The sequence below is a fragment of the Medicago sativa genome, chromosome 4 (assembly GCF_051527215.1).
Source record: "Medicago sativa cultivar Bolivia chromosome 4, Bolivia_mono, whole genome shotgun sequence".
Lineage (NCBI taxonomy): Eukaryota > Viridiplantae > Streptophyta > Magnoliopsida > Fabales > Fabaceae > Medicago > Medicago sativa.
Window position 1 is genome coordinate 80297371 of NC_140752.1, and position 126340 is coordinate 80423710.

At 33.6% G+C, this 126340-nt stretch overlaps 7 protein-coding genes, 4 long non-coding RNA genes and 2 pseudogenes across 18 annotated transcripts; 11 read left to right on the plus strand and 2 right to left on the minus strand.

Moving 5' to 3' along the window:
• The first annotated feature begins 14848 nt into the window (after window positions 1-14848).
• Window positions 14849-15674, plus strand: LOC146932442 (uncharacterized). 2 transcript variants are annotated; one of them, XR_015008393.1, is made up of 3 exons: window positions 14849-15062; window positions 15148-15235; window positions 15413-15674. It is a non-coding gene; the product is annotated as an uncharacterized LOC146932442 (long non-coding RNA). The 2 variants fall into 2 exon arrangements; XR_015008394.1 differs by having other exon boundaries at window positions 14850-15062; window positions 15443-15674.
• A 7803-nt stretch (window positions 15675-23477) lies between these two features.
• LOC146932443 (F-box/LRR-repeat protein At4g14103-like) lies at window positions 23478-29374 on the plus strand. The gene is made up of 5 exons (XM_085704141.1): window positions 23478-24404; window positions 24535-24653; window positions 28215-28401; window positions 28516-28680; window positions 28757-29374. Exons 1-5 carry the CDS (start codon window positions 23478-23480, stop codon window positions 28832-28834), a joined length of 1476 nt encoding a protein of 491 aa, XP_085560267.1. The 3' UTR covers window positions 28835-29374.
• On the plus strand, window positions 25128-26011 carry LOC146932444 (uncharacterized). The gene is made up of 2 exons (XR_015007107.1): window positions 25128-25677; window positions 25804-26011. It is a non-coding gene; the product is annotated as an uncharacterized LOC146932444 (long non-coding RNA).
• Window positions 29375-33088: 3714 nt separating the features above from the next.
• LOC146932445 (calmodulin-binding protein 60 D-like) lies at window positions 33089-37947 on the plus strand. 2 transcript variants are annotated; one of them, XM_085704145.1, is made up of 8 exons: window positions 33089-33341; window positions 33445-33520; window positions 34189-34247; window positions 34578-35071; window positions 35150-35310; window positions 35414-35617; window positions 36146-36380; window positions 36845-37947. In XM_085704145.1, exons 1-8 carry the CDS (start codon window positions 33232-33234, stop codon window positions 37396-37398), a joined length of 1893 nt encoding a protein of 630 aa, XP_085560271.1. In that variant the 5' UTR covers window positions 33089-33231; the 3' UTR covers window positions 37399-37947. The 2 variants fall into 2 exon arrangements, with proteins under 2 accessions (XP_085560271.1, XP_085560270.1); XM_085704144.1 differs by having other exon boundaries at window positions 34578-35310.
• A 1503-nt stretch (window positions 37948-39450) lies between these two features.
• On the minus strand, window positions 39451-51305 carry APC4 (Transducin/WD40 repeat-like superfamily protein). Of its 2 annotated transcripts, none has more exons than XM_085704143.1 (19): window positions 51059-51305; window positions 50849-50960; window positions 50448-50483; window positions 49469-49552; window positions 48953-49192; window positions 48035-48115; window positions 46542-46693; window positions 46190-46350; window positions 45709-45809; window positions 45539-45613; window positions 44695-44874; window positions 43944-44026; window positions 43766-43864; window positions 42399-42503; window positions 41765-41906; window positions 41422-41649; window positions 41165-41317; window positions 40324-40405; window positions 39451-39682 (listed from the first exon to the last, which is right to left on the minus strand). In XM_085704143.1, exons 3-19 carry the CDS (start codon window positions 50448-50450, stop codon window positions 39588-39590), a joined length of 2064 nt encoding a protein of 687 aa, XP_085560269.1. In that variant the 5' UTR covers window positions 50451-50483; window positions 50849-50960; window positions 51059-51305; the 3' UTR covers window positions 39451-39587. The 2 variants fall into 2 exon arrangements, with proteins under 2 accessions (XP_085560269.1, XP_085560268.1); XM_085704142.1 differs by having other exon boundaries at window positions 50392-50483.
• An 8262-nt stretch (window positions 51306-59567) lies between these two features.
• On the plus strand, window positions 59568-60185 carry LOC146932447 (uncharacterized). The gene is made up of 2 exons (XR_015008395.1): window positions 59568-59719; window positions 59878-60185. It is a non-coding gene; the product is annotated as an uncharacterized LOC146932447 (long non-coding RNA).
• A 4518-nt stretch (window positions 60186-64703) lies between these two features.
• LOC146932448 (uncharacterized) lies at window positions 64704-65448 on the plus strand. The gene is made up of 2 exons (XR_015008396.1): window positions 64704-64949; window positions 65080-65448. It is a non-coding gene; the product is annotated as an uncharacterized LOC146932448 (long non-coding RNA).
• Window positions 65449-68266: 2818 nt separating this feature from the next.
• FMN/FHY (riboflavin kinase/FMN hydrolase) lies at window positions 68267-73911 on the plus strand. Of its 4 annotated transcripts, none has more exons than XM_085704256.1 (10): window positions 68267-68422; window positions 69518-69779; window positions 70863-70993; window positions 71102-71171; window positions 71277-71342; window positions 72620-72774; window positions 72875-72970; window positions 73210-73361; window positions 73446-73529; window positions 73617-73911. In XM_085704256.1, exons 2-10 carry the CDS (start codon window positions 69526-69528, stop codon window positions 73743-73745), a joined length of 1137 nt encoding a protein of 378 aa, XP_085560382.1. In that variant the 5' UTR covers window positions 68267-68422; window positions 69518-69525; the 3' UTR covers window positions 73746-73911. The 4 variants fall into 4 exon arrangements, with proteins under 4 accessions (XP_085560382.1, XP_085560384.1, XP_085560381.1 ...); XM_085704258.1 differs by having other exon boundaries at window positions 73620-73911; XM_085704255.1 differs by lacking the exon at window positions 68267-68422 and adding an exon at window positions 69361-69431.
• A 797-nt stretch (window positions 73912-74708) lies between these two features.
• LOC146932450 (Transducin/WD40 repeat-like superfamily protein) lies at window positions 74709-80164 on the plus strand. Of its 2 annotated transcripts, none has more exons than XM_085704259.1 (13): window positions 74709-75045; window positions 75133-75179; window positions 75918-75998; window positions 76094-76167; window positions 76454-76536; window positions 76977-77083; window positions 77177-77334; window positions 77416-77463; window positions 77662-77714; window positions 78173-78257; window positions 78359-78425; window positions 79297-79407; window positions 79640-80164. In XM_085704259.1, exons 1-13 carry the CDS (start codon window positions 74801-74803, stop codon window positions 79747-79749), a joined length of 1269 nt encoding a protein of 422 aa, XP_085560385.1. In that variant the 5' UTR covers window positions 74709-74800; the 3' UTR covers window positions 79750-80164. The 2 variants fall into 2 exon arrangements, with proteins under 2 accessions (XP_085560385.1, XP_085560386.1); XM_085704260.1 differs by having other exon boundaries at window positions 77192-77334.
• Window positions 80165-85901: 5737 nt separating this feature from the next.
• On the plus strand, window positions 85902-87253 carry LOC146932451 (F-box protein At1g61340-like). Its single transcript, XM_085704146.1, has 3 exons — window positions 85902-86342; window positions 86450-86524; window positions 86695-87253. The coding sequence occupies exons 1-3, from the start codon at window positions 86130-86132 to the stop codon at window positions 86890-86892; spliced, it is 486 nt and encodes a 161-aa protein (XP_085560272.1). The 5' UTR covers window positions 85902-86129; the 3' UTR covers window positions 86893-87253.
• Window positions 87254-91517: 4264 nt separating this feature from the next.
• Window positions 91518-101350, minus strand: LOC146932452 (uncharacterized). Its single transcript, XM_085708370.1, has 7 exons — window positions 101251-101350; window positions 100966-101107; window positions 98941-98958; window positions 92775-92822; window positions 92246-92326; window positions 92017-92137; window positions 91518-91924 (listed from the first exon to the last, which is right to left on the minus strand). Exons 1-7 carry the CDS (start codon window positions 101348-101350, stop codon window positions 91667-91669), a joined length of 768 nt encoding a protein of 255 aa, XP_085564496.1. The 3' UTR covers window positions 91518-91666.
• Window positions 101351-109296: 7946 nt separating this feature from the next.
• Window positions 109297-111166, plus strand: LOC146932453 (berberine bridge enzyme-like 10 pseudogene; annotated as a pseudogene).
• Window positions 111167-118056: 6890 nt separating this feature from the next.
• LOC146932454 (uncharacterized) lies at window positions 118057-120047 on the plus strand (annotated as a pseudogene).
• Window positions 120048-126340: the final 6293 nt, after the last annotated feature.

Sequence of the window (126340 nt, forward strand, 5' to 3'; positions counted from 1 at the left end):
TATTTGAAAATTACGGGTCCAGCCGAAAATAAAAAACCTCATTTGGAGAATTTGTTGCAATTTCTTAGCTACTAGATTGTTAGCAGCCAACACTCGAGGGGATTTTAGTCCCCTATCAGATAGATAAGATTCTTGAGAAGAGTTTATAAAGAGGAGGCACACCTCCTCGTACAAGCCGGTTTTGTAGGGTTGAGTTAGGTCTCGATGAGAAAACTAATGCTCTTGCATGAATAGTCACATCTTCACTGGCTTCTTTAAAAAAAAAAAAACATCTTCACTAAATTATATTTGCTGTTGCCAAATGCACTGGCTTCTTTAAAAAAAAACATCTTCACTAGCTGAATAAAAATATATTTGCTGTTGCCAAATGTCAAATTTCCTATAAGCAATTTTCATAGTTTATCTAAACCATTTAAATGGATTTTTAAATGGATTTTGATTAAAAAAAAACACATTTAAATGGATAACCAATATTAATTAGTTTTTCTCATAAATTATCCAAATATAAATCATTCTACGGTCAACTCACAAATAAAGAAACCAAATTTTACTAATATAATTTAAGTTCAATTTTATTGATGATACCCTACGGTTTTTAGGGGAAGGGCGGCCTTGGTAATTCGAAGTTCGGCTGGAAGGTAAGTGTGTCACTTTAATTAATGCGAATCTCTCCAATTCTCAAAAAAAATTTAGTAAAAATCTTTTGTAAAAGTTTTTTGGGTCATGTTAACTTGTGCCCTAAGGGCACATGTTAAAGAACCTAAAAAGAGCAACTTTGCATTGGAAATCATAATATTTTGACTTTTAAAAAGTTGAATGCACGACTTTTGATACGTATAATTCTATAATAAGTTCCTTAACATATGCCCTTGAGTGCACAAGTTAACATTTGCCAAGTTTTTTTTAGTAGAAACTTACATTTACATTCTAAATGAAAACTTTATGTAAAATTTGTATTAAATTAAAAGGGTTAAAATGTTTTTATCCTTTTAAGTGTCTCAAATTTCGCTTTTAGTGATTCCATATATTCTCAACAAGTTTTAGTGACCCAAATATTTTCTGTCAAGACATTTGATCCTCACTTTTAAGTAAACTCACATGTATCCTTCAAAATTTGGAACTATTTTTTACAATCATGTTTAGTATATTATAGAAATCTCTCACGAAAGTTTAATTTTTTTAACAGTAGATGAATTAAATTTTTTTAATTTTTAATTTTTTTAACGGTGGATGAATTAATCCAAGCTAACACCATCTAACAGTAAACACTAAAAGTTTGATATAAAAGTTCTAAAAATATGAAGCTAGAAATCATATTTTGATCTCAATTTTTAGGAAAAAAAAATTAAATTTGCTATATTTATAGGGATGCAAACATGTTACTTTTTTTTTATGAGTAATAAAAATGAAATTTGCGATATTTATAGGAACCATGCAAGGAATAACTCCATCTCAAAAAAATGTAAGAAATACATTTTTAGTTGTTCATTAATGGAGGATAAAGTATACTAAAAAACGGCAAAAGTTATTATGCATAAGGAGATCCTTATGCACCGTTCATAATTGCCTTCTACACCCAACATAATTGCTTTCTACACCTCAAGTGAAAAGAATTATTTGGATCCACTATAAAATCTATTTATTTGTGGGCCTAATAAAGCCCCATATTATAATTTTTTTCTTAACAATTTATTTATGCAAAATAACTTATTCGAAATAGTTTATTTATGCAAAACAACTTATTAGAATGATTTTTTAAAAACCGCTTATTCAAAACAACTTATTTATGCAAAACAGCTTATTCCGATTAATTTTAAAAACCAACTTATTCAAAATAGCTTATTTATGCAAAACAGCTTATTCGAAACAACTTATTAGGATCACTTTTTTTAAAACCGCTTATTCAAAACAGCTTATTTATGCAAAACAGCTTATTCAAAACAGCTTATTTATACAAAACAGCTTATTCCGATTTCATTTTAAAAAACAACTTATTCAAAACAACTTATTTATGCAAAACAACATATTTATGCAAAACAACTTATTCAAAACAGCTTATTTATGCAAAACAGCTTATTCAAAACAACTTATTTATACAAAATAGCTTATTTGTGCAAAACAACTTATTCAAAACAACTTATTTATACAAAATAGCTTATTTGTGCAAAACAGCTTATTCAAAACAGCTTATTTATACAAAACAACTTATTCCGATTTCATTTTAAAAAACAACTTATTCAAAACAAATTATTTATGCAAAACAACATATTTATGCAAAACAACTTATTCAAAACAGCTTATTTATGCAAAACAGCTTATTTGAAAAACTTATTTATACAAAAGAGCTTATTTGTGCAAAACAGCTTATTCAAAACAACTTATTTATACAAAACAGCTTATTTGTGCAAAACAGCTTATTCAAAACAACTTATTTATACAAAACAGCTTATTTCGATTAATTTTAAAAACCAACTTATTCAAGATAGCTTATTTATGCAAAATAGCTTATTCGAAACAACTTATTAGGATCACTTTTTTTAAAACCGCTTATTCAAAACAGCTTATTTATGCAAAACAGCTTATTTGTTCAAAACAGCTTATTCAAAACAGCTTATTTATACAAAACAGTTTATTCCGATTTCATTTTAAAAAACAACTTATTCAAAACAACTTATTTATGCAAAACAACATATTTATGCAAAACAACTTATTCAAAACAGCTTATTTATGCAAAACCGCTTATTCGAAACAACTTATTTATTCAAAATAGCTTATTTGTGCAAAACAACTTATTCAAAACAACTTATTTATACAAAACAGCTTATTTGTGCAAAGCAGCTTATTCAAAACAGCTTATTTATACAAAACAACTTATTCCGATTTCATTTTAAAAAACAACTTATTCAAAACAACTTATTTATGCAAAACAACATATTTATGCAAAACAACTTATTCAAAACAGCTTATTTATGCAAAACAGCTTATTCGAAACAACTTATTTATACAAAAGAGCTTATTTGTGCAAAACAGCTTATTCAAAACAACTTATTTATACAAAACAACTTATTTGTGCAAAACAGCTTATTCAAAACAGCTTATTTATACAAAACAGCTTATTCCAATTTCATTTTAAAAACAACTTATTCAAAACAACTTATTTATGCAAAACAACATATTTATGCAAAACAACTTATTCAAAATAGTTTATTTATGCAAAAACAGCTTATTCGAAACAACTTATTTATACAAAACAACGTATTTGTGCAAAACTGCTTATTCAAAACTGCTTATTTATACAAAACTGCTTATTCGAAACAACTTATTTATACAAAACAACTTATTTGTTCAAAACAACTTATTTATACAAAACAGCTTATTTGTGCAAAACAACTATTTTGCACAAAATAAGCTATTTTGCACAAAATAAGCTATTTTGCACAAACAGCTTATTCGATTCCTAGGTCGCCGATCCCAAACGGAATTGTAGATCATCCCTATTCTTCTGAGGTATGTGTGTATTGTAATTCGTGACAAGTTTGAAGGTGAGAAAAACACAAGAAGGGGGGTTGAATTGTGTTTTAGAAAAATTCTTCGTTTCTCCTAAAAACTGAACACACTGATCAGAAGCTAAGTGAGACAGCTTCTGAAGTGATAATCAGAATCTAAATGCAGCGGAATAAAACAGAGAGAGAGAAGAAGAACGACACAAAGCAATTATACTGGTTCCTTCCACAATCCGGAAGTAGTCCAGTCCCCCTTGCACTTCCAAGGAGATTTCACTATGAGTAATATCTGATTACAAATGCTCAAGCACACAAGCAAGAGACTTCCAATGCTCAAGCACACAAGCAAGAGACTTCCTTTGCTCAAGAACACAATCAAGAGACTTCCTGCTCAAGCACAACTGCAAGAGACTTCCTAACTAAACAAAATTACACAGAAAATTGTTTAAGGTTGAACACTTGATATACAATCAGAGGTGCTCACAATACAAATCAGATACAGACTCAATGGACTTAAGAATTTCTAAGATATGACTTTGAGACACAGAAATTCTAAGTGAATGCAGAACAATTTCAGCAGAGGTTTGGTACTTGTGAAAATCTTTGTGAGTCTTTCGTTCAGCGTTCTTGCATTACCAATTCTCTAGGTCTTCACTCCTTTATATAGAGGTGTGAAAGAGACGTTGTGAAATTGCCAGCACACCAAAGAGTCGTTGTTGAAGCTTGATCTTTCACCAATGATCTTTTGCCTGATTTGGTTGTTGTCCTATGAAGAACAAATTTGAAATCCATTCCTTATCCAAAGGAACATCTATGCAGGCGAGACCGTATTCTGGAGCTGTTTTCTTGTCTTGAAGTGCAGACACAAAACAGAGTAGTGGAGAACGTGGTTGTACAATTCGTACAAAGTACAATGTCAACGCTTTTGTCCAAATTGCAAACACATGCCTTCAAACACCTTTGAAATGACCGTTGCAAACTCCACTAATCCTTTGTTTGTGTTTTCGAATCCAATAGACAGCTTTTGCATTGATAATTCTTCAATTCTTGATTCTTTGCAAATCCAGTTGATATTCAGCTTCTGGTGAAATGGCTTCTGATGAGGCAGCTTCTGATGATGCAGCTTCTGATGATATGACTTCTGCAGCTTCTGATGACGCAGCTTCTGATGATGTGGCTTCTGGACCTCTTGTCTTCAGGAGCACTATTCTTCAGGAGCAGCTTACTTCAGGAGCGCTATTTCTTCAGGAGCAGCTTGACTTTAGGAGCGCTATTTCTTCAGGAGCAAGTTGCCTTCAGGAGCGTCCAAGCTTCAAATTTTTGTTGTTTCCATAGCTCTTTATTTGCTCATTCAGAACCAATGATGATGTAACTTTATAATTATGGTCATGTACACTTGAACAAATATTAGCTAATCCAATTTACAATTTTTAATACCTTGTTATCATCAAAACTCTTTAAGGTTTATTGTTAAACACATTTTGTTCCAACAATCTCCCCCTTTTTGATGATGACAAACAAAAGTATTTAAAATTGATCAATTGTTGTTAATCTAATTAACAAGTTGACTTTGGGGTTCTGAGGTTTGTAAGCTCAGAATCTGAGGTTTGTAAGCTCAAACTCCCCCTGAGTCTGATAGTCTTTAAGGTGAGGTTTGTAAGCTCCCCCTAAGTTCTATCCAGGTTAATTAAATTCATTTTGCGCGCAATAATTATTATCAGAGCTTAAAAGCAAAATTGAATCATTGAAAGAATTAACTTATAGATAAGAAGAATGGTTCAATTAACTTTACTTGAATTTTGATACTCCTTCGTTCATTCATAGCTTATACCAATAAGGTAAAAAGATAGAAGTTTTTCAAAAATTTCAAATGCCATTAATGGGGCTCAGAGCCTTTAAATACTTGTCACATATACTCCCCCTTTTGTCATTATCAAAAAAATTAAAATAAATCTAAGCACAAAAGACAAAAAGATATGAGAAAAACTCAAACGTGAGAGAGTATACTAAGCAATGAACTAAATAAATCAGAGCAAAAAATCATGTATATTCAATTGTCAGAAGCAGCTAAACAGTCAGAATCAGTAAGCATTCAGAAGCAAAAGAAATAAGACAAGATGATTTCAGAAGCAAGGACTAAGAAAATAAAACAAACAACAAACAAAGAAAAACACAAGGGTGTGCAACTAAGGGTTGGTTTGTTGTTGTTTCTTCATCTCTTCCATTTCTTCAATCTTCTTCTTCAACAATTCTTCAAGTTGTTGTTGCCTCTGAAGAAGAGCTTGTTCCCTTTCTTTAGCTTCTTGCTGCTGCTGTGCCATCTGTTTCTTCAGAAGCTTACACAGCCTTGCTTCTCTGGTCAAGTAATCCGTTTCAAAGAAGAAAGGCTGGTTTGCCAGGAGCAGTGTAGAACTTCTTACTCTAAGACTCTGATTCAGATTTTCCATTAGCCTTCTGACTGAAGCTTGCTTGACTCTGATGCATTTAGCCTTGATCTCTTCAATAAGCTCAGCTGCCCTGTTCTGAAGTGATGCCCAGGAGTCTTCATATGCACCTGTGAGATCAATCGTCCTTCTTTGATCCACCAGATTGTGCATCTGACTCAAGATTGTCAGAAACTCAGAATCGATATATCCAGATTCCAGGATGTTTGTGGGTGGATGTTCAAGGATTTCAAGATCAGAATCACTGATTTCTAAATCTTGAATAGGGTTAGGAACTGGAATGGTAAGGTGTGTTTGTGTGTTAGAAGATGAGGGCTGGTCAGAATCAATGTGTGTGGTGGAGGTTGAGGCTTGAACATTGACTAGAGAGATGTCAACATCCATGGGAGTTGGTTCAGGAGAGTGTTCAGGTAAAGGTTGAAATTCAGTTTCAGATGGTGGTTGTTGTGGTGAAGTTGTTGTTTGAGTGTTGAGTTGGGGGTCAGTGATGGCTATTGGTGATTGTGGGGGTGTTGTGGGTTTTTGTGGTTCAGGTGTTTGTTGATGAGGGTTTTCTGAAACAACATTTTCAGAAGCAGCTGCTTCTGGAGTTGTTTCAGAGGCTTTTTCTGAGGTGGACTCAACATTTTCAGGAGGAATCATGTTGAGAGGTTGAATGTTAAGAGGTTGAGGGTGAAGGCGAAAAATAGTGTCAATGACTCTTTCTCTCTGCTCAGCCAGTTCAGCCAACTTCTCAATAATTATGTGACCAACTGGTTCATAAGTAGTTGACTGAGAGGGCTTATCGTTGGTTTTGGATGATGTTGATTGGCTTTTTACTGGTTTTCGAAACAGTTGAGCTAAGGGTATATCATCATCAGAATCATCAGAATCTGATAATGATGCTGATGCGGAATCTGAAGATATATTAATTACCTTTTCTGGTTCAGGATCAGAATCCTCTTTAGCAGATTCACTGGACACCTGCAACAGTTGCTTGGCTTCTGAAACTACAGACTCTCGTAGCTCAGCAGCAATTTCCAGAACTTTTTCAGCGGCTGCTTTCTTCTCTTGTAACTCTTTTAACTTCAAATCAGAAGCAGCTTGAGCTCTTAAGGTGATATGAGGAAAATCCTTGGTTCTCCTTAAGGCTGGCTTTCTCTTCCTCTTTGGTATAGCAGGTTGATCAAGAGAAATGTCAACACCCATGATCATCCTGGAGTCCATGTCTTCAATGGCTTCTTCAATAGAAGGTACTGATGAACTTCCAATTTTGAGCTTGTCAGCAGCAACTTTTGCCTTTTTAGTAGGTTGTTCAACCTCTAGATATTGCTCTGCAGTCATCTTCCTTTTTGACTTTCTGCCTCTGGCTCGTGGCAGAGCACCACCATACATTTCCTCTGGAATATCTTCCAATCTGATTCTCTCATTGGTTGCCTCAAAATGTTCCTTGATATAGTACATCTGCACTTCAATGGGATCCTTCTTGCAGATGGGTGGAAAGTCCTTCATAAGATCAGACTTAACAAAAGATTCACTTAAATCAGTTTGAAGTTTGGTGACTTCACTGATTAGCTTCATATTCAAGAGAGTATGAGCATTAATGAATTTTCCAGTTTTTGTGTCAAGTAGCTGATCTGTGAAGCCTTGAGATTGACTGAGACTGTCCAAGATACCTCCTTGATAGAATATCTCTGAGAGGAGTCTTCCATAAGGAACCAAGGGTTTATCCAGTAGCTGACTCTGTTTCAAACACTCTACCAAGTACTTGAACATGTATTTGGGCACATTCACCTTTTCCTTCTTGATGAAGTGCTGGAGAAGGACCTTCTGAGCTAGATTTGGCTTCACACAGTCACCACTTGGAAACAGGGTCTCATTCTGAATCTTCAGAAGCATCTTGGTTTCCATGCTCAATTCAGCATATTTCTTCTCCTTCTCAGAATTGTAAATCACCAAGTTGGCTTGCTTTTTCCAAATGCGTTTTTCAGCAGCATCTGAAAGATCAATTCCAGAGTAGTATCCAGAGGCTGCAGCCTTGAGAACATACTCTATGTGCCATTGTGCAATTCTTATTGGAATACCACAGATGCTGGACCTGATTTCATCTTCAACAAATGGCGCAAGACCCATTTCTTCTCTTGTTTTCCCTTCTAATTCAGGATACATTAGCACCATTTGACTTTCCTCAGATAAGGATGCCGCTTTGTTGTAAAATTTTGCTCTTACCCAGAAGTGTCTAACCAGAGCTTCATATGTTGGTCCATTCAACATTCTGAAATAATCCATGAGTCCTTGCTCTTCATAGTAGCTTCTGATAGAACACCTATGAAAATTCAGAGAATCAAAGTCCACTGGATTCTCTATCTGAACTTGCAAATCCCATTCTTCCAATTTCATGCTTCTTCCTCTGTAGTCATATTCAGGGACCATTCTTGAAGTAGATACTGAATCTTTTCGTTGCGAGCTTGATGATGCCATTTGATGATTGACGAAGATTTGAAGAAGATGAAGATTTTAGGGTTCTAAGGTTGAGAGAATGCGCTTACTTCGCAAACGGTTTGAGAGCAAATGTGTTTGTTGTGAGTGAGTAGTGTGTGAATTGACAAAGTGTTAAAAGTAAAACGATTGCAATTCAAAAGAGACAAACAAACATAACATTAATGACAAAATTGGGGGCGCGTGAAAAGTACTTTCATAGCTATTAAATCATCATTGCCCTTTTTAGTTATACACCAACACATACAGGCCACGTAAGAAGTTCACAGAGTAACTACCAAGTTAGTGGGCCAGAAGTTACTTTAAAAAGTAACTCCCAACGTTTCCACTTATTCAACTATTCAGAAGCAACAAATCCAGCTTCTGGACTTCAGATGCTGATGTCATCATCAGAAGCGAGTTTTCCTCAGAACCTCAATAAAGAGCTTCTGATGGACTACCGCTTCTGAACTAACTTCAGAACCTAAAATCCTATTCAGGAGCAAGCAAACATTTAATCAGACACGAAGTGCATGTTCAAATTTTTCTTTATAAAATCAAATCTTTCAACAGTTAAAGGCTTAGTAAATATATCAGCCCATTGATTTTCAGTATCAATGAATTGTATATCTAAAATTCCTTTTTGAACATAATCTCTGATAAAATGGTGTTTGATTTCAATGTGCTTAGCTCTTGAATGCAAAATTGGATTTTTAGACAAACAAATAGCAGCAGTATTATCACAATAAATGGGAATACTGTTAGCAGTTATCTGATAATCTTCCAACTGATGTTTCATCCAAAGTAGTTGTGTAAAACAACTTGCAGCTGAAATGTATTCTGCTTCTGCTGTAGACATAGCAATAGTTGTTTGTCTTTTGCTAGCCCAGGATATAAGATTATCACCCAGAAATTGACAATTGCCACTGGTTGATTTTCTTTCAATCCTATCACCAGCATAATCAGCATCACAGAATCCAATTAGCTTATAATCTAAGGATTTCCTATAAAGGAGTCCAAGATTAGTTGTTCCCTTCAAATACCTGAAGATTCTCTTGACAGCAGTCATATGAGATTCTCTAGGATCTGATTGGAATTTTGCACACAAGCATACACTGAATAAAATATCTGGCCTAGATGCAGTGAGGTATAACAAAGAACCAATCATACCTCTATACAGCTTCTGATCTACTTTAGCTCCTTCATCTTCTTTGCTCAGGTTGCACGTAGGATGCATTGGAGTGTTCATCACTTTACAATCTTCAAGTTTGAACTTCTTCAGAAGCTCCTTTGTGTACTTTGATTGATGAACATAGACTCCATCTTTGCATTGATTGATTTGAATGCCAAGGAAGAACTTCAGCTCTCCCATCATGCTCATTTCAAATTCATCCTGCATTAACTCAGAAAATTCCTTGCAAAGAGATGCACTAGTAGAACCAAATATTATATCATCAACATATATTTGCACAACAAGAATATCTTTCCCAAGGGTCCTTCTGAAGAGTGTAGTGTCAACCTGTCCTCTCTTAAAATCATTTTTGATTAAGAAATTACTTAGTCTATCATACCAAGCTCTGGGAGCTTGTTTCAAGCCATATAGTGATTTCTTCAGTTTAAAAACATGGTCAGGATATTTAATATCCTCAAATCCAGGAGGTTGCTTAACATACACTTCTTCTTCTATGACACCATTGAGAAATGCACTCTTGACATCCATCTGATATAATATTATGCCATGATTAACTGCATAGGAAAGAAGTAACCTGATTGCTTCCAATCTTGCAACTGGAGCAAACGTTTCAGTGTAATCAATGCCTTCTTGTTGACTATACCCTTGTGCAACAAGCCTTGCTTTGTTTCTTGTTACTTCACCTTGCTCATTCAGCTTGTTTCTGAATACCCATTTTGTTCCAATAATGTTCTTGTGCTGAGGTTTGGGTACCAGATCCCACACATCATTTCTTTGAAATTGATTCAACTCTTCTTGCATAGCTAGGATCCATCCATCATCTGAAAGTGCTTCATCAACTGTTGTAGGTTCAATCATTGAGATTAGTCCAATCATTGACTCTTCTTGTCTGAAATGTGATCTTGTTCTTCTTGGACTATCTTTGTTTCCAATGATTAGCTCCTCAGGATGTGAAGACTTGTGTTTGAATGTGTTTCTGGGAGGATCTTCTTGATGTGAGCCATCTTGTGCTTCATCAGAAGCAGTTTCATTTTGCGCTTCTGATGTGGGTTCAGCTTCTGGACTATCTTCAGACTCAGCTATCTGATCAGGTTCTGGAGTAGCTTCAGGAACCTGTATCTCTGCAAAACTTTCACCTTGCTTTGAAGTTTTATCTTCAAGCTCCTTGTCATCAAATTTAACGTGCATAGATTCTTCAACACAGAGTGTTTCTGAATTATACACTCTGTATGCCTTTGACCTTTCAGAGTAACCTAAAAAGATTCCTCTTTGGGCCTTGGCATCAAATTTCTTTAGGTAGAGCTTGTTGTTCAGAATGTAACAAGTACATCCAAATTGATGAAAGTAAGAGATATTGGGTTTTCTTCCTTTAAAGAGTTCATATGCTGTTTTCTCCAAAATAGGTCTAATATAGATCCTGTTTTGAACATAGCATGCTGTATTCACTGCTTCTGCCCAAAAATGTTTTGGTAAATTGTTTTCATGAATCATGGTTCTGGCCATTTCTTGTAAAGTTCTATTCTTTCTCTCTACAACTCCATTTTGTTGTGGTGTTCTAGGAGAAGAGAATTCATGGAAAATTCCATGTTTTTCACAAAAAGCTTCAAATGGCTCATTTTCAAATTCTCCACCATGATCACTTCTGACTTTCAAAATTTTTGATTCTTTTTCAGATTGAATTTTAGTGCAGAAGCTACTGAATACATCACACGCAACATCTTTACTCTTTATGAATTTCACCCAAGTCCATCTGCTGTAATCATCAACAATGACTAATCCATATCTACTTCCATATAAGGATGCAGTACTCACTGGTCCAAATAAATCAATATGGAGTAATTCTAAAGGTCTTGAGGTTGAGACAATGTCTTTGGTTTTAAAAGATGATTTCACAATTTTCCCTCTCTGACATGCACCACAAAGTGCATCTGAATGATAGTCAATGTCTGGTAGCCCTTTCACAAGTTGTAACTTACTAAGCTTAGAGATTAACCTCCAGTTAGCATGTCCCAACCTTCTGTGCCACATCCATTTCTTATCATTCACTGATAGTAGGCAAATCACCTTCTGATCAGCCAGTTCAGAAAAATTGATTTTATAGACATTGTCAACTCTCTTTCCCTTGAACACAATGGATTTGTCTTCCTTGTTGATTACTGTACAGTTGGGTTTTTCAAAAAGCACATCATAACCATTATCACAAAATTGACTAATGCTCAAAAGGTTATGTTCAAGACCATCTACCAACCATACATTATTAATTGAGGTAGAGGAATTACCAATAGTTCCTGTACCTATGATCCTGCCTGACTGGTTGCCTCCAAATTTCACATTTCCTCCCTCTTTCATTGTTAGGCTGAGGAACATGGACTTGTCTCCTGTCATGTGTCTTGAGCAACCGCTGTCTAGGTACCATGATCTTTGCTTTGGCACTGCTCTTAGACATACCTCATTTTCATCTTCTGAGTCTGAATCTGATCCAGCTTCTGAAGTTGCTGTTGCTACCAACCCAACAGCTACCTTTGCATCTTCATCAGCTTCCTCTTTATCAGATCCAGATTCACTACCCAAATCATCCCAGGTTGCCATTAAACTCTGCTTAATCTGCTTCTTGAATTTGCTTGGTTTGAATGTAGACCTCTTTGACTTGTCCTTTGACTTTTCTCTTTGAAGATCAGGGCATTCAGCAATGAAGTGACCTGGCTTCTTACAGTTGAAGCATCCCTTCTGATCTTCTTTCCTTGAGCTTCTGGAGTTACCCCTTCTGGAGAGAAACTTTCTGTTCTTCTTGGCCAGATATTGAAGTCTGTTTGAGAGCATGGCCATTTCAGCAGCATCTGGTTCAGAGTCTGAACTTGACTGTTCTTCCTCTTCAGATTCAACCACTTTGAGAGCTTTTGATGACTTGCCTTTGGATGGAAGAGCTATTGATTTACTCTTCTTAGTAGACTCATGTTCATTAAGACTTAACTCATGAACTTTGAGAGAACTAACAAGATCTTCGACACTTAAAGTGTTTAAATCTTTAGCTTCCTCAATGGCAGTCACTTTTGGTCTCCATCTGGCAGGTAAGCTTCTGAGTATCTTGCTTACATGATCAGAAGCAACATAGCTCTTCTTTAGAATCTGTAGACCAGAAACTAAGGTTTGAAACCTTGAGTACATCTCCTCAATAGTTTCATCATCCTTCATTTTGAATAACTCATACTGATGTACAAGCAGGAGAGCCTTTGCTTCTTTGACCTTCTTGCTCCCTTCATAATTTGAACAGAGAGAAGCAAACATAGCTTTAGCAGTGGATTTGTCACTCATCTTCATGTATTCTGCTTTGGGTATGGCAGTGACAAGAGCTCCTCTAATAATATGATGCTTCTTGTAAAGTTTCCTCAGTTCTGGAGTATGTTTCTTTCTATCCACAGCAGCTCCTTCTTCATCAAGGACTAAACCACCAACGCCGTCTTCCAGAATATCCCACAATTCTTCATCTAGGCTCATGATGTAACTGTAAAAATTGGTCTTCCACCAAGAGAACTCTTCAGCATCTCCATTGAACTTTGGAACTTTTCCAACACTGGTTTTCTTACTATCACTATAATCATGTGAGACATTTTTATAGCTAGTATCACCATCAGGAGGAGGAGTAGTCATGTTTTTCTCAGATCTTTGACTGTTGCACGGTTAAGTGATACACAACAGACCAAGGCTCTAGATACCAATTGAAGGTGAGAAAAACACAAGAAGGGGGGTTGAATTGTGTTTTAGAAAAATTCTTCGTTTCTCCTAAAAACTGAACACACTGATCAGAAGCTAAGTGAGACAGCTTCTGAAGTGATAATCAGAATCTAAATGCAGCGGAATAAAACAGAGAGAGAGAAGAAGAACGACACAAAGCAATTATACTGGTTCCTTCCACAATCCGGAAGTAGTCCAGTCCCCCTTGCACTTCCAAGGAGATTTCACTATGAGTAATATCTGATTACAAATGCTCAAGCACACAAGCAAGAGACTTCCAATGCTCAAGCACACAAGCAAGAGACTTCCTTTGCTCAAGAACACAATCAAGAGACTTCCTGCTCAAGCACAACTGCAAGAGACTTCCTAACTAAACAAAATTACACAGAAAATTGTTTAAGGTTGAACACTTGATATACAATCAGAGGTGCTCACAATACAAATCAGATACAGACTCAATGGACTTAAGAATTTCTAAGATATGACTTTGAGACACAGAAATTCTAAGTGAATGCAGAACAATTTCAGCAGAGGTTTGGTACTTGTGAAAATCTTTGTGAGTCTTTCGTTCAGCGTTCTTGCATTACCAATTCTCTAGGTCTTCACTCCTTTATATAGAGGTGTGAAAGAGACGTTGTGAAATTGCCAGCACACCAAAGAGTCGTTGTTGAAGCTTGATCTTTCACCAATGATCTTTTGCCTGATTTGGTTGTTGTCCTATGAAGAACAAATTTGAAATCCATTCCTTATCCAAAGGAACATCTATGCAGGCGAGACCGTATTCTGGAGCTGTTTTCTTGTCTTGAAGTGCAGACACAAAACAGAGTAGTGGAGAACGTGGTTGTACAATTCGTACAAAGTACAATGTCAACGCTTTTGTCCAAATTGCAAACACATGCCTTCAAACACCTTTGAAATGACCGTTGCAAACTCCACTAATCCTTTGTTTGTGTTTTCGAATCCAATAGACAGCTTTTGCATTGATAATTCTTCAATTCTTGATTCTTTGCAAATCCAGTTGATATTCAGCTTCTGGTGAAATGGCTTCTGATGAGGCAGCTTCTGATGATGCAGCTTCTGATGATATGACTTCTGCAGCTTCTGATGACGCAGCTTCTGATGATGTGGCTTCTGGACCTCTTGTCTTCAGGAGCACTATTCTTCAGGAGCAGCTTACTTCAGGAGCGCTATTTCTTCAGGAGCAGCTTGACTTTAGGAGCGCTATTTCTTCAGGAGCAAGTTGCCTTCAGGAGCGTCCAAGCTTCAAATTTTTGTTGTTTCCATAGCTCTTTATTTGCTCATTCAGAACCAATGATGATGTAACTTTATAATTATGGTCCTGTACACTTGAACAAATATTAGCTAATCCAATTTACAATTTTTAATACCTTGTTATCATCAAAACTCTTTAAGGTTTATTGTTAAACACATTTTGTTCCAACAAAGTTTGCGTGATTGTGAATTTGTAGAGATTTCAATTTTGAATTGCGGAACGCTATGTGTGAAATCGTGTAGATTTATAATTATGAAGATGTGGTTACTGATTGCAAATCTCACAAGGTTGTTGTTAAAGGAGAAAAAGCGGATCCATCGAAGGTTCTTGAAAGAGTTCAGAGGAAGAGTCATAGACAAGTTGAGCTTCTTTCTCCGATCCCAAAACCACCTTCAGAACAAGAGAAAAAAATTGAAGAGAAAGAGAAACCTAAGCCAGAGGAAGAAAAGAAAGCTGAAGAGGTTAATTAATTTTTTTTTTCTTTTTAAATTTATCTGAATCTGTGATGGATCATTTTTATCATTTTTATTTTATTATATGGTGCAGCCTAAGGTTATGATAGTGATTCTGAAAGTTCACATGTATTGTGAAGCTTGTTCACAAGAAATCAAGAGACGCATTGAGAAAATCAAAGGTATGTTACTGTGTTCTATTTTGATTGAAATTCATATTTTCTTCACTTTTATTTCATTCACTTGTTTTTGTCCAATTCTCAGGTCCCATCCTTTCAAGAATTTGTCAACTGTTACTACCGATGATTTTGTGTTTGAATTCGAATCTTGCTATGATTTTCAATTTTGGTTACATATAGATGATGGGTTTGATTGGTTTGGTGATGAAGTTTGCTGGAGATTTTCAAGTTCCTTTGCATTCTTGATTTTTGGAAGAAAAAGGACGACGTTGATTGTGAAAGGACGGCGTTGAAGAGGAGGAGAATTGGGAGTAATGAGTTGGAGGGATTAGGGATTGATTTGAATTTGGGAAAATTGATGATGGACTTGGTTTGAGAAATTGTCGAAATCAAATTGGGAATTTTTCTGAGAATTGTGATTCTGTTGCTAAGAATTCAAAGTTGGTGCTTGAATCTGATGGTTTTGAAAATGTTGTTATGGTTAGAAAATTCCATATGTTTTTTATTTTTGATTGTGATATGCACCATGTTGGATCAAAGAAAACCATTAAGTACATCTAATGGTTTTGGAGTACAACTCACATAAACCATTTACACAGCAAAATGGTTTTGGAGTACAACTCACAGAAACCATACCCATAGCAAAACCATTAAACAATTAGTTTGGTTTCGTGTAGAACACTATCAAAACCATTAAACCACACTTATGGTTTCAGTAATAGTTTTTATTTAAAATCATTTGTCAATAATAATTTTCACTATTCTTTTATTTTATTTAGCATTTGACAATTATTTTTCTTTCACATACAAGTCTATTAAAACCATTAAAGCGCGATTATATTTAGACAAAGTCAGAAATTCGTTTTACAATGTAAGAAATAAAAGAGAGATGACGAGGCTTTACAAAAAAAGTGGTTACTTATTGATTAATTCACATTAGGTTATAAGTGTGTACTATTAAGTGGTTACTTAATAATGATTTAAATGTTTATCACAATTTTTTTATTACAAAACCATTTTCACTGGAATTGGGAAATGATTCGATGTGAAATCTGTTGGTATAAGCTGGACTTCGGATTTGATGAATTATTGAGAATGTTGTGATGAATTGTGTTGTTTATGATCAATCCGGTTCGGATCTGGTGTTATCATTACTCACGGAAACCATTTTCACTGCAAAATGGTTTTGGAGTCTAACTCACGGAAACCATTTTCACTGCAAAATGGTTTTGGAGTACAACTCACGGAAACCATTTCCACAGCAAAATGGTTTTGAAACCAACTCACAGAAACCATAGCCATAGCAAAACCATTAGACAATTATTTTGGTTTCTCATAGAAGACTATCAAAACCATTAAACCATAATTATGGTTTCAGTAATAATTTCAGTGTATAACATCTTAATCATTATTCAAAACCATCTAACAATAATAATTTCATTAAAAATCATTACACATTTATCTTGGTTTCACATACATGATTATCAAAACCATTAAACCATAATTATGGTTTCAGTAATAATTTCAGTGTATAACATGTTAAACAACGTTCCAGTAAAGAAACTCATAATCCATACTCATTTCTCTCTCTAACTCATAAAAAGCTTATTCAAAACAGCTTATTTTGTGCAAAATAGCAGTTTTGCACAAACAAGCTGTTTTGTATAAATAAGTTGTTTTGAATAAGCTGTTTTGCACAAATAAGCTAGTTTATATAAATAAGTTGTTTCGAATAAGTTGTTTTGTGCAAATAAGCTGTTTTGAATAAGCTGTTTTGAATAAGCTGTTTTGCACAAATAAGCTGTTTTGTATAAATAAGTTGTTTTGAATAAGCTGTTTTGCACAAATAAGCTATTTTGTATAAATAAGTTGTTTCGAATAAGCTGTTTTGCATAAATAAGCTGTTTTGAATAAGTTGTTTTGCATAAATATGTTGTTTTGCATATATAAGTTGTTTTGAATAAGTTGTTTTTTAAAGGCTTAATTGCATGTTTGGTCCCTTATGTTTATTTTAGTTTTCAAGTTGGTCTCATACGTTTTGAAAGTTTCAAGTTGGTCCCTTACGTTTTAAAAGTTTTCAAGTTGGTCCCTTACGTTTTGAAAGTTTCAAGTTGGTCCCTTATGTTTATTTTAGTTTTCAAGTTGGTTCCTTATGTTTATTTTAGTTTTCAAGCCGGTCCAAAACATAAGGGACCAACTTGAAAACTAAAATAAACATAAGGGACCAACTTGAAAACTAAAATAAACATAAGGGACCAACTTGAAAACTAAAATAAACATAAGGGACTAACTTGAAACTTTCAAAACGTAAGGGACCAACTTGAAAACTAAAATAAACGTATGGGACCAACTTGAAACTTTCAAAACATAAGGGACCAACTTGAAAACTAAAATAAACATAAGGGACCAAACATGCAATTAAGCCTTTTTTAAAATGAAATCGAAATAAGCTGTTTTGTATAAATAAGCTGTTTTGCACAAATAAGCTGTTTTGTATAAATAAGTTGTTTTGAATAAGCTGTTTTGCACAAATAAGCTATTTTGTATAAATAAGTTGTTTCGAATAAGTTGTTTTGCATAAATAAGCTGTTTTGAATAAGTTGTTTTGCGTAAATATGTTGTTTTGCATATATAAGTTGTTTTGAATAAGTTGTTTTTTAAAATGAAATCGGAATAAGCTGTTTTGTATAAATAAGCTGTTTTGCACAAATAAGCTGTTTTGTATAAATAAGTTGTTTTGATTAAGTTGTTTTGCACAAATAAGCTATTTTGTATAAATAAGTTGTTTCGAATAAGCTGTTTTGCATAAATAAGCTGTTTTGAATAAGTTGTTTTTGCATAAATATGTTGTTTTGCATAAATAAGTTGTTTTGAATAAGTTGTTTTGAATAAGCTGTTTTGCACAAATAAGCTATTCTGTATAAATAAGTTGTTTCGAATAAGCTGTTTTGCATAAATAAGCTGTTTTGAATAAGTTGTTTTGCGTAAATATGTTGTTTTGCATATATAAGTTGTTTTGAATAAGTTGTTTTTTAAAATGAAATCGGAATAAGCTGTTTTGTATAAATAAGCTGTTTTGCACAAATAAGCTGTTTTGTATAAATAAGTTGTTTTGATTAAGCTGTTTTGCACAAATAAGCTATTTTGTATAAATAAGTTGCTTCGAATAAGCTGTTTTGAATAAATAAGCTGTTTTGAATAAGTTGTTTTTGCATAAATATGTTGTTTTGCATAAATAAGTTGTTTTGAATAAGTTACTTTTTAAAATGAAATCGGAATAAGTTGTTTTGTATAAATAAGCTGTTTTGAATAAGCTGTTTTGCACAAATAAGTTGTTTTGTATAATTAAGTTGTTTTGAATAAGCTGTTTTGCACAAATAAGCTATTTTGTATAAATAAGTTGTTTCGAATAAGCTGTTTTGCATAAATAAGCTGTTTTGAATAAGTTGTTTTGCATAAATATGTTGTTTTACATATATAAGTTGTTTTGAATAAGTTGTTTTTTAAAATGAAATCGGAATAAGCTGTTTTGTATAAATAAGCTGTTTTGTATAAATAAGTTGTTTTGAATAAGCTGTTTTGCACAAATAAGCTATTTTGTATAAATAAGTTGTTTCGAATAAGCTGTTTTGCATAAATAAGCTGTTTTGAATAAGTTGTTTTGCATAAATATGTTGTTTTGCATAAATATGTTGTTTTGAATAAGTTGTTTTTTAAAATGAAATCGGAATAAGTTGTTTTGTATAAATAAGCTGTTTTGAATAAGCTGTTTCGCACAAATAAGTTGTTTTGTATAAATAAGTTGTTTTGAATAAGCTGTTTTGCACAAATAAGCTATTTTGTGTAAATAAGTTGTTTCGATTAAGCTGTTTTGCATAAATAAGCTGTTTTGAATAAGTTGTTTTGCATAAATATGTTGTTTTGCATAAATATGTTGTTTTGAATAAGTTGTTTTTTAAAATGAAATCGGAATAAGTTGTTTTGTATAAAGAAGCTGTTTTGCACAAATAAGCTGTTTTGTATAAATAAGTTGTTTCGAATAAGTTGTTTTGCATAAATAAGCTGTTTTGAATAAGTTGTTTTGCATAAATATGTTGTTTTGCATAAATAAGTTGTTTTTTAAAATGAAATCGGAATAAGCTGTTTTGTATAAACAAGCTGTTTTGCACAAATAAGTTGTTTTGCATAAATAAGTTGTTTTGAATAAGCGGTTTTAAAAAAAGTGATCCTAATAAGTTGTTTTGAATAAGCTGTTTTGCATAAATAAGCTGATTTGAATAAGTTGCTTTTTAAAATGAGATCGGAATAAGCTGTTTTGCATAAATAAGTTGTTTTGAATAAGCGGTTTTTAAAAAATCATTCTAATAAGTTGTTTTGCATAAATAAACTATTTCGAATAAACTATTTTGCATAAATAAATTGTTAAGAAAAAAATTATAATATGGGGCTTTAATTTAGTGGGCTTGGTGGGAGCTTTTTTAAGTGGGATTTGAAATTTGGGGCTCTATTGACACCTCTACTTATTAGAATTAAGCTTTCACTTGAGGTGTAGAAAGCAATTATGTTGGGTGTAGAAAGCAATTATGCACGGTGCATAAGGATCTCTTTATGCACCATAACCACACCCCTAAAAAACTAAAAACTACATCTAAACTATTATAAAATTAGCATCTTCATTTATTTCTTTGATGATCATTTCGTTCATCAATTACCTACTTATTTTAAGCTAAAAATTGACATATTCTCTATAAAACTATACCAAGACTCATCATGTTGGAAATATCTAGATCCTTTTAGAAAACGCAACTCATCACCTAAAATATATAGATATTTTCTTTTCCCCGCCTAAACCACCTCTCGGGCACTTCTCATTTTCCATTTTGTCTCTGTTCAGATTATATAATCCAAAGTCAAAAAACATGCTCATGGATTATACAATCCGAAACATACCAATATATAACTAAACCTCACATTCATTCCCTCATTTCTTCATTTTCACATTTTCCCTAAAAAAAACTCCCAAAATCCCTAAATCTTGCTACATTGTTTCATTCTTGAAGTCAAGATGCTTGAATACATCGCATTTGAGACTTTTCCCACTACTAAATAAAATGTTAGTTCACATTTCCTCAAACATTTGGGGTTTAATTTGTTGTTTTTTTCTTTTAGGTACCGATTGGTTTCAAATTATATAATATGAATTGTACTATTAAAGAATTCAGATTATATAATCTGAAAGTGGGTTATGTGTGCTGAATTTTGATTTATCTCAGAATTTTCTTCAATATACTCCCTCCGTTTCAAAATGAGTGTCGTTTTAGGTGTTTACACACATATTAAGTAGGGCTGACAATGAACCGAACCAACTCGAATATAGTTCGAAATTCGACTCGACAATTGATCCGTTGAACTTGTTTCATGAACCAAATGAGTTGAACTTGAGCTGAAAATTAAGTTCGTTAATTAAATGAGCTGAACTTGAACTATAAATAGTTCAATTCGTTTGGTTCACGAGATGGCTCGATTATATATATATATAATTATTTTTAAAAAATTTATACTCCGTACGTAGTTATAAAAAAGGGAAATGTTAACTTGTGTCCTTGGGGCATAAGTTAAGAATGCAAATGTAGAAGGTTTTTCTTGAAACTTGTGAATTCAATGTCTTAAAAGTTGCAAAAGTTATACTTTCAATGTAAAATTTATTTTTAATTTCCATTTTAAGCTCCTTAACTTGTGCCCTAAGGGCACAAGTTAACATGACCCTATAAAAAACACGACTTCTCAACTACCTTTTAAAAAATATTAATAGTTTAAACATTTATTAATTACTACACCATAAAATTAATTAGGCTTTAATTCTTTAAACATTACTCTCTCTTTCCCAAAGTTACATTCACGGCTTCACTACTCTTTCCAATGAAAAAGAAAACTTTCCTCTCCTCTTCTCGAAACATAGATAGAATACCCTCTTTTGTTTCTGTCTCTATATATACACTGTTCAGAATTTCATCATCAGTGTTTTAGCTTAACATTGTTTGCTCCTCATTTGTTATCTGCTATTCATCTGCGTATGCAACCTAATTGTGTTTGTAACAATTTGTGTTTTGTTGCAACTTTTATGTTTATATGGGTATTAATTTATTTGGTTAGGAATTGGTAAATAGAAAGTGAAAAGGCTCTTGAATATTTGTTAGCTGGTTTGTAACTTCCTATTCTAAATTATCTCTATGTTCTCTAATTAGTAAGATATGATTCTTTTTTTTGGTGACATGAGAAAAAGGTAAGATATGATTCTGGAAAATTTGGTTTGAACAAAAAGAATAGACGCATGCACATAGTAGTCTTGGACTGCTTATATTTGATTTAATGAAAGTTGAACAACCTCAATGCTTAGCTTCTGAGTCTATTTGCATCGTTGATATTAAACCTTTGATCAACGGATTCAACATCTGCACCTAGCCACTTATTTGTGCTTAAGTATTGTGCACTTAATAAAATGTGAAAGATCTATAAATTTTGAATTTTTTGCAAAAAAATTACTTTTAATTATTTGATTCGAGCAAATGAACTGAATCTAACGAGCCGAACCAAACTATTCGTGAACTTGAATCGAGTCGAGTTCGAGCTAAAAAAAAAGTTTGTAACGAACTCGAGTCGAGTTTCGAGCCGAACCAAATCTTATCGAGTCGAGTCGAGCTGAGGCGAGTTCGACTCGACTCGACTCATTTCCAGCCCTAATATTAAGAAATACAATGATTAAAAGAAAAAAGAATGGTTATTTTACCAAATTATCCTTATTAACTATTGGTTAGTTTTAAAAGTAATATTTTGGAAGTAGTGTGCAAAGTATTAATTGGAGGGTACAATTGAAAAGAAAAAGTTATTATTGCATTGGAAACTGAAAGTGACATTCATTTTGAAACAATTTTTTTTGGCTAAAGCGACACTCATTTTGAAACGGAGGGAGTATTGATTTGCCTATGTATATCGATTTCTTTCAAATATGGAAGCACACCACAATCATGTTAGAGGCAACAAGAGGACCGCAACTGCCTTGACTAGGAAGGAGTAGGTGGCTAAGGCCAAACATGAGGGAACCAGTGCGTATCAGGTGCTAGAGTCTGAGCATGTCTCGGAGCCTGAGCTCAAGGCAGGTGTCTAAGGCCTATACTGGGTTTCTTAATTAGGTGATGTCCGCTGAGGACCTTGAAATTAATGCATTGCACGGGTGGGAAACAACATTATGGTTACGTGAGAATTGAGATGGTATTTCAGGATATCACACATGTATGTGATGCCTAGAATTGAGTAGGGTTTATGCCTTTGTATTTATGGATATTTTTATTTGGAAACTTTGTTTCAAATATTTTGTATGATTTAGATATTTTTTTAATCATGTGTTATGTTTGGAATTTATTTTGATGTGTTTCGGTAATGGATTTTGACATGATTTTGATGTGTTTCGGTAATGGATTTTGACGTGTGTTGTAAATTGGCGTAGATTTGCAAATATTTGTACTCTCTGTACAAATATGTATGTTCTATGGGCTGATACATTTTAGATTATATAATACGAACACATATTTTACATATTCTGTTTATATGATGTGAAATGTGTCAATTTATATTCGAATTCTATTTGCGGCAAGGTTGTGAAACAATACTACAGAGTGATTCAAAGGCAAAATATTTAATCTTTCAAATTTTGAGAGGTTTCAAATTATATATTACGAACTTTTATAAAAATACTTCGGATTTTGTAATCCTAACGGGTGAATTTGGAAGAAAAAAAAATGGAGTTGTCCTGAGAAGCAAGAAGGGTGGAATTTTTTTTTCTTAAATATCTAATTCACTTGGGCTTAAAAATAAAACAAATTAGCCCATCTAAATTAGTCCACCATTGGGCTTTTTGTATTATGTTAAGTCTATCTCAAGTGATTTCCGACCAAAAACTTATTTAATCTTCTTCAACCTCGATGACCTAGGTTAAATACTTTGACTCACACCTCGACGGCGACATCGACAACGACATCAGCAGAGGTATTTTATATTCTCCAACTCAATTTTTATTTATTTTTTCCGTAAATCATTATCCTGCTTCATAATTCAATATACTTTTTATGTTTGTTTTTCCGAAATTGTCTCCCCTTGAAATATCGCTTTATAATTGCTCATTGCTACATTTCTGTAATATTACATCACAGAAAATATGAAGAAAAGAAGGCAACGTGAGAAAGAAAATATGAAGAAAAGATGGCAAGGTGAGAAAGAAAATGAAGAAAACGACGAAAACAAAGACATGCTAAGTGACTTACCCGGCGGAGTTCTCCTTCACATTTTGTCATCATTGGATACAAAACAGGTCGTTCAAACTTGCGTTTTGTCCAAAAGATGGGAACATCTCTGGAAACGTATTTCAACTCTTATGTTGTATGCTTCAAGTTTTTCCAGTCCGAAGCAATTTGCCATGTTTGTGTCTAAGATTTTGACTCTTCGTGATACCTCAATTCCACTGCAAGCTCTTGATATTGACCGTCATGGTAATATTGAGCCCCAACTCCTTATAGAGGTTTTAGACTATGTTTGGTCCAATAATACACACATCAAGGAATTAGAAATCTCTGTCTGTGGTGATAGTTCTCTCATTCTGAGCTGCGTTTCTTCATGTCGGGCTCTTACATCTCTTAAGCTTGATATTTATCCTAGACGCAATATTGGTGGTAATTTTGGAACAATATTTCCAAAATATTTGAATTTGCCAGCATTGACCAGCTTGGATCTAACAAATTTCGCCTTTTGGGGTGATAAAAACGGCTGCGTTGACCCCTTTTCCGCCTTTACTAAGTTGAATAGTTTGGTCATTTACGGTTGTAAGATAGAGGATGCCCAAATCCTCAAGATATCAAGTGAGACACTTGTCGATTTAGCTATGCATCATAATTCATCTAATTTTTCCCAAATTGAGTTGTCTACTCCTAGTCTTTGCACCTTTACTATTACCGGTATTCCTAATCAGAAAATATGTGGGAGCGGTCTTTCTTCTGTTAAACAAGTAAATATTGATGCAAAAATGCATTCAAATTTTGAGGAGTCTCCTATGGTTCTATTGAGCTGGCTGCTAGACCTCGCCAATGTAAAATCATTGATAGTCTCTTCAATTACTCTTCAGGTACCTAGGCATGTTTTGAAGCATTAATTTTACTTTCTTGTTAAGATTCTTTATGTTATTTCAAAATTCTGTTTAAAATTGGCTGACTTGCATAACTGATCTTATTTCACTCTCATTCTTCATTGTTTAGATTCTCTCCTTAGTTCCTGATTTATTAGAGGTTGAGCTCCATTCTTTGTGTAACTTGAAGTCGATGGAAATAAAATTGGAACCTCTTCAAACTCAACTGGGATTAGGCATGGCAACAAAACCCATACCCGCGGTTACCCACCCGAACCAAACCCAATTTGACGGGCTTTCCCCGTTTTGACTGGGTTTGGGTATGGGTATGGGTTTTCCCCGATTTCAAAACACGGGTATGGGACGGGTAACGGGTATACAGGTACCCACCCCGAACCCATACCCAAACCCGTCCCAAATGTAAAAAATTAATTTATGTTGATATTTCATGTTATTTTGTTTGATAATTGTAGTGTTAATAAAAACTACCATTGATATTTAAAGATCAACTAACTCATTCCGTCAAACAAATGTTAAAGTGAGACCATTGTTAGATAATGTATTACAACATTGCTCTTGGGGATGCCAAAAAACTTCTATCTTTTAATAAAAAAAATAATTCAATGTGGGGATGGGGATGGGGCGGGGATACCCGAACCCGTCGGGGATGGGGATGAGATTCAATTTCTCATCCTCGTTGGGTATGGGTAGGGTAACTGTAATACCCCGTATGAAAAAAATTCAGTATCAGTTATTTTATTCATTGGAAAATTTAAGAGAAGGACAAAATGGTAATTGTGCATAAGATTTTTTTTTGAACCGAATCATATTATTCCAACTGACTATTGAGAATGAAATTTGCCGCTTAAAACTTTTACGGCATTTTATCGTATATTTTAGTTGAGGAAGAGTGTAGAAAGGGCATTTTGGTCATTTAGGACACAAGATATTTTTTTTTTCTTCTTCATTTGCCACTCTCTTTTCTCTCACGGGAGAAAAACAAAAACCCACCTCCCTTCTTCTTCTTTCTCTGCCGTGCACTTCATCCTTTCTCCCATTTCACCTATTTTTATTTTCTTTTCCAAAATTAGCATGCAAAGCCATAATTAGATTAACCAATCAATTTTAGTTTAGGAAAGAGGATTTGAATAGAAGAGAAGCAAATGGATTAGGATTCAAGTGGAAAAGAAATGGGGAAAAGAGAAGATGAACTTTAATCAAGGATTTGATGGGAGACCAATTAAGAGTGGCATTGTTTTATCATCAATTTGAGGTGGGTTTTCCCTTCTTCCTCATTTCTCATGCATAAATCTTTGATTAGTTAATTTTGGGATTATGGGGTTTTGGAATTTACTTATGAAAATGAAATTAAATGGGTTTTATGATGTATTCATATTAGATTTATATATGAGAAGTTGTTATTGCTCAAGAAACAAAATCTTGCTCCACTGGAATTAGTGTATGTTGTTAGATGAGTTGCTTGAATTGTGTTTGCTGTCCCTTAAAATTCGTATGCCCATTGTCTAATGTTTTGCCCATAATGTGTTCCTTAGACCTCATTTTTCAATGATTATTATTTTGTTAGAAAGTACACACTTTTTCCTTCAGGTTGAGCACAAATTTCATTGGATTTGAGTGAGTATTGATACTTTAAAATGCGTTACAAGTTAGATGAAAATCATTGTCCTGTTTTGTACCCCTGTGTCTTCAATTTAAGAACTGTACTAATTGGCTACAAGTTGCGAAAAATAAAAATTATATTTGTAAATTAGACATACTAAGCTTTCTAAAGAGTGGTTATTTACTCAAATCCGATGTCATTTGATATTTTAATATATTTGTCAAGTTGACTCGCAACTAGAAAAAAATATTTCTGCTAATGATTGTCAGTGTATGTATTTCCTTAATTGGGAAAGTTGTTGCTTTGCTATAGCCTGAGTTGGATGATTAAATCATTGTTTGTATATTTAATTCTTGTTTGATTGAAGATGATATCATGTTTAAATTGGTCTAGGCTATTGTGATATGATTTGAGTTGCACTTGAATGATCTTTGGATACACTCAAGACTACATAAACATGAAGAGAAGAATAAGATAATGAGAAAATTTCCGTTTGCTACAACGAAGAGATAATGTAGCCTATGACGTACGGGTCATAGTAACGAATATGAAATCTCCGTTTGCTGCAACGAAGAGATAATGCAGCCTATGAGTAACAAACTCATAGATATTTTATGAAATCTCCGTTTGCTGCAACGAAGAGATAATGCAGCCTATGAACCAAATTGTTCATAGTATACCGTTCGCCACAACGAAGAGATAATGTGGTATATTCCGTTCGCTGCAACGAAGAGATAATGCAGCCTATGAACCAAATTGTTCATAGTATACCGTTCGCCACAACGAAGAGATAATGTGGTATATTCCGTTCGCCACAACGAAGAGATAATGTGGTATATACCGTTCGCCACAACGAAGAGATAATGTGGTATATTTCCGTTCACCACAACGAAGAGATAATGTGGTTTATGTACAAATAATGAAAAGAGATAAATGGTGAAATAGTTTATATTGAGTGGTACAAATGAGAAAATATTTTATATGGATGAGATAATTTATATTGAATGGTATCAATGAGAAAATAATTTATATACTTTATTGATAGTAAATTCACATCATGGAATGCGATGATAAAGTATACGAGAATGTGTCAAATTTCAGTAGTTTTGTACTTTAGAGAAATGTATTATCATGAAAATTATGTTTAGAATGAGTTAGCTACGAAGAAATATTTCATGGGCATTTTACCAATAGTTGGAAATGAGGAATAGCGTGCTAAATTTATGTTAATTTCTTGATAAGATGGAATCTATATGCATAAGGCCATTTGAAATTTTTATTAAGGTTTAAGTTTAGAGATTTGATGTGATCAAATAGTGTGGATATGATTTGTGACTAAAGATATTTAAATAATGAGAAGGATTAGAGACTAAGGGATAATAATCAAAATTAGGACTTAAACTTTGATACGATATACTATGAGTCGGTTGATTTATCTTATTTCCTTGAATGATTGTCTTAGTGTTGCTGATGATGTTCTCGATCAAGTAAGAACTTTTGGAATTATTATGGTGTTGATGCCTTTAGTTTAATTTTTTTCTTTGAAGTTTTTTTTTATGATTTCAAATCGAATTTTGAATCAATATCATTGAGGTTGAAATAGGATTGGAGAATATAGTTAGTGTTGATGTGAATTGTAATTGTGATTAAGTATCTTAACTTTTGGATTCTATAAGTTGAGTTGTAACCAAGGTTGATTGTAACCTTAAGATGATGATGATTATTAAGTGAATGATGGCCGACTCTTTTATTTATGTATATTCTAGTGTCAATTGATGTATCTGTAGCTATTTGGATGTCTAGGAATGTTTTATTTTGAGTTGTACAAGTAGTATGATAATAAAGATATTATTTGGAGATTCTGGCTGATGGAACAGGTTTTTTTTTTAAAACAGGATTTACATCTTGGAAATGTTGAAAATACAGAGGAAACTCTGTTGAAATTTCAGTGAATATTTTATTTGTAATGAAATTCAAATTGGAATTTTTATTTATTATTATAGTTGTCAAGTTTGATTAATAGGCTTGCCGGGCTAGAATGATCTAGTTCGTGCGCCGGTCACGATGATTGTTTTTGGGTCGTGACAGTAACGGGTAAGTATATGAGAATCGGGTATGGGGACGGGGAAGGTAAAACCCGTCCCCACCCCGCCCCATTGCCATGCCTAACTGGGATTACCCCGCGTAGTGAATGCCATGTTAAAGAAAGTTGCTGCCAAGTCGAGTAAAGAAACTGCCAAGTTACAAAAAGCATTTAAAGCAGGTTTGGAACCTCCTCCCATACCAGATGGAATAGTTGATTTCTTGCGACAAAACTCACCGCTGGCGGAAGTTAACATCCTAACAATTTACTCAAATTGTTTTAATCTTAAGGAGGTAGTTATTTGAAAACCATAAGTGAGCCGTGATAATTTTTGTGAGAATCTGAGGTTAGATAATATTAAATGAAATAATTATAAGAAGAGTTTGTGATTGATTGTTACTAAACAGGCTAAAGAGTCTATAAAGGGCACAAAGATTATCAACTATTATTCGCAGTTTGCCGCGTCTTCCTCCTCCTCATCTACCACACCTGCTTCTGCCGCTGCTCCTGCTTCTGTTGTTGCGCCTGCCTCTGCCGCACCTCTCAATTTCCATCTCTGTCACACCGAAAAGGTAACATTCCTCACATGCCTTTTCATAAGATTGATTTTGCAGTGATAATCAACATTGTTACTTTTTCTGCCTATAGGACGATAAATCATCCAATGAAGATAAGGTGGGGAAGCACCAACATAACAGCGACTCCCCACTTCTAGATAATGGGTAGTGAAGAGTTCTCATATTTCCTACAAGTTACAATGTCTTCTTTGCGAGCCTTTCTTTTAAGATATTAGATAAGTGACTGAAGAAAAAAAAAATCAATTTTTCTGACTTTACTACATGTTTGATTTGCCAAGCAATTGGTCTATCACACGACCTCTTCATTTGAGGTCCATGAGATTCATCTAGCTGATGGTCTCCAATTTTGAAGCCATATTGTGATATACTTATTTAGCGACCATCTCAGAGTATGTCTCGGATACTATATTGTTGTGATATACTTATTTAGCGACCATCTCAGAGTATGTCTCGGATACTATATTGTTGTGATATACTTATTTAGCGACCATCTCAGAGTATGGCTCGGATATATGTTGTTGTGATATACTTTCTTAGCGACCATCTCAGAGTATGTCTCAGATACTATATTGTGATGTCCAAATCATGTTCTTCGGCACTTAAACGCATGCTCGTCATAGTATGAACATATGAACATGTGTCTTTTGTTTTCTGTTAGTTTTCATGAATCCTTTAGTTTCTATTGGATCTTGTTCATCGACGAATTTTAATTTTTGCTATAAATTTGTTTTCTGATTCTGACAATTTTAGGTTTTTGCATTACTATAAGTTTGTTTTTGGCTTTAATATAACTTTACCAGGGAGGAACTTGGGAAGAAAAAATGATTCCTTCATTCCATACCTAAACCCTGTATTTTCTACCTCGGAGTATTCTTGGAGCAATCTGAGAATTTTCCCCTTGGAAGCTCCATAGGATATTTCTGGTGTTTACAGGGAAGCTCCATAGATAGGATCATTCATTTGTGTTCACATACATGAACAATGTTTAAGAAGTGTAAAAAATGATAATCCATTCTGATTCTAACAATGGAATACTTTATTTAATTTCATCGGAAATTATCCAAACAATGGTATATAAGATTTATTCTCCTCTCCATCCTACTTTGCTCATTTTAAATTACGAGGTTAAAGGTCATATACTATGAAACATTTTTACTCTAACAAACAATTAAAATACACGAAAAAAAAAGAATATTGCATCACCGTATTCCTGCAAGAATATCAGCTGTTCTGCAAAATCCAGAGAACTAACCAAAAAAAAGAATCATAACTAACTAAAATAGATTCTGTTACAGAGTGATGATTCTAATAGTCTGAGCTGAGATAATATTTGGATTTTGGATGTAACTTTGTAGTTTATCGATGCATATTAATATTTAGGTCAAATGCATCTAAAGATCCTTTAAGTTTTTCGTTTTTCCCAAATTGGTCTTTTAAGTTTCAAAAGTCCCAAACAAGTCCTTTTAGTTTTTGAATCGTTTCAAACAAGTCCTATTATAGATAGCATAGTTGGTAATTGCTTCCTTGAACTCATCTTTGGTACCAAATCTGGCTCTTAACACCCACTTAAAATTAGTCATCTTTTTAGGCATATGACAAATGGTGGATAATGCTCTTTGTTGCTATCATCTGAATCATCACCATCATCCTCTAAAAGGACTTGTTTGAAACGATTCAAAAACTAAAAGGACTTGTTTGGGACTTTTGAAACTTAAAGGACTTGTTTGGGACTTTTGAAACTTAAAGGACCACTTTGGGAAAAACGAAAAACTTAAAGGACCTTTAGATGCATTTGCCCAAATATTTATAACATAATTCTATTGTAACTGCCCTGTGACAGTTTATAACAGAAACCAACTGATAGACCATTTCCTCTGTTTTTATTTAAAAGGATTTGCTCAATAAACCAATATAACAAATTAGAATGTTTTTGACCGTTGGAACCTTTTCAACGGTATAATTTAACAGAAGAGAAATGATATTTGTACATCCATTTTGTGACAACTTTTGGACAATTTTCTCTCTCATACTCACATGATGTTCTTTTCCTCTTTCTCCCTTTTTCTCTGTCCATTGTTTTTGACCAATAAGAAGTGAGAAAAACAAGGTTGTCATCAAAGTTGTCTTCAAATGGATGTACATATATCACTACTCTTAACAGAATTAATAAGTCAACATCAATTATTTTTTACACCCATTAAACATCTAATTTTCATTCTATCTATTTCTATTACATAATCAACTTATCACATCACTTTATCTATTTTTTCCTCGAGTAATGATATTTGAACAACCATTTCATACAACTTTTGATGACAACTTTTTTTTCTTTCTTTTCATTGGTTAAAAACAATGGAGAGAGAAAAAAGAAAGAGAGAGAATAAGAGGATAATGTGAGTATGAGAGAGAAAGTTGTCAAAAAGTTGTCACAAAGTGGTTGTACAAATATCATTTCTCTTTTTCCTCATCTTGTATGCACTCCAAGGGATGTACACCAAACATTTTTCATTTATTTGAGATTCTCCACTTGCTTTTAATCCACTAGTTTTCACTCTAATCCACTTGCTTTTATATCAAAACACAATTATATCATCCACTCCCCTAGTTTTCAACAAATAGATAGGTGATAATTTTCATTGTAATTGTATTTCATCAAACAATATTATTTCTTGTTTTTAATATAGTTTACATTAATTTTTCTTTAGAATTTTAGCCACACATATACTAAATGTTTAGATCTGTCCGTGATCTTACAAAAACTGTGTATGTGGCAAAGAGAGGAAGATGTGGCAGTGTGTGACATACGACGTTGATGTGTCGTTTCAGATACTGAGTCACAAAGTTAGAAGAAGGACCAAAATCAAAAAAAACAAAATTCATAGAGGGATCAAAACCAAAAAACGAAAGACAAAATTAAAAATTAAAAATCTTGGCTCTTCCATCTTCTTCTTTTCTTTCCACCTCCATTTCCAATGGAGATGTGTAAATCAATCTCATTTGCCACGTCCTCCATTGCCACATCATGCTTTGTTTGCCACATACCCATTTTTGTAACAGTTGATGACAGTAGAGACCAAATTTATAACTTACAAGGTTTGTTTAAGAACAAAAAAAGATACAGAGACGAAAACAAAAAACACACGAACTTACATAGACGATTTACCTATTTAAGCCAATCAAAAAATATACTTTCTTTTGATTTCTAAGAACGAACAACATATTCTTTCTTTTGGTTGAGACATATTTTTTTTTACACATACATCTAATCAAATCATGTGAAGTGAATAGTGTGGAGATATTTTAAAAATTAACTTACAAATGTATATAAATTAAATCCAACACAACAAAATATACATCATCCGATCATGATTATAAGCAAAAATGTACTTTTCAGATTCATTCAAAGATTCATTCAATAAATGATGTATGTGATCGATAATATAAACCATATATATCATTTATTAAATGAATATAAAATGTGAATTTTTACTTATAATAGTTGCCGCGAACACACTAATAAAAATACATACAATTTTATCTTTCTTTTTTTCGTTTTAATTGTGTAATGAATTATCAGGTAACTCTTTTAATTATCTTCGTGAACTTAGTTTGGTTGGTAAGGACAATACGTGAAATATACAAGGACGACACTACCAAAAGTAACCTTTTAAACACCTCAATGAGATGCTATAGCGTGTTTATTAAATTTTGGAATGCTATTTGTAACGAAAGAAATTAAGAACGCGTTTTAATAACCAACAAGAAAAGAAAAACACTCTTTCAAAGGAAAAAATGGCATGAATAATGTTCTTATCCCATGGAAGCCGAAAACAAGTACTAATACTTATGAAAATTAAATAAAAAAACTATCCAAAAATGGTAAAAGAAGAAAAACAAAAATGAGTGCAAACAATCCAAAAGTGTCTAAATAAGATAACACGCGTATCTTTTAACTTAACCAAGATCTTAAGTTTAAATCCAGCTTTAAACATGCAATGTCGAAACTCTTGAGAAAATTTTAACGTTCATTTAAATGTTACAAAACCTATTCACACAAAAATATGTGCAAACAACATAGATAGAACAATCAACAATTCTTAGTACATTTGAACGTGGGACCTGACTTAGGGAATCAAACCACGTGGTACAATGATGATAAAGATCCTAAATAAATCCAACGATGAATATGTTCCGGTTTACTTTATGATGGCGCGACGTGTGACAAAAAAGCGCGTCAGTCTTTGTTTGGGACCATTACAGAAAATTCAGTGACGCTTCTCCGAAACTTCCCAGATTCCGTATTATTTTTACCTTTTCCTTTTGCTCTTTGTACCTTTTCCTTCTATTTTCGTCACATCCTGTTTGGCTGCTTACAAAACCAACCAATAATCACACCAACTGTACTACATTTTTTTCGCTTTTCATTACTATTTTTCAGTCAAATTCAACACTTCAAATTTATAATAACTTAAAACCTACTACACACACAACACTTGTGCTAGTTTTTATAATTTTGTCTGAGGAACCAAACAAGGTATTAGCAGAATGCACGGAAGGTACGTTGATCATCATGTAGCTAGGGCGGAGAAGAGAAGTTTGGATTCCACTTCTGCTGAAGATGGTCAGCCTGATCGGAAACGACCTGCTTTGGCTAGGTTAATTAATACCTGTTAACAACTTTGGGTTAATTAATAATGTTAAGCATTTTTGTTGTCTTAAACTTGTTAATAAATGCTTTTATTTTTATGTTTTTTTCAGTGTGATTGTTGAAGCCTTGAAGGTGGATAGTATGCAGAAACTGTGTTCATCACTGGAACCTATTCTACGCAGAGTTGTAAGAAAATTCACTTCATTGTGGTATTAATTCTTAATATCATAATTACCTGTTTATTCTATTTTTTTTTAGCCAAAAAATCACTTTTATTGTTTTAATAACGTTTGTTTCAGATTTTTTAAAAATCCATTTTATTAAAAAAGCTACTTTTAACCTCAAAATGAAAAGTTATTTCTAACAGCTTTTCAAAAATATACTTTTTTAAGACAAACTCAAGTAGAGCTTCAAATCTTAAAAAAACTGATTTTTTATGATAGTAAACAAATGAAATTTAGCTTTAGCTTTTCTCTAAAATCTCTAGATTTTTTTAAAACAAAATCATTTTTTTAAGCCAAAACAAATGCACCCTTACTTTAAGCCTTAAGGTATCACTTGCATCTGATAGCTAAATTTTATTGTCTTTTATTTAGCCTGGTAGGTCTTGGCTTCAACTGAGTGAGACTTAGATATAATTGAATAGGAATTTAGTGACCACACATTCAAACAAAAAATGCTAAGGTTTATGAGAGGCTTTCTGGAGTAAGTAGTCCTGAAAGTCTGTATCTCAGAGTGCTGTCAAATGTAAATTTATGAAGCATCTCTGTAACTGAAGTGAATCTATGTTACTTGGCATAATAATGTTTTGCTATGTGTCATATTTCTTACTTTTCTTGCTTGCTGTATAACAGGTTAGTGAAGAAGTGGAGCGTGCTTTGGCAAAACTAGGTCCCACCAAGCTTAATGGGAGGTATAATCTTTGTTCCCTTAGCATGTTTAATTATACAGGGGTGTCAAAATGAGTCAGGGTAGATTGGTTTGTCTTGTCGGCTTACTTGGCAAAAAATTTGGGTTGGAATTAAAAGTCCAGGGCTAATCTTAATTTTGGCACAACCTATTCCAAATAAAAAATGGGAAATATCTCGTTAGTCAACGTGTGTGAATTTGGACTGAAGTGTGACACTGCAATCTATTTTATTTGGTGATTGGAGTGTTTATTTCAGCTTATATTATCACAATTGTTTGTAGCAGAGTACTAGTATCTAGACTTAGTTTTTCTAATACCCTAATTCAAATTCAGGTCTTCTCCAAAGCGCATAGAAGGCCCCGATGACAATAATTTACAATTGCACTTCAAGACCAGACTATCCCTTCCCCTTTTTACTGGCGGGAAAGTAGAAGGTGAGCAAGGGGCAGCCATACATATTGTTTTGGTTGATGCAAACACAGGCCATATTGTCACGTCAGGCCCAGAGTCATGTGCCAAACTAGATGTATTTGTTCTTGAGGGGGATTTCAATAATGAGGACGATGAAAATTGGAGTGAAGAAGAGTTTGAGAGTCATATTGTGAAAGAACGTGAAGGAAAAAGGCCTCTTCTGTCTGGCGATCTGCAAGTTATATTAAAGGATGGTGTAGGAACACTGGGGGAGATCTCATTTACTGACAACTCCAGTTGGATAAGGAGTAGGAAGTTCAGATTGGGGCTGAAAGTTTCCTCAGGTTTTTGTGATGGAATGCGTATTCGTGAAGCCAAATCAGAAGCTTTCACTGTTAAGGATCATCGTGGAGAACGTAAGTTAATGACTTGTCTACATTTGTTATATCTTTCTATGAGACTTGTTTTAACGAAATTTCCTTTGGACTATATAGTATACAAGAAACACTACCCACCGGCCTTGCATGATGAGGTTTGGAGACTGGAGAAGATTGGTAAGGATGGTTCCTTTCACAAAAGGCTAAATAAAGCAGGAGTATTTAATGTTGAAGACTTCCTAAGACTTGTTATCAGAGACCCTCAGAGATTGCGTAATGTAAGAATCTAAATTCTTGCTCATTTAGGTTATTAATGTCGACTCTTCCCTCACTTAGGAGGTGAGATGTTTGATCATACATTAAACTATCTTTCTTATGTAGATTCTTGGGAGCGGCATGTCAAATAAGATGTGGGATATCCTTGTTGAGCATGCGAAGACTTGTGTTCTCAGTGGAAAACTTTATGTATATTATCCCGAGGATGCAAGAAATGTGGGGGTTGTTTTCAATCACATTTATGAATTGAGCGGCTTAATTGCCAACGACGAGTATCACTCAGCTGATTCTCTCTCTGAGAGTCAAAAGGTAAGTGATCATGCTTAGAAAATTTTATATTTAGGTTTTAATTCGGACCATATTGGCGTCTTTCTTTCATAGCATGATTAACCTGACTTCTGAGACCATATGATGAAAGTTGGGTTATGCCCTGAGATCTGGTTGTGGTTACAAGCACTTCATGGTATTGAAACTAAAAGATATAAACATAATTGGCTTCACTATTTCGATACAACAATGTTCAGTGCTTGGCTACAATTATTTTGCCTAGTTTTATTCTTGGACTCTGTCTTGTGGTATAAAATTGCCTATTATATTTACACTCCTAACTTTGCACAGGGTTTTATAATTAATGTTATTTCTGGATAATATGTGCATAGATAAGATAGGCAGTTGACTTCATACAAACTTATATAAATACAACTTATAATATGTGCTACTAAGAAATGGTAGGTAATCAATGGAAATTAAAAAAAAAATGTAAAAATAGTGTTCAAAACCACAGTGAAATAAAAAGATGATATTTTTTCTAAATAAAGCCAATGGTTTCTATTGCAGGTTTATGTGGACACGTTGGTGAAGAAAGCATATGATAATTGGATGCACGTTATTGAGTATGATGGGAAGTCTCTACTAAATTACAATCAGGATAAAAATTTGGAACCTGCTCATCCTCAGGCTCTCATGGGTTCCCATGAGTATTCAAACTTAATACAGCAGACTTCTATCCATAGTTTGCCACATCCAGTAAATACAGGTCAACCTTCAATGGATACAGGAGCAACAGTTGGAGGTATGTGTTTCCTTGTAAAACATTTTTGTATTAACTACAAAAGTAAAAGGGTTCTTCAGTTGTTTTGGATTGCATTATTATCTACTGTTTTACTTCTGTTTTCTCACCACTTTTCCCTCGCTTTGTTCAATACACTCAGCACCAATAAAAGTTTTATTCGAAGTTCGATTTCACTAAAAGTGGACAGATTCCACCCCTGCCCCAATTTTCTTGTCATTAAAACTACTAAAGTTGGCAAATGGTATTTGGAACACTGGCATAGTTTATTATGCATTCAATTAGTTTTTTTTTATGTCTCCCATGATGAAATGTCATCAGAAGAGAATAACAGTGCCACCGGACAAATAGTGACCTGCTCGAAATCCATGTCAATCCATAGACTGTTTCACTCAATAGTTTTTCGCCTTTTAAAAATGGTGAGCTCACGAGACTTTTTCAATTGCTGATTACGTATATGTCTGCAGGTTATCATGATGGCACAACTACCAGCTTCTCCATGCAATCACAGAATACTAATCTTAATTCTTCTATCCAATTTGATGATAACGCATTTTCACTACAAAGCCAGCTGATGAGTGTTCCCCACCAAGCTCAACTTCAAAGAAGTGAAAATGGGATGATGCTTGGTATGCCACAAACAGTAACACACGGGTTCCAGACTGCCAGCATTTCAAATTCTACTTACAGAGGAGTTGAAGACTTCTTCCCAGAGGAAGAAATACGTATTAGAAGTCATGAGATGCTAGAAAATGAAGATATGCAGCATTTGCTCCGTATGTTTAACATGGGAAGCCATGCACATGCTTCTTTCAATTCCCACGAAGATGGGTACCCTAATCCATCTGCATACATGCCTGCAAACAACATGAGCTACAATTTTGACGATGAGCCAAAAAGTTCCTCGGGCAAAGCTGTTGTGGGTTGGCTCAAGCTTAAGGCAGCTTTGAGATGGGGTATTTTTGTTAGGAAGAAGGCTGCTGACAGACGGGCTCAACTCATTGAATTAGATGACTCTTGATCCTGGAGGAATTGCTAATCCGTTATGATCTGTAATGGTAATTTTTCTGGTTAGGGCATCCAAGGCTAATTTCTCAACATTAAGTGTTTCCATCTTGCTCAAACTTCGTAGCACGACTTTGAGCAAGGGCATGAAACCTGGATTGGTTTATTTGGTGCTAGTGTAGCTTAAAAATACTACTGTGCCATAATTCTTAATCAGTTGTGCAGAGAGACCTGCCGGTGCAGGAATATGGATCTGCAACATCTCTCATAGCTGCTTGTGATATTTCTCACCCATCATTAACGTGTAAAAGTTTTAAAGGCTTGAAAGATCGCATGTTTTGGACCGAAGGCAATTTTTGCTTGAAGTTGGCAAGGTCCTAAAGCGTGAAATCTCAGGAAACTGAGTTGAAATCTTAACTACTTTTGCTAGGTTGTATTTAATTCTGTTTTGAACTGACGTCAATTGCTTGATTGAATAGGTTAGATTTTCAACTAGATTTGTCTCTTGTACAGCTGCCGTGTGGCATGATATTTATGTTCTCAATTTGAATTGGTGTGATGACTACTTGGTCTGCTGTTTACTGCTTTTGTGCTTTATGTCATTATACGAACTACGCCTCCACACAAGTCACACGATATTTTTCAGTCGGCTGAGTCGTAGTCGGCTGAGACATATAATGTTTTGTTAAGTGATTAGTGTTGATATTGAGAAACAAGAAAATGACAATAATATTCATTTAGAGCAATAAAGCTAAAATTAAAATGGAAACACATCTTTACAGCATAACATCTTAACTGTATTTAAACAATGATTCTCCCATGTCCATCAATACAACGTCATTGACCTCCCAATTTAACTTCAAATTAATGAGGAAAGTTGGTTAAATTTCTCCATACACTTTAATTGATAATAGGATAGGATCGAACAACTCAATGCTAGTTTTCCGTACACCTAACTTAATGACACCTTGTCTCGTGTATACTGATTTTGATGGTTTATATTTTGGCGTGATTCTTCCATTTTAATCAATACAAAAACATTGATCTCCCAATTTATTTTTAAAGTTCATGAGTAAAGGTTAGTGGATTTTCCATGAGCTTAATTTATAATAAGATTGAACAACTCAATACTAATTTTAGTTTCCTGTACACCTAAATTAGTGACGACTTGTTCCATACGTACGTCTAAATTAGTGACAACTTGTTCCGTTAATATGCGTCAAATGTACCTAAAGTTCAATATATTATTAGGGAACTTACTAACTTATGAAATCTTATGAAGTTCCCCAAATTCTTTGATAACTTGGTTTTGAGTACTACCACATCTACTATGAACTGTCTCTATTGCAATTGTAGGTTAAAAGATCAAGGAATAGTTGGACTATCAATGAACAGGAAATTTGAGGACTAAGCAATTCACTAAGCGAGTCATGGCAAATCAAGTCAGCGAATGGAAGGGAAACAGGGTAGGCAGATCCACTAAGCATGCCATGGCAAATCAAGTTAGCGAATGAAAGGAAAACAGAGCACGCTTATTTGTTAAACAAGCTATGAGTGAAGTCAAAACGAAGCTATTATGAGAAAAGTTTATTTATTGGTAAAAAAAATAACTCCATTTATTTTCCATACCTTTTATCGCATGATTGTATGAGTCCCTGTATCAAAACTCAAAAGAACAAGTTTATTTATGGAGTTCCCATACCAGTCTCCCAAATTATCCAATATCAGCAAAAATGCGCTCACTGATTTTCCACCAAACAGCTCTGTTAGAGCTGCGGATGCCACAGTAAAAATATTTGAAACCGAATGGCTATATCTTTTTAAAGATTTAGGAGGAAATCTGGGTGGTGCGATTTCTGTATTTGGGGTGACAATAAAAAGTATTTATGCCTATATTTATTGTCGTAAATCTTTTTAATATGTTCTTTTTTTACCTTTTTTTTTGAAGGAATGTTCTTTTTTTACTTGTAATAAATATTAACCGCACAAAAATATTTCTCTGCATGTAATTCACCCGTGCATGGGTGAACATTATAGTTCAATTGTACGCTAATAAAGAATATGGACATGCTGCAACGATATTTCAATAACTAATAGGAAAATGGAAACTGATTATCCAACACTACACCATTCCCTCTTCCAAAAAAATAAATAAATTACAAAACTAAATGCTACTAACAAATAAAAAAGAAATCAGGAAGAGAATCATTCTGCATCCGAGACCTCGTCTTCATCTTCCTCCAAAATATAGACCAGGGCACGCTTTCTAGCAGCAAATACACAGGCCACGCCTCTTGAAGCTGTTAGCAAGACATAAGTAACAATTGAGAAAGAGTTAACCAGTTGAATGGCTTATACTCAACTATACTGATACCAGCATCAATTACAATTCTAATATGCCAAAACTTATTTATCTCCGAGCATTGACAAATTTTAACGAAATCTAGCTAGATAAAAACCATGCTCCCTGATTTTATTTTATTTTTGGTCTTAGATGAAGGGGTAATCCACTGAAATTAAACTCATACACAACTGTGAGGTCCCGGGTTCGAACCCGGGTCACGACGTCCTGCCTTGCAATTTCGGCATTTGCCAGTTGAGCTAGGACTTCTAGACATGCTCCCTGAATTTTATTAACTTTTTCTTAAGCATTCTGAAATTGGACCAAGAGTTCTTGTATTCACTATGCATTGTATCCGCAATATGTATGCATAGCACTAAGCTGAACGAAAAATAATGACCAACACTAGATTATGATATTTGTTCATAAACCAATACATTGCATTTAACAAAATTTGTGTGCAGATATTCTGTGGTTTAAGTATGATTACAATTAACAAGGTATAAATTCTTCATTCATTTGTAATTCCTGCGGAACATCAGCTAGGAAGATTGTTCTCATTAAATTTTTATGCATTTAAGCCAGAAAGAGAGTACTTACCACTAACTGCCAAGGGAGCAATTACACAATGTGGGATAGTACGAGTTTTCTCATCCCCTATATGCAGGCAAGCGGCAGAATCCTATGTGAACATAATTACAAAAATATATGAATAATGGAATACGTAATGGAAAAACATAAGTACTGACATTAACACAACGTAGTTTCAAGCGGGAAAGGAAAAGGAATACTTTTTCAAAATAATCAAATGCAGTTCCTAAAATACCAATCAATCTGTTCGGTGAAATTCTACTATCATAGTCAAATATTTGAAAATTTGTATTATGCCAATCAATTCTATCACTAATTCCTCCCAGCAGACTAAATAGTGAAGTCTGCTAGGATGCCTATTATAAATTGATGAGCCGCATCTTACCTTACAAGGCTATGCGGTTATCATTTACTATTTGACACTATCAAAGCAAATAAGGTGGTAAAAAAGGTTGATGATGTGTTGTGATGAAAAGAATTATTTATGGGTCATCAAAGTTTAAACTTACAGGACACACAGACTCATGAAAGCCACGATTTAGGAAAATAATTACATGAGAAAGAGTCAAAATATTAGTTTCTCATTCACTTTTGCTGTCTCGTTCTTTCCGTTTGGCCTTTCGATGAATAAAAAAATTATACAGAAGATAAGTGTTGTTTTTATTCTGGAACAAGAGTGGTCTAAAGGGTGCTCAGTGCTTAAAATGTTAAGCATAAGATATATTTTGAATTTATAATTTTAACTTCAATGAACTTGAAATTCTATGGATAGATAATTTATGAAGAGCTGGCAACGTATATCCGAACATATGCCATAAACAATGAAAACAACGGACTTAGCATGACTTACCTTCAGTTCTTGTAACCTCCAGACATCTATATATGCAGATCTTGATATAGAGACATATGGGAGATCACTTGCTTGCAGAATTATCATACAGCCAACTCCAGCACTTTCTGAAGTATTAGTAGCTTTGTTTAGTAGCAAGACAATTTGACTATCCTGTATCCAACAACACATTTTAAGAATAACAAATATCGAGACCGCGTCGGGTTGAAAATTGGTAGTAGGAATGTTTGGAATATTTATAACTTCCAAGATTTTACCTTGTACAATGACAGATCGACACACTGATAATCAACAGGAACACATAACAGCACAGCTTCCAAAGAACTGTACCCCTTCTTTAGAGAGTCTGCGTCATGCATAAATCCTCTGACTATGCATATGCAATTTTCAATATCTGAGAAAGACTCGTCAGGTACTTGAAAAGATATGTAATCAATAACTTGATGTTGACCGGTGTAATGTGAGGAAGAAGCTCTGGAGGAATCCTAGAATATAAAAATACAACACTTTTATAGAATTTGAACACACTGACATCAAACTCAAATAAGAATCTAAATATATATTAAAAACTAGCAAAAGTGCTCATTCTGTGGTAAGTACCTCATAATATGATATTGATGTGGGAATTCTCGTCATTGATGATGCATTTGGCAAAGATGGATGGGGAAACAGTGGTAATAAATCCTCACAAAGTATCTTTCTAGAGATTGTCGTAAAAGGCATTTGAAAGGCCTCTTTAAAGCTGAAGCACAGTAAAGTCATAAGAAAAATATGGAAAAATAAAAAGATATAACTGAAACAATGTGAAAAAGATATCTTAGGGATTTAGATGACCTGACTCTTGTCATCTTTTCTTCTGAGCGATAATTGGCAGGTGTTTTAGGAAAATCAATTTCTAAACAGGCAAATAAACTTGTTTCATGGGTATACTATCTTAAGATGGTATGCTTTCAAGCTCAGCATCTAAACAGGTAGAGTATAACATTATCTTTGCCAACACTTTCCAAGCAAAAGAACTGAGAATAATTTTGTTTTCCTTTTCACTATAGAATAAGCCTTTCTAGACAGAATGAGAACATTAGTTTTGTGCATGAAATTTTCTCAAGATTCTTTGTAAACGGTTCATAATAATTTATGTATTATCATCATTAACTTGGTTGATGAGCGCAATTAAAGGGAAAAACTAACAACTAAGCCTTATCTAACTAGAGAGGATGAAAGGAAACGGATATACCTTAACTCCAACTGTTGAAATTCTTTAGCCAAAGTTCGCCTGAGATATTCAGTGTCAGAAAATCCCCCGAACTGAACTAATTCTCTAATTCTTTCCGCTGTCTCCCTGCAGATTTCGACACAATAAAGTTAAAAATTAGAATAAAGTGAACAATCATACTACCAGAAACCTACCAGTGAAAAACACATCAATATATTTTTCAAGACCATCTACACGACATTCCATCACTTACTGAAAATAATCTCACGGTATACATCCTTCATGCGTTTGTTATTTTATACTTGGGAATGTGTATTTTAATTTTGTAAAAATTTGGGAGGATTTACAGGTTGGAAATCGTCCTTTTTATATTCTATACCCACTTTATGTCACAATCCTATTAGCAACTTCAATTCTCTCCAGAATATTATCATCTCCTGGAATTCCCGTTTTCCCTGAAATCCTGCTGATTGAGAATCGTCAAAACTAAACCCAATTATTGGTTGGCCAAACTTTGCTCATCATTCTTCTTCTACAGATAGAATGATTTGGATTTTAAACTCCTCTGTTTTCTTGTAAATACTAAACTTAGTTAATTGCTTATTCTCCAAAATCAGGAAAATACTTTTCCTGGTAATGCCCTCAGGAAGTTCAATGAATGCCTTGTGCTGTTACCATGAGAATAAGCAAGTGGTCACAGATTCAAGCCGAGGAATCAGCCTATTGCACATGCAAAAGATAAGGATGCCTACAGTAGATCCACAATGGGTTTGATCTCTCCCTCGAACCAGCTCCGGTGAGAGATTTATGGCACCGGGTGGCCTTTTTTACCCTTTGGAAGTTCAAGTCCCCGCCGGAGTGAAACTTTTCATTTGTGTAATAGAACTTCAAAGGATTAATATAAATAATTTCAATCAAGTTTTCAAAGCATCCAAAGCTTTCCCCTAATATTTGAATTATGAAATTTATTTATTTTTACATTTTTCAGCAGCTAGATTCTCGTGGCATAGGCTCTGTCTTTGGTAATTCTGAGGAACGTCAACTGTCAAGAGAATGTATGCATTTTCTATAATGTCATTTGTGATGTTCTGGGAGTAGTAACAATAGGAAAGTCCTTTGGTGGTGGCCAGAATCTGAACATGAATTATTGCTTCTAACTACGGAAAAAAGTGGTTTTTTATGCTAATTTACGGTGCTCGGTGATGCCACTCAATTCATGTCTCATTTCCTAGAGTTATGTGTTAAGTGTCAATAACATCCTAATCTCTAATAGTTGCACAAGCTACGGTTGAGCCAACACCACAACAAAGATATGACAAGAATGTACAGTTCAAATTAACAACAAATTTGGATAAAACATCAATTGGGATTAGACAAAAAAAACTTACAAATCAATTTCAACATCATAATCTGTTTCTGATATTTCTAGCAGTTGCTTAACAGGATCTTGTTCATACAGAAACTTCAGAAATATAATAACAAGTTCACTGCCAAAACCAAAAGTAAAATAAGAAAAATAGCATAACATCTTTTACAATCCAAACAATAAGGAATGGCTTGACAAACCTGTTATATGGTAAAAGCTGGTCGCTTGGTTCTGACATGAGTAATTTGATACACTTTAATAGCCAGTTGAAGAAGTTCGAATACTGGTTGAGGATACGTGAGAAAGCAAACAAACAAAAATAAAATTAGTAGACATTACAGGCTTTTACAAATATGGAGACGTTGAAATATTTTGAAATTATTTTGTTAAGAAATGATGCCAGAATATGTGTTCTTACAGTAAAGAGATAGTACAAACTTTTCAAGACAAAATGTTTTGTGGTTTCACCAGATACCCAAAGAGGCACTTGAAAGTTAAACATGTCTTGGTAAGTTTAGGGATCTTCAGGAAATTTTGGAAAGAATATATGAAACTCAAATTTAGATATGATGGCTAACCCAATGTTTAAGATGGTATCAGAGTTTATAAAAGATTCGTTGAGCCATCTGCTATCAGGTTTCCGCTATGGGTTGAGTTAGGCCCAAACCAAAGTTTGAGAAAAACGTTGATATTTGATCGCATCTACCCTCTCTCTTGTCCATAATTTTTCTTGTGTTTTCTCCAAATTTCTCATCTTGATTATTTTTTTATTAGTCAATTACTATACTTTGGTTGCTGAACTATATACATAACTTATATTTTATTTCAAATTCATATGAATATATAGCTGAAAACAATTAAGAAATCGAGACTATGATAAATCTTATTAGTAACGAGCATACATTGGAAATAATAAAGTTAAACCTTGTAAGATCCATTTCAAAAGCACACCTGCTGCAAGACAGATGAAAGAACCCTCATAAATCTTTCAACTTGTACAAGTAGCATACCAGCCTTTTCTGTTGCATTGCTAATGAGTGGTTCATCCAAGCCAATGCCGTGATATCGTGCACGCCATCTTGAAAGGCCTCTTAATTCTCCCATTCTGAACCCAATAACTTCTACAGCGGGCTGACAAATTATTTAGAGTTTAATAAACAAGAGAGGAGTTTGTACAAATAGTTTGAGTAAAAAGCAAATGAAGTTCTACTACCATGTCAAGAATGGAAGAACCGATCATCCTAAACTTTAATAAATTATTACACGAATGTATTAGATCTGTTAACAATTTATTCAATACACCCCCATGTGTCCTTTGATTTTTTTATCTCATGTTTGTACGCTCCATCGACATTGTTAATAAAGTAGGCAAATATAAGAAAAAATTATGTTGAAGCTTCTTTATGACAATGAAGCTGGAATATAGCTTTCAAATTACAGTTTCAATTCCACTTCTTCTGCAATAAATTGAACTTCGGTCACTTCAGGATGACCAAAACAGCCTCTGATGCCCCAAACCATTATGCTAGGAGCAGATCAGCAGACTTGCCCATCAGCCTACTTTATTAAGACAAGGCCTAAGTGAAACAGGGACCTAGCTCAAACCCTCTAATGTGGTTTAGAAAAAAGTCAGAGAAAAAAAAATAGACCTTGACACGGTCTGTGTTGGTCTTGTCAAAAGCCTATGATATTCTGCAACAAGAAGTTATGCTTTAAAAGTATATGCTTTCAAACAGCAACACATTTTACTCCGATTTAGTAAATATTGTGCATATGGCACGGTGAAATCTTGTACCTGGAGGTGCTCCAAGACAATACGTTGAAGTTCTTTGCCAGCACCGCATAGAACCTTTGAAATGCGCTTAACACCCTGTGAAGTAATAAAATTGTTGAATGAAAACTATATTCATAAGCTATTCGTTAATAAACAAACACAAGAGAAGCTAGATAAAGCTTTCTGTATACCGCTTCGCCAAGAGTGCTAACAAGAAATTGATGAACTGGTGGACTGGTCCTTGCACCACCCAAAAGGCCCAGAAACTCCTCTTGGGGAGAGGAATCAAGTCCTAGTAATAAATGATAGAAACAAATTAATTGAAGCATATGATAGCATAGTATGCAAAGCATGCAGACTTCTCTGGTATGACTAAGAATACTTCCACAGTGTATTAGAGTCATCAGGCATGTCTCTCAGATATCTGGATCATTAGTTCTGTTATGTTAGTTAATTTATTAAAGTTATCTGTATTTCTAGAATAATCCGACTATAATATAAATATCTGAATCATCCGACTATAATATGAATAGCATGTATTAAATTGTTTGATTCAGTTAATACATAATCACATCTTCAGAATTTTGCAAATTCTCTCATCAATTTCTCTCTTTTCTCAAATTCATTAGGATAAAACAAAAACAAAAATATCAATGAAGTTTTTTAAGTTACCGTGATCCGTAATCAGAGTAGACAAAGAATTGAACTTTTCCTTGAATGTATGCATGGCATCAGACCACTGCCTAGACATGACTGATAATGATGCCCGAACAACCTCAGTCAAATCCTCGATGTTAGAAGCTTGCTGAGCTACCTGATGGAGCTCGTTTTTCCTGTACATAGATAGAGGGAACCAGATTGCAGAAATAAGAGGCAGAAGAAATGTCCATTATAAAGCATGATCAACCTATTTTCATTTGCATTGTCTCACAGGCATAAGGTTTTATATTTTTTTTCAAAGAAATTAAAATGATGTGTCTTGAAAGAATACAATAGATCATCCCATTTCTCAAAGAATGATTACCTATTCCAAAATATAGCTGTGTTCAGGGCTAAGCAATGCAAGCCATTTGCATTATGCCCAGCCATGTGAATAGCTCCCATGTCATCAACAACTTCAACAAGGTCTCCTGAGCACATGACTATCAAACGACAAAGATCTTTTGATAAAGCAACCTAGTGACATGTGAAAGTATCAGTTTCAACAAATAAATTATTAAGGCATTGACAGGTATGTTCATTCATCTATCAGCTAAAGCTTTCGAAAGAATTGATTTATAGCATGTTATGAGATGTTATATTATATGAGCAAGTGGTCTACAGTTGATATTTGCCACCCCCATTATTCTAATGAAATGTTTAGTTACAGCATAAGGTAAATGTGACAATGTATTTGCCACGCTTCAAGCTCAAAAGGTTCTTGCATGATGGGGCATGTCACAAAGGTGATTAAAGGACATGTGCTTCACCCAATAGCTTAAGTTTTTATGTTAGCTCATGGCAGGTTAGAAACATGCTTGAGTGTAATTAAAGAGGCAAGGTCTGAAAAGTGTACTCCAGGAGGACCAAATTGTAATTCAGAAATTGAAGTCAATTAGAACCTGTGACAGCTGGTTTTATTGTGTGATATTGAGGAGCACTGGTTGTAAAGTCAGTCACAAATTGTAACAGCTGATATTAGAGGGCACTGGTTGCTAGTTAAATGCAAGGCTTTGGAATGTTGGAGAGGCTAGAAGCAAGGAAACAGAGTTGTCTGTTGTGATTGTGAAGGAAGTCCCCTTGTAAAGAGGAAGTTTCCTGGTTACATTCACTGGGTAAGAGTATTTTCTCTTAAGTTTTCTATCTCTTCGCTGAATTCCTATAATGACAGTTTTTAATTAACCTATGCAATTTGTCGTTTCAACTTTTTTTATTCAATCATTCATATGTGCATCAACAAAATATGAATTGAAATTGGAATCTCACTTCCATGCATCACCTTTTACCACTAAAAAAATTGTGTAGGTAGCGTTATGACAGAAATCGAAAGCCATTAAAAATTAAGAAAAAGAGAAAACTGTACGGAAAGAGACTTAAAGAGAGAAACCTCTAACGGGTTCTGGAACACGTGTAGTTAGTAATCTCATTCAGATTCCTAACTAAATTTAATGATTCTAACTGCCTGCCATCTAGGCTGATAACATGGCAAGCTAAATTTCATTACATAGCACAATAATCACCATTGAACTGAGTATTGTATTACCATAAACATTGGGTCCAATAGTTCATTAATCTTTTGGCAGAATTTTGAACAGAGTGGAATATAATTTGTCATCCTTAAGGTAGTTCACTCTGCTGCTTTATGTTTACTCCTTTTCTTATATTTTCTATGTTGAAAATACTAATTCATATGCTAATAAATCCTACTAGTTAATTTCAAACATCAAACTACTACTGTGTTTTTCTACTTTGGTCCCCAACTAAGGAGAAGGGGATCCTCAAATGAAGTTCGGTACTCGAAATAAAAAGAGAGTCTACCTTGTGTATACAAGCATTCAAAAGTCTTTTGCTGCTTTCAGCGCCATCACTAGAAGTAGGAAAAGTGAGGTTGTGTATGTTCTGAAACACCAGCCAGCATAAGAATATTTCAATATTAGGTGAAAAAGGAAATTAAGAAGCACATTAAACAAAAAGAAAATAAAGGAAATAAAGAAACAAATAAGGCTAATTTCATTATCATGTTTAGTTTTGATTATTTTACAAGCATTTGTATGCAAAAAAGTTTCGCAGAACAACATCAATAATATCTATGATATCTGTCAAGAGAGATATGTTTTTATTTTTACTTAATTAGGAAAATATTCTTTGTTAATTAAATAGTAGCTTATACTATAGCCAAAGTAAAACACTATAGTTCTTTTACTGGTCATGATTGTTAGTAAGTCAGAGTAATGTATCATACTTATATAGAATCCAAAAAATATGACTTCTCTGGTCACCGCCTGCTTCTATATGTCTCATTTTTAGTCCAATACCTCTAATTTCAACATGTTATCAGAAAGTGAAAACTAATGTAAGCTCACAGACCAATAAGGAAAAGTATATGAGCAGGAAGGGTATGTTAAGGGTTTAGATCTACAATAAATCAACGGCACCACAATAGTTACCCCATTTACTGCAGCAAACTATTTAAGAGAGTATCTTTAGTTACTGTAGTTAGCCCACCAATCAAATATTAATTTTGGCTGCAAACTTAACCTCAATTAAATCTTAAACATTCTGATGTTTTGAAATACTATTCAGTTGGTCTACAGACTAAAATCAAATTGTTCAGAAGGAAAAAAAGTTACGTATCAACTATCAACTAATACAAAAACGAAGGTTAGGGTGGTATTCCCACATCACACCTCAGCAATTTATTCATGAAAAATGCTACCCTCTACGACAATGACTTACAGTTTTCCCTATAGGGAAGATGCCAAATATACTAAAACATATATTCCCATCTTTATCTCCGCTACATAAGACGTTAAATCGTTGGTGAGAAGAATTTGACAGTTCCTCAAATGAATCGTCACCGTCATCCATGAAGCCATTATCCCCGGATACCAATCCAGGCATTCGAGGAATTTTTGGAGCAGGAGGAAAGAAACGGGAGGTTCTATCTTCATACTTTGAGGTGTGGTAATGGTCATCCTGTAAGGAAGGAAGGAAAGATCAGAATACTAGAAAGAAAACAACCATGTGCAGTGCATCCATAACACACCTCGTTCACATAAGAAGAATTTGATATCCATGGTCTAACACTTACTTAAGCATTATGTGTCATTTGGATTTTCCAAAATCAAGGCATATATTAACACAGAAATTTTATTTTAGTAGATTGTAAGTATCTTTAAGACATTCCACTAAATCAAATTCTACCAATCAAACTAATTATGAAAAATAGAAATTGGGTGGGAAGAAACATACAGAAATTAGGTGGCTGTCCTCCTCCCAATTGAGACATATGATGGCAGCACAGTGTGATTTTAAGCTTCTTAACAACTTCCCGTTCTGCCATATAGGAAATATCAGGAATTAGGTATGTCACAAGAAATCAAAGAAAAATCAACCATAAACCATATCCACAAACTTGACCAAAAGAAAAAGCAACATTCAAAAGGAACAGTTCCGTGTTTTCTATCAGGTAAATACGTTTCAAAGAGTCTAAGACTCTATCTAATCTTCCTAAGAAAATCTGGCAGCGCCTAGTGCTATGGAGTTCTCCCCATTGTGGGGTCCAAGGTCATCGGACCCGTTGCAGATTAATTGTAATTAATAAGCAAACTTGCATTGCATTTCCAAGAGACTGATTCCATGACTCAAACATGTGACCTCCCAGTCACACGGCAACAATTCAAACACTTGCATCAAGGCTCCCCTTTGATTTAAAAGCAATTTTGTTTCAAGTAACATTGTTGGACTTTGACTGATATTCCTTCGTAAGGTTGAAAAATATCACAAGGCTTATTTGTTACTTGTTAGGCTGGCAAATCTCAAATATCTTATCATCATTGTAAAAACAACTGAACAAGTAGAATCTTTGGTCCACAGTTATGGCTAGTATCAATTTCCAATAATGTCATAATAGTAAAAGTATTGGTACACAAAACCATACAAAATCATATTTGAAACCAGACATGAGTTAACTTAGCTTGTTTACACTGATGTTGTACCTTAGAACTAACAATCAGTATATGATCACCTAAAAGCTCGAAAAACACTTGTCTCCCTTTAAAATTCTTAGGCACAGTATGAAATACATTTATAACACATAATTCAGACAACAAAAATGTTTATCAAGAACAAATAATTAGAAATATTCCATCTAGAAAAATAAAACTACTACCCACTTCAACATCATATAGTGACAGTGTTCCATCATCAAGCCCGACAGCAATTGCCTTACCATCAGGACGCCAACACAAGGACGTTACGCATTTTCCTGCATTAAAAGGGGCATCCATTCAACACCCGAGCACACAAATTAAGCAATATATATACAACCAACAATCATTACTTCAAAATCCAAATGAAAAACCAGAACAATAATGTGTTTATTGTTTCAAAGCAGTTTCAAATTCCAGCCATTTGATTTTACTTAACATTAAAACATCGCACACTCAAACTTAATTTTCACACTCAAATTATTGTTCAACTCATTTTTATAGATATGTAACATAGACCACTTTACATTCAAACCACTTTAAACTAAAATCAATTTTATTAGTAAATAAAAAAATAACTAAAATCAATTATACAAAATCAATTCATTCAAAATCAACAAGAGAGAGAGAGAGAGAGGGAGACCTGGAGTAATGGTCCACAAGCGTTGCCAATTGAAACGATGAAGCAAAATCTTAGAGTCATCAGAAACCATAGCAAGCAAATCCTTCTCAGGATTCCACTCGGCGATTTTCACCTGTTATACAAAATTCATCCACAAACAAACGGTAAAAACTACATGTTGAATCAAATCTAACAGTAAAACGGATTGAAACCTGAAATGCAGAAGAATACCTGAGAAGCAAGGGGTTTATCGAATTGAAGCTGAAATGGAAGCACTCGGCATGACTCGTCCATTTCCATAACTAACGCTAGAACTTAGAAGACACTGAACTTGTACAGAAAATTGAAAATGGCGTGGGTGAAGCAAAACCCTAAGAACAGTGAAAGTGAAGAAAATGAGAACTGAGAATTGCGAAATGGGAGAGAAAAGAGTGAAACGAGGAGAGAGAGTGAATATTCGCGTTTGAATGATGGGGATGGAGGAGGGAGGGAAAATCAACGTATGTGAATTTGAAGCTATAATTTGTGTAGATTTTTGTAGAAGATAATACTTCATCCGGTCCTATTTAGAAGAAACAATTTACTTTTTAGATACATTAAATAATTTATGTATTTTGTTTAGGTTTTTGACTAGATACTTACATTATTCAATGTATCTAAAAAGCCAACTTTCTCTTGTAAATAGGACCGGAGGAAGTAATATTGATTTAAAAAAAAAATTAGTGAATTTAAAATATAAAAAATGAGAGAAAGGTGTTTTTTTTTTGAAGGAAGGTGAAATTTTTATTAATCAAGTATTTTTTAAGTAATATTAATCAAATCTTGTAAACGTCATTTTACAAATGATCACTAAAGAACTTAAGAACTAAGTAAATCGAGTTTAAATAAGAAGTTTGTTTTGATGTCGAGACTTAAGTTTTTAGTGTTTTGATCAAATATTCACGCATACGAGAACAAGACTACAAATCTGCTATTAGTCTGATGTAGATCAACGCATAAGTCCCGATAATGATCAAGGCGTAACTTCTAATCCAGTCAAATTGTAACTCCATATTAGCATGCAAAGGGAATTTTGGCAATTTGGGGAATTTTGAAAGACAGTGTGAGAGGATTATGTGAAAGACAAGTCCTTAAAATTCATTTAATATTATGCTAATTTAGAAAATATGTAAGTAAATGTTATTGGCGAGTTCTTGCATATAATTTACGAGTATATAGACTATTTCATCCCTAAATTTGTACGCGCCAGTCAATTTTATCCTTGAATTTTTCGAAATAGGCAATAGTTTTCTGAAATTTTCAAACATCGATCAAATTGATCACTCCGTCAAATCTTGTTGTTAGGGAGAATAACGTGTGATGATGACTACTGAGTTGTATTGTCCACGTGTGTTCCACATGTACGAGGGCCGGTTTGAAAGAAAATGTTTCACTTGTCTGTTTTCACTTTTCAATTTTATTTTTCCCCTTTTACCCTTCTTCCAATTTTATCATTTCATTCATATAAAAACAACCCTTGTCTATTCTTCTTCCTGCTAAAACCACTATCATCTACGTATCTCTAAAATTTTGATTCCATCGCCATAGTTTATCGTTTCATCACACCGTTTTCATTTTCGTTTTCTATGAAGGTAAAAAAAATTATGTGAAGGAAGATTTTATGCGCTTGTTGTTTAGTTGGGTTTATTTTACAATGGTTTTCTATATTTTATTTCCATCTATATGACTTTATCAAGGGTGGTTAGGAACCATTGTTTTTGGGTATTTAATGACGTGTTGTACAATAACTAAATTATGACACAAGTTGAATATTATGCGCTCCAGATGTGTTTCTTTTTATTTTTACTTACTATGGACATATATTCAGTTAAAAGATGCACATATTCAATTGCACAAAGGATCAATTTGACGACTAAATATATAATTCAAGGACTTGTTTGATAGTTTTGCATATATTGTAGGGATCGATTTGAAGTTTTTCACAATAATTCATGAACTAATTTGCTTATAATATTATCACAAAAAGGTTACATTCATCTTCAACATCTTGTCATTGAGGGTATTACACATGTCTAATACAACACAATAACATGTTAAAAAATTCAAATAAGAAAATTATTCATATCAAATACTTAATCAATCTAAACTCACATCATAAACAATCAACTTTGTCCATCAACTTTTTCCTCCAAGCCTCTTCATTGCCACTTTCCTTAGCCTTAACCATAGACTCAACCTTCTCCATCAATCTTGCATTTCTTTCCTGACTAGCACCAATTCCATTATGTTTAAAGTATCCTAACTCTTCAACTTCTTCGCAATTATCATCATCATCGTATACAAAGGGAAATCAAAATCAATCAAGAACCAAAATGCATAACATTAAACAAGACATATCTATTGTTAAACAAACATTTGGCGAATGGCAAGCTGGGTTTTCGTACATTACAAATTTTGGGGCAATAACATTCAAGCATTCTGACATCACTATCAAACATGGAGCTTGAAGATGAAACACGAGTTTGAGAGCTATGTTTGGTCATATGACCACCGCCCATCATTACATATTCATGGAGCTTGAAGATGAAACACGAGTTTGAGAGCTATGTTTGGTCATATGACCACCGCCCATCATTACATATTCAATTTGAACAAGTTTTATTGAATAAATTTTGGGGATTTCAGATTGTAAATGGAAGATTGAAAAATTAGGGTTTCAGATATATAAAATTAGGGAAGAAAGAGTCGTTGTACAATGGTTATGAAGCAATAAGTTTTTTTAACTTCTAATTTGGTAAATTTCGTCCCTGTTTTTTTTCCTATCTGTCAAATTAGTCTCTGAACATGTGGACTTGGCAAGCCACGTCAGCGGTTAACGTCTCATGTAATCATCGTTAACAACCCAACTTGACGATGGCCTCAATTGATCGACATTTGTAAAATTCAAAGACCTATTAATTATTTCGAAAAAATTAGAAATGAAATTGATCCATACAAACAAATTCAGAGACTAACTAGCCTATTGACTCTATAATTTACTCATCCTATCCTATAAGTCTGGTTCTTGTACAATAGATCGGAGGGAACAGGCGTTGTCGTATTATTTTAGAAATGCCATCGCTAGCAACAAACACCATATAGTGCATCGAGGAGCAACCAATGCATAAAAAATATCCAATTAATATATGTTGCCACTTGAGACTTAAAGTATACTACCCAATAACTTTCATCTTCAAATCCTATGCCATTCGTCGGTACCAAATTGTCTCCATACATTATTCTTCCTATATACTATAACTATAAATTCTTCATATATACTAGTATATACTAAGGTTAAGGTACCCCCACCCAATAACATTGATGACGAATAATTGAAAGGAAGTTGGAAGAGGAAGAATGGCCAAGTCTAGTAATAGCAGTTTTGCCCTGGTTTTATCATTTCTTCTCATTACGATGTTTAGTACAACACCAACCGGTAAGCACGCAAATAACTTCTTTTTTTTGGTACAATCAACAATATATGTTGAGTGCTATTAGCAATATAGTATAACGCAAAGAAACTGAGAACTTCATGGAGAGATAGTTAGAGTTAGAGAGCTATGTTTGTCTTTCCAAACCTTAAATAATTTGATTCATTGTGAAAATGTCACTAACTTGATGATTATAACTTGATCATTATAACTACACTTTGTAACATAATCTTAATTGAAATTAGGGAGCTTCTACAAACTGACTTTTTTGAAAAAGTTAATTTTGATCTTAATGTTTGATTCATTTTTAAATTCATTTTTAAAATTGTTGATTACTGATTAATGATCAATAGTAATTCATCTAGTAATGCTTGCAACATCTTGGACTTACAGGTACTATTTTATCGTTGAAATCTTTAACATGCAAACAAAGTTGATGATATTATGTGATAGTCTTAAGTGTTACACTTTGTGGGGTGTTACGCTTAAAACAAGGTAGGATAAAATTAGATTAAGTGTAGTCCTGTTAATCTGATGAATTGATGATACTATGAGGACTGAACTTTTGATGTAATTGTACAAACAGTGACGTGTTACTCACTACATTTTTTATGTTATAGTGTTAACTTCATCAGAAAAGTCATTCTCATGACTTCACCATAGAATTTTCCTTGAATTATAGTTTATTTCAACTGCCTATATAAGAAACAAGATAAGAGAAATTTCTTATAGGTTATATATAACTAACTAAATGCTAGATAGCTTACACGCTGATATATATGCCGGGAAGTGATAATTGTTTAGAATAAATACGCATAGTTTGTAATTGCTCATTTTTTGTGAGTTTGTAATTGTTGTCTATTGATTGATTATGAGGAGTGTAGTGTAGTAGTTTGAAAAAAGGTGCTGATTATAGATGTTTGCCTAAAAAAATTCCATCATGAAACTTACATTTTTTATGTATGAAAAATGATAGTTAATTAGCCAATAAACCAATATCTTAATCTTATACTTTATAAACTTTGCAGCTGGATTTCCAATATGTAGCGCAATTCATGGTGTGCAAGGTGGGGAAACTTGTTTTAGCATTATTCAAAAGTTTGCAATAGAACAGCCTCTGTTCTTGAGGCTAAATCCCAATATCAACTGTTCGGGCATCTTTGTGGGTCAATGGGTGTGTGTGAATGGCAGGTAATTTGAGAGATGTGCCAACAATCTAACAAAAATACAAGCTCTATTGAAAAATTGTACAATGAGAAAAATCAAAATTTTCTCCACAATTAATCATTTTATACGATCAATTAATCACAAATTAAAGTGACAAGTACAGTGTAAGAAAGTAATGAAATAAATAAATAAATGTTGTTTTTCTTACAACAAATTAATAAATGGTTAATAGCTTTTTCATCCATGTAATATTAGTTCAATCTGATTTTAGTCTCCAAAAGAAAAAAAAAAAGATTACGACCTCACAATTTACCTATCTCTATTTTTAATGTGTAACTTTTAAAAGTGACATGTGATTTTGTCATGCTTATACCTGATTAGCGGAGGTTTATACACCTTTTAATTTACAGAGGTTTCAAAACCTCATTTATATTATTCTGTTTACTGAAAATTCTCTCAGTTAACAGTTGTGGTATAAAAAAAAATCATAATTTATAGCAGTTGTAAAATATGCAAGTCATTTTTTAAAAGTTTTCACCCTGACTTTTTAGTCAAACTCCGTCATTTCAACTTTGTGTTTAATACTTATTACAACTTAAATTGAATTTATATATTATAGTTTATTTTAGTGGTCAACCCGAATTTTTTTAGCCCCGCCGCTAAATGATGTCCATTCCAAATTGACAATATACTCATCATTGAATCCCCAATAGACTTCAATGTTGAACTCCTTGGATTAGCTCCCACCCGCACACCAAAATTAAAAAATAAAAGTGGTGGAATGAACGCTTCAACACAAAAAAATTATAAGTCGCATCCAAAAAAAGAGCAAAAATCTACTTCATTTGTCAAAATAAATGGATTATGTAATTTGGAGAGAGATAAACACAAAAAATAAATAGTGGATCCTACCATTAAGTGAGTTCTACCACTAAGTGAGATCCACCATCATTAATTATATTATACTTTTTTTCAAACTTGTTTGTGTTTTTATCTCTTCAAATAGAAAAAATAGAGAAAATTATAAATGGAGAGGATAGTAACTCCCAAAAATATATCTTCGAAACTGGTGTCATAAAGCTTGCTCTTGGAGTGAACCTTCAAACCCGAAATAAGTTCAAAACTTCGCAACACCGTTTTGAAGCTTCATGGGTTGAACCTTCAAACCCGAATCCACATCTTCACACCTTGCGTGAGTCTGGGTCAAATTCCCACATCACAATTCTTAATCCGACTCCTGGAAACTTGAGCGATGTGGGACTACAAACAACTTCAACACCCACCCTCACGCCTAGCGTGGGCCTGAGTACAATTCTCACATCGCAATCCTTAACCCGGCTCTGATACCATGTTAAATAAGCTTGGATCTCATCTCAAAAGTTAGCTCAAAGGATGATGGTACTCAATCATATTTATACACTCAACAGTTTGGGAACGTAAGCGATGTGAGACTAACAACAAACTACAAACAACTTCAACCAAACAATGTATCATCTAAAAATTCAAGTATTCGAATAACTACCACTATCAACCGTCTTGCGCACTAGACCCTCTAATACTTGAGTTGATATCAAAAATAGAAAATGAGATAATGAATCTTCTTACCGCAATCTTTTACCAACTTGAAAATCCTTTGTAAGAATGTCATTAACCAACATTGACATGGAACTAGTAAATGTGCAAGCCTTCATCCAAACTAGTCAATATCTATTTGAAAATCCCACCCTCCCAATCATAGTTTCCAAAAACCCTCATTTTGCTATGTCACTAGCATTCTCAAAATCGACATTTAGTAACATGTATTTATGGTTCCTACGCTTTGCCAAATTGATAACTCTTACTATCTTAGAAATAAGATTTATTTAATCTTCCTAGCTAAGTGCCGAAATGCAACATCTACTGCAGCACTAGACAAGTTGAGAAAATCCTAAGAAAGCCAAGTGCTCCAAGGTCTTGTGGCTTGTGCAATGTTATAACATATGTGACCGCCGCTATTATGTGAGGGTGTCAAAGGGTGTATGCCATACATGGACTGCCACTATAGTCGAGATGAGCTAACCCTGGAAAAATTGATATAAGGACACTGGCGTTAAAGAACAAATAGCGTGGTCCCTTTGTTGTAACTGATTGCCTAGGAGGAAGAATATTTCTTATTCATTGGTCTCTTTTTGCCTTTATAGGATCATGATACGGTTGACCCATCTTTGTAAAACTTTTATTTCATTTATTTTCATCTTTACATTTTGGGAAAATGGGAGCTAAAGGGGTTGTGTCACCTCCAGAAAAACTAGGTTGATTTTAATTCACCCCCTTCAATTGTAATGGATTTGTAATTGTATCTTTGTTCCTTGTGTGTGGTTTCTGTCTTGCTCACTGCGAGCTAAAACACTTGTGTTGGATCATGTGAAATTTGATATGAAGTAGTTTTGTTAAAAGTGATGTGTATGGATGTTTAGCATTTTCTGCCCTTGTATGTTCATGTTAAATGTTTATTCTAAAAACTGATCAACTTTTTTTTTTTTTGACTCAAAAAAAAAAAAAAAACTGATCAACTTGGTTTAAACACCAGTTCTTTTAATAGACACATTAACTAACCTAGCCACCTAGGTACTTAACATAACGCTTAAAGCCATATGGTGAATGAAATATGATAGAATCAATGAAAGTTTAGATATAACAGAATATTAATGTCATTCTATTTATCAACGCAACTGACAAAAACATGAAATTTTGTTCTGCACTTGGATGCTACAACATCTCCAAACATTACTTGATAACTTAGGCTTATCAAAGGAATCATAATCCAACTATCACGTCCAATCGGATTTCAACCTAGTATTTCCTAAATTTGATTTATTTATTTTTCTCATGTCACATGAATGTTATTGCTACCCTGATTCTTCTCACTAATTTAAATGTTTGATTTAGTTGTGGGTTTTGATTGTAAATTGCGTCGGAGCTCTCTTCTGCATATCAACTTTGTGGCATTTTTCATAGCTTGAATCGCGCCATGAGTATAGAGATGTAAATGGATATCAACAGACTCATTATATAATATATAAATTGAACTCATTAAATAACTTTGTGGCATTTTTCACATGAATGTTTTTGCTTTTAAAAACAACAAAAAACTAAGTAAAAAAAATGCTATAAACGTATCAAATAAAATCATAAAAATATAAAAATACCACCAAAAAATTCTAAAAATCAAATAAAACTAGTGCAAATTTTTTCGGATTTTTCTGAGAATATGAATAATTAAAAAAAATGAAAAATGGGTCTAAACGATGAAATTTTGGATTTTGAGGGGCGGAGTCCCGTAAGAAGTCATTTCTTTGGGAGTCATGGTCCTTGAATTTTTTCTGATTTTTTGGGGAAGTTTCAAAGCAATCCGATCAAGTAGCCCGAAAACCCGATTTTTGACTAAGAGTTAGGAAGATTAATGTTATCCCTAAAATGGTTATACATGTTACAAACATGTTTAAGATTTGTGCTGATACAGTTCGGATTAAATAATCCCAACTGTTTTACCTTTTTTTGAAGGAAAAAAAAAGGTGTTTATGGGGTTTCTCGATTATGTAATCCGGAAACATCATGTAACACGCCATATTTTTGAAGTTTCCGGATTACAAAATCCGTAAAAATCCGTAACTCCATTTTTCACCCTATAACAAAGGAAAACACCATTCCGGATTATAAAATCCGAAAACCTCAAGGGCATTTTTGGAAAAAACGCAGGGCGCGCGAGAAACCTGTAGGTGGAAAAAGTAATACTCAATATATATATACACAGAAGGTTCTCATAGTCGATTTCTTGTGCAATATACGGTCACAAGATATACAAAGAGAGGAATATAGAAGCATCATCGTACATGACATAACACATTGATATAGCAATAAGATAAGATGCGAGATGCGGCTAACAGTAAACATCATATAATCTCGTAATATATCCAATGCAATGCCAAAAATGTGTCCAATATATGCTGCCCTAGAGCCGGCATTCTTCTTAAATCCAACGCCATAGTATCTCAAAAAACTAGTGTCTATAGTCATATTGGGTTCCTAGCTTCTATATAAACTGAAGTCCAAAAGTCTAAAAAACACAACTCAACATTAAAACCATAATTAATTAATTAAAAGGGTTTGGAAGAATTGAGAAGAATGGCCAAGTTTACTAAAATCAGCTTTGCTCTAATTTTTGCTCTTATTCTCATTATGATGTTTATCGCTGAAAGTCGACCAACACCTACAGGTAATTCTGGAATTGAATTTCAAAACAAGCTAGAGATAATGCATGCTTTGAAAAAATATATATATAATTTTGAATTGAATGGCCAAATGACTATAAATAAATTACAATTAAATTTTATGATGGTAAATCACTATCTAACTTTAATTTTAATTTTGCAGTTGCAGTCCCAAGATGTGACACAATTCATGCTGTGGCAGAAGCTGAAACTTGCTCCAGCATCTTTCAGAAGTTCAACCTACTTGAAGCTCACTTCCTTGAGATCAATCCTAACATTAACTGCGTTGGTATCTTTGTGGGCCAATGGGTGTGTGTTGAGGGTGAAGTGAATTGAGTTGTACCCTGCTATCAAACTTAACTAATAAGTCTATGGAATATATGTGCAATAAGGAGAAACCAACCTTTCTCCATACTTATCTATATGATATGTAATATGTTTCTAATGAATGAATGTGAATGAAATTACATACACCACTTATCTTTGCTGATAGCAGTCGATTATGATTGTCCAAATCCCCTCTATGTCATGGGTGGTAATTCAAGGTCTTAAACAATAACAATTTGATTTTTATGTTCACGGCAATTTAACAAAATAGACCGATTTCTTGGTTCAAGGTCCCGTCTATCTAAAATAGAACCCTAATGTTTTTGGTGAAAACATAAGCTTTATTGAACGTTAAACTATCAACCACACTAACTATGTCTAGATAAATTAACTAGTGAACACCAGATCTAGCTTCGGTTACAAAATCTAGTGTTGATAGCAGATTATAACACATAATTAATTCAGAATTTATCAGGCATTAAAAAATATTAAGCATAATAAAGTAATAAGTTTAACTACTCATAATTGTAGCAAAAGACATAAACAAAAGGTTAAAGAGTTACACAAGTTTTCAATCTTATTGCCAATAGTTGAAAATCATCACTTTAAGGCGTTGGGATCACACTTTATTCACCTGGATCGTCAAAATTCGGAACTCTTGCACGCCACATGTGCCACTTAAGTTGGCTTGGCATGTTTTGAACTATCGGTACGTGCACCACGAACACATACACGTGTGTCACGCACAGTCTTCACACTCGAGGCGCATGCGTCTTCACTTGATGTCTTCACTCTTCACATGGAAAAATAACATTTCACATCTGAATGAGACTTGGGATAAAATTTTGATGAGATCAAGAGTTCACTAAGTATGTGGAAGGAAAACTTATAAGAAATTCACATGATAAGAAGCTTTAGTAGGCTGATTAGTGCTAAATAAAACAACCATTAAAAGTCCATATTTATTCATTTTAATATGTAATTTTCGTTTCTATTTTGGGGTGGATTTTTAGATGATCTCTTGTATTCTCTTAGCCTCTCTAAATGCTTCAAAGTAGTGCTCTTAGTCATTATAGTGGATAGTGAGAATTTGAATCATGTTAGCGTCTATTTTCTAGGGAATTTATCTCTGGTATTCCAAGCTTAGGCTATAAATAAGAAGCTCATGTACTTCTTAAATCACAATTTTGAAGATTAATCAATTTGAGCTTTCACTATTGTGAGAACTTTTCCTTTGTTCTTGGGTCAAGAACTTTTACTGTGTTGGTTCTACCAGCAGGTCGCGGTTAGGGTCGCACTTTTTTTTGATAACTTTGGTTCTACCGGCAGGTCGCGGTTAGGGTCAAGTTCCTTACCTGTTTTTAAGACGGTCTCAATCGGTCACTTATCAAATTTACTCAAGTTGTTTGGACTTTATCTCTTCACTTTGACCGGTCTTTATACCTCCGTAACATCCACAAGATATTTCATGATCAGATCAACCCACTGGTATGTACCAAAAAGACTATGACATCCTATATGGTTGTGTGGTTCGAGAAATACAAGAAATACAATGACTTAATTCAAAATAACACAGGCTCCTTCACCAACTATCAGTAACTCACTAGAATACTCTAAAAATCCTAAAATAAAATGACATAACGACTTTTTAAAACACGAAAATACATGTTATGACAAAAAAAACACTATACCTCCTTCTGCATCTAAACACCACCGCCGTACCCTTTTCCACCTCCCTCCATATCCAAAGCTAGTTCCGTCACCATGTAGCTCCGGCGTGTGGTGGTGCGACGGCCTTCATGGCTGCACCACCATTCTTCCCTGACGGGGTCGCAAACACCGTGGGTGGTTTTAACAGGCGTCGCCGGCATCAGATCTGCTCGGGAGTTTCACCGTGAGCTTGCGCTGGTGGCTTTAGGAGGCTCCGCACCACCGTCCGACGTCCTTCTTCTGTCATCACAGTTGTCTCTGCTCTCCTCTTCCCGTCCACCTCCTCTGTTGCGGTATGCGGATCTGTTGTGGCAAGGTGGGTTCCGGTGGGTCGTTGTGCCGGTTAGCAGTGGTGGTTGCGTGTTCCGGTCGTTGTTGTGGTTTCCGTGGTGGTTGTTCTCCGTGTCTGGTGGGTGGTGTCCGGTTCCCTCTGGTGGTCTTATATGTGCGTCATGGTTGTCGGCGTCGCCGCGGTTCAGGGCGTTTTTTTTTTCTTCAGGTTATTGGTCTTGTTCGTGTTTGTTGGTGCGTCCTCGGTGTTAGTCGTTTGTGTTGTATCCAGCTTCCTGCCTGTCTGTTTGTTGTCTAGTGGTTGTGTGTTAGGGTGGTGTTCTGTCAAGGGACTAGGGTCGAGGCTATTTTAGTTCTCCCTCAACCCTTTGGTGGTTCACAGCTCTGTTTTTATTTTTTTCTGTTTTGTTTGTATTTGTTTTGTTGTGTTTACGCTTTAGGTGTTGGGTTCTGTCTCGGGTCTAGGGTCGAGGCTGTTTAGTTCTCCCTCAGCCTCTTGGCGGCACTCTATTCAGTTGTCTTTTTGTTCCGTCTGTGTTTGTTTTGTTGTGTTTGTGTTTTTGGTGTTGTGTCCTGTCAAGGGTCTAGGGTCGAGGCTTTCTAGATCTCCCTCAGCTTTTTGGTGGTTCACTTTCTGCTTAGGGTCGGTTTCTGTGTTTGTCGTTGTGCCGTTTTGTTCCTTCGGAGCCTTGTCGCTGGAGGCCTCCTGCACTTGGATTAGGATTTGGTTGCTTGGCTGTTGTTGCTCGAAAGAGCTAGGTGTGCAGATGCTTCGTGTTGACGGAGTAGTCGTTTGCTGAACCTTTAGCCGTCCTGACTGCTCAGTTGCCGGCGGGTGTGGGTCCTTCACGATTAATCCTCCTTCGCAACTCCCGGATCGTTGTCGTCGTAAGTATCGTGGTGGCTTGTGTTTGTCTAGCCGAGGGTTGGGGTGTGTGCCAATCTATTCAGGTGGCGGTGATGCAGGTTGTTTTGGTGGCTTCTTTTGATTCATTGTGTTCGAGTTGGTTCGCTTTGCGGTATTGTTCCGCCTTTTCTCTGTCTTTGGATTTTGGCATCGGGTTATCGGTGGGTCGAGGTTTTAGACAGGCTAAGGTGTCTGCTTTGGTGGTTCGTGAGTTTAGGGGTGCTTTTTTGACTTGTGTTGGGAGTCTTGTGGGCTGATCGCTTTTGATTCGAGGTCAGGTTCTTTAAAGCTGTTGTGATGTCTCCTCCGTTAGACTGGAACTTGAGTGGTGGTTGAAGCTGAACGTTTGAAGCATAATCACTTCGGGTGCCTTATTGATCACTGTTGGCGGTGTTAGTTCCTTGAGGAGCTATTGTTAGGGGTTTCGGCATTTTGTGGATGCTGGTGGTTTTTCTTTGGGGGGTTTTAGTGTTTTTATTTTCTCTTTTTGGTGTAATACTTGGGATTTAATCCCCTTATATATATATATATATATATATATATATATATATATATATATGGGTTATGATAGAAGACACCTTTTATGAAGGTGTCTTTTAGCAAAGTTATAACTAAAAAGTGAAAATCACACCTTAAGGTGTGACTTGTTAAAAGACACCACCAAAGGGTGGCTTGTAACAAAACCACACACATATATATATATATATATATATATATATATATATATATATATATATATATATATATTTATATAATATTTTGCCATTCAAAAAAAAAAAAAAAACATGTTCGGCTCTGTTTGGTAAACCCAAAAAAAGAGCTTTTAGCTCTTAGCTTTTAGCTTATAAGCTCATTTGACAAAAAAAGCTCTGTATGGTAACACTTTAGCTCTGTTTGGTACAACGAGCTTATAGCTTATTTCAGGAGCTTATAAGCTATTTTTCAGAAGCTACTTCAAGTAGCTTTTGAGCTTATAGCTTTTAGCTTCTCATTTTTTCTTCCATATTTACCCTTATTATTCAAAGCAAAAGCTATCAGCTAATTTTACCAAACACTTCAACTAGCTTATCAGCTAAAAGCTATCAGCTAGCTTATCAGCTAAAAGCTATCAGCTAGCTTATCAGCTATCAGCTAATTTTACCAAACAGAGCCGACAATGATTCATCAAAAATCTTAATACCATTCTATTTATCAACATTATGTTCTACACTTAGACGTTGCAGCATCTCCAAACATCACTTGGTAACTTAAGCATATTAGACATAATCAGATTTCAACATAGCACTTCTTAAACTTGTTTTAATTTTGTTTTCTCTAATTGTTACCATTTCTCACTTATTTAAATGTTTAATTTTGTTCTTCTCACTATTCACTGTGAAAATTTGTCCACCGTTCTCAGTTATATATGCATATCGTATTGAAATATTTATCTAGAATAATTAATATACAAAAGGTTATCAGAGTCGATTCTTGTGCAATGTAGAGTCACAAGATATACAGGAACGATAATTAAATGAAGAAGCATTATCGTATGGGACAAGACATTTTTTTTTTTTAATAAAGACTACTATATTAAGAAATAAAATCAGAAATAATAATAATTATAAGATGCGTGCTGCGGCTAACATTAAACACCATATAAATTCATAATATATATCTAATCTAACGAACAAAAATATATCCAAGGCATTATGTATATGCTGCTTTTGTAAAATAAATAAATAAACATGTATATGCTGCTTAGAGACGGCATTCTTCTTAAAATCTAACGCCATATGATATCGAAAACTATAGTGTCTATAGTCATATTGGGTTCATAGATCCTATATAAACTGAAGCCCGACGGTCTAAAAAACACAACTCACAGCAATAGAACCAAAATTAGTTAAAAAGGTTTGGAACAAGAAGAATGGCTAAGTCAACTAACATCTGCTTTGCTCTAATTTTTTCACTTATTCTCCTTATGATGTTTGTCGTTGAAAGTCGACCAACACCAACAGGTAAATCTGCAGTTGAAATTCAAAGCAAGCTAAGAGATAATGCATACTTTGAAAATAAGAAGCTTTGAATGGCTAAATGATGACTATAAATAATAGTAAACCCTATCTAACTTTAATTTTAATTTTGCAGTTGCAGTCCCAACATGTGACACAATTCATGCTGTGGCAGAAGCTGAAACTTGTTCCAGCATCGTTCAGAAGTTCAACCTACTTGAAGCTCACTTCCTTGAGATCAATCCTAACATTAACTGCGTTGGTGTCTTTGTGGGCCAATGGGTATGTGTTGAGGGTGAAGTGAATTGAGTTTACTCGCTATCAAAGCTAATTAGATGCAAGTCTAATCGAAATAAATGTACAATAAGGAGAAATTAAACCAACCTTTCTCCATGCTTGATATCATTGTTATCTATCAGATAGTGACATGTAAACTCATGTTCTAATGAATGAAGGTAGTGAAATTACGCCGATATGTTAGTTAAGTGTATTTTGCATTACCATGCATTTGACGACTTTGTTGTGTATCCAATGGCGAAACTAGCAAATATTTTTATGAGGTGACCACAATATAAAGAAAAATAAAATATTTTTTTGAAACTAAAATTAAATTTAACCAATAAAAAAAATTCACAATGATTATTACGTATGTAAAATGTACTTTATAAAATACACTTAAAGCAACAAGAATGAATTATAAATGGTTATAATTTACTAATTACTTTTTTTTAGCCGTAAAGAAAAAAATTCAAAGTGTTAATAATGAGTTTGTTATAATAAAGGGTTAATAAATTCTGTTTGGGCCAATAGTGATAGATTTTTTTTTTTTTGAGAAAGTTATAGATTATTGTTGTTGTCGTCATATTTTCATTATCAATGAAAGAATATGTATATTTTTTTACCCTTCGATTCTTAGAAGACAGAATCAAGTAATTCGGAGTTCGATTAAAAAGTAAGTAAAGTCAGGGAAAAAAAATCATTTCATCTAAAATCAAACTTGGGGTAGCTAAATATATATTATTAGGGGTAGCTTAATATAAAAATATATACATACTCATTCAATAATTTTTCTCTCTCTTTGGGGTAGCCATAACAACCCCTCTAACATGAAAGCAATTGTCGTGTGCATCAGTCATATATATATATAAGACAATGAAGAATGCAAGATGAGGGTAGTACTATATATATTACTTGTAACATTAAAACCTTAATTTTATCAAAGCTATAGCTGCTCTATAGTTGCAAAGGTATGCCTCACTGGTCGAACTGCGTTAACAAAGATCGATTGTTCCATTATCTTTTATTTTCGTGTTCATTTAATCTTCTGTTATACTAGTTACTATTTGATCATCATTTAATCTTCTAACACAGTTCTTTGCAACCGATACTAAAAACCATGTTTTAGCACTTCACTACGAGTAATTAAATAAGCATATTTAGCCATTTATTATATATAAATGAAACTTTACATATAATTCTTAATGATATAGTTTACACTAAAAAGAATTAAGATGTTAGTCGATAACGACACACAACTGAATTTGGGTTCAACTATATATATTCTCTATAGTCGAATGAAGGTAAGACGAATGTAAGTTAATCGAATACGAGATAGTTGAATCTTTCTTAAGTCCTCAAAGACCTATGAAGGTCTTGAGTGTGTTAGAATGAGCCAAAGTTTTGTGGAACTTGACAGTTTGACATATTACATGTATTCCATGCTTATTGCGCCACTAAGTGGTGTGACTATTTGCACCGAGACACTTTACTAAGAGGATGCCCACGTGGATAAAAGAAACATGAAATGCCGCAAAGGAGGGGAGGTCAGGCAAACGTCGGGTGCCATACTCCTAGCAACGAGGAGAAGCACACATTACCCACAAGTACAATCGAGCAAGGCTATATTTCGTAGACCACAATGTTTTGGCCAGCAGGATGGATGTTTACGTCTAAATATCGCACTTGTACATTTCATTTAACACATACAATCAATAAAATTATTTTCGTAGTTTATGCATAAACCGTTCCACTTTGCTTTTCATCTACATATTTTTTTTAGTTTAGAAGTTCACAAAAACATCCAACTCCATACGTATGCTTTGTTTGGATGCTGAAAGGAAAGAATGTTTAAGTAATGAAAGTGAGTGGTAAGAGAGTGGAAAGTAAGATGATTTTTTGATTGTTTGGTATGAGTGAAAGTGAAAATAAAGTGAAAGGAAAGAATGATGTGTTTTTTATTGAATGTCACAAATACCCTTATATATAATATATAAAAGAATGATGTCAGCAAGGATAAAATAGGAACAACAAAAAATTTGTAGCTTTCATCCTACTTTCTGTCCATTATAGAGGGGAAAGTTTTTGTGTGGGCCCCACACCCAATTTGTTCTTTCCCTGCTACTATTCTTTGGATCCAAAGGAGGGAAAGGATATTGAAATTCGTGCTTTCTTTCCTTGATGTATCTTTCCTTATGCCTTGCAGTAGATCCAAACAATACCTTAGGGGCAGAACTTCACGTGAGCCGAGAATAGATCCGACATCACTAAAAAATTGAACTTTTTTTACTACAATCCGAAATGACATTGTTTTGGGGTAATTAAAAATAAATTGAATAAACCCTTTCTCACAATCACGCGTTCTCTTTTTCAATCTTTTCACAATCAGATATCGGCTAATTTTTCTTTATTTTCCATCCTCCTCATTAGCATGGCAACAAAACCGCCCTGCCCCGAATTTAACCAGGGAAAGCCGATTTATCTGGGTGCGGGAGAGGGTGTGGGGGAAATTTATGTTTTTAGTACAGGGGCGGGGGATGCTTATACCCGCCCGCACCCAGTTTAATATATTAAATTTTATAATCTTATTTCCATAAGCATCAACCTATTTTAATATATTATTACTCTTTAGAAACATATTTATTATAATTATTTTGCTCTTTTGAAAAAAGTTTATTAGATCTTTAATTATTTATATAATTATTGTTTTTTGTTGCTATGAAAAAAATAAAAAAAAATTCATTTTTTAAATATTTTATAAAAAATAGAGTTTTACCCGTCCCCATAAGCAAAAGTTCACTTTTTAGGTTCATTCAATAAACGATGTATGTGGTCTATATAGACCACATACATCATTTATTGAATGAATCTAAAAAGTTAACTTTTGCTTATAATAGTGACCGGAGGGAGTACTTATTATAATGACTTAAATGTGGTCAATCCACTTTCTTAACATGTGTGCATTTTTTTTTGTTTCTTACATTTGAGACCGGAGTGGGAGTACTGGTTACACCCATAAATGACAAAAACACCCTTAAATAAAATTTAATTCCCAATTTCACCCAAAACCTTTGGAATTGTTCTCTCTTCTTCCAACAGAAAATCCTTTTCTTCATTGTTATCTCTTCTTTCCAAAAGCAGTTTTTCTCACCACATTTAACAGCAAGATTGCAAGATTTCAAAGCAATTTTGAAACAAGCAAGGTTAGAAAATTGGGTTCTTGATTCATTTATGGGTTTCTTCTCTCATTTCAATTCATGATTTTGATTGTTTACCATTGCTGTGTGTTTCTGCGTTTTCCAATTTCTACATCGTTGGTTTTGTGAGTGCAGAGGCAAACTTGAACTAATTTCACGTGGAACACGTCAATTCAGATTTTGGAAATTAGTTCAAGTTTATTTCGTTGGTTTTGGTGTTGTTCTGCGATGGCAGTAGGTGCTGGCATGCCTTGTTATTTTAGAGGCTTATTTCGAACAGTAGCTTTTTTTTCTAATATTATGTTATGTGGCTGTTTGGGAAACAGGCGCTTTATAGTTTTATAGAGGGAGCTGATGTTGAAGCAAAGGTATGCTAGGTAGTGTTTAAATGTCTCAGTAGTGCCTTAACTGTCATGGTAATTGCTGGCCTTTTCACTCTCAGTATATAGGATTAGCAGTGGTGGCGGCTCGCTTTTTGTATTTTCGGTGTTCCGCCTATATACGGCATGGGTACTGATTTTAGTACAACTTGTCGAGTATAAATTTTGCCGATTAAAAAAAAAAAAAGTGAACAATTCAGATTGCTAGTTTATACACCCTCCGGTCACTATTATAAGCAAAAATCAACATTTTAGATTCATTCATTTAATGATGCACATGGTCTTTATTATAGACCACATACATCAATAAATGAATGAACTTAAAATGTAGTTTTTTGCTTATATTAGTGACCGGAGGGTGTATGAAGAGTGCGACAATGAATAGTTTTTAGAAAATTTATAAAGGAAGGGCAATTTTGGTATTAAGGTAAGGAAAATGTTAAGTCAATTCTTACTCTGTTGTGTTTTTATATTTCAGCCGTGCGATGAATCCAACGCCAGGAAAAAAACAAACAAATCCTTGAAAATTACGTACCAAAACTTACCACTCTACCAATACCATCTAGTCCAATTCAATTCATGATTGGGCAAATACTTCATCTTTTCTTTACCCTGTCTATGAAACAACTCCAAAGGTTGAACCAACACTCTTCATAGTACGTTCCCCTTTCTTCAATTCCAACAACAATCATCTAAATTTTTCATTCAATTTTCATTGCAGATTAGAAAATGTCTGTTGCAAGAAAATTGATTAAATGTGTTATCCTTGATTTGGATGGCACGTTGCTCAACACAGATGGCATAGTTTGCAACGTTTTGAAGGTTTCGTTAGGAAAGTATGGAAAAGAATGGGATGGAAGAGAAACCCTTAAAATTGTTGGGAAAACACCGCTTGAAGCTGCTTCTGCTGTTGTTGAAGATTATGGACTTCCTTGCTCCCCAATTGAATTTGTTTCCGAGCTTTCGCCGCAATTCTCCGATCAGTAATTACTATTTCTTAACTCTTATATTACTTTCTTACTCCTTATTTTAAATGTTGACTTGTGTCCTATGAAGCACAGACTGACACGTTCGATAATATTTGAGAAAATGATATAATTCAATGTAATTATATGTTTCGGTATTCAATACACATCGAGGAGTGTCTGTGTATTGCTTGTGTCATTCTTGTAAAACAAAAACTAGTGTTATAAAAATGCACTCTTGGAGTTTGTTTTGTAAATATTATGCTGCTAATATCTTAGGGGCCTAGGGTCACACTAGATTCACCATTGCAAGATTTACTTAAGAGAAAAAATGTGAGGAATTATTATCATAGTCATTGATTAAAAAAACAGATGTTCAAATTTAAATAACTTCATAGTCTGTCATTGTTTTCGTAGGATGATATTCCATTACCTTGTTTTCTAATTTTTGAGTTGGTTAGCTCTTGTGATCTTAGTTGAATAGGCTATTCGTTGGGGCATTTCAGGGCTGTATGCACTGTGCATAAATGATTTTTATGTTTTATTTGATTAGAGGATACTTCCTTTTTAGACGTATAACTCTGGGGGGTTGATGTTGTATGGGTTTGCCAGACCAATATTGTTGTAAACAACGTACTTAACTTTTTGTTCATTACTCCGATTGCAATAAATTGTTATTTCTAAATAACATCGCTGAATGCTGATTCAAAGTTTGTAACAGTTATACACTTATACATCAGAATATGATTACAATCTGAATTGTTGATTTTTTTAAGTACTGGCTATAAATGCTCACTTTTTCGTATAAAGTGAATCCATCATTTTATAGCAACCATATCCAATCCTCTTTTCCTTGGGAAATTCATTAACAGATATGTAGCCTACATCTAGAAAATTTGTCCCGAGTCAATTAGTTCATGATCCGATATGATCTTTGTTCAATTGGAAACCTTTGTGTATCATATGTTTTGTATTGTATATGCAATTTGTTTTATAAAGCTCCTGTAAACGCAGTTACTTGGTTGGTCAATCCAATTGAACTTGTACTTCAAAGTTATGAAGGAATTTTTCTCAGAAGTTTTAGCTTGATTCTCATGTTAGGTGGTGCAATATTAAAGCACTTCCTGGTGCCAATCGGTTGATTAAACATTTGAAGAGCAATGGAGTTCCAATGGCCTTGGCATCAAACTCTCCAAGGGAAAGCATCGATGCCAAAATATCCTTTCATGATGGTATTGATTTATTTCAGAAACCTTACGCTTCTTGGACTCCTTTTTTGCATTGTTTGTGATAATGAAAGTATGAGCTATTTTCTTAATTTATATTCTTTTTCTATGCAGGATGGAAAGATTCTTTCTCTGTCATAATTGGGGGAGACGAAGTTCGAACAGGAAAACCTTCCCCTGACATGTGAGATGCAAAATACATTTTGTTTATCCTTGATTATTGAGGGTTACTTGTCTACTATACAAGTAATATAATTTTCTTCTGAAAAATTGTGATTTATGGCGTCAGATTCTTTGAAGCTGCTAGGAGGTTAAGGATTGAGCCTTCCAGCTGTCTTGTCATCGAAGACTCTCTGTGAGTGTCCTTCTATTCTAACTCTGATTTATGTGCCGGCTTCAAGTCTTCTTTGATGGTTAAACCTTCTCTTGAAAATTTAATCCTATCGTTACACTTCAAAAAGAAAGTTCTTTAAAATTGTTGAATTTTCCCTTAATTATATTTGTAATATGGGATAGGGTCAAATGGCACTAGATTATTAAAGTCAGCTTTTAAGACCAAATCACGCTTGCTTATTTGTGCTTAATCTGGTGGCTTACAGGGTAGCTTATTTTTGTTGAATTGGCATAGGGGTACCAAGAAAGAGATAGTGAGAGACTCTGAAGGAGAGACATAGTAGGTCACATGCTATTTGATTAAATTGGTTATAGCCTTTAGATTAAAGAAAATGGAGGGATAGGATTTGGTGTCAGAAAATTTGAAACCTGATGTCAATTGATCCCATCCTTGTAATTATTACACAGACATCTTTTCTTTCTTTTGCCTCTTCATATAAAAAAGAAAATATTCTAAATATTATTGGACAACCGTTAAACATCCTACACCCCCTCCAGTGATTCTGTCTGGACTTTTTTAGCGATCCCATTTAAGTTTATAATTTGATGTTCAGCTATGAAATAAATCTAATGGCTGAGGACTGTTGTTATGTTGATAGCTTGGGCAGACAGAACTTACTCATTTTTAACTTGTAAGGATGATGGCTTGTTTTTGAGGAAGGAAACATATTAAATTGCATCTTTTGTATTTGATGAGTGCTTATTCAGGTGCAGTTTATGTGTGATTGATTAACAGAGAAAGCGGGTGTTTTGGGTGAATTGAGACTTGTAATTGAAGTTTAAGAGAATCCATATAATACTTTTTTAATGAAAATCTTTCATAACCTATTTATTGTATGTGTGCTCAGGTTGAATGCTCTCTGTTATTATGATTTAAACTTCTTTTTGTGACGTCTTCATGGTTTCCAATTAATTTAGGTCTTGTCCAGTTACAACTATCTGCAAAAGAACTGTTCTTCTGTATCCTATGAGTCTACCCTTTGATACTTCAAACATGGTTTATGGAATTTGATTAAATTTTTTACTTAATTTAAAAGGATTTCTCTAGCACTCTCAAGTTGTGCATATCTTCTTATAATTGGACAGACAAAATAGTCTCTGTTCAATCCGTATTACTTTTTGGCTGAATCCTCCCCTTTTGTTATGGTCTGCACTCAACAGTGATTTCTATGTTGAAAATATGTTAGACTGCATATTTGCCACATTTTTTTCTAAAAAATATCTACTTGGCTACTTCAGACCCGGTGTTACTGCAGGTAAGGCTGCTGAGATGGAAGTGGTTGCTGTACCATCACTCCCGAAACAGTCTCATCTCTTTACTGCAGCAGATGAGGTGATAAATTCCCTACTTGATTTGCAACTTGAAAAGTGGGGTCTACCACCATTTGCAGATTGTAAATCCTAAATACCTTGAGATAACACTTTGTGTCTCTGCATTTCCTTTATTGGTATGTACGGTATTTACATTTGAACTAGCATTATGATTTATTGCAGGGGTGGAGAGAACTTTGCCTGTAGATCCTTGGTATATTGGTGGTCCTGTCATCAAGGGATTTGGTCGTGGCTCGAAAGTTCTCGGGATTCCTACAGGTTTGTTTTCAGTTTTCACTTATTTCTTGTGCTGGTATGAAGCTGAAACGTAGAGAGAAGCAAAATATGGGTAATTCATAATGATGCCCTGAGGTTATCCCAATTCTATTTAGTGGTTGCTTGTTTTATAAGCTTGAGATCCTGATTTTGGAATTTTCCCCCAAATATATGAGAATTATGCAATCTTAAACAGTTTTAGGTCTATTTATATACTAAGGCTCGGTGCACTATTTTTTCAGCTAATTTGTCAACAAAGGACTATTCAGATCTCCTTGCAGAGCATCCTGCAGGAGTTTATTTTGGTTGGGCTGGATTATCAGGAAGAGGTATTTTTAAAATGGTGATGAGCATTGGTTGGAATCCATATTTCAACAACAAAGAAAAGACTATAGTAAGTTGTTTATTTTAAACCTCTGGCTATAACTATTTTACCTCAGAATTTTCATATAATCTATATTTATTTTTCTCTCTGTAGGAACCATGGTTGCTTCATGAATTCACTGAGGATTTCTATGGGGAAGAACTGAAGCTGGTTATAGTTGGTTACATACGTCCTGAGGTATGGCTGCAGCCTACATTATTTCTAAATCATGCCTGTCATGTTCTTCATCTTTTGAGTTTCTCTAAAATTGGGCACTCTGCATAGCAGGTCAATTTTCCAACCCTTGAAAGCTTGATTGCTAAGATTCATGAAGACCGTAGAGTTGCGGAGAGCGCTCTTGAGCTTCCTATGTATTCAAGTCATAAGGATGATTCATATTTGAGAAGCTCATAGTACTGATTTTATTAGGTTCTTTCAAAGAAACCTCAGCATTTGTACTAGTGCCAAAAACAGCTTTGTTGTATTATTCCCTGTGGTTCTTAATCACCACGCACCATAACACAATTTGATGTGTAACATGCATAGATAGTAATGAAAAAGGCCATTATTTCACTTTTAATATCTGACTGCCTGCTGGCAATTCGGACCCTTTCTATCATAAAATGGTAATGTTATGTTATAGAATCCAAATCCTTCATTATTCTGTCGTTTTGGTTTTCATATTAAACTTTATGATTTTCATCTGTTTTTAGCAGAATTTTGTTTCTTTAATATGACATGATTTTTTTGGACCGAATATGACATGAAGTTATTGATTAAATAATGTTATTTGCACACCTAAATTGATACATCTTGAGTATTTTTATTTCATGAAATTATTATAATTGTTTTTTTAACAATGATAAAATAAATTCTGTAAATCAATCATACTCCACACACACTTCATTGATTAATCCCCTGAGTAATGGTATGCATTGTCAATCTAAAAGAGTTGCAATCAATCGTAATGTGCAAAATGAATATAATTAGCAATATGAATTCATTAGTAATGATTGGACATTTTATTTGCTATTCGCCTCCTAAAACGAATAAATGTACTCACACGATAGTTCAAAATATAGCGAATTTTATATTTAAAATGTCTTCAACTTATGTTCAACTCATGTATGCGTATTACTATATAATTATATATGTTTAAGAAATGTCAAAAAAATGTTAAAATTATGTTCTATAAGAACCAAAAGTGAAACAATTTTATTTTTTTTTTAAGATGAAAACATTCATTTTTATTTGTAAAGATTAAAATCAAACGAAAAACTTATTTATTTCACACTTTTTATCAATTGAATAAAAAGTCCTATGAGATTTATTTAAAATGGTCAGAGAAGTCGATTTTCCAGCTGAGAGAGGAACACTGAGTTTTGGCGCTTACAGTTGAAGTCCAGTTTCCAGCTGCAACATTGCGAGTTGGAGGAGGAGGAGGAGGAGGAGCATCATCAGTAATAACAATGGGAGAAGAAGAAGTAGAAGAGTTAGTTGAATCCCAACCCGACGCATCTATCCCCAACGAAGTGGAAGAGTATTCCTGGCCCGTGCTTCGTTTCGATGTCTCTCCTCACAGAACCTACCATTTCCATCAACAGTTCACTTCTCCCACTAACCCTAACAATTTCCTCAAAGCTGTTAAATGGTCACCCGATGGCTCCTCTTTCCTCACCTCTTCCGACGATAACACTCTCCGCCTCTTCACTCTGTATGTATACCTTCTTCACCATCTATCTTTTAATTTTAACTATTCCATGTAACATTCAATTAATTCACTTTGCTTTGCGATCTTCAGACCGGGCGCTGATAGTGACATTCCTCTTAATACTTCTGACGACCAAGGCAAGTTCCCTTTCTCACCGCAAATAAGACACTGTTTGAATAAGCATTTTAATTAAGTGCTTACATCATAAATGATTATCATATAAGTCATAAGTGCTTAGGGCTCTGTTTGGATAAACAACTTAATTTGCATGCTTATCCTGATCAGTGCTTATGTATAAGCTATTTCTCTAACAAAAATAAAATAATGCAAAACTGTTTTCATATAAGCTATAAACTATTTTCAAAAGCTATCTTAGAGAGCTTATGGAAATAAGCTGAAAATAGCTTATTGACTTTTCTTAAACTTTATTCATAAGTTCTTCCAAATAGTCTAACAGGTGCTTATGTCATTAGATCTAAATTTAATTAACTCAAGTAATTGTGCTAGCTTGCATTATTGCGTTGGCTTGCTGTGAATAGGGTACTGTTTGAAAAACATCTTAATTAAGTGCTTATAACTTAAATGTTTATCTTACAAGTCATAAGTGCTTATTATAAGCTATTTCTATAACAAAAGATAAATTAAAGTTAAGCCGTTTCCATATAATTTATGAGTTGTTTTCATAAGCGGTGTTCAACTATTTATGCATAAGCTGTTTCCATAAGCTCTTCCAATGAGTATCAAGAGTATTTATGTCAGTAGATAAGCTCAAATTAGCAAATCCATACAGGCCCTAAGTCTTTACATTCGAGTGATTGCATTTGCTTGCATTATTAGTTCCTATTTTTATTATTGTTGTTGTTAATTGGCTGCAGATTCTTATGCTGCAAGTTTAGTCATGAGTGAAGGAGAGTCTATACATGATTTCTGTTGGTATCCTTACATGTCTGCCTCAGGTCTTTCTTTTATCCCACAATAGTATTTGTATCTTTTTCTTTGTTTGATGGAGGAGAGAGGCTTATTGTATTGTATTCTTTGATGAATGTTTCAGATCCGGTGACCAATGTTTTTGCGACTACTACTCGCGACCATCCCATACATCTATGGGATGCTACATCAGGCCAGGTATTTCTTTATTATGCCTTTCCGGTTATGTGCTTAAATTATTTGACTTATCGATAACTGGAAATTCCAAATAATCAATATCAGTATTGCCTGGAAAGATTTTAAAAAGCGTTAAAGTCTGAAATTCAATATTTTCTATCCCAAAAATGAAAGTAGGAGTATCATTTTGAGGTGTTAGATTTATATCTGGTGGAGTACTGATGTTATTATTAGCAGCTTTGTAGTCACATTTTGGTTTCAGTATTGCTAGTGTTTTCTGACCTTTGAATTACGATGAAACTTGCAGTTACGCTGCACATATCGGGCATATGATGCTATGGATGAAATTACTGCTGCTTTTTCTGTTGCTTTTAATCCTTCTGGAACAAAGTAAGCAACTTGTTTCTTTTCACGGACCAGAAGTTGGCATATTCTATATACATATTACATAGTGCAGTATTTCTTTGATAACATTTCCTTCATGCTCACAAATCCCAAGTGTTTCCTCCTTCAAGCATTCATAAAATTTCTTTTGAACACCTAAATAGTTGAATATACTATCATCCCTCGAGCTGTTGTGTTCAAACTGCTATTGGCAAGTAAATAGACATTTCTTTGGTTAGCTGACATTGTTAAGGTTTTGGAAGATATGTCAAAGGACAACCTTGAGATTCCTGTCTGTGATTGTCCGAGTTGATATCTGATTCTTGTTTTTCATAATGTGGTATTATTTTTGGTTTACTTTGATTGGATTGATGACTGTATCAACTTAAATTGCGAAAGTCGCTAACAGTTGATGAAGAACCTTAAGATCTTGCATTTTCTTGCAGGATATTTGCCGGATACAACAAATGTATTAGGATGTTTGATTTACATCGCCCTGGTAGAGATTTTAAATTGCATTCAACAGTAAAAGATAAAAAAGAAGGCCAAACAGGTAGTTTTCTGATAGGTCTACTAAATTGTTATTATAATGGCTATAAAAAAATGGCAGAAAATTCTGTAACACAAACAGACTCAAATAATTCAGTCTATATTAATGCAGGTATTATATCTGCATTGGCTTTTTCTCCATCTCATACTGGGATGCTAGCTTTGGGTTCTTATAGCCAAACTACTGCTATTTATACGGAAGATAACATGGAGCTTTTGTATGTTTTGCATGGTCAAGAAGGCGGAGTTACACATGTAAGTCTGGTTACTTGTTATTTGTACAAGATTGATTCTCATTATAAAACCTAGCACAGACTAAAATTTTCCCTTCTTCAGGTCCAGTTTTCCAGAGATGGTAATTATTTATATACCGGAGGTCGGAAGGTAAAACTTTCACATTTCCTTTTCTTGATCTAGAATACAGACAGCTCTATACATCACACTCTTATTATTGTTTACTTCAAGTTCAACCATAATATTAATATCTTTGATGTTCCCCTTCTATTTTTCATGGTTGTATTGTAACAGAGTTTTGCATCATATATGATTTTAAACAATCTCTATCATTCAAATTTCTTATAGGACCCTTATATACTGTGCTGGGATGTGCGCAAAGCTGTTGATTGTGTCTACAAGTACCATTCTCTCGCCTCATTTGACTCTGGTTTTTTGTCTAAATTTTTTATGTGAATCTAAGTAAAGTATGAAGTCTTCTTTAATATACAAAACTAACTCAAAATTATATTTCAAGATAAAGACAAAAGTACTACCTACTCTACAGTAATGCCATGAAAATAAAGGATTGGGTTCCCTTACGGTAGCCACTACTTAGTAGAGTATATGGATGTAAAGCTCAATTCCCATATTAATCACTGACTGCTGATGTGCGTGTCAAAGTCATTCTAAAGATCCATGTTTTTGCAAGTTTAAGTTGATGTTTGCTATGATATGGTTTTGTACAATAATTCTATTGTTATGAAACCTTACTGGCTCCAACTATGTTAATTCACTTGAGTTATATATTTCTGCAAGGTATATACTCTTTATTCCATAAGTTAGCTGCGTTGATTGCATGTGTGTGCGTTGTTATTAGGTTGTACAGATCTGCGGAAAACACCAATCAGCGAATACTGTTTGATATTGACCCTTCTGGGCAGCATCTTGGTACAGGCGGCCAGGTATCTCTTTCCTTAATTTTTATTGTCTAGCAATGCCAATGATGCTCAATCAATATTCATTTTATGTTTCTAAACCGTTGTGTTTGCAATTTTGGTTTCAGGATGGTTCAGTGCATATATACGATCTTCAAACTGGGCAGTGGGTGTCAAGTTTCGAGGCTGCACAAGGTACTGAAGTTCTTCACTCTTTGCAATGCCTGTGGTTATATTTTATCTCAATCTTGGCTTTAATATGAAATATTTTGAATGTCACCCTTATCTGATCTATATTAGTTTCTTAAAGTATTCTGTTTCATTTAGAACATCTCCAATATATTTATTCTATGTATATTTCCTTAATACTTATTTTTACTCCATTTTCCATTCTTCCACTACTGCTCAAGTCAAACTATCTAAATTTTCATAGTGCTGCACTCATATCTGTAAATCCATCTCAATTGCCTATCCATTTGGGTTTCTTTCAACTTAGCTTGTTCCACCATTTTGATAATCTCCTCAGTTTGACAGTCTTCAGCATGCCTCTACTCTAGTTCACATTCCGAATTCCAGTTTTCTAACTTAATATGCTTGTGTTACGAACATTGTAGTGATACATGCATCAAACTGGCCAACCTTATGGCAGTAAAATGAATTTTCTGTTAAATGAGATGGTCACGGACACAGTACTTGTGCACAATCTGATGTTCTGTGCTTAGCCCATTTATGCTAATTCTATGGACCGTTTCCTGTTATTTGCGAATGTGCATCCTACATCATTTTCCCTCTTCCTCTATATTTTAGATCATCTGCTAAACGTAAGTCTCACCTAATGTAAAGAGGCAAGATTTGGGCACATTTATCTTTATTTACTATTTACTCTTTTACATATTGGACAGACATTGAAAGAGGGTAGTGTGAGACCTTTTTCTCATGAAGTTTCTCTCCTTTTGAAACTAATTTTTCCCATATTCTATAATGAGTTATTGATTGTAGATTTTGTGTACATATTTTCCAATTTCGTAACTATAACTGGCTTTCTTTTGTTCTGTTTGTTGTTCAGATACGGTTAACAGCTTCTCTTTCCATCCATTTCTGCCCCATGCTGTGTCATCCTCAGGCAATCGTAGATTTGTAATACCAGATGAGAACGATGGAGATTTGTGTTTGAGTGGTATTTGATCTTGAAACATATGTATTTCTTTTTTGGGGGGTTTTCTGCAGTTTTAGTGTTTATGTTCAACATTAGCATGATATCACACTGGTTTAACAGCCGTAACCTAATTTCATGTTATCTTTAAACAACATATAGATTTCAGGAAGTTCTGAAAAGCATTATATGCTGTGGTATTTGTAGGACATGTTTTACTAGAATTTATTGATAAAACTGGTTGTGTTTAATGTAGGTCGTGAAAATTGTGTCTCAGTTTGGAGTTTCTGTTATGATTCAAAGATGGAGGACTTCAAAGACGATGACAGTTTCAATAATCAGTCTGGAAGTGGATCCTTTGACTAAAACTCCTTAATGTTTTTGCGGTCACCTTGTACGAGTCCCGGCAAAACAATGATTTTTAAATGTAGGCAATGATCAAAACGGGTCATTTCCTAATTGTTCATTGTTTGACAATTAGCTGATCTAAGTTTTGAATGTATAATTTATACTTGTAAATTGCTAACTACGTAGAGAGAGGACTGTGAAGTTAAGCTTGTCATTTTGTTGGAATGCATGCAATCAACATTATGTGCATTCATGTAGTCAGTTGGTGGTTGTTGATCAAGATCAGACAGTGCAGAAAACATTCTAATTTTGATTTTTTTAATATAAAATACCAAGCTTAAACTTGTATAGTTCGATTTTGATCAAACAGCTATATGACATAATTGTATAAATGATCCAAATCTAAGTTTTGATCCTCACTTGAGGAGTAAAATTCTCTATTATTTAATACAGCAAAGAGCACTGATGGACATGGCTATAGGGAAAAACATGGCAGGGAATTTGAAACTTTATCCTGAGAAAGTTTTTGACATACAGTTTGATCTATTTTTCCCTTATCGCCAAATGAGTTTTTTTTTTTGACCATGAGGTTGCCGGTGATAGAGGTTTATTTTTATTATTTTGTTAAATCAACAAGGAGCAAGTGTCAAATGTATAGAGAAAATAAGAATCCAAGTGTCTATCTCAACCATATGAACGTTGAAGACTATAAACTTGCACCTAAAGATAATGATGTCGATTGTCATCAATTTTAAATGGTTAAAATGGTTGTGAATCCATCTGATCACATAAGGCACTTCTCCACCTTAGCAATTGGAGAATGATTACTTGATCATAAATGAATTCGTTACTGCCTTTAGATTGTGAACAATTTTCTTCTTACAACACAAGGGTACTTTCTCAAGTCTCAAATATATGCAAAAAAAATGTAGTTTTGATGATCGAAAATAAAAGTACTTAATTTTTATTTTATTTTATGATATAAATTCAAATTTTTTTTTTTTTGTGTGTAAAGAGGTGAACTTTGCACGTACCGCAAAAACTAATCTCTAAGACTAGATTTGTGTGTAAAGAGGTGAACTTTGCACGTACCGCAAAAACTAATCTCTAAGACTGGATTTGAATCAAGGACATTAATAAAGGTAGAAGAGACTCGTGTTATCTCATCTAAGTGCTCTTGGCTATCATTTCAAAAATATTCTTCAACAAATATTTTTTTTAGAAGGCATTCTTCAACAAATATTAGAATTTAAGAAAGTTATATCGTATTAGCAAATCTTTCTTATTAGTGTCAGTTAACTTTTAATATTTATTGTAGATATTAACTTTTAAAAGATATAATTATGTACTCATACTCTACATGTTTTTTTTTTGTCATATTTTATATTACTAATAATTATCGATCTTTTTTTTTTTTTTTAAGGAATTATCGATCTTATTGATGAAGCTCAAATGTAAAGACCGTCTTATACTTTCTTTAAATATTTCGTGTTACATACGTTACGCGACTATCCAACACGTCAATCGAGTTTTCTATTCGCGTTAAGTAACCCTCCACCAAATGAAACCTATATATACACATTTTTCCTTCTTTACTTTACAGTTTACAATTACATATCTTCCAATTTCATCATATATACTCTTTGATCGTTCACCTCTTCGATAATAGTAACTTCATCATCAGTTCAATATCATGAGTCAATTAAACAACAATCAGCAACAAGCCCCATCAGTATCATATCCACCACCTGGTGAGGCCTATTCTACACCTCAATATGTAACTGCCCCAACACCTATGGGTTATCCTTTCAAGCATGACTCTGAAGGGTACCCCCAACAAAGGATTCCAGACCAAACCACTAGCAGGGGTGATGGTTTTCGGAGAATGTATTGTGTAAATTTTCATAGTAGAGAGATTCCTTATTTAGGCAGTTGGTATTGTCACGTGGATATAAGATATCAAGTCTATACGTAAGAATAAAATGGACAGATTATTTTGTATGTAGATTGATGACCACATCTCACATGTCAATGGATATGAGATATCAAGTCTATACTTGTGTATAAATATTATGAGTAAAATTTATACTAGATTCACACACCATAAGAATGGTACATAACATGTTCTAAAGATATTATAAGTTATTCTCGTAATGATAATGATGTATAACACTCGACCTTAAACCACTATGATTCATATATGTGGACTTATGTGTTTTATCGTTATTTAAATGTTGTCTGTAACATGGTAACTATAAAGTAGGTTAATAAATACTTGACAAATCATGCTAAGGACATGAGTGACCTAAAATTGATTTGCCCCTTCTGCATAACATGAGAAATATCATTTAGGCTTCTTGATATATTTTGGATTCAAATAAAAGCAAATATATGATTTTGAAATTGTTTCAAAAAGAATCTATTAAATAAAATCAAATAAATGGTTTTGAAGTTGTTTCAAGATATATATTTTATTTAAAAATATGTAAGAGGTGCGCATAAACGAGTCTATAAATAAAACTCGCATGATGTTGAATATCATGTCATTTTTCAAAAACCCTAACCGAAAAGAAACCATAGTTTATCTGAAGCTTTGATTGACTCTGCTAACATTGATCACTCGAGAAGGTATATTCATGTGGACGAGTAGAGACATTCTTATCACTCGTGTGGACGAGTAGAGACATTCTTATCACTGATTCATGACAGATTGATATTGATGGACGAGTAGAGACATTCTTATCACTGATTCATGACAGATTGTTATTGATACAAGAAATATAACAATTGTCATCAACTGAACAACACCTATTGCAACCGTTCTCTTCAATTATAGTCATTCATTATCTCTTACAATTTATTTTTCTCTCTGAAAATAAACATTTAAGGATGGTATTGACAAAAACAATAGTTAATGTTCTTCAAACTTTGAACATGACAAGTAAATAAAAATGTTTTTTTTTTCCTTTGTTTTGTAAACACAAAAATTTAAAAATACTCCACAAAGAGAGCACTATTTATCGTGCAAATAGACCAACATTAAATTAGTTTAAATGATATAAAAAATTGATAAGCAAGTGGTCACGGTTCAATTCATCAATTTTACGTACGGAAAATTCATTTGAAAAGGAAGAAACTACACTATATGTCCTTCGGATTCTAAAAAATAGATTAGCCTTAATTGCAGTTTTGGTTTTCCTATTTTTACCATTTTGTAGAAATGGTCCCCCTATTTTAAAATTCGACAGTTTTGGTCCCTCCATCATTTTTTGGGTCTAGTAGCCTAATGATCAGAGCTCACACATTTAAATATGGAGAAGTGGGGTGTCCATGGTTCAAACCCCGACCCCTGCAAAAGTTATGCAATGTCCGGTGTCCCTCCATCATATTTTTGAACTATAAAAATGTGATGTGATAAATTTTAAATATTGTAGAATATGATCTGAAGATGTAAAAAGATCAACATTGATAAAATTGCAACAAAATTCGTTTAAAAACTTCATTTAAAACATATCATATCACATTTAAAATAGGCACAACAAATTAAGTCAAAAGATTAATATTGTTCAATTTTAAAATAGGAGAAAGAGAGGGATGCAATTAAGTCAAAAGATTAATATTGTTAAACGTTGGTGCAAACTTAGTTATTAGTACATGGTAGCCCAACAAATTCATTGTGCAAATAAGAGCAAACTTAGTTACAATGATGAATGCGTAATAATCGTTAGGCACAATTAGTGAGAATGTGTAGCAATTAAGAGCAACAAAAATTGAGACGTAAAACATTGTTTGATTGTCTTGCTATATCATCCCCAAGTTTAGTGGCCATCAGAGTACTAGAACGGCATGTCTTTCTTTATTAAGAAACTATACTTATTCTATGTAATTACATTTATTTTGTTGAGTGTGCATGTCAAGTGAATCCGGCATACAAAATTTGACCAAATCCTTTGCATATTGTCAACATCAATTCCACATTTAATTTGCTTGGCGAAAAGGAACCTGCTTGTTTGTTTCTTCGCAGGATTCAAATAGCATTAATTTAGAAAACAAAAATACCCTCACACTGTATTAGTGCAAAACCAACAGAAAACAGGACAGCCGTCAGCCGCCTACTTGGAAATCTCCGTCAAACCACGAAGACTTGTGGGCCCCACTTCCGTATTTCTTGGCCCACCTTCCACCGTCAATGAAGTCATCCCACACGTTTTTGCCCCAACCAAGTAAACCAACAGTAGTTTTGTCAAACCTTTGGCTTTCAAAGAAATATAACATAGATTTATCATAAAAAATAAAAGAAAATGCTAACCAATGTTTTATGACCACTTTCTAATATTATTAAAAGAAATGCTAACAATACTAACTTTTCAATATATTATATAACACTTATTCTTTTATTGGATGAAATCATTGTATATGTTTAATTTTCAAAATGTAGACCCATAGTGATTTAAACCAATAATAAAGTGAGTATTAAAGAGAATCTTTAAAAGAAAGTGTTGTTAATATTACTCTATTTTTTTTTAAATGTGTTCATCACAAATTTTAACTTAACTGATAGAATATCAAAATTGTTAAGCCGAGTTTTCATTTACGTGTGTAAGTTTTTAACCATAGCTAATGTCATTTCGTCATCTGTCAAAATAAAAATAAAAGGTTAAATTACACCAGAGTTCTTTAAATTTGAGATTTGTAACATATTAGTCTTTTAAATTATTTTGGTCATACATAAGTGCTTTAAGATTAAAATGTAGGTACTTGTAAATTAAAATATTAAATTTTGTTAATAAATAATTTTTTAATTAAAATTTAAAAGAGTGCCAAAAAAATTCATTAGCAGCCAAGACACAAAAATGAAAGTAACCAACATAGGGATTCCTTTGTTGTGATCTAATGCAGCAACAGTCCACGATACGCACACGTCTACATACACAGAACGTGTTCCAGAAGTAACCGACATTGCCGACCAAGCTCCACGTCACCATCCACTTGCATATTCATCTTCTCCCATACTGCCACGTGTCCCCTTGTAACGGCTAGTTTTTTGATTCTCTCTCCACTCCCAATTTTAACCGCCATTTTGGAGTATGATTTTTGTTTGGAAGGTTCCCGTAATTTCGTCATTCCTCACGCGGTTTTGTGCTGTCTCCACTTTCTACAACTTTTTTCACTTAATTAAAATTTTAATTCTCATTACTAACCATAGTTGAACATGTTATTTTCTAATGCTCGTTTAATAACGCATTCAATTTTCATAAAATCCGAAAAATTCATAATCAATTTTTTCCTGAGTCATAAAATAGGAATTTAATGTTTTTTACCATACATTTCTATGATAATTCTATTCAACACGTCTGCGTTGGAGCACCAAATATTCTTTCAACCATGATTTAAATCTCGATTTGACACGTTGTAAATGTCTAACTCCTTTCCCTAAACTTAACCTCATTTATTTAGAATTTTGTTTTTAGTTTATACAAAAAAATTATATTTTTTAATTTTTGTAAAAAATTTCATCAACATTACGTTATTCTTAAAAATGGTACAAAAAAAAGTTGTAAGTACTAAAAAGTGTAATTTTTTTACGGATTAAATGAAATTCTGAATATTTATAAGGTCTATTTATTTGATTAACTTATAATTTAATATTCTAATTTTACCTTGTAAATAAAGAAAAATAAATTTTGTACAAAAAAAAAAGTTAACTCATTTAAATTAACAACTTAAATGACCTATTTAAAACTTAAAAAATTTAAAGGATTAATAATCTGATAATTTTGTTGAACATAATGAGCCAAAAAGATATTTTATTTAACTTGAAAAAGTTATGAATATATATTATGTAGTATTATTATTTTCATCCTTGTAGGCTTTTTTAAAAAAGTTTTATTGATTTTAAAGTGAAGGGATTTTAATCCTTAAACTTTTCAATTTAAAATTTCATTGATTTTAATGTGCAGGGATTTTAGTCCTTAAACTTTTGAAATTAAAATTTCATTGATTTTAAAGTGGAGGGACTTTTTTCATTAAACTTTTGAAATTAAAATTTCATTGATTTTAAAGTAGAGGGAGTTAAAAACTTAAAAAAATTAAATCAAAATTTCAAAACTTAATTGAGTGGGTTTTCCATTTCTATATAAATGACCTCAGATTCCCCCCATTCGAGCCTCAATCAAATATCGAGTCTTATTTTAAATCCTCTCATTTAACTATCGCCTTCAATCACAAATAGTAACCATTCTTAGGTTCATTTTCCGATCTCCTTCTTCCCTGTTTTTCTGTCTCCAATTTTCCCATCATAATCTAATCTCTGTTTAATCTTTTCATTATTTTCATAATCTCTGTTTATTTAATAAATAAGTTAATTAAACTATAAAGCTTTCATTTCAATTGCGTCGATGATGTTAAGAAGAACGGTTTCAGATATGACGCTAGGGTTTGATACTTATAGTTATGGTCGTGCTCTTGGAAGAAAAAGGGTTGTTGTTTCAAACAACGATGAACCTTCTGAATCCAATCCTGTAACGGTTCCATTGAAGAGAATGTGCAGTGGAAGATTCAATTCCATTTCTGAAAAATCTCGCCTTGAAGCCCTTCCTCAAGATCTCCTTGTAAGTTTTGCAATCAATTTTACAGTTTAATTCACCATTTTTCATTTCAGATTCTCCATTTAATTTTGCTGAATTTTTTTAAATTTTTTTATTTAATTTTTTTGCAGGTTAGGGTTTTGTGTGGTGTTGATCATGATGATTTGGAACATCTTTTTAGTGTCTCTACAACGATTAAAGAAGCAGTAAGTGATTTTATATATAAATATAAATCAATTTAATAAAAAAATCATTTTTGATTCAATTTGTGTTTTTTTCCCCTTTCCATTTTTGATTCAATTTGTGTTTTTTTTTTTTTTCAATTGATTTGATTGTGCTAGTTTTGTAACTATTTTTGGGGGCTTTGATTTTGCAGGGTGAAATTGCTAAGCAGATGCATTTTGAGTTCAGTACTCCAAAGAAAAGCAGTGTTGCTGTTAGATCACCATTTGATATTGAAAATGGGTTTGATGATGAAATTGAAGCTCCAAATGCACCGATGATGTCGAAGAAATCGAAGACAAGGTTGAGTGCTAAGAAACTTGCTGGTATCTCAGTTTCATTGTTTGGTTAATTTGAGCAAAAAATCAAGGTGGAGAAGCAGCAATTCATGGTGGAATAGTTGGTGTTATTTCTCTTGTTGAGTAAATAGATTACTCCTGTTATTCTTGTATATTGAACTATACATTAGAAGGGCTTTTTAGAGGATCAAGATCTTCAAATCATTCGTTGAAGATTGATTTTGCTTGGTTGTAATCTTTCCTGTACATCTATAGGCAGATAGAATGGGACAGAGAGTCTAGTGATTTTGTTTGGAGGGATATCATAGGCCCTTCTAGTCTTGATAAATTTGAGTATGTACAGATAGAAATTGCATACTCTCTTTATGCTTCTATAATAAAATGATGATTAATGTTTCACCTTTTATGATTAAATTTGTTCCTTGATGTTATTATTGTTATGTTTTCTTTCATTTCAAATCTTTGTATTAGATTCATTTTCCTTTGGTGGTGGTCCTTGAAATATACACAGAATGTTCATAACTCTGGTGAACTTTTTCTATTTTTGATTTGTTAAATTGTCATTGGTAGCTAATGCCTATAGTGCCCCACAGTGGAAATAAACAATCTGATACATCATCATCAATCATGGTCCACAGAAATTCGATGGAAACTTAGATTGTGATACTTGACTTAGTTTGAATGAACATCTTTTGACTTGAAGACTGTAAAGTTATTTTTAGTTTAGTACTGGAGGTTAATACAAATCTATATACTAGTATTATTCTTTAGCCATATATACGGGCCATTGGAAAACTCAAATTTATGCATGGTTAATTCATGTGTTGTCTAACTTTGTCATAAATATAAGCTTTCTTCAAAGGATAATTATCTTCTAAGAACAAAGCTGAAGATACCAGTTTTCTTTTCCCCTCTAGATGCTTTCCATTTCATCCCATTTGAAGACTACACACTATTTTTATCATGTAGTTTTCATCAATTGATGCTACAAAACAAATGGAACCATGAATTCAAAATTCATATTGCATAAATGTGTAACAATAATTGGTTCAATCTATGTCTTCGGAACTTTTTATTGCCTTGGTTTTTGACAACCATGAAACCAGAATGACACCCATTTTTATAGGCTGAAATTAACCAATTTATTATTAATTGACCGCTTGACAAGACATGGAAATTAGTTTAAGATATTTGATGTCAACGGTGATTTTCAGTCTTTCAGACAACATTGTTTTCAATGCATAAACTGAGTTGAAACCAGCTTATATAGACTCAAAACTTTGCTTCTGTCCATTGAAACTAGCTTGAAATTGGTACTGCCACAATTCTATAGGATATTTGATAATATATCATCTACTTAACATAAGAACATCAATAGTGCTGTTGCTTTACAAAGTACAAAGACTATTCCTTAAAAAAAAAAAAAAAAAAGGTACAAACACTATTGTGGGTATACTAATAATCATGTTTCCAACTAAAGAACTTTTCAAAATTTTAGTGCACATTCACAAATAATAATACTTCTTGATCATGAGTAATTACCTGATTTATGATTATTGATTATAAAATATGAATCTTCATGTTTTTTCTCCCTTACTTTAATTCATTCCTTTTACATGTCAACCTATAGCTATTCTATATGGACAATTAGTTTCTATTAATTAGGGAATACGCTGATACCACCCAAGGAAACCATGATGTATAACTTCAACAAAAGAATAATGGAACAAATGAAATAATTTCAGCTAACTAAATACTTACCTAAAATTTTGGTAATCATATTACTTGCCAGTTGCCATGTGTCATTTGGCTCATTATGATTATCCCAAGTATATCTATCTAGATGTACAAACTTAATCAATCACTAAACTTCTAAAGGTAGTAGACAACTAGACATCAAATCTAGATTCAAAGAAAAATGGATTTGGAAGATACTAGTAGTAGTTAATTTATTTAGAATATTCACATTCTCTTTATGAGTGGTACTTTCTGCCCTGTGTAGCTAAAAAGGTCGCTGTTATCCGACATACAACATGATCACTATCACAACTTAAAGGCCAAAGTCTTATTTATATTATGAATAACATACATATTAAGAATAACACACAAAAGAACTTCATAATAAAAGGAAAAAACATATATAAAAAAGCAGGCATTAAGCTAATGTTTTTTACTACTAATTTATAACAGGGTGAAGCTCATCATATTATGACGTACCATCTAAGGTCAATCTAAGAGTAAGACTATTAAGACCTTTGCTTTAGACCTCCCACAAAAAATAATTTTTCATTAGATTTTATAAACAAAACAGCCTCTTATACATACAGATTGAAAATGTTCATATATTAAAATTTATTTTAAACCTCACATATAGTTAAAATTTATTAGATAACTTCCGATACCATCTCAACTCTTTTATATCATAAGATGCATGATTCATCTCTCTCCCTCCCTCTTTTATGATATTCTTTTTTCTTTTCTCTCGCTTTTCCTCTCTCTTTCTTAAATTCTTACCATCCTTTAATTTTTCTTTTGATTCTTCATTCTTTTCACTTTCTTTTTCTCTCAATTCCTCGTTCTATTTTTTTCATTTGATTCCTCTTTCTTATCACTTTCTTTTAAATTTTCCTTTCTACCATTTCCACATTCTTTTTGTGGAGTTCTCAAAGAAGATAAGAATGTGCAAATCACTTTCTCATTATTATTTTCATCTTCTCCTAAGTTTCAATGAATGACTTTCCATACCTTATTTGATGATTTAATCCCACCAATGCATAATCTTTTAAATCATGGTCTGCAACCTGCACTTCTTAAACATTAGTATAGGTTTTCCAAGCAAAAATTGTTTAATTTTTGTCTTCCTTCCTTACAAGCTTTCTTGGTATCCATCTTTAAGCATGAAATTCACTTTTTATTTCAACAAAAACACACCAAACAAGGGGAACTTGGGTTGGGAAGCACATATGTGTTGGGTCATTGAGGGGAGCTTGGGGGACCGTCCACATCGAGGCTAGAACAACCACACAAGCAAGAGAAACGCCACACTCTTACCCAACTGTTGGATCATGGGGGGAGCCTGGGGACCGTCCACATCAAGGTTATCAACAAAAACACACCAAACAAAGGGGAACTTGGGTTGGGAAGCACATATATGTGTTGGGTCATTGAGGGGAGCTTGGGGGACCGTCCACATCGAGGGTAGAACAACCTCGGGGGACCGTCCACATCGAGGCTAGAACAACCACACAAGCAATTCAACAAAAACACACCAAACAAAGGGGAACTTGGGTTGGGAAGCACATATGTGTTGGGTCATTGAGGGGAGCTTGGGGGACCGTCCACATCGAGGCTAGAACAACCACACAAGCAAGAGAAACGCCACACTCTTACCCAACCGTTGGATCATGGGGGGAGCCTGGGGACCGTCCACATCAAGGTTATCAACAAAAACACACCAAACAAAGGGGAACTTGGGTTGGGAAGCACATATATGTGTTGGGTCATTGAGGGGAGCTTGGGGGACCGTCCACATCGAGAGTTTATCAACAAAAACACACCAAACAAAGGGGAACTTGGGTTGGGAAGCACATATATGTGTTGGGTCATTGAGGGGAGCTTGGGGGACCGTCCACACATATATGTGTTGGGTCATTGAGGGGAGCTTGGGGGACCGTCCACATCGAGAGTTTATCAACAAAAACACACCAAACAAAGGGGAACTTGGGTTGGGAAGCACATATATGTGTTGGGTCATTGAGGGGAGCTTGGGGGACCGTCCACATTATATCCAACAGTTGGGTAAGAGTGTGGCGTTTCTCTTGCTTGTGTGGTTGTTCTAGCCTCGATGTGGACGGTCCCCCGTGGTTGTTCTGCTCTCGATGTGGACGATCCCCCAAGCTCCCCTCAATGACCCAACATATATGTGCTTCCCAACCCAAGTTCCCCTTTGTTTGGTGTGTTTTTGTTGATAAACTCTCGATGTGGACAGTCCCACAAGCTCCCCTCAATGACCCAACGGTTGTTCTACTCTCGATGTGGACGGTCCCCCAAGCTCCCCTCAATGACCCAACGGTTGTTCTACTCTCGATGTGGACGGTCCCTCAAGCTCCCCTCAATGACCCAACACATATATGTGCTTCCCAACCCAAGTTCCCCTTTGTTTGGTGTGTTTTTGTTGATAAACTCTCGATGTGGACGGTCCCCCAAGCTCCCCTCAATGACCCAACACATATATGTGCTTCCCAACCCAAGTTCCCCTTTGTTTGGTGGTGTGTTTTTGTTGATAAACTCTCGATGTGGACGGTCCCCCAAGCTCCCCTCAATGACATGTGTTCTTCCCAACCCAAGTTCCCCTTTGTTTGGTGTGTTTTTGTTGATAAACATGGGGGGAGCCTGGGGACCGTCCACGGGAGCCTGGGGACCGTCCACATCAAGGTTAGAACAACCACACAAGCAAGAGAAACACCACACTCTTACCCAAAACCTTAAGGCAATGGGTTTATGAGTCCTCTTACTTATAAGGTGTTCAACCTTTACTCTTTTATCCGATGTGGGACATATAACTCACACTTGCACACAACAATATGTAATGAGTATCTCATGCTCCAAACAAAATCAAAATACGCATAACAATAAAATAAATTTAAGTGTTTGGCATAATTTATACAAAGTCTTGACCACACATTTTATGACAATTTAAATCAAATAAAATAAAACAAATGGGCATCATGCCATGCACCCAAATCTCATTATATATTCTTAAAACTAATTTTCAACTCTTGAAAGTTGGGTTTAAAGTGTCCCTTAAAGGTTCATATCATTGGGGCACTATGTTGAGTTGCTACTATCATCATCACTATTATCCTCTTCAACAACAAGTTCATCAGCAACATCATTATCATCATCGACAACAAGTTCTTCATTATGCAAATTCCGATTAGCAGGTAAAGCCAATATATATCTTTGGGCAACAAAATCTTCTTCAACAAAATATTCTTCCTCTTCTTCTTCCTTACAATCAACAACTTCCTCTGGTTTTTCCACTATAGGTAACTGGGGAAATTCTTCTTTAAGTAAAGTCAATTCCTATGCCATGCCGAACATAACCTTATTGATTAGATTTTCATTAAGATAAAATATTTTGTTTATGTAAAATGAAATATATGTGTATAACTTACTTCTTTCAGAAACTTGTCAATATCCGGACAGAGCAAAGCAATCAATGCATCATAATTTGGATCATCTCTCAGTGAGAGTTGGTCAGGACAATGTGTGCGACAAACAAGACATTCATTTTTTCTGCAATTGATGACAAGAAAATATATTACAACTAAATAATCAACACAATTCAAACTAAAAATATGTGCAATATTGATAAGTAAATATGGTGGAAGTTCAAGGAAAAACCCAAAGCGCATGCACTTGTCTATGCACTCTTCGCAGAAACGATGCAGGCATTCTCGTATAGTTTTTGTTTTACGAAAGATTTATACAAACTACATTTTTTTTGAAGTGAAAACAACTTTCATTAAACAAAAGTTGGAACACAGCCATCATGTGCCCAACCAAGACTTTCTCAAATACCCTATTGTATCTTTACTTTGAACAAATTATTTTTTTAGAAATATTTTCTTTCTCAAAGATAAATATCATGAAGCTAGACTTAAAACAAAAGTTGTGAATGAGATACACAACTTCCATTTAAAAGACGTGTATTACTCTTTATGCAAAGTTACGTCCAACATTATTTCATATGTATAATCTAAATATTACCGTAGATTTTCTCATCAACTAATATTAAATTGGTTTGTTCAACATTTTGACCATTTCATTTGATCAAATATTGTTACATTTTCTCATTAGAACAATTTTTCATAAAATTACCCATATTTGCAGTAATAAATAAGGAAATCTAGCATTAATTATAAATTACATACCAAAGCAAATAGGGCACTCAATCTCATGCATGCTTGATGATGACATTCTGTCATTACGTAATATTAGGGACTTATTGTGACATTTTGATAGAGTTCTCATGCAATTTATACTGTTCTGGAGTGCAAAAAGCTTAAAATTTGAAGTCTGTTCGAAGGAAATCGCGCCACGCCAATTTCAAGCCGTGCTGCGATTTTTGAAGCAAAATTACATCCTCCCTGTTTGAGGGAAATCGCGGCACGCCAATTAACAAGGCGCGGCGCGATTTTGACGGGTCAGGCCCATGACTTCTATAAATACTGCACTCAATCTGAAGAACAAGGGTTACGATTTTGGAGAGCAAAGTGCGATTTTGAGACATCGGAGACGGCTAGAAGGGCGATTTCTTCATCCTTTTACCAATTCATGTATGTTTTAATTATTTCATTGATTATGCTATTTGTAAACTCGATTATGAGTAGCTAAATCTCTTAGAGATTAGATCCGAGATGAATCTTTGTAACCCTAATTGACACATGTTGCTGTGAAACTCTATTTTGTTTATGAATTCAATTCTAGTTTATTCAATTCAATTGTTCTTAATGCTTTTTATATCTTGATCACATATAACTTGATTTCGTGAGAATGAATGACCACTGACCATGGCTTTCAACTTAGACCTAATTGAATTGTTCTAATAAACAGGGTTAGTCTAGGAATAGATAATCGTTTGTTAGTGATAATAGGTTAACGTTCGGTAAAACCTTCAAGAATTAATAGACCACCTAAGGAATTAGGGGCTGTAGTTTAAGAAGAGAGTCCTAACTCAAGGGATTGATTAGGGCTATTTTGTTAATCATCGTAAACTAGAAGAGGGTTCATAACAAATAGGTGCAGTAGACCAATTAGGGGAACTTAGAGGATTCGACGGATCTGATCTCATCTTTCTCTCTTATTTTCTTAATCAAATCTAATTTCTTTTATTTGATTTCATAAAATCAAACCAAATCTTCTGCCTAGTGGCAAACTAAAAATAAACTTTACACATCCTAATTATATAACGAAATTGAATTATAGAAGTTAAAAACAGTCCTCGTGGGATCGATATTTTTACTACTTCGATAGTATTTGGTGCACTTGCCAAACGTCTATCAAGTTTTTGGCGCCGCTGCCGGGGACTGTTGATTTATTTCAACAAGGCAATTACGTTATTATTTAGGATTTCTGTCTTTTATGTTTTTGTATATATATATATATAAAAAAAAAATATTATGCTTTGTTTTCTTCTCATTGTACTGTGCTACTGAAAAGTTTATCCAAGTTTTGCAGCTATGATAGACAGGTTACTCCTCTATGACACAGAAGAGATTGCTAAGTTGCAGTATGAAAAATATATGCTATCTTTTAAGATCAAAATTTTGGACAACAAAATCTCGAGTTGTGGTCATTATGAGGCGAATCAACCAGGTAGTGATGGTGAAGGGAAGAAAGAGGTGATCAACATCGATTACAATACTCAACTTCAGAATATTTTAGATGATTTCTTGGTGTCAAATCAAGTTTTATTTAAAAAGTTTGATGTTCAGTGTGGTGATCTTGTTGAGAAAGCACATGAGTCTCAGAGGAAGCTGGTTCAGATGGAGATTGAGTGTCACAAGGTTGTGGTGGAAGAAAATCCAAAAGTGAGGAGTGCTGACATTTTCCCGAAGTCTGAACAAACAGGGGTTGAGGAAATCACTCGTGTGCAGATGGATGCACGTCCTTCTCTACGGTGGGAGAGCTTAAACTCTAAAGGTTTAACAGTGAGAGCATGGGAGCATCTACTTCTTTGCTACAAATTCATGGAATTCCTACCAAACAAGAGGAAGAAGAAGGATGATATATTCTTTCTGACATATTTGCCACCCTAACAGTGGTTGAAGCGTCAAGCTCAATGACGTAAAAGAAAGCGCTGGGTGGGAGGCAACCCACTGTTTAATTTTCAGGTATGATTTTATTGCTTTCAAAAATAAAAACACAAAAATATTTTTCTTTTCTTTTTAATATGAGGCAGGAAAGTTTTCGAAAAATTGTTCTAGTACCTCCTATCAAGAAAATCATGCAAGGTACTGATGTCTTGCATGATTCTCTCTTCAAAAGTTTTTCAAAAATTCAATAAGACTCAGGCATTTTTCAAGAAAACAAGTTTTGGCATGAGAGAACTCCCTGTTTCTACAAAATCGTGCCGCGCCTGTATATGGCCGCAGCGCGATTTTTCCCCTCAGCCTATAAAAACCTCACTATTCATCATCAATTTCATTCCATTTTTCCTACTTTTCTCTACCAAAAATTTCCCTAGACTTCCCATTCACGAATTTTTCCCATCTTAATCTACCTTATCACTTCCTAAACATCATCAAACCACAATCCAATCACAAATTCATCAATCCAAACCATTATCATTCACAATCCATCACAACCCATCATAATTTTCCCAAACTTCACAAAACTTCCTTTTCACCATCTTCCTTACCCACAAATGGCCTCCAATCCACGAAACACCCGCTCAAAGAAAGCCACCAACCCCAAGCCATCCATAAGCAAAGCCAAACGCCCTCGTACCGCATCGGAACCACCCAAAAACGCCATTCATTTTATCAATGACCAAGCCCAAGAGTTCCACAAAGCCATGAAAAGTTTTGAAGTTGTGGGGGAGAGGAAGTTTGATTTCACAAAGCTAGTGAAATATCCTTTCTTTGAATCTGAATTAAGAAGGAGGGGGTGGACGAGGTTGAATGAGATGATCGACGAAGCAAACAACAAAACGGTGATCGTCGAATTCTTTGCAAATGCAAGGGTGTCCGATACACCCTTTCAATCTTTTGTTCGAGGAAAGTACATTGATTTCAGCCCGGATGCTCTCAACGCATGGCTGAATGTTCAAGCACCGGAGGAGTGTTGGGTTGAAAAATTGAGGAGGGAGAGATTTGCTATTACGGAGGATACCTTTGATGAGATCATCACCACCATGTGTAGGCCTGGGTCAACTTGGAAAAAGTCCCGGGTGCTTACTTATGCGGAGATGCTGCCGGTACCCAAAGCATGGGTGTCTTATGTGGTCCAGACTCTTGAGAGTGCATCTTGCACTTCTGAAATTCCTCTCAAGAGGGTGCTTGCTGCCTATGCCATCATCAAGGAGCACCCTATAGATATTGGCCGCCTCTTGGCCAATAGTCTTCATGATCTAGCAACCGGAAACACCACACAATTGGGGCATGGGAGTCTAATTAATTGGTTGTGTGAGCAAGAGTTGGTGCCGGCTTATGATAGTGATCTCAACACAAGCAATATGAAGCCAATCACCGACTCGGTAATGGATGGATTTATGAAGAAATATGAGGGCTATATGAAGGAGAGAGAGAGGGAGGCAGCGAGGCAACAACAAATGGAGCAAGGAGGGAGTAGTAGCCAAGGGGGTTATGCTCCCCTTCACCCAAAGCTTGAGGAATTCATGCATGTGCAAGCTAATTGGATGAATGAGACTTCGGACCAGCTGTGGGTGAACCGTCCTAGGTTCTCAGCTGCGTTTGCTGCGGAGGCTCAATTGCATATGGGTCCGATTAGTGGGTCTTACGAGAGGTTTGGAGGCTCCCGTGAGCGCATGGAGCAATATTTTACACATCAAGAAGAGTATGGGCTGCGCATGAGGAGGGAAATCACTGATGATTTCAATACCACCGAGCAAGATCAAGGGGATGGCATCTTTGAAGGATTGAGGACACCGGGGGCTGGACACTCGGATGATGATCAGGACATGGGCTGATCTACTGATGGATTAGCATTTTCTGCTTTGTATTTTATTTTTCAGTCATTTTTCTTTTGGTGTATTTTCTTTTTATTTTCTTTTTAATGTCGAAGTCCATTGAACTTATTTCCCTATTGTAATTGCTCCTGCACTTGTTTATTATTAATGAATTTGTTTTGTTTCATGTGACCTATTCCAGTTTAGTAACAGTTGTTTGATGAAACGGTGTTCCAAAAGTTCTAAAGGAGGGGTGACTTGATTCAAAGGCGAAGTGTACGGCGTTGCTAGGTAGTCACATACTCCCAGAAATCTCAGCCATAAGGTTCATTGCCAAATCTTGTTTTTCAATTTACTTATATTTAGATTAGTTTTCCATGCGACTACATTTCTAGAACTTGCATTGTTTCTCTATTATTGATTGGTCTCTGTCAATTACACACTGAGGCAAAAGTGCTTGGTCCTGTGAGCCTTTTTGAAGCCTACCCTGTTTTAATTTGTTAAATTTATCCTTTCTTAACCAATTGTGAGCCGGTAGGATTAGAACTTTTTGTTCGGTGACAAACTACATTACAAGCCTAGAGACTTTTAGGACTTGTCCCTTAATGAATTTCTGAGTTAAGGCATTGTAGAATGTTGCTAAAGATTAAGTTTGGGGTTGCTATTGGAATTTGCAACCAACTAAGTTTGGGGTAGGGGTACTAGAGAATAAGAGAACAAAAATGAAAGAAATATGAATGCAAAATACACACAAAAATGGTGTATCAAAAAAAAAAAAGAAAGAAATTGAATGATGAAAAAGGGACAAAACATTGAAAATCCGAGTAACTTCAAACTCGAGTGTCCCTAAATGTTAAAAATGTTCTCTAGTACCTTTGCATTGATTGTATTTCCACAAGGTGAATGAATGAAGGAATGAATTTTGTGCTTTAACTTCCGTAGGAATGTCTAACTCAAATTTTTTGTAGCCTACTTATCCAAATATATCCCACCTTTCACCTAAGCCCCGTTATAACCCTAAAGACCTCAAAAGTGTGTAATGATATTGACTTGGATTGATATTTAGAAACTTTTCAAGCGTATGGTAATATGTAGACCTGCATGTCGACTGGTAGAACCCTGTTTCAATTTGATGCGAGGAGTTGTGAATTGGTGGATGCGAACAAGTCAAACTAGCTCATCTTTAGCTAGAAGGAGAATGAACTTTTGGGTACTATCGTTTTGTCAGGTAACTGTTATTTTACTGTCATTTGTCACTGTTGCAAGCAAATTCCTTGAGGACAAGGAATGGTTTAAGTTTGGGGTTGTGATGACATTCTGTCATTACGTAATATTAGGGACTTATTGTGACATTTTGATAGAGTTCTCATGCAATTTATACTGTTCTGGAGTGCAAAAAGCTTAAAATTTGAAGTCTGTTCGAAGGAAATCGCGCCACGCCAATTTCAAGCCGTGCTGCGATTTTTGAAGCAAAATTACATCCTCCCTGTTTGAGGGAAATCGCGGCACGCCAATTAACAAGGCGCGGCGCGATTTTGACGGGTCAGGCCCATGACTTCTATAAATACTGCACTCAATCTGAAGAACAAGGGTTACGATTTTGGAGAGCAAAGTGCGATTTTGAGACATCGGAGACGGCTAGAAGGGCGATTTCTTCATCCTTTTACCAATTCATGTATGTTTTAATTATTTCATTGATTATGCTATTTGTAAACTCGATTATGAGTAGCTAAATCTCTTAGAGATTAGATCCGAGATGAATCTTTGTAACCCTAATTGACACATGTTGCTGTGAAACTCTATTTTGTTTATGAATTCAATTCTAGTTTATTCAATTCAATTGTTCTTAATGCTTTTTATATCTTGATCACATATAACTTGATTTCGTGAGAATGAATGACCACTGACCATGGCTTTCAACTTAGACCTAATTGAATTGTTCTAATAAACAGGGTTAGTCTAGGAATAGATAATCGTTTGTTAGTGATAATAGGTTAACGTTCGGTAAAACCTTCAAGAATTAATAGACCACCTAAGGAATTAGGGGCTGTAGTTTAAGAAGAGAGTCCTAACTCAAGGGATTGATTAGGGCTATTTTGTTAATCATCGTAAACTAGAAGAGGGTTCATAACAAATAGGTGCAGTAGACCAATTAGGGGAACTTAGAGGATTCGACGGATCTGATCTCATCTTTCTCTCTTATTTTCTTAATCAAATCTAATTTCTTTTATTTGATTTCATAAAATCAAACCAAATCTTCTGCCTAGTGGCAAACTAAAAATAAACTTTACACATCCTAATTATATAACGAAATTGAATTATAGAAGTTAAAAACAGTCCTCGTGGGATCGATATTTTTACTACTTCGATAGTATTTGGTGCACTTGCCAAACGTCTATCACTTGACAAATCTATGCTCACATATCTGAAAATAAACACCAATAGAGGAATCCACAAATGTTAGAATGTTGGATCCGTTACATTATGAAAATTCTAGAATTGTTTCAAAACATTATGATATATATATATATATATATATATATATATATATATATGATTTATATTTTCTTTTTTTATTTGTTGAAATGAAAATAAAAATAATTTTGAAGTAACCATGCCTTAATACTTCAGAGAGGTGGGTCACTTAATTGCTGAATTCCCACCCTTTTACATTTGTTTTTGATAGCCGAGCACAAAACATACTCAATCCATATACAAAGCATACAAAAATAAAATAAAAGTACCTTTGAATTTAGAAAAGAGCTACACTCTCAAGAGATATTTCATTGGATCTACACATCACTTGTAGAATTATAGTCTAGACACTAAGATATAATTAACTCTTAAAACATATTGTGACCATTTTAATATATTTAATTCACTAAAATAAAGTCATCATCCTAGAATGAAAATGGAGATGCTAAAAATTGCATTTTCAAAGGATTTCTTGAATCATAATGTGTGTGCCTACACGCATACACAATATATATGTGTGTGAGACATGTATTTCTGTAAGTGTGAGTTATAAGTTCCACATTGTATGGAAAAGTAAATATTGAGCAACATATAAGTGAGAAGAAGCATAAACCTAATTTCTTAATATTTTGAGTTAAGATGTGGTGTCCAACTGACTTGTGTGGTTTGTCATAACTCCATATGATGATCCCAATGTTTCTCTCATGAACCAACAATGCTATGAAAGTCGATGGTTATTTAAGGGACTTAGTTCTGATCTCAAAAGTCTCTCTGACAATGATAGTCAGAAAGTGTGTCCTCACCAAAAAACATGGTTCTTTTGATGCAATGTTGGTTGTTGAGGTATTGTTATAGATTTGATTCAAACTTGTAAATAGCTGTGCTACTTAACATTGGGAGTCGCTATCAACTTAATTCAATTCAAGAAATAAGAACTTCCTTCACATGCCATCTAAGCACAATAATTTATTTTATTTTTGAATGGAATCTAAGAACAATAATTTGATTAACAATTAATCAAATGTATATTTTATTGTAATAAATTGCAGAGTTAAAAGTGAGTATCTATGGTATACATATATGATTAGGTTTAATTAGGGTTGGTTCATGGGTAAGGCCTTCAAGACATTGCCTTAGACCTCTAAAATATAAAATTTTTACTTGATAAACAAATCCCATACTTGACTATTTGTAAGACTAGAATTAATAAAAAATATTCAGTTGTTAAAAAAAAAAATTCAGATTTAACATTATCTCAACAAAGATCAAATTAATTGATTTAATTATCAGCTGGAAAAGAAATATCAAAAAAAATTGATTACCTTAGTTTAAAAAATGATTTTGTATTATAAGTGCAAGAAAAAAATTAAGCCAAAACTTAGTAATTTTACTAAAATACTAATTCATTCTTCAAAGAAATGACTAATTACTTGTATTAACAAACAAACCTTAAAGGACCAAATTGACTCATCTTAAAGTTATGAGATCAAATTGAAATTAAAAAATGTGTTAAGGACCAAATGATATTTAATCCAAGATAAAATCAGACTAAACACCTATATAAGAATATATTGAGAAAGATTTGCAAATAATTCATATAAAATACATGTTGATGCCTTGAACCTTGCTATGAAGTAATTAATTATAATCTAATTAAGCAAAAGACCACGCAAAAAAAAAAAATTAAGCATGAGATCACACAAGCGAAAACCATAGTGACACTCTCAGCTGCCTCAGAGAAACATACAAAGATACACATACATCCTTATATCTTAAGTATGACAATGTATTTGATCCAAATTTAGGCCAAATATATGTATTTTTTTGCTTATATTTAAAATTAGACGGAGTAATTAAAATCCACATAAAAATTTAAAGGGGTGAAATAAATGATAGAAGAATAAAACAATAAATTATATAGCATATGAGAAAATATATGTGGAGTCGGGTTACATACTCTTCCTTTTCAGTTTTATCTTGTTCTTCAGCTTCATAGTCTGCTTCCTCTTCTCCATCATCATCACCATCGTCGTCATCATCATCCTTTTCACCATTTTCTTCTACTTCTTCATTATTAGAAGAATGCATTTGATCCGATCCTAATCCAAACAAATTAACAAGATAATAAATACATATAAATAAACAATAAAGGTTTATGAAACAAATCATTGGAATTCATAAGAAAATACAAAAAACAACCACATTATTGATATACGATTAAGAAAGAAGAAAAAACACTTACCGACTTCATATTTGGGTTGCTCCTGCAAGTTGTTTATCACTTTCTTAGTCTCCTCATTCTCTTTGAGAGACTCTTCATTAGAGCACATATTTCCTGACATTGTGATCAACTGGATAGATTTAGTTCTTCCTTAAGTTGCTTTTGTACCCTTGTGTATATAAAGGCAAAGGGTAATGATATAAGTTTAAAGACAATTTTGTAATTTAAAAGGTGATATGCTCTTCAAACGTGCTATTTCTCGAAGACTAGGTGTACCCATCCTAAGCAACTTGCACATGATTATTTCCCATTTTATTTATTGATATTTATTCTTCCTTTTTTGGCAGTACCAAATTGAATTAATGGAAATATTTATTAACTTATAAAAATAATATTATACCAAAAAATATATTTGACCTACTTAATGATATATAATTTTTTATATATTATTACTAATAAATTTCAAAATAAGTAATATAACAAATTAGGAAAATAATTTTCACAATTTAATACTCCGTCTTTCCAATTCTATATAAAAATATTAACTTATTTTGATTGTAATTTTTTTAAGTAGTACCAAACTGAAGTAATGAAAATATTAACCATTACTTATTGTAGGAAAACAGATGACATGTTATATTGATAGAAATATTAAATGTAAAGTTTAAATATAAAAACCATTGAATAATAGAAATAAATATTAAATAATACCAAACAAATAAATAATAAATTCCAGTCAAAAAATGTGAACAACATATGCTTTTAAATATTAAAAATTAGTCCTTTAAAAAATAAAAAATATACTTACCAAAAATAAAAAATTAGTTCTTTTAGGTAAATAGTGTTGACTATAAAATATAAATACATGCATTATATACAAAAAAGAAATTTTATGAAAATATTCATTAATAAATAAAATTTTAATACTTACCAAAAATAAAAAATTACTATTAATAAAAAAATAACTTCCAAGCAAAAAAATTTGAAAAAATTAAATTATTAAATATAAAAAAATTTCCTATAAAAGAAATATAAACATACTATATACGATTAAAATATAATTGTTGGAATTATTTAAAGTGTAGGTCAGTATTACCCCTAAAAAAAGTAGTGTAAGTCAGTTTTGGAAACTAGTTAAGTTAATGATATATATTACATTTTTTTTGAAAGGGATATATATTACATTTGTTGACTATAAATTATTAAAATATGTATGATATATAAATAAATTTCATGAACATAATCATTAATAAATAAAAAAATTAATACTCCCTCGTCCCAATTTTATACGTAATTTTATATAATTTCATTGTTTTGGGAAGGACAATACATAATATACGCTAGGTCTAAGGTTCGAACCCCGGACGCCACAAAAAAAGAAAAATATTTTTGACCAATTTTTAGTGTCCTTTTCTGTTAAGTTGTGTTAATTAACATTATGCTAATATTTTTTGTTAATTATTATTATTATTATTATTATTATTATTATTATTATTATTATTATTATTATTATTATTATTATTATTATTATTATTATTATTATTATTATTATTATTATTATTATTATTATTATTATTATTATTATTATTATTATTATTATTATTATTATTATTATTATTATTATTATTATTATTATTATTATTATTATTATTATTATTATTATTATTATTATTATTATTATTAGTAGTAGTAGTAGTAGTAGTAGTAGTAGTAGTATAGTCAAGAATATTTATTGTTAATTATTATATGAAGAAAACTAATGACATATTATATTGACAATCTCAACCACTCAATGTTTTTTTTAGCTCATAACTGCTTGCAACAAAAACAAATGGATGGTTTTGATTTAACTGGATACATTTTTCACGGGAGACAATCTCCACTCCTTTTATACGGGTTTGTTTTGGTCTTTCACGTTGTTAGAGAAGCTAATCCTATTTGTACTTTTATTTTATTTTTAAAAAATACTTTATCATATTTTTGCAACAAAATAATTATTAAAAAATATTAACATACATCCAAAACAATTTATGTTTTTATGAGTGAAAACAAATTATATCCCTTAATATAGTTATTAATTTAACTATATATGATTTCTTTTAATCTACAGCTGTCTTAGAGTTTGTTATTGTTTTGGATCAGACCTCATGATTCAACTGTCCAATAGTGACTCATCTAAAGCCTTACAACGACCCATCTATTTAAGATCTGCAAACGATCACAACGTCTTTTGAAGGCGCTCGCACAATACATTCAAGGCTCATCACAACACAAAATGAGATATCTTGATGACCTCATCTATCAGCTTACCACCCAATGATCATTATTGGCCTCCGATGTCTATACAGAAATGACACCTCTGCCTCACATAGGTTAAACGATACTTTATGCAAACTCATAAAGTTAAGGCTAAACTTTGAACACTTTTCACTCTCTCTTAAGCAAATACTAAGTTGAGTGTTAGAGCATGCGTCTGTTTCACAGATGTCGTCATCGCTCGCTCTAACCATCACTAGGAAACTCATTGGAGCATCTTCTCCATTGTACCAGTCCTCCATTGCTTGAGTATCGTAACCAATTCATCCTTAAACTATGTTCTTGGGTAGATCAGTTATAATAACCACACAAATTTATATTTTAAGTTAAGAACCATGTGAAGAGCAGTCAAAATTTATATCACTTAAAACATACAAAATATTTTTTTTGTAAAACATTTCCCGTGCAGGCACGGGTCTCAAACTAGTGATTCTTTAAGTCTAAAGAAATGTTTGTTTATGAATTCATCTGATCATGTATACTTTAGAAGGCTTCTGAAGTCACAAAACATATTTCTTGCTCAACAAGTTATAAGTTTATTCTATTTAAGGATCTTATTTCCTTCATTTTCATTAAAAAATAAATGAAAACCTACTTAGGTATTTGTTATGAATCATTAACCTACAACCTACCAAAACTCCTATTCCTCTTCTCGGTTTCACTTGAAATCACTCTCCTTCCATCTTAAAATATCATTCACTCTCTCATCTATTCTAACTATCTCCATTTTGATACTTGTTTTCTGATTTCAATCTCAAAATGGCAAGGAAAAAAAACTACTTTCATTAATGAGATTGAATGAAAGTAACACATCTTGTAGACTATCCTTAATCATCACCATAAAATGAGATTGAATCTTAACCTAACACTGATTCTCAAACTCAAATTGAACCCATGTCTCAACTTGAGCGTGTTTCTCCAACTTAACATATCTCTAAACCTCAAACCGAAGTTGATTCTCAACCCCGAACTTCAACTTTCCCATTGTTACTCACACACTATGAAGAAGTTCTCAACCTTACAACATTGAATATGGTCAAACCTTTTTTTTTTAGTGGCAAATGTTAGCAGTTATTTTGTTAGATTAATATTTTCTTCTTCACCGAATTTGAACCCAGGACCTCCAACTCCTTTTTCCTTAGCTCAAACCAGTTGACAAAACCGTGCACTCAAGACAAAATAGTGCAAATCTTTAAATCTCAAAACCTTCCTAAATTTTGCACAACATGTATCTACATTCAATTTTTCCAAGAGTTGGAAGTCTTGAAAATATCAACACAAGTGATCTTTGTATCATCTACCATCTGATGAACAAGAAACCAATTAATATCAACTACCTCATTATCAACCATATGATGAAGGTTGCAGAGAATCCCATGAAAAGTGCTATCGTGCCTTATGGAACTTTAAACAAAGTGTTTAAACGCTTCAAATTGCCACTGAAAGATGAGAATATTGATACTAACTATCAAATCTTTGATAAGAGAAACCAGATCAACATGAAGATTTTTCAGCCATTATCCTACAGAGAAACTTGCTATAAGCAACCACTCTTGTTAAATCTCAAAGCCCTTCACCACTAGTTAGGGCTCCTTCCAATAGAAAGAGAATCGACTCTGTCATAAGTAAGAGAATGGTAAAACACATCTTTCAAGGAGAAGGAAAAGGATCCTCAAGAAAGAAAGAATAGGAGGAGAAGAAAGAAGAAGAAAAGAAAGAAGAATATGACAATCAAATTAAAGGAAATGAGGAAAAAGAGATTGGTATTAAAATAAATCTGAAGAAAATGAAGAAGGAGAAACAATTATCTTTCAAAAGATAATAATGTTGATGATGTGTTACTTTGAGAAGGTCACCTATTAGATCATTCTACATAGCAATTTTAGAACGAAGCTGATTGTCAAGTCTTGCCTGAAAAAGATGATTCTTATGCTGAGAAGTTGGAGAAGTTTATTGAAGCATGAATCTTTGATCTCTATAAACTTGTTCATAAAGTTTTGAACCTCCAAATGTTTTCGTTATGACTTTTATTCTTTGTTTTTAAATCAACTTATGTGTGTGTGACTAAACACTGTTTCTTTGGTCCTGTGACCATATTAAAATTTCTCAATTATGTGTATCCTTCTCATTTAAGAGTAAACTTTTTCAGATATATTTAGAATATTATTACAATAGTTTGCACCAATTATTTTTTTTAACAAAAGATGAATTTAGTTTAAATATTTAAACACTAAAAACTTAAAATTCATATTTAAGAAAATCTTTTGAAAGATAAATTTCTATAATATATTAAGAAAATCTTTTGAAAGATAAATTTCTATAATATATTAAACATGAGTACAAAAAATAATTTATAGTTTTGAAGGATACTCACGAGTTTATTTTTATGCATAGACCAAAAGTCGTGGGCGAAAACATTTAATAGACCAAAATTTGTTGGAAAATTTTAGAGGGGTCAGAAACTTATTCAACTGTTTTTTGGTATAAAAATAATTTATTCATTCTTTCAAATCTGTAGATTATATCGAAACCAACACAAATTGCATGTCGCTAAAACTGTAAAAGATGAATTTATAAACAAACTCACAACATATAAGTTAACAACATGAAACTGAAAAATCTCTACAAAAACTGACATGCTTAAGTAACAAGAATGATCCTACCTCCGAATTTGTAGCGTTGATACCCAAATCATTATTGGTTGAATCTACTGTGAGTTCAAATTGATTTGTCAATCTGATCGGAACAACCACAACATGTGTTGGTACATATAAAATACTAGTGTGTGTGCGCGCGCGCGCGTGTGTGTTTATTGAATAAAAAAACATCAGCAGTACATTGGATAAGAGTCTTACATTACCACAAGAAATTTTGTCATTACCCATGGTCAAAAGTCGTCTGTAAGTGAAAAAAGTCGTGGGTAATCTTAACCACAACTTATCGAAGGCTACTAGACCGTGGAAAAAAGCCTCGTCGGTAACCTTACCACGTCCATAAAAGCCAACTGTAATTACCCTCGGCCACACCATGGGTAATTCGTGGATAATCATTGTTTTAACAACAAATTAATGTTCAACATTACCCATGGTTAAACTGTCAATAAAGTTACCCACGGCCAAACCTTGGATAAGGGTGTTTACTGAATAATTTTACCCACGGCTAAGCCCTCGGTAATATAAATTAAAATAGAAAATTGGCATACATTTATATAGGTCTATTTCATCCATATTGAAAAAATTAAGAAGATTATGTATTATATGACATCTTTCAAAAGTTCAATGACACAAGAAGTCAATTAAAACAAATTGTAATAACTTTATCATAGAATACATACAAAAGACATAGGACACAAATTGAATCCCCATGAAAAAAAAATGCTTAAATACAAAAAAAGAACATGAAAAATACTTCACTTCTTTTGACATCTTTATAAGTTTAGCGGACAAGAGCGAATACGACGAAGGCCTGCAAGGTTTCAAATATTTAGCATCACAACCATACTTTCATATGAAATATTTAGAATCAATATTTTTTTTTAAGATATGATCAATATACAATGAAACAAAAGATAATATCCAAACAAATGCATCATCAAATAAATTGTAATAAACATAAGAGAAAGATCAAAGACATCACTCAAGAATAGCAACTCCATTGTTTGGAAATGCAAGTGGCATTGTTGTCCAGTGCTAGTTTCCTGAACTTTTTCATGTCAGCACTATACGCCCCTGCATCAAATAATCTCCACTTATGCTGCTGTATGAAGCACTCTATCCAGGATTCACTCTGCCCTGATTTGGGACTTGTAGTGAAGCATCTCCCTCCACTACCCGTAAAATCTATTTAATTAACTAACATACATGATATATTACATAACATAAGCCTAGATACTGAAATTAATTAATAAACCAGCATAAGTAAAAAGGTTTTCATGCTAGGGATCACCAGTGCCTACATATCAAAGAACAAGAGTAGTCATATGCACATAATTAGTTAAGTATTATCCAGCAAGAATTTGTAAACAACACAAATTGCATGTAACTAAAACTGGAAAGGATGAATTTGTAAACAAACTCACAACATTTAAGTTAATACATACTTTTCATCAAATCCTTGGTTAAGGGGTATTCCTCTCAACGAGCGGTATAGGCGGTTGTTCGAGTTGTTTGAGAATTAGTGGATGTCGGTGGAAGTATGTTTTCTTTGGGTTTGTGAAGAGGGAGGAGAGACTTAGAAATGGTGGCAACGATTGTTTGCTTGGGAGGAGGAGTTGGTAGGGGAGTGTAGGACTTTACTTTACAGATTGGCCGTGGTAAGCATTTGCATTGGCATTTAGATTTGGTTGTTGGTTATTCTGCTTATTTTCATTCTCACGTTTGAGATTTACTTTGGTGTAAGGATATTCCTTTGAAGGTATTTGTGTTTGTTTGGCGTTTTCTTTGAATTCGGCTTCCTACCAAGGACAACTTATTTAGGCGAGACATCATTAATCAAGAATCGCAGCTTTGTGTGAGTGGGCGTAGTGCTACATAATCGGGTAATGACTTGTTTTTGGATTGTAACTTATTCAACAACGTTTGGCAACATGTTTGTCATTTTGATTGGTTTATCTGTGCATTTTGGTTATTTAACATGCGATTCAAAAGCTCGACGTTATATTATGTCTATAAGTTGGTTTTCTTGTGTTTAGGTAATATGGAAAGAGCAAAATAATAGAATATTTAGGCAAAAAGAAGACTTTATTCATCTTTTATTCGATAAAGTCAAGCTTCTATCCTTCCGGTGGCCGCTAAAGACAAAATAAGTTAATTTAGCTTTTGATTATCATAACTGTGGCTTAGCCCGCGCGTTCTCTTGTTTGGGTATTGATTAACATCTCTAGCTAGAGATCTTTTTCCTTTTTTTTTTCTTCTCTTTTCGTTTGATTACCAGACTTTGATGTTTCTCTCTAATACAAATTGTGCTAGGAGGAATGCTTATTATTGTTAATATATGAAAAATGTTAACAAGTACCTCATGAAAAAAAAATTATTGTTGAGACTATAGGAGGAATGCTTATAATTGTTAATAAAAATTCACTTTTATTATTGTTGATCTTCGAAAAAAATTGAATTTTGCTTTATAATTGAGTTCGGAGAAAGTATTCATTAATAAGCAAATGCGTATAAAATACGGTCAACATGCAAAATTACTGCTGACATCTCTTTTTGAATAAAATTGTCAAAAAAATCTCTATTTTTGAATAAAAAAACGGTCAAAGTAAAACAATCAATTTAATTCCAAGTACTATATAAACTTTGGAAACTTATTTTTTTAGGGAATAAACTTTGTAACCTATAATGACATCATGTTAAGTCAAAGAGAATAGTTTAATATGGTTATTGTTTAAATTTAATTCCAAGTAATATATAAACTTTGGAAACTTATTTTTTTAGGGAATAAACTTTGTAACCTATAATGACATCATGTTAAGTCAAAGAAAATAGTTTAATATGGTTATTGTTTAATGAGTCAACATGAATAATTATTGTAAAAAGCAGCCAACATGCATAATAACTCATGAAATCTTTTTTTTAATAGTATAACGGCATAAAATTAAAGTTTAGATTCTTTATATCGAGCCAATTAAGTCCATAACTAATTAGAAATTTCTGTTTAGATTCTTTATGTTATTTCAGCCTAGATAAATCCACCATATAGTATTCTAAATGTAACACATTGACCATCATCAAACTCTCCACCAACGCTACGATGGACACTATCACAAAATTGTCCTTTCTCCTCTCAACTCTAACATTTTTTCTTTCTGTTCTTGGAACAACTTCATATTCTTCTTCTTCTTCATCATCATCATCACCCCTTGAAAACTTTTTCCAATGTCTTTCAAACCATTCTCCACCTTCATATCCTGCATCTAACGCCATTTACACTCCAAAAAACTCATCATTCTTATCCATCTTACACATGCACACACACAACAACAGATTTTCATCACCAACAGCACCAAAACCTCTTGCAATTGTAACATCCCTGCATGTGTCACATGTGCAAGGAACAATTATATGTGCAAAAAAATATGATCTTCAAATTAGAATCCGAAGCGGCGGCCATGATTGTGAAGGCCTTTCATATGTATCAGATGTTCCTTTTATTATACTTGACATGTTTCATCATGATTCAGTTGATATTGACATTGAAAATGGAACAGCATGGGTTGAAGCAGGTGCAACACTTGGCAAGGTTTATTATCACATTGCAAAGAAGAGTCAAGTTCATGCTTTTCCATCTGGGGTGTGTCCAACAGTAGCTACTGGTGGTCATTTTTCAGGTGGTGGTTATGGTAATTTAATGAGAAAATTTGGTCTTTCTGTTGATAATATAATTGATGCAAAAATTGTTGATGTTAATGGTAATATTCTTGATAGAAAATCAATGGGAGAAGATTTACTTTGGGCTATAAGGGGTGGTGGTGGTGCTAGTTTTGGTGTCATTCTTAAATGGAAGATTAAACTTGTTTCTGTGACTCCAAAAGTGACAGTTTTCAAAGTGCAAAAGAGTGTAGAAGAAGGTGCAGCCAAGGTTGTTTACAAATGGCAACAAGTTGCATCCAAATTGGATGAAAATCTTTTCATAAGAGCTACGTTTGACATAGTCAATGGTACTCAAACTGGTAAAAAGACAGTAAATGTTACTTTTATTGGAATGTTTTTAGGGCTAACTGATAAATTATTGCCTTATTTGAATGATAGATTCTCTGAATTGGATTTGAAGAAAAGTGATTGTATTGAAATGCCATGGGTCAATTCAACTCTTTATTGGTACAATTACCCAATTGGAACCCCGATTGAAGCTTTGCTTGATGTGCCCAAAGAGCCCCTTTATTCCAATTTTAAAACCATGTCAGATTATGTGAAGAAGCCCATTTCAGAGGGTGATTTGGGGTCAACTTTGGAGTTTATGGTGATTAAAGGTGATCGTATGCGGATGGAATGGAATCCTTATGGTGGGAAGATGCATGAGATTTCAGCATCAGAAACTCCATTTCCTCATAGGAAAGGAAATTTGTTCTTGATTGAATATTTGACATCTTGGGAGGAAGATGGAATTGAGGCTAGAAATCTTTACTTGAACATGGCAAAGACATTCTATGAGTTTATGACACCTTGGGTTTCCAACTTGCCTAGGGAGGCATTTCTTAATTATAGAGATCTTAATATTGGTGCAAATTATCCTAGTAATGCAACAACCAAAGTTGACATTGCACGAAGTTATGGGATCAAGTATTTTCGGGGTAACTTTGATAGATTAGTGCATGTTAAATCCAAGGTTGATCCTCACAATTTCTTTAGATATGAGCAGAGTATACCACCTCTTTTCCATTAGTTATAGAATGCTAGCTAATTTATTTAATTGGAAAGTTGTGGACCATTTGAATAAACAGGAGAAATTGTTGGGTTTTTTTTTTTAATATCAAAGTAAAGTTCATCAATAATAAAATATTCAATACATGTAGGAATATATAATATTATCACTTATTGCTAGATATGTATGTGGCTACTGTTGTTAAGATGTGAACAACTACATTTGTTTTTTGTTTTTTTTAGAGAACTCAACATGAGAATTTTTGAAATGAAGCCGTGTAACACTCTACAATCTTCTAAAATAGTAACAAACTCATAAAAAGTGGATGAAAAATGAAAACCATATCTACCACAAATTTGACATCCAACTAAAAAATACAAGTTTGATACGAAATAACTTCTCATTCATGAATAATTAACACTAAAATAAAAAATGTGTTTTTGGCGGCCAAAAGTCCTCACAAACTTGCAAAAACAACAACAAATCGCATGTTTGTGGTGTATTTGAGACGGTAAAAAATTCTCACATTTGAACGGGTGACAAGCAAATGTGAGTGTCTCACTACCACAAATGTCTATTTAAAAAATAACTGATGGACATTTTTTAAAGGTCCATCATATCATTTTTTTTTCTTAAAAAGTGTCATTTTGTGGCAGTGAGACACTCACATTTAAAAAAAAAGTAAACCGCCACAAATTACCAATTTTTTAATAAAGAAAACAATTTTAAAAAGGTAAAAACTTAGATAAAAATTAAAATTATATAAAGATAACAATTTTTAAAGGTTAAAACTTAAATAACAAAAATATAAAAATATTTTAAAATAAAAAAAATTAAGTTTATTTTAAAATTTTCAAACTTCAAAAATTTTAAACAAAAAATAGGAATAAATATATTTGAAATTTAAAATAGTAGGGAGAAGGAGAGGATAATATAATAGTATTAAGAATATAGAGAAAAAGTTGAGAGAAAATAAAAGTCAGAAATGAAGGAAAGAAACGAGATGTTTAATTTTTTTTAGAGAGAAGGTAGAGAAAAAGTTGAGGAGAAGATAGAAGTGGGAAATGGAAAGAAAAAAAATGAGAGGAATGAAATGTGTAAAAAATGATATGAGAATTTGTGGCGGCCTAGACTATTACAAATTTACTTCATAAATAAATTTGTGGCAGCCCCTAGAAAAACTAAATTTGTGGCGGCATAGATCCTCATATATAACATCCAAACAAATTGTGTGGAAGAATTTTTTTTGTCCGGTAATAGTAACATACACCCCTAGTCACTGTTACAAGTGAAAATCTATTTTGTTAAATAAATGATATATGTATCATATAATATAGACCACATACATAACTTCTTCAATAAACCTAAAATGTAGATTCTTATAATTGTTAAAAGATTGAACTGTTTTTGTAACAAAAAATTCATTTTATATATTTTTATTTAACAAACTAATATTTTTAATGATTTAATTACGATAAATAAACACGAATTAGATTCTAATTTTTTTAAAATGTAAAAAAAATCTCTAAATTATTATATGTCACAATTATTTTTATTCTAATCTGTAATAAATAGGGTCTATGAGGCCGTATGTTATAATTTTTTTAAAAAAAAACCACTTTAAAGAACATTATATCCGTTTGTTATATTTTTTTAAATGAAGATCTAAAAAAAAAATCTAAAAACTATTTCAAATGAAAAGATATTAAAAGTTGCTTTTCAATTTTTTTTTTTATGGAAGGTGGGTATTAATAAAAGCTGAAGGTAATTTTGTAAAAAAAAATTATTTTATATAGTTAAATCATCTTTGTAATGGTACTCATTTTGTTTTTAGTATATTTTGATTTTATTTACTATGTTTTGTGGAATGTAGGAATAGTTGTTAGTACTTACTATACTATTATCAATGATGATAATGGATGTCCATGGATATAAATAGTAGTTAACTCTTTTTTTTTTTGGTACAAAGTAATTAACTCTTTATATTTGATAAAAATGATATTTATGTCGTTCTTACATTTGTATGAATATTCTCTAGACGAGTATTAATTGATATTAAGATATTTTAGATATTTTCAAATATTAACGTGCAAAATGATTTTTTATACAAAAAAATGCATTATTATGAAAATAATTGAAATCATGTAGAATTTATTCCTTAAGCTTATTATTAATAATTGCGGCACTAATGATAATTTTGCAAGTGTTCCATACGAGTTTTAGACAATGTCTCTTGAAGTTACAAAATCAAAGTCATCCGGGTCGTCCCTAACAATTCAGAGACTCCGTTATAATTTTGACAATTTTTTATTTAAAAAGAATTAAAAAAAAATCTAACACTACTTATAGTGAAAAACAACTAAGTTGTAGTTAAACATAAGAGCAATGGTTCAAACATGAGTTTTATCCACTTACAAATAGATATATGTCCATGTATAATGCATAATCGACCGCAAAATTGTCGTCTTTCACACTTTTACCTACGAAAAAAATACCTTTAGTGACGGATTTTGGCCGTAGGTACAAGTTTTTTTTTTCTTTCCTTTTTTCAAATTCTTGAGGGCCCTCTAAGTTTGAGGCCCTATATCAAGGGCCTTGTTGCACTTGCACAAGGCCGGCTCTGAGAGTCAGACAAGTTACGAAAGTCCATTTCACCATGAGACTTACTAATTGAAAATGGGCAATGCTATATATATATAGCGACAAATTTGTCACGAATGGCTTACTTTTATTAAATAGCCGCCACTAACCATACAAGAGTAGTAAAAAATGAAATTGAAGAATTGACTTCCAACTGGACAAGATCACTCGTGATGGTTTGTGAGACTGATTGTCGCAATAAAAAGCATTTCCCATTGAAAATTGTCTCCTTAAAGCTAGTTTACCACTCTCTTGTTATCTCCACCAAAATGAATTACGAGTTTCTGAATCTCATCCCCTAAATACTGAGGACTAAGAAATAGATTGCATCATCAACTTGATCATCACTTCTCTACCTGTTATGGCTAACGATCCACCTGTGTTTGTGACCATTTTCTGAATTGCAAACAAAATCCGGTCTATAAAACTTCAGGATCATGTTGCTCCATATCTCAACCAAAAATTGATTAGCATATTTCCAGTATGGTGATGTCATGATTCTGATCTGATCTCTTGATTGAATAGCAATTAAATTTCAATCAAGTAGGAAATAGAGGTGCCACTTGTTACTCCTTCCTCCTTTGCACTCTATTTCTTATCATTATGTAACATAGCCAATAATCTTGGGAGATGCTTGTTAATCTGCGACATTAAAGGAAAAAAGTGCCATGTGCACGCGTTCCATGAAAGCTGGAGTACTTATTGAAAAATATATCCTTTCAAGACCATAGTTCTGGCCAAGAAAGCTGCTTCATCAATGGAGTCATAGAGAACGCCATATGATTTCAAAGGTGTAATAAAGAAAATGAAAAGACTTTATATGGATATTTTAAAGGCAAATGCACCTAAGTATGCATCCTGAAACTGAACAGAAAAAAACGAGTGAATAAAGAACTAGGAATAATATTCCCACCTAAGTATCCCATATTAACAGTTTTACATAAAGAACTAGCAGACTCAGAACTAAATAATAGTGTAAGTTTTACCTTCACTTACAAAAATAGCTTTAAAAATCAAGTAAAAGTTATTTGGCCATTTTAAATTTTTAATTAGTTTCTGCTTAACTTCACTTATTTTGCTTAAATATATTTTGAAAAATAGGTAATTTAATTATTTATTTATTACTATAGTTTTATTAAAATAAAGTTGTGTGATATAAACATTTATATTTGTAATTTCTTTATAATATTTTTAGAATTTTATGTCTAGTCATATATTTTGATTTTATTTCAGAGCAAATGAATATTTATCTTCATTGTTGTTTTTTGAGGATATTTATTTATATTGTTTCATGCTATATTTATTTATTTATTTTCATTTTTTTCAAACTCATAATAAGTGTGTATTTTTATATTCTTATCTTATGAGATGCAGCGGGAGGGATGATTGCATTTCCTTTGTTTTGGTAAAAACTTACACGATGTGATTGAACCATGAATTGGCAGTTGGCACATGTTCAAAATTTTCAAAAATTGAAATGTAAATATAATAAAGATCAATGTAAAACAAATGTAAAAAGGATTATGATGCGGTAGTAGGAATCAAAACATGGTAAAATCTCCTTAATATAGTCAATTGATAAAAAACAATTAGGGAAACTGAGAAGGAACACGATCTAATTCAACCTCTTTAAACTTCAAACCCATACTTTGTTTTTATTTATGTAAAAGGAGGAATAATAATTCACCCGTCGTGACTAATTTGGGTGAAATTGAAAACCCCTTGTGTATGGTGGCCTGGAATTTTATCGCACCAAAGTTTTTAAAAATATTTTAGAGTTTTTTTCTTTACGAAAATAAACATGTTCATTCATTTAAATTTAAATTGATAAAGTACGTCGGTAAAATATAATACAAAGTCGTTAAAAACAAAAAAGATGAATCTAGGTACAAATTCACATCATCCATATTAATAGCATAAAACAACAATAATACTTATGCCTACAAGTATGACTATATTCAAGTGTCTGAAATACTTAGGTTTCCAGATCTGCAACATTGACAAACCAAAATCATTGATTGAATCTACACTTTTTAATAGCATAAAACAACAACAATACTTATGCCTACAAGTATGACTATATTCAAGCGTCTGAAATACATAGGTTTCCAGATCTGCAACGTTGACAAACCAAAATCATTGATTGAATATACACTTTCTCAAAGATAGTTTTTCAATCTGAATCAAATAAACATTGCAATAAGACAAGAAATAAAAAAACACACCGCACAAAGACGTGAAATCAAAAAACAAATGACTTGTACAAAGACGACAAAATAACAAAAATAAACGAAGTAGGATTGAAAATATGTGAAAATCACTTATTTAACTAAAAAATAATTCGGATGGGTGATTTTGGATCAAAAATATTGACCCTAAATCACACATCTTCGGTAGATAAGAAGAAGAAAAGTAGTGCGACTAGGGTTTGAGAAGGAGTGAGAAAGCTCTTACATTTTTAAGACTTTTTTGTTGCTAAAATAATATCTTAAAATCTCAATTTGATACACCCCTTAAGACTCAAATTGTGAACCTAATTGTTGGATATGAAGTCAAGGGTATTTTGTAATCTAAATCGTAGTACTTATGTATGAGTTGCAACATTGTAAACCTAATTTATTCACTATCAGTAAGATAAAACTACGTACAACTCCTTTGTAGTTGCAGACGTAGGCGTACTTGACTAAACTTCGTAACGAAACATTGTGTTTCATTGTTTGTGCTGTATCAACAAATTGAAGTTTTGTTTTAGGCAATGAGAATTAATTATTGGTGAACTTGTTTTAATTTGCCCTCAAACTTTAATTATTTCCTTGAACATATAACTTAGCTTATTAAAATATAGAGAAGTAAAATAAAGAAAATGAAACTGTGTATGGAATTTAATAAAAAGGAAAATGATATTCACAGCGAACTAACTCAACACGAAGGTATCACAACACATGTGGCATGATTTCCACTCACCACCATTTATTGTGTTCCAATTTTTACTCCCAACCCACCATGATAGCCGCTCAACCTTGAATTTTCATTGGGTGAATATTGGTTCGGGAACAGTTCGCGATAAAATATTTCGATGTTTAGCATTGCTCTAAAATTCATATTATACCATTTATACATTAAGAGTTGACACTTGTTGAGACAAAATCCTTATTTGATGTTTTAAAGATTACAAACATATTATATTTATTTAATCTTGTTATCTACTAATTCATTTTGTGAGAATTTGTTTCATGAGAACAATCTGAGAACGTTCTGGCAAATACGATGAAAATGAAACAGTACATCAAAAGTGAACAAGTCTGCACAGCAAGAAAGCATGGCAAAATAGCATTTAATAAATGTCTCTTGGGCCTTAGGAAAAGGGTTCGACCCATTTGGATCCAAGAAGCCCATTAAAGAAAAAATGCACATGGCTTAAAGCATGACATCACTAAAACAAAGGACAATGACATCATCTGCATTGGGCAACAAGTTATACAGCTCATAACAGCTGGTTATCTCATGCGCAAGCAAGCAACAGTGCTGTAAAAGCCAGGCTGTTCATACAGAACATTCTGAGAACGTTCTGGCTATTTTAAAGAAGAAAAGAGAAATCAATTGAGTCTTTGGACAGCTATCAAAAACGTGTCCAACAGCTCTATTTTCTCCCTTGATCACCAAGACACTCCTCACCTATAAATACAAGGGCCTTTGAAGGTTATAAGCAAGAGTTTTGCAAGCTAATATCTCTCTAAGTGAAAATCATCACTACAAACAAAGCTCTTCGCAAACAAAGCAAATTCCAAGCTCTCTCACTATATCTCTTGGATCTTCTCTTTCGAATTTGCTATTGTAAAACTCAAACTACGAGTTGAGTATTTTATTTGATCCACACAAATCTCATTATACAAAGTGTGTTGTATTCTTCTCAAGTCTATTGGGCTTAATAGTTTGAGGTAGAAAATTCCAACCTTTCTTTTGCTAGTGCGCAAAGAATTGTAGAAGCCTGCTGAGGTTGATAATACAGGTGTAACGGACTGATCTGGTGTGATCAAGATCTTATAGTGCTAGTCAGAAGTTTCTGTTAGCAAGAAAACTATAGTGGATAATCTCACACGAGGTGTGGGGACTGGAAGTAGTCGGGTTTGGTGAACCAGGATAACTCTCCTGTGTTATTCTTCTTTCTCTCTCTCTTTATTTAAAGTTGCACAACACACACACTTTATCACACTTACATTAATCTCCAGAACATTCTGGTCCAAGATAAAACATTTACTTAAATATTTAACTAAGGTTTAAAATCAGCATATAATATTGTTTTATCATTCTGTCATCATTCTCCAGAACATTCTAGTCTTTGTTAAAATAAACTTATATTTTAACTTAACATCATTTTTCTCATTCTGCTTATAATCATTCTTTAGAACATTCTGTTTTGATTAAATTGTTATATACTCTAAACTTGTTGAACTAACGTACACCAAGAACATTCTTGAGTATATAAATCCAAACTTAACTTTCAGGAATAATTTTTAAAAGGGTCACAATTCAAACCCCCCCTTTCTTGTGACGTTTATTGCTACTTCAATTGGCATCAGAGCCCGGGCTCTACAAAAACACCTAACAAGTGTTGGAGGAAAAGATTCAGGAAGAAGGCAATGTCAAAAGAAAAGTATATACCAGAAGGTCTATCATGCACAAGACCACCATTCTTCAATGGAAAGAACTATTATTTCTGGAAAGGAAAAATGGAACTATTCCTCAGATCCCAAGATGTGGATATGTGGAAAATAATCACAAATGGGAATCATGTACCCGTGACAACTGATGCAACAACAAAGGTGGAAACAATTACACCAGAAGCATCATGGTCAAAAGAAGATAAAGAAAAAATACTCCTAAACTCTAAAGCTCGACTCTTTCTATCATGCGCACTAAGCATGGAAGAAAGTGAAAGAGTTGATGAATGTGATACTGCAAAACAGGTTTGGGACACTCTAAAAATCCATCATGAAGGAACTAGTCACGTAAAAGAAACAAGAATAGACATTGGTGTAAGAAAATTTGAAATCTTTGAAATGAACGAAGATGAGAACATTGATGAAATGTACTCCAGATTCACATCCATTGTGAATGAATTAAGATCACTTGGAAAAACTTATACCACTCATGATCGGATAAGAAAAATATTAAGATGTCTTCCAAGCACATGGAGACCCATGGTAACTGCAATCACACAAGCTAAAGACTTAAACTCTTTAGCCCTTGAAGATCTCATTGGATCATTAAAGGCTCATGAGACGTTACTTCAAGATGATAAACCTTCAAGGAAAGGAAAGATGGTTGCTCTCAAAGCATCTCAAAGCGAACAAGAAGATGCCATTACACAAAGCGAAGGAATCAAAGAATCCAATGAAGAAGAAAACATCCAAGGAGAAGCAGAAGACGAACTAGCTCTCATCACAAAGAAGATTCAAAGAATGATGAGAAGAAGAGATCAGATAAAGAAATACTTTCCTAACAAGAAAGACAACTCAAAAGGAGAAATTGACAAAAGTCAAGTAACCTGCTTCGGATGCAACAAACTAGGGCATTACAAAAATGAATGTCCATTAAACAAGAAGACTCAGAAGAAATCTCCCTACTCAAAATTGATGTTTACATGGGATGATCTTGAAGAACCAAAAGATGAAGACACTGAAGCCAACATGGTTCTAATGGCGAATTCAGAAAACGAAGAGGTAATTCTTTTTGACCAACCTCAAGTATACAAAGAGTTAGAAAATAAATTTGATAGTCTTCTATTTGATTCAAATTTTTTAACAAACAAATGTCACTCTTTACAAAAAGAAATTTCTGATTTAAAGGAAGAAAAAGAAAAGCTTCAAACTTTGAATAATGATCAAAAGAAAACTATTCAAAGTTTACAAGATTCTTATTTTCAAGCAACTGAAAAAATAAAAGCCTTTGGAAAAACCAAACTTCCTGAAAACTCTAGGAATGAAAATATTGTTCTTAAAAGAGAAGTCAAAGAACTTAGAAATGATCTTTCACAGTTTATAAAATCAACAGAAACATTTCAAAAAATTGTAGGTTCACAAATGGCAGAATTTGACAAAACTGGTTTAGGTTTTAATCAAATTTATGAAAAGTGTCTTATACCACAAAAATTAAAATGTTCATTCTGTAAGAAACAAGGACATCATGAATCTATTTGTTTTCATAAAAAGAGAAAACAAGAAATAAAAATAGATCAGACTATCTCAGAACATTCTCAAGAACATTCTTCTTCAGTAAAAAGAAAAGAATGCTCATATTGCAAAAGATTAGGTCATCTAGAAGTAAACTGTTTTCTCAAGATTAAACACCTTGAGATTTGTGAAGCTAACCAAAAAGGACCCACATCTTCATGGGTACCTAAGGAACCACTAACTCAAAATGCAGGGATCCTCACAAGATGCAAGAACAAAGCCATGGTACTTGGACAGTGGCTGTTCTAGACACATGACTGGGGATAAACAATGCTTCATCTCCTTCGTAAAAAAGGAAGGAGGTCTAGTAACCTTTGGAAATAATGACAAAGGACAAATTAAAGGTAAAGGTATTATTGGTAAGAAAGACTCTGCAAAAATTGAGGATGTTCAATATGTTGAAGGTTTAAAACACAATCTATTAAGCATAAGTCAATTATGTGATAGTGGATTTGAAGTTGTTTTTAAACCTAACATATGTATAGTAAAACATACATCCTCAGGTAAGATTTTCTTTACTGCATCTAGAAAGAAAAACCTATATGCTTTATACTTAGATGATATTCCAGCTGAAACCTGTTTTATGACTCTTGAAAAAGATAAATGGATTTGGCACAAAAGAGCTGGACATATAAGTATGAAAACTATTTCAAAAATATCTAAACTGGATCTTGTAAGAGGACTTCCAAAAATTGATTTTGAAAAAGATAGGATATGCGAAGCTTGTACAAGAGGTAAACAAGTTAAAAGCAGTTTTAAAACAAATGATTTTATTTCAACCAAAAGACCTCTTGAACTACTTCACATAGATCTATTTGGTCCTGTTAGAACCGCCAGTTTAAGTGGAAAACAATATGGTTTTGTTATTGTTGATGATTTTTCCAGATATACTTGGGTTCTATTTTTAAAACATAAAGATGAAGCATTTGAAGCATTCAAAACTTTTTGTACATTAGTTCAAAATGAAAAGGAATCCAAAATCATTTCAGTAAGAAGTGATCATGGAGGAGAATTTGAAAATGCATTCTTTAAAGACTTCTTTGATGAAAAAGGAATTTTTCATAACTTCTCATGTGCAAGAACTCCACAACAAAATGGAGTTGTTGAAAGAAAAAATAGAACTCTTCAGGAAATGGCAAGAACAATGCTAAATGAGTCCAACGTAGAAAAATACTTTTGGGCTGAAGCTATAAATACTTCTTGCTATATCATAAACAGGGTTTCAATTAGAAAAATTCTAAACAAAACCCCATATGAACTCTGGAAAAATATAAAACCTAACATTTCATATTTCCACATTTTTGGATGTTATTGTTATATTTTAAATGATAAAGAAAATCTAGGAAAGTTTGATTCAAAATCAGATAAAGGAATATTTTTGGGATATGCAACAAATTCCAAAGGATATAGAATTTATAATTTGAAAAATCAAACCATGGAAATTAGCATGCATGTTATTTTTGATGAGTTCGATGATTTAATAATCAACAAAGAAGATGAAGAAGAAATCTCTCAAAAGGAAGATGATAACATTCAAGAACATTCTCCACAAGTTCTTCCAAGAAGCTGGAGAACCATTGGTGATCACCCTCCTGAACAAATCATTGGAGATACATCTGATGGAATAAGAACAAGACGATCATTCATAAATAATGATGTCAACATGGCAATGATCTCTCACATTGAACCAAAGAACATACAAGAAGCAATATGTGAAGAATCATGGGTAAAAGCCATGGAAGAAGAACTCTCTCAATTTGAGAAAAATGAAGTATGGAACCTTGTTCCTAAACCTCAAAATCAATCCATCATTGGAACAAGATGGGTATTTAGAAATAAACTAAATGAAGAAGGAAAAGTTATCAGAAATAAAGCTAGATTGGTAGCACAAGGGTATAATCAACAAGAAGGTATTGATTACGATGAAACTTTTGCTCCGGTAGCCAGGTTAGAAGCAATTAGAATTCTTCTTGCATATGCATCTCATAAAAATATTAAGTTATTTCAAATGGATGTCAAAAGTGCCTTTTTAAATGGATTTTTAAATGAGGAAGTTTATGTTCATCAACCTCCTGGTTTTGAGAACGCAAATAAACCTAATCATGTGTTTAAACTCACAAAAGCACTATATGGTCTCAAACAAGCTCCTCGAGCTTGGTATGAAAGGTTAAGTACATTCTTAATCAAAAATAATTTTTCTAGAGGAAAAATAGATACAACTCTTTTTAGAAAAGATGACAACACAAATTTTTTAATTGTTCAAATTTATGTTGATGACATTATATTTGGTTCAACAAATGAAAAAATGTGCGATGATTTTTCCAATCTCATGCAAAGTGAATTTGAAATGAGTATGATGGGAGAATTAAGATTCTTTCTTGGCTTACAAATTAAGCAAGAATCAAATGGCATTTTTATTTGTCAAGAAAAATATATAAAAGATCTTCTCAAAAAATATAAAATGAATGAAGCCAAAATAATGGCAACTCCCATGCATCCAACATCTAACCTAGATAAAGATGAAAATGGAAAAACTATTTCTGAAAAAGAATACAGAGGAATGATTGGATCTCTGTTGTACTTAACTGCCAGTAGACCAGATATTGTTTTTGCTGTTGGTTTATGTGCACGTTTTCAAACTTCTCCAAGAGAATCCCATTTAACTGCTGTAAAAAGAATTTTTAGATACCTAGTAGGTACTACTGATCTTGGCCTTTGGTATAGCAAAGGTTCTTGTTTTGATCTTATAGCATACTGTGATGCTGACTATGCTGGAGACAAAATAGAAAGAAAAAGCACAAGTGGAGCATGTCAGTTTCTTGGGAATGCACTTATAAGTTGGTCATGCAGAAAGCAAAACACTATTGCTCTGTCAACTACAGAAGCAGAATATGTGTCAGCAGCCAACTGTTGTTCTCAAGTTCTTTGGATTAAAAATCAACTTGAGGATTTCTCTATAAGGTACACAAATATTCCAGTATTTTGTGACAATACAAGTGCAATAAATTTATCAAAAAATCCCATTCAACATTCAAGATCAAAACATATTGAAATTAAACATCATTTCATTAGAGATCATGTTAATAAAAAGGAACTTGAATTAATTTTTGTTGATACAAAAAATCAATTAGCTGATATCTTTACTAAACCTTTAGTTGAGGATCACTTTAATTTTATTAAAGAAAAATTACACATTATTCAAAATCCTTGCAAAAGGTCCAAATAGGAAGAGTCTTCTCTTCATCAGAATGTTCTAAAAACATTCTTGAAAGAAACACCCTCCAAGACAGACTTGTGGGACACGTCTCAACCATGTCCTTTCAAAATAGTTTCTTCTATTTAAACCTAGTCTCTAGGTAGAAAAGAAATTACCAATATCAAGAAAAATTACAACTCATTAATGCTCTTGTTCCCTCTCTCATCATTAAACCACTAAAAGTCACTTCTCACCTTTTTTCCCTCTCCCAAAACCGGTTTCTACTCTCTCTCTAAAACTTCCCACTCTCTTCTTTCTCTGAACCGTCTCATCTTCTTCTCTCAAACCACCACCGTACACCACTTCCTTCACCTCACATGGCTCGAACCAAAGGTGCCGGAAGCACTAACCCTGACAACTCATCTCCGCTTTCACCATCTCCAACTCGTTCTCCTTCTCCACCGTCTCCTCCGACGAAACCACCGTCATCCCCCACATCACCACGTATTGATTTAACTCCACCACCAACCAAAGAAACTACTCCATTCGAAACTCCACCACAATCTCCGCTCAAAAACACTGTTGAACAAACCATGCAAGATGGTTATCTCACCACCGAAACCACACCAGAAAAAACTCCATCGAAGAATGATGAAGAACTTCCCTTCATCCCTGACCCAGAATCTTTCCATCCACTTGCGATGGTTGTGTATGTTGAACCACAACCAACATTTGTCAACCTCAATCTCAACCCACCAACAGAAGCGGTTGAAGAACAACAAACCGCTCCTCAGGAACCTCCAAACCTGAACAAAATGGCTCCTCATCTCAGGAACGCCACTAAAAGGAAGATGCCTCCAAAGAAGGCTAAATCTGCTCCTAATCCAAGACCTAGAAAATCTCTAAGGCTTCGCTCTGCAGTTGGAACAAGGAAAACCAACAGTGTGGACACAACTGTCCATGAAATCTCTGATTCGGATGAAGAAACTGAACCACCTACCCCTTTGGTTGAGAAAACTCCTTCTCCTCTTAAGCCTAAGCCTAAGAGTAGCAAAAAGGTCTCAAAACCTTCTGTTAAGGCTTCTATACCAAAACCAAAGCCTAAACCAACTGTGAAGGACAAAGGAAAACAGAAGCAAACTGTTGAACCAGATCGTTCTCCAGAAGGCTCTTCAGAAAGCTCTTCAGATGAAGATGACAAACTGTCTTCAGATTATTCTCCAGAATGTTCTCCAAAGCGTAAAACTACCTCAAAACCAAAGAACATTAAAATCTCTCAAGGAAAGAAGGTACCCCTGTTTGATCCAACATTGAAAAAGGATTTCAAGAAGAAATGGGAAAACAGGTCTATTGGAATTGGAAGGTATTATGACTTTGTCAAACTTGAAAAAGACAAAGTTGATCTTAAGGAATATGTGGATGAGCAAGGCTGGACCAAATTTCTTCAACTTCGTGAGAGACACTACCCAAAGCTTATTCAAGCTTTCTACTTCATGGCAGAAGCATACCCTGAGGAAAGCCTGATAGTGTCTAGGATCAAGGATGTTGAGATTCGTCTCACTCCACAGGTAATCTCTGACATTCTTGGTATCTCTAATACTGGTCGTACTGTTTTTGGTGATGATTGGTTTGAAAAACTCGAAGTAGATTCTGAGAATGTTCTCAAACTCCTTTTCAAACCAAATGTCACTGAGTTTGTTTCTTCGAACCTTCTGCCTAAACCAAAAATGTTCCATGGTATAAGTCAACACTGTGTCTTACCTAGAAATGGCAATTTTCAAAATGTAAGTCCAAATGATCTTTTAGTCATGTATCATCTCTACATGAAAGAAAAATTGAGTCTACCTCATATCATAATTCATAACATGATCAATGTCATTCAATCTCGAAACAAAAAGTCATGTCTGCCATATGGAATGGCTCTCACTAAAATCTTCATCAAAAATCATGTTCCTTTTGAGGGTGAACAATCTCTATTTGAGTATTCTCAATTCACCCCAAAAAATCTGAGTCACATGAAGCAGGAACCTGATGTTGAGCCTCAAACTGACCTCAAAAGAAAGAGGGAAGATGAGTCTGCTCTGCAAAATCCTGTTCCAGAAAATGCCTCTGATGAACACTGCATCCCTCCAGAACGTTCTCCAGAACGTTCTCCTGTGATGGAGGAGGATCAGGAATTGCTTGCTAATTTTGGCAACAATGCATCTTTCTCGAATGTCAAAGCTTCTGAGATCCTTCAAAGCCTCACAGAAAAACCCCCGGTCACAAAATCATCAAACTTGTTTATCTCTCCACAAAAGCATGAATATTCTGCTTTATTCCAACCTGACTCGGTGGACAAACTCTTTGCTCCACAAGGTTTTGATACATCTGTCCAGATGGATTCTTTCAAATCTCTTCAAACCAATCTCACTTTTCCTTCAAGGTTTACTGAGTCTCCTTCTATGGCACAAAGGATTGTTGAGAACAATGAAAGGCCAACTAAAAGGTCCAAAGTTGAGAAAGATTGCAGCAAGACACGTAATGATCTGACTAGGGTTATTGAAGGGAATAATGCTATTTTGCATTATCTGTCTTGGCTGACTTATGAAGCTACTCTGTCAAGGAAATGGAAGAACACCATGAGTGACAAGAATGAGGTACCTAAACCTGAACAGAATCCCTTTCCTGTTCCCATGTATCCCATGTTTATGCCTACCATCTCTTCATCATCTGATGCTTCCTCACCAACCATTCCACCTGCTGCTACTGCTCCTGTTGCTGCTGCCCCTTTTCATGATGACAAAGGGGGAGATGATTTAGGGGAGTTAGGGGAATACCAATTAGGAGGACCAGGAAAACAGCTAGGATCTAGGGAAGAATAGATTGCTGCTTATGCTGTTTTATTATGTTATTTTGATGTTTTAAAAACTCTGTTTTTATTTCTCTATTTATGCTTTTAAATATGTCTGAACAAGGATCAAAACTGCTGCTAGTATATGCGCAGGTGAACATTGCATTTTGGTGAATCTCTGATGTTTTGATATGAATCCTTGTATTGATCTTTATGATCTTTTTATCTAAATGAATATGTTGGTTATGTTATATATTCTCATGTTTGCATATAAATCTTGAATGCATGAATTGAGGGGGAGTTCTTTGATAAAATTATCAAACTCAATTGCCATAAACAAATTCTGGAAATACTCTCAAAATGGCACAAAATTTTAGTTGCTAAAGTTGAGGGGGAGTTTTTAACAAATTTTTCAAAAACTCAAATCAAAATCAAAATAAATTATAAATGTTTGTCATCATCAAAAAGGGGGAGATTGTTGAGACAAAATCCTTATTTGATGTTTTAAAGATTACAAACATATTATATTTA

Coding starts and splice junctions, on each gene's coding strand:
- LOC146932443 (XM_085704141.1), top strand. CDS start 23,478: ATGAAGAAAAGATGGCAAGGTGAGAAAGAAAATGAAGAAAACGACGAA. Junction 24,405..24,534: donor TCTCTTCAATTACTCTTCAG/GTACCTAGGCAT, acceptor TTCATTGTTTAG/ATTCTCTCCTTAGTTCCTGA. Junction 28,402..28,515: donor ATTGTTTTAATCTTAAGGAG/GTAGTTATTTGA, acceptor GTTACTAAACAG/GCTAAAGAGTCTATAAAGGG.
- LOC146932445 (XM_085704144.1), top strand. CDS start 33,232: ATGCACGGAAGGTACGTTGATCATCATGTAGCTAGGGCGGAGAAGAGA. Junction 35,618..36,145: donor CTCTCTCTGAGAGTCAAAAG/GTAAGTGATCAT, acceptor TTTCTATTGCAG/GTTTATGTGGACACGTTGGT. Junction 36,381..36,844: donor TACAGGAGCAACAGTTGGAG/GTATGTGTTTCC, acceptor ATATGTCTGCAG/GTTATCATGATGGCACAACT.
- APC4 (XM_085704142.1), bottom strand. CDS start 51,127: ATGGAAATGGACGAGTCATGCCGAGTGCTTCCATTTCAGCTTCAATTC. Junction 50,484..50,848: donor CTTGTGGACCATTACTCCAG/GTCTCCCTCTCT, acceptor CTTTTAATGCAG/GAAAATGCGTAACGTCCTTG. Junction 49,553..50,391: donor TGTCACTATATGATGTTGAA/GTGGGTAGTAGT, acceptor CCTATATGGCAG/AACGGGAAGTTGTTAAGAAG.
- FMN/FHY (XM_085704256.1), top strand. CDS start 69,526: ATGTCTGTTGCAAGAAAATTGATTAAATGTGTTATCCTTGATTTGGAT. Junction 71,343..72,619: donor CTTGTCATCGAAGACTCTCT/GTGAGTGTCCTT, acceptor TGGCTACTTCAG/ACCCGGTGTTACTGCAGGTA. Junction 72,971..73,209: donor AGTTCTCGGGATTCCTACAG/GTTTGTTTTCAG, acceptor CTATTTTTTCAG/CTAATTTGTCAACAAAGGAC.
- LOC146932450 (XM_085704259.1), top strand. CDS start 74,801: ATGGGAGAAGAAGAAGTAGAAGAGTTAGTTGAATCCCAACCCGACGCA. Junction 76,168..76,453: donor GGGATGCTACATCAGGCCAG/GTATTTCTTTAT, acceptor TGAAACTTGCAG/TTACGCTGCACATATCGGGC. Junction 77,464..77,661: donor TATATACCGGAGGTCGGAAG/GTAAAACTTTCA, acceptor AATTTCTTATAG/GACCCTTATATACTGTGCTG.
- LOC146932451 (XM_085704146.1), top strand. CDS start 86,130: ATGATGTTAAGAAGAACGGTTTCAGATATGACGCTAGGGTTTGATACT. Junction 86,343..86,449: donor CCCTTCCTCAAGATCTCCTT/GTAAGTTTTGCA, acceptor ATTTTTTTGCAG/GTTAGGGTTTTGTGTGGTGT. Junction 86,525..86,694: donor CTACAACGATTAAAGAAGCA/GTAAGTGATTTT, acceptor TTGATTTTGCAG/GGTGAAATTGCTAAGCAGAT.
- LOC146932452 (XM_085708370.1), bottom strand. CDS start 101,350: ATGTCAGGAAATATGTGCTCTAATGAAGAGTCTCTCAAAGAGAATGAG. Junction 101,108..101,250: donor GCAACCCAAATATGAAGTCG/GTAAGTGTTTTT, acceptor TGTTTGGATTAG/GATCGGATCAAATGCATTCT. Junction 91,925..92,016: donor TTGACAAGTTTCTGAAAGAA/GTAAGTTATACA, acceptor GGCATGGCATAG/GAATTGACTTTACTTAAAGA.